This window comes from Lethenteron reissneri, chromosome 50 (assembly GCF_015708825.2).
Source record: "Lethenteron reissneri isolate LAM-NWPU_2019-01 chromosome 50, ASM1570882v1, whole genome shotgun sequence".
Classification (NCBI taxonomy): Eukaryota; Metazoa; Chordata; class Hyperoartia; order Petromyzontiformes; family Petromyzontidae; genus Lethenteron; species Lethenteron reissneri.
The window spans coordinates 822526-950967 of record NC_083828.1 but is presented as its reverse complement, the minus strand read 5'-3'; the positions used below and the strand labels follow the sequence as shown (position 1 = coordinate 950967).

The 128442-nt window shown below is 53.0% G+C and overlaps 1 protein-coding gene across 1 annotated transcript; it reads left to right on the top strand.

The window, feature by feature from the left end:
* Positions 1-25815: 25815 nt before the first annotated feature.
* LOC133355173 (uncharacterized) lies at positions 25816-117951 on the top strand. Its single transcript, XM_061572515.1, has 6 exons — positions 25816-26114; positions 32120-32829; positions 101579-104488; positions 104912-106505; positions 114361-114867; positions 116592-117951. Exons 2-6 carry the CDS (start codon positions 32455-32457, stop codon positions 116699-116701), a joined length of 5496 nt encoding a protein of 1831 aa, XP_061428499.1. The 5' UTR covers positions 25816-26114; positions 32120-32454; the 3' UTR covers positions 116702-117951.
* The last annotated feature ends 10491 nt before the right edge of the window (positions 117952-128442 follow it).

Here is a 128442-nt window from a genome sequence, read left to right as displayed (position 1 = left end):
TGGTCACAAATGCAAATGTGTAATTCACCAAATGTCTCATAAGTGACAACACTGCGCAAATATGGGTTTATATGTTAGCGACAAACATAAATGTGTCTTGTATGGACAAAGAGGCGATCGACCATGCACGGAGAGAAATGTGATGCTGGTTTCGAAGGCAGCAGTGGTCTGTGGGCAGACAAACAGCGACATCAGTCCCAGTCTGGAGGGGAGCTCATTGCAAAGGGATTCTCACGACCAAGCGTGTGGACACGACTCCGTGCCTCGACTAACCATCTATCTGCCGCTGAAGGAAAATGTATTGGTGCCAGGAGGTTTGTATCAACATAGTTAGTGTGTTAATCATCGTTATTTATCGGTTCGGTAAAAAAACACCGTGTGAATTTTTATTCATTCGTTCGTTTTATAAATAAAGTCGTTATTTGTTGGTTATTACAATACTAGTACTGTTTTTGTAAAAAAAATACGTGTATTTATACGTAGGTTTCCTTCAGTGTTTGATAGACATTCAGGTCCCATAAAATATTCAGAATCTTCAGTGAATGTTTATTCTGGTAATCGACTCCAACATCCTTCGGAATCGACCATCCCGAGTCGAGAATCGAACCCAGGCGGTCCGTGTGGTCAGGCTCACGTGGTGTTACCACAGCGCCACCCTGTGGCCCTGCCGCACTGACGTTACATTATTCGTTGTGACCGTTTAGCAAATTCCATAGCATCTCAACACGAAAACATTTTCGCAGCAAGAAGCAAAACAAAAGACTAAACAATCGCACGGGCTGCCGTGTGCCATTGAACGGCGTCTTGCTCGGTCAAAGGCGTAACAGTGGAGTTGTTATTTTGGTAACTAAAGCTCGCCTATAGAGACGGTTGGAATTTAATTTAATGATTCAAGGCAATAACCATGGAGTCAACATTGGGGGGGACCAAATCTTCCAGGGGGTCCGGGGGTCCCCCCCATGAAAAATTGATCGAAATTTGAAAACGAATTTCCTGCCTAAAATATAAAAAAAAATCACTAACACATAGATGGATTTTTATTAATTTTTTACAATAATGTTTAATAGTGTATTGTATTACATTGCTCTGTTTTTCTTTTTTTTACCTTTTCTTGTTTCATTGTATGTAATGGCAGAGATTAGGGATGTATAACGTACAACCATAACCACAATCATATAAACAAAAATATATTTAATAGCAATATATTGGGGGGGGGGGGAGGGGGGGTGGCATTTTGAGCATATTTGAATATTAGGTGGGATGTGTGTCCCCCAGTAAATATTATAATTACGGCCTTGTAATGATTGGATACATGCTGTGAGAAACGTCCAGGGCGGGTCAATCTCTATATTCTGTGCACTCGCCTTAGCCTGCCTCTTTGGAGGTAAGCGCTGCCTCTTCTTGAGTTTGATGGAACTCCAGCGAGCGTTGCATCGTCATCCTTAGCAGAATCTTTCATGGTCTTTTTTATCCTGGAAAAATGTGCGCAGTCCTCTCTCAGACAACTTAACACGTCCGTCAATAATACTGTGTGGCTTGGAAAGAACATATTTCATATACGACGTTTCAGGTAATGGCCCTTTTTCATAGTACAACAAAACAATCTGAAACTTATACACGACGTCTCGAGCGATGATCCTTTTTCAAAGCACAACACATTTGAAGGGGGGGCATTATCCGAAACGTCGCCTATTATTATATACGTTAATATATGCTGTGAAGAAGGGCCATTGCTGGAAATGCCGCCTCTTACATATAAATATGTCAATCTTCGTTTAAAGTCACGGTGTTGTTGAGGAATGTGTTCAGTTTCATTATATGTGCTTGTGCACCACTGCCAACACAGCAGCAGTATCACGACAGATGATATCATTATTTGTTGTAGAGACGGCGGAGCAGCGAACACGCGCACTGTAGACTGGGGGTATAGACCACAAACAGAGATAGAGTGTGGTGAGAGAAATGTTGACAAATACTGCGGTGTAATAGGGTGAGAGAGGAGAGGTACAGGTTAGGTAGAGACGTCGAGAGATGAGACGGATGTCGACAGAACAGATCTGCAGTGAGATGAGACAGACGGAGTGGAGTCAGAGAGATGTAGAAAGGAGACAGCGATGTGAGATGAGAGAAGAAAGCTGCAGAAGCGAGAGAAATGATAATGATTAAATATATCTGTCGTTATATTCATTTACTTTTATTTCTATTAGCATCTGAATTTCATAAATCTAGGTCGCCTTCATCTGCTTCGGCCCCTCTAAGCGTTTGCTTAGTTTCCTTACAACGTATCAATACTGTACCCGAAGTAGACTTGCGATACTCGTTTTTCAACCATGTGGGTCACTGTTGGCCCTTTGAAATGTTCATTTCATGGCTTTAGGAGCGTTATGCCCTAAAGGACAAGATTAATCATGGTAAGGGGAAATAAAAAACGAAATGACAGTGGTGTCTTCCCGCTGATATATTTATGTGACAGCAACAGGAGTGCACATGAGTGTTTTTGGAATTGTGGTGCAGAGAAAAAATATGTAATTGGCATGCCACTTAAATAAATAGACCTTTTCGATTTAGGGCACTTAAAATGTGCCTTCTGCTGTGAGTGAGATGTTAAAGAGCTTGCAATACAAACGTGGGTAATTCTGTGGTAGTGTTCCAGTCCTAAAACTTAAATCTGAAAATTACCTGCAATCAGGTAACAGATAAAGGCATATTTTAGTATCGCTCTATTTCTTCACGTTCCAGGGGTTTCTTGCTCAGAGTGAAGTTACATTTCACTGGGCCCTCTCACTGTGATGTTTAATTTGACCAATTGGATAGATGGCCAGTTGGCTCAGATGTCAGAGCGCTGAGCTGGCACCACTGGGCTGAAATACAGGCAGCTTCTGGCTGTCGCCTGATGAAGCTGGTTGTAATTACTGGCGAAACGTCGTACTCGGATTGTAAGTGTTGTGGCTTGGCTCTCTAGTGACGAATTGGCACGTTCTGTTTACGTGACAACCCTTACTAGTTGACTGTGTCGGGTGGTGGCGGGTTTAACGACACATTTATATATTTACGCGATCTAACCCAAACACCTCTATTATGAACTTGTACCTAATTTGAAGTATCGTATATTAAAGGATGTCATTAAAGTTTAACCAATGGTGCGAACTTTTTAAAACGTAACACTTGACTACTCCCATGTATCCCTCTCTTTATCTAATGAATACGAAGCACCTGTTTTAACACACACTGGCCGTCACTTCGCATTGCCTTTATGAAATGCAGGCTGTTGGTAAATGTTAGCAGGTGCCTACGCGAAAGCCTGGCAATACATTACTTTATTGGCAGGCGACGTTGGTCTGTACTCACTTCTATTGATTATTTATATATGACACGTTGAAAATGTAACGTCTCTTATTGTACTATGTTCCCAAGTGAATTTTGTTGCCTTTTTTCACATTAATTCCAACTTTGCTGTCGGCGCAACGTCACGAGACGGAGTGTCCACGTGGGTTCTGCGGTGTGCACCCCCCCCCCCCCCGTGCGTCAGAGGACGGCTGCAGAAGAGATTCTTGTCCACGATCCTCCTCTTTGGCTGAACCTCGATTGAGATGGAGGAGATCCTGGAGGCAGTGAGCTGCCCACACAACCGCCGGGGTCTTCGTGAACGCCATCACAACCTTCGCCGACGTCGGCGCCACGTCACGCCCGCGGTGGTTGTGGTGGTGGTTGTGGTGGTGGTGGTGGCGGCCAACGCCAGCAAACAGACGAATTCCATTGTAGCCTTTACATAGTAAGGGTCGCACTTCCCCATATACTCTGTTAGAAAATTGTCACAGGGCAGTCAAACAGATATCTTGAATTTCTCATCGCTGGAATTTTGCCAAAGTGTTACATTTGGCTAAATTGGCGACTGGGCTAAGACCATCGAGCCGCTGCACTTGGGAACCTGGTGTAATCATTGGTGGCAGAACGAGATGGCAACCCAGAATCTCATCAGTGCTGGCTCAGTGCGCTGACCTCTGAGCTATCTGGCCACCTAGTCACTGGGCTATTCATTTATGCAAGTTTTGCTATATTTACAAATTGCATACAGGTACAATATGCATAGAACAGCATGGACGATGCTGTTCAATTTGTTCAACACACTCGGGAACAATTGTATAATTCTACTCTAATTTGTGAACATTAATACAGTATATATTATTACTATGTAGCCAGATAAGTGTGTGTGTGGCCATGGTGAACATACACTTTGTGTAGCCTCATCATGCCGACCTGCCCATAGTGGACATCTGTGAAAAAGAGCTTCATAGCTCATCGGATTCCACCAGTCTAAATAAATATTCTGATTCTGATGATGGACATGGTATGAGTTTATCATGCTTCGGATTGACTAATACCTCCCCACGCCATGCTGTTTGACCATACTTCACAACGCTAGTCAGCGCGCATTGGTAAAGAGGGTGGTTGGTGCCCAGGACGGTTCAGGTATCACTCACCACTGGTGTTAATCGTGGCCGAGAATCAAAGTCAGGCCGCTGGGTTCATGGTGCAGTGGGTGAATCTGGCCGTTCTTGTAAAAGAGCTGCTGAGCTCAGTCGGCCTTCCCAGCTGAAATTAAATCTGAGTCTGAGCCCATGCACTATGTGCCCATGCACTATGAGCCCATGCACTATGAACCCATACACTACGAACCCATGCACTACGAACCCATGCACTATGAACCCATACACTATGAACCCATACACTATGAGCCCATACACTATGAGCCCATGCATTATGAGCCCATGCATTATGAGCCCATACACTATGAACCCATACACTATGAACCCATACACTATGAACCCATACACTATGAACCCATACACTATGAGCCCATGCATTATGAGCCCATGCATTATGAGCCCATACACTACGAACCCATACACTATGAACCCATACACTATGAACCCATACACTATGAGCCCATGCATTATGAGCCCATGCACTATGAACCCATACACTATGAACCCATGCACTATGAGCCCATACACTATGAACCCATACATTATGAACCCATGCACTATGAACCCATACACTATGAACCCATACACTATGAACCCATACACTACGAACCCATGCACTATGAACCCATGCATTATGAGCCCATGCACTATGAACCCATGCACTATGAACCCATACACTATGAACCCATACACTATGAGCCCATACACTATGAGCCCATGCATTATGAGCCCATGCACTATGAACCCATACACTATGAACCCATACACTACGAACCCATGCACTATGAACCCATGCATTATGAGCCCATGCACTATGAACCCATGCACTATGAACCCATACACTATGAACCCATACACTATGAGCCCATACACTATGAGCCCATGCATTATGAGCCCATGCACTATGAGCCCATGCACTATGAGCCAAATGCACTATGAGCCCATGCACTACGAACCCATGCACTATGAACCCATGCATTATGAGCCCATGCACTATGAACCCATACACTATGAGCCCATACACTATGAGCCCATGCACTATGAATCCATGCACTATGAGCCCATGCACTATGAGCCCATACACTATGAGCCCATGCACTATGAACCCATGCACTATGAACCCATGCACTATGAGCCCATACACTATGAGCCCATACACTATGAGCCCATGCACTATGAGCCCATACACTATGAACCCATGCACTATGAATCCATGCACTATGAGCCCATGCACTATGAACCCATGCACTATGAGCCCATGCACTATGAGCCCATACACTATGAGCCCATGCACTATGAACCCATGCACTATGAACCCATGCACTATGAGCCCATGCACTATGAGCCCATGGACTATGAACCCATGCACTATGAGCCAATGCACTATGAACCCATGCACTATGAACCCATGCACTATGAACCCATGCACTATGAGCCCATGCACTATGAACCCATGCACTATGAACCCATACACTATGAGCCCATGCACTATGAACCCATGCACTATGAACCCATGCACTATGAGCCCATGCACTATGAGCCCATGCACTATGAACCCATGCACTATGAACCCATGCACTATGAACCCATGCACTATGAACCCATGCACTATGAGCCCATACACTATGAACCCATGCACTATGAACCCATGCACTATGAGCCCATGCACTATGAACCCATGCACTATGAACCCATGCACTATGAACCCATGCACTATGAACCCATGCACTATGAGCCCATGCACTATGAGCCCATGCACTATGAGCCCATGCACTATGAACCCATGCACTATGAACCCATGCACTATGAACCCATGCACTATGAACCCATGCACTATGAACCCATACACTATGAACCCATGCACTATGAGCCCATGCACTATGAACCCATGCACTATGAGCCCATGCACTATGAGCCCATGCACTATGAACCCATGCACTATGAACCCATGCACTATGAGCCCATACACTATGAACCCATGCACTATGAACCCATGCACTATGAGCCCATGCACTATGAGCCCATGCACTATGAGCCCATGCACTATGAACCCATGCACTATGAACCCATGCACTATGAACCCATGCACTATGAGCCCATGCACTATGAACCCATGCACTATGAGCCCATGCACTATGAACCCATGCACTATGAACCCATGCACTATGAACCCATGCACTATGAGCCCATACACTATGAACCCATGCACTATGAACCCATGCACTATGAACCCATGCACTATGAACCCATGCACTATGAACCCATGCACTATGAGCCCATGCACTATGAGCCCATGCACTATGAGCCCATGCACTATGAACCCATGCACTATGAACCCATGCACTATGAACCCATGCACTATGAGCCCATGCACTCTGAACCCATGCACTATGAGCCCATGCACTATGAGCCCATGCATTATGAGCCCATGCACTATGAGCCCATGCACTATGAGCCAAATGCACTATGAGCCCATGCACTACGAACCCATGCACTATGAACCCATGCATTATGAGCCCATGCACTATGAACCCATACACTATGAGCCCATACACTATGAGCCCATGCACTATGAATCCATGCACTATGAGCCCATGCACTATGAGCCCATACACTATGAGCCCATGCACTATGAACCCATGCACTATGAACCCATGCACTATGAGCCCATACACTATGAGCCCATACACTATGAGCCCATGCACTATGAGCCCATACACTATGAACCCATGCACTATGAATCCATGCACTATGAGCCCATGCACTATGAACCCATGCACTATGAGCCCATGCACTATGAGCCCATACACTATGAGCCCATGCACTATGAACCCATGCACTATGAACCCATGCACTATGAGCCCATGCACTATGAGCCCATGGACTATGAACCCATGCACTATGAGCCAATGCACTATGAACCCATGCACTATGAACCCATGCACTATGAACCCATGCACTATGAGCCCATGCACTATGAACCCATGCACTATGAACCCATACACTATGAGCCCATGCACTATGAACCCATGCACTATGAACCCATGCACTATGAACCCATACACTATGAGCCCATGCACTATGAGCCCATGCACTATGAACCCATGCACTATGAACCCATGCACTATGAACCCATGCACTATGAACCCATGCACTATGAGCCCATACACTATGAACCCATGCACTATGAACCCATGCACTATGAGCCCATGGACTATGAACCCATGCACTATGAACCCATGCACTATGAACCCATACACTATGAACCCATGCACTATGAACCCATGCACTATGAACCCATGCACTATGAACCCATGCACTATGAACCCATACACTATGAACCCATGCACTATGAACCCATGCACTATGAACCCATGCACTATGAACCCATACACTATGAACCCATGCACTATGAGCCCATGCACTATGAACCCATGCACTATGAGCCCATGCACTATGAGCCCATGCACTATGAACCCATGCACTATGAACCCATGCACTATGAGCCCATACACTATGAACCCATGCACTATGAACCCATGCACTATGAGCCCATGCACTATGAGCCCATGCACTATGAGCCCATGCACTATGAACCCATGCACTATGAACCCATGCACTATGAACCCATGCACTATGAGCCCATGCACTATGAACCCATGCACTATGAGCCCATGCACTATGAACCCATGCACTATGAACCCATGCACTATGAACCCATGCACTATGAGCCCATACACTATGAACCCATGCACTATGAACCCATGCACTATGAACCCATGCACTATGAACCCATGCACTATGAACCCATGCACTATGAGCCCATGCACTATGAGCCCATGCACTATGAGCCCATGCACTATGAACCCATGCACTATGAACCCATGCACTATGAACCCATGCACTATGAGCCCATGCACTCTGAACCCATGCACTATGAGCCCATGCACTATGAACCCATGCACTATGAACCCATGCACTATGAACCCATGCACTATGAGCCCATACACTATGAACCCATGCACTATGAACCCATGCACTATGAACCCATGCACTATGAACCCATGCACTATGAACCCATGCACTATGAACCCATGCACTATGAGCCCATGCACTATGAGCCCATGCACTATGAGCCCATGCACTATGAACCCATGCACTATGAACCCATGCACTATGAGCCCATGCACTATGAACCCATGCACTATGAGCCCATGCACTATGAACCCATGCACTATGAACCCATGCACTATGAACCCATGCACTATGAGCCCATGCACTATGAGCCCATGCACTATGAACCCATGCACTATGAACCCATGCACTATGAACCCATGCACTATGAGCCCATACACTATGAACCCATGTAATATCTTGCAAATGAGACTCTCTCCTGGTCTCTGGAGTTCACACCCGGATTAACAAAATCAACTCGAACCTAAACTATTATTAATTAGTGCCATATAAAATTTGCATCACATTTCTCAATGTGTAACTGCAGCACGCAGTCCTGTAAGTGACAAACAAGACATCATTGCGAAATGCATAGGAATTTATAAGAGGTCCAATGGAGAACGTTGTACATTTTAAGTCAAGAAAATGCTCTCTGTTTAGGAACACAACCTCAAGATGGTCTTTGACCAGAGAGAGCTTCCCACTGTGGCAATCAATTTCACCTGTGCATTTTTATCTTTCCTGGAATAAAAAAAATCAATTTGCGCCACGTGCGCACGCAGCAGCGTATGGGCGACGTGACATTTCACTTGCGCCAAGTCAGCATCGTGCCTCTCGTTAGATTTCGCGTAACTCGTACGTCAGTGTCACAGGCGCGGCATTTGTGTGTTGCCTGCTCAGAATTCAAATGAAATGTTGGGAAAGAGGAAAATGTGGACGGGTGGGTGGATTGGAAGAAGGAGGAAAATCATAAGAACGTGTGACATTTTTACTTTTTACCACAACATTAACAGGAATATCCACCGGTGTAGATTGGTGCCAAGATGATGGATGCATGATCATGCTACTACTGTATATTCACTTGCATACAGATACTGCGCTCATGGAATTTTTTTTTGTATTTCTACTCAGCTTGTCTCGGATCGGCGCCCGCGCTCACGCGCGCTCTCTCTCTCTCTTCGCTGTGGCAAGCGTGGCTTAAATCTTTGCTCCTTTAAATCACGGTTGCTAAGTACAGGCCCAAAAGCCCAAGACACCAAACTGCCAGCAACAAACAGCACTGTTTGAGTAATCGTTCAGCAGACACGAGCGACGTCGTGCCTCTGAGCCGCTCCCTGGGAAACAAAAACGCAATCAATAAATCAATAAGCAAATGCGCTTTACGCTCAATTATTGACAGTAATTGGCATAGTGTTGCAACCCTGGGCATGAAAAACAAATAATGAGAATAAATGAGCTTGCATGTTTCCCCAGGCACGCGCTGTAGGTAGCCTGTGCGGGTGGGGCATTGTGTAAGCCGCAGTTCGAACATGCCCTGGTTGTTTTGTCAACACCACAACGATGGATGGTCACCAGCCCCCCTTGCATCGCTCTTGCATGTGCAGTGGCTCGCTCCTGATAAGGAAGCGGTGGCGTAGCTATGGGGTATGCAGGCGGTGCAACTGCGCCGGAAGACCCACGCGCTGAAGGGGCCCCAGGAGCCGCGCTATGGGTAGAGGGGAATTGGCCTGAGGAGAGGGCCCCAATTAATTCTCAGCACCAGCGTCCATGACCACCATGCTCGACCACTAGGGTTGGGACCTCTTCCACAGTACGCCTAGATCTGTTGTCAACATGGTATAGTATTCCATCCTAAAGTCCCACACAATAACACGAGATTTTGGTACAAATCAAATCCTGGCATCAGGACACAGGCGTCAATAGGGTTGCTGGACAGATGGCAACCCTCTACATCACTGAGACCCATTGACTCGCCTCGTGACCCAGAGACTCAAATATAGACTCACAGAGACGTATAGACTCACATGGACTCACATAGTAAACTCACATAGATATCCATAGACAAGCGTGGGTCCCATACAACGGCAGGCAAGAGAGCCCATGGGCCAGAAGGGCTTCGGCACAAGGTTATGACGAGGGTGGGGAAGGGGGTATTGGACAGGCGAGAGTGACGTTTCATCCCTTTACGTCAAGTGTATTTATATAAGCAGGTGAGAGATCAAGAGACCATAATACTCCTAATTTTCAAGAGTGACACGGGTCACTAAAATGGCGAGAGCACATGCCAACCATTGTTACTACTCTGCTGTAAATCGGCCACTGGGAATTAAAATTGTTGGTGAACTGGTCCTGCCCCCCTTCGAGGTCGACTCAGCCTTAACCGGCTACTTGGTGCCACGTGTAAACATTGCCAAGAGGGAGACAAAATGAGGCTCGGCGTGGTGCTGGCCACCCATCTCTTGGTGTGCTAACAGCACTTGCCCTAGCGGTCTGTTAAGGCTATATAGGGGATCTTTGTCTTTGAGTAGAGGTAGAGAAGCGTTGAGGAGGAGATGCTAAACAAAGTCATGAAGATCTAGTGTTGTGGTCAAACTGAAGCCCTATATTCCTGCTGTAATAATTTGCTCAAGAAGAATGACAGCAAACAAAAAATAACAATCAAAATACCGCGATAAATTAGAGATGTGTCAGGCAATGAAGCAGCCTAAGTGTTGGGCCCGCAATGCGGGGTTTTAAGGAACGGTAGATGTGTAAAACTGAAATTGCCATCTTAGTGATAGGAAAGCCGACTCGTCAGATCAAGTGCCGTGCCCGTGGGATCCATGGGCCCAGCATCTCGGTGCCATCTGAGGTGGCGCACATTTCGCGCTTCCATTTCCTTTACGAGACCACACACGGTGAACGATGCGATAGCGACAGCATACAACACGAGGGGGGTTATAACATAATTAACTCGTAGCAGCCGTCAAGATCAATCAGTACCACGAAAGTTGTGTGCTACATTAAGTGGGACATATTTCTGCTCTGGCCCATGGAGTTCGTATTAATCTGAAAAAAAATCCCAAAAACTGGGCAGACGTACTTTTTCGAATTTTGTATTAAGTATTGACCCAAACGAATGATATCACAGGAGTTGACGTCACAATTTAATACACATTTTGATTGCTTTATTTAAATTATAATATTTAGTGCACAAACAATTTGTTTACATGCAATCAATTTGAATCCGAAAGTACAAACATACAGAATAAAAGCCAAAAATGGGTCGACAAATACAAAAATCTGATTTCCAAAAACATAACATCTGGAACTCATCATAAACGTCAAAACTCGTCAACACTTTACTTCCTTAAACGAATTCTGCTGGATAATATTGGCCTCGAATACCAATGTGCGATGGGCTTAAATGTTTATATATATGTATGGAGAACCGAACGGAGTTCTGCTTGCATATGCTATTATCTAGTCCAGCCATCCGCATCTCCACTCATCACGCCCACCACCCCCCCACCAAAGCACATCTTTTTATGTAGGCCCATTCGTATGCAGGCCAGGCATATCCTCATATGTCGCCCCGCTGATGCATTCGTTCATTCGCTCGTACAGTTCAACAATTCGGCGCGTTGCCGCTTTTTAATTGGCCGAGTGGCGGCGAGAAGAGAGGGCTCACGAGGGCCCGATGGCACGCGGCTGTGCTGACCCTTGACCTCACCCCGTGTTACAGGTGGGCGTGGCCATGCAGGGGCTCACGTCCCTTAAATGCTGGGTAGGCTCCTGGGCCACGCTTAATGGTGTTGCTCGGCTGTCTCTTAGCGGCACGAACTCCGCAGGGGGTGAACGGGGGGCGTGTGGCGCGGCGAGGCAAACGCATTCATCTCAAGCGCCGCACGTTCCCGCGGCAAACTGTGGGCGGCCAAAAAACATTGGCGGACCATAATAATAAGTATTAAATGTCGGTGCTGTCAAAGAGAGGGCTTCTGTTTCCCAAGGTACAAGTTTGCAATTAAAATACTTCATATTTCTATGAAATAAGAATGATCCACAGCCCTTTGTGAATCCACTGCTCAATGAGAGTCTCCCTTCGCCATGTTGGTGATGGGATCTTGTTTTACCGCGGTGCCGCGATGTTCTTATCTTCCTCGCCTGGCATGCAGGAGGACGTGGGTTCGATCCCCAGCCTGTATATTTGGAGTTTGCGTGTCTCTCTCCCTGTGGCTGCATGAAGTTTTCTACGGATCCTCCGGTTTTTCCCTCCACATTTAGAAACATGGGTTCAGAGTATTTGGCTGCGACAAATGTCCACGCGATAAGCCACTTCGTTGAGCTATCATTTGTGGCCAGGTCGCTTCTGAAAATGAGCTATATAGCTCATTGGGCCTTACCTGGAAAAATAAATAGTTGAGCTTTAGACCATACCTCACCACGCTGGTCAGTGCGGGTTGCGATGGGGGGATGGAACCCACGACCAGTTCAGATGTCACCCACCACTGACGTTAGCCGTGGCCAGGAATCGAACTCAGGTGACTGGGTTCGTAGCGAAGTGCGCCCATCGGTAATGGAGGGCGCTATTACTCTCGCAAGGATGATCCAATATGAACAATGTTTTAGAATAAACTTTTGTTGCGCTCGGGGACTTACCCGGTAACAAGCCAGCCAAAATGTATCAAATGGTTGCCCAAAAACTAGAAGACAAATTGGAGTAATAACAACGATTTGCAAGGATGCAAACGCATTATACTCTGACAAGTCACCCGTCGACTTCCATATTGCTAATTCAACACTTCTGAATACAAACGCATGCTGGAGAATGTTACATAACCCATAAGTTGGCACAATTACTCCGACGACTTTTTTTTATCATACAAATTCTGAGGACTGAAAAAAAATAAAAAAAAATAAAAACCCAAAGTGTCGCCGTAGAATAATTTCAAGGACCCGACTTGGCGTCGGTTATTTTCTTTTTTTGATGCAAACTACAGCGCCGTGCCAGATCCCGCGCCAAAGAACCGCCGTCCATTTTGAGCCAAGCGCTACTTATCCATAATGGCGAAGGCGCCGATATCATTTGCCTTTGTTTTATATGCACTTTTAACAATGGGGGCCAAGCGAATAGGTGAACAAAAAAAAATCCCCCCCCCCCCACACACACACGAAATATTTAAATAATGTTGAATGTATGTGGCCTTAACAGAAACAAATGTAGTGCTTCTAACGGCAAGACTGAAAGGGATGACCTCTGACCTGTAGCCCCCTGACCCTGAATGCCAAAGTGACAGCTGGGGTGCAGTACCTTACTGCTGCAAGTCGCGAGGCCAGACAGATTCATGCTTCTCCATAAATCATCGGGGAAACGCCGCAATTGGCCAGATCCGGGGTGAAAACTGTTTAATTAACCCCAAAAAACTCCCGCACACTCAGTTGAACACACTTTCTCGATAGTGATAAATACAGATGTCCCGCTGCACTTTATGGAGGGATTAAATAGCACAAAGTCATCATCATCTGTCCCATCCATCAGCTCGTTAGCAAAGATGGGGCGGAACAAACGCTCACCATGGCTGTCTTTCTTTAGCCCCTGTCCCCGCTTCACTCTCTCTCTCTCTCAATCCCCTCTCTCTTTGAAATCTTCCCCTGCTGCCTCTACCCACATGGATGTCTGCTCTCCTCGTCATATTTCCTTCCCCCTTTCTTTCGCCAGGATTACAGGTTTTTTTTTCAATCTCAAACCTTTTTATCCTATATGTGGGATGCAGGGTGTTGCGCAGTGGTAACATTCGCACGTCGCAGAAAAAACGCCCTGGGTTCGATTCCCTGCTTGGGCGCATTTCTGCTTGGAGTTGGTCTGTTTCCCCGCTCTTGTGCAGCGTGTGCGAGTGAGTCTGTGTGATTGTGCGAGCGTTGGGAGACAAAGGCGGTCAGGCGTGGTGTTGGCCACCCACCACCACGTGTATCGTGCTGGCGTTCGTAGGTGCTACTCGCTAAAAGCACTTTCCCCAGTAGTCTATTAAGGCTATACGGGGGATCTTTGTCTGTTTTGTTGTGTGTGTGAGTGGCGTTTGTATGTTCTCTCCCCCTGTTCTGCTTTGGATTTCTTCCCGGTTCTCCAGTTTCCCCCCATCGCTAAAATAGACACAATCCAAATGATCATGGCCAAACATCCCAATGCTGAAATACTAACTGCAAACTACTCAATGGGATTTTATACACAGCAACATTGTCCCTACTGTGACAACTTGGCTAATCAGGTGGAATAATAATTATCATAATATTAATCTAAAAACATGGTTCTTTGTCCACCCTTACTCTTTTTCCTTCCACTTGTGTCTGTGGGATCCTGTGTGGGTTGATCCTCAACGTGTCTGAACCCCTGCAATTTCCCGTCCTTAACTTTGTCCAGTGAAGATGTTAACACTTAAAAGCATTTTCTTGTATCATTCAGTTTCGTGAATTGAAAGTGTTCAGAAGCAGACCTCTCCTTAGTGGGGGTGGCAAGGAGATGGAGAGTATTGCATCTATCCGTGCGGACCTCTGGGTGTTTGTCGTCCCTCGCGCGCGTGTGTGCTGGGTTTTCTCCGGGTACTCTAATTACTTCCCACACGAAGCCAAGCGCTTGTTCATGGCGTTTTCCAAACATCGCATTGCAGAACCGTCCTTTAAAAACAAACGTCTTGACACTCAGTGAAACGTTTATGGATATATAAAGACCATTATTATTATTATTTTTACGGGCTATTAGTTCACTAACCCACACTGACCAGCGTAGTAAATCCCTCCCCTCCCTCCCCTCGCTCCCGCATGAAAATAAATCCATAGTTAGGATATTGCATCCAATGAGAAAAACGATCAACGTTTGGAATCAAAGATGTTTACGAGTGGTGTTGTTTTTTCTTGTCCCGTGATCACTAATTGTACCAATTATCGTTCGTGTGTTCCGAGGAAGGGCCATTTCCCGAAACGTCACCCGTTGTATATTTAACATTTGAAGGCCACACGGCGTTATTGACGAATGTGTAGACTTTAGTTTTCTTCATTACTAATTGCGTGTGGCGATTTTGTCAGAAGCACAACAGCGCCACGCACACCGCATGCGTGAGCCGGCTTCATGTTTCACGTCAGCGCGATGCGTGGACTCAGCACCGTGACACAGCCGACTTCGCCGCACTACTTCGAGGGTATTCGTTTTGATGTCTACAGCGACAGAAATTCCTGTGTGTGTTCATTAGGATCAGTGGCTCGGCTTAGGGGCGGGGGGGGGGGGGCTTCACATGCTATGTTGATTAGTCTCAAACCGCCTAGGGGAGTGTGGGGGCCCAGCGGAGAGGCACTCTGTGGGATCTCCGCTTCTCTTGTCGCAGCGCTTTGGTCGGCTGGTCCGGAGGGAGGCAGGGGAGGCATGGAGGCAGGGGAGGAGGAGGGGGACTTTGCTCGAGGACCGTAGGGCAGAGAGCAACATCTGTGCCAATTGGCCCACTTCCTTGCTCGTTATCGAGTTGGGCGACGTCTCGTTTGCTGTCGTGGTGCCACTGCGCTTCTGGGCACGGTCCCAGTTTGGTGGACGAGGAGGTTTCCTCGGGATGATGATGATGCGCGCGCAAGGGGAACGCGTCGTTATTCATCTTCCACCAGCCGGGTGCTACGAATTGGGGCATCGCAATCGCCTTACCGCTTGTCTCCATCACGGTGGGGGGGGGGGGGGGTCACCGCAGGGAACGCGTCGCCCATCTTCGTCCACCCTCAGCCACGACCGCCCTCAGCTAGATGTTGTCCACAGCTCTCCGATTCGTGTTTTCGGTTTGCGCCGCGTGCTGTTCGGCACTGCCGTCAGTTCACCGAGGAAGCTCCCAGTACGCGGAGCGAAAACGTCGGACATGAACCACGCGTGGGAGCTGTGCGGTAGAAACCGCGAACGCCAAAAGGCGGCAATGCTGCTGCTGCTGCCGATTGTGCGTGGTGGTGTTTTCCAGAGACGTTGACATCTGCCAGGGCAGCTGAGGGGAAAGGATTGACATCTCCCATTAGGGGGGGGGGGGGGGGGGTGCGTCGGCAAAGATTTCTATCACGAGGACAGCTGTATCCCTAAGTTGGTTATTGCAGAGTTAACAACAACAACAACACAATAACTCACAGGGCAGAGCAGAAAGAGTGGAGGGTGACCGAGGGCGAGATGAGATATGAGCGGAGTGGACCACGCGAGGGAAGAGACGCAGCATGCAAGCACGTGGGCAGAGAACGTCTGCAATGGAACAAAACAGTCGGTGATGCTGCTGCTGAGTTGGCAATGGTGCACAAGCACAATCAACAACAACAACAAACTCAACACACTCGTCAACAACACTGTCTACACAGACAAAAACAAACAATCGAAGACGTTTCGGGCAATGGCCCTTCTTCATAGCACAAGTGCCATGTAACTATCGACTTACGGTTTAGAAGCAGCAGCCGCTTTGCTAAATAACTGCTGGATGAAGGAATACCACATGCCAGGTGGGTTCTGGAGGTTATATAATCATACTTCACCATGCTGGTCAACTCGGGTCGGTAGAAGTTGGTCTGGTTATAATATCACTCGCCACGGCAGTGTAATCCACTGCGCCACTGCTCCCCAAGCGTCTGCCTTGTGAATTTCTTAATGATATCATACGCACTCCTTCAATTCATTGTATGACAACAGATCATTTAATAACCTTTCAAAAAACCTTAATGGTCAGTCCATGCAAAGACAATATAATTGGAATGAAGGTAATATGAATTTTAAGGCTAACACATATTTAGGTCTGTAAATATCACCCCCCCCCCACTCACATATATATATACAATTATACACGTAATGGCATTAATAACAAAGTGATTCATCCAAGGGGCCGTCCAGCGTGGAGATAGAGCGACGAATTCAATTCCTGGTGCTGCGGTAAGATGGATGGGAGCAGCACTGTACTGTGGCGGGTGGCAACGGCGCGCTGCCCATGGCTGGTGATGATGCTGATGACGATGATATCAATAACATTGTGCACCACTTTTGGATTTGAACATAGATGTGGCTGTTCGATAAAAAAAATGTTTGGAATGAATGACATTAACTTTGCTGTCTCTCAGCAAAAACATAATGCAGACAGCGTGAAGGACAGGCAGACAGACCAGGCCCTGTTGCTCTGATGCCCTTGGGTTGCCCGTAATTATAGCCCCGTGTCCTTGGCGCATGAAAAGTGGAGAAGCCACACGCGTGAGTCATCCCAGCGCCTGCAAGTGAGATACTTCACTGAGGTCACAGTCCACACACCCGAGCGATCGGTTGCATGCAACTGAATTGCTTACACGTGGACTTCTCTGCAACCGTTTGCGAGCAGTCGCGCAACCGGCTGATCGATTTGTTCGGCGATTTGCAGCGACGTATTTCATCACCGTGTGACATTTGCGCGACTGTGATTGGTTGTTGAAATCCTGAGTTACACGCGGTTTAAGGTCTTTGTTGCGCAACTACTCGCTCAGATGTGTAAAAAGCAGCCGCAGGCGATAATTGAGCATGCGCGATATCGAGAGCGATGTGACTGCACAACTGATCATTCATTCCGGCGTGGCCGAACCCATGGCTCACGAGTTGCATGTGACTCTCCAGGACACTTTAATTGCGCTGAACACTTTCGTAAGTTACCATGTGGCCTTCAGACAATGGAATAGGCGACGTTTCAGGCAATATACTCTTAGTTCTTTCGGTAAAGTCTTTTTAATTTCATTTTTTTACCTACGTGACTTTACCGAATGAACTAAGAGTATGAATCCTTGCAGTCACGAAAGCTTCAAATCTAGTTTCAGGCAATGGCCATTTTTTGCAGCACATAAAGTTCAAATGTGACTCTATTTTGACGCGACTGATTTGTCACTTTTTGTCCGTGGATTTTGAAGGGATTGTGACCACTGCTGGCCTGTAGCCAAAGGTGGGATCACGAGGGAGGGTAGTAGGGTGGAGATGGAGCGATGAAATCGGATCATGTGCAGGAGCCACATTCAATTGTTGCACCGCGGGACCGAGGAGGTGGCCACGGCTCGGGGGAGGTGGGGGCGGTGATCATTCATCCAGCAGTGGACAGATCTGGGCTCAACGATAGTGAACTGCGGGGAATGAACCAGCGTCACTGCGATTCGGTGTGTTTACGGGTTCTGCCGCGCGTTGTTCGACATAATGTCCGACGTTTCGCTGCACGTGCTGGGAGGGGGGCAACTCCTTCGGGAACTGAACGGCATCAACAGCGACAAGAAGTGGATCAGCAACAAGAACAGAAAGGGAGACAGGTCGGGTTGTAGCTGCGTCACCACCACCACCACCATCACACGCGCGCCAGGTTAAGCGCCTTTTGCCGTCTCATCTCTCATGTTGGAGGCCTCTCAAGCGAACACAAATTAATTGATCACACTCTGCGTGAGCCGTAATTATGGGTTCCGGCTGTGGGGCCCTATCTTCACCATCCGCTGCCCACACCTGCCCGCCGGGCATACGCGTTGTGAAGTCTTGTTAAATGAAGAACAGCGAGAAGACTTCTGTGAGCGAGCGAGCGAGCGAGGCGGCATCTGCTATCAGTCAACAGCTCGCATCGGAGATTCCCTCCCTCCGTGGGGGGTTGGTGAGGATGTGTGGGGGCAGTCGGTGGGGGGGGGGGGGGTGTCTGTGGTGGTAATGAGCATGCCCCTGGTACACACAACTCATTATGGACCGCGCTGCTGTCACCATCCTAGAATCTTCACCCAGATCCGGGAGAAGGCTGCTGCCGCTGCTGCTGCTGCCGCCGCTGCTGCTGCCGCTGTGTGACGAGAGTGCAGAGAACAACTCTCATTGGGGACCCAACCTCCTCCTGGCTTGTGTGTTTGTATGTTGAACTTCATTCGCACCGTACGTAGTCGATCGGACTTGTGGTGTAACCATCAATCGCATCAGAACACCACCAACAGGCCGTATGGCAAGTTGAAGACGAAGCCACAGCGCTGCGATTGTGGCCATGGAACCCAAACTCCGGACCGCGTGGTGCACCGCTGTGTCCTGCGCTCTTTCGAGGAGAAGTGACAAACTTGCACGGACTCTCTCCTGAAACCCTCTCGTCGTGGCTAACACACCTCGACAGTGGGCGCCTGGCCCCTGAGCATACCGTACTGCCATACGTAAGTAGAGAATAGGATGGATAATAAGAACAGGGCAGACTTTCAGACTAAAGCTGTGCAAGGGCACCGCTCCGGAACATCTGTATTCGTTGTGTCTCCAGACACTTTGCAGGAGAGTCGAGCATTTCGGGACGTGTTTATCCAGTTCTATTTAAAACAACGTTGTGCCGAGTGGGATGCAGTCGGAGAAACCCCACTCAGAAAACAAAGAAAACAACACATTCAGTGATCCGTACAGATGGGTTCAAGAACCCAATTGCTATGTAGCCCATCTCCTGGCCACAACCTCGCAGCAGCCTATGCAGCGAGGCTTGGTCGTCTCGCACATCTCTACGTGATCCACCAACCCTTGAATTACAGCCACTCGCGCCACCACGGCCAGCTTTTCTTAAGGTAAAGGTGCAGCTCTGCAGTTACGCGCTCGCTCCACTGCTCGCGGAAGAAGCCTCCGCGAGAGGGGCTCCCGGAAGCCCTGGAGAGCTCCCTCGAGACGGGATTTGGTCTTCCATCGCACGATGGCCAGTTCGTTCTGGAAGAGGTGTGAATACGCACACGTTACCCCACCACACGTGACCTGCTTGGTGGACGGGAGTGCTGGGGGTGAGGGGGGTGAGGGGGGAGGGGTGACGAGTCACCGTGGCCATTGCGACTTCCAACGTTCGTGACTGCAGGGATTCATATTCTTTGGTTCTGTCAGTAAAGTCACGATTCCTTTTTTCTTTCCTCCTGATGACGGTCGATTGTGTTTGATCGAAACGTCGTAGTTGTATTTTATTTACTTTAATTTTTTCAATCTACGTGACTTTACCGAAAGAACCAAAGACTTTAAACTTGGCCATTGTTTCAACCGGAGATAAGACCGAGCCGGTGACTTGCGGATTGCAAGGCCAGCGTGCTGCGATGACACACGCGCACAAAAAACATAAACACATTCGTCAACAACAACACTGTGGCCTTAAAAAAATGCGACGTTTCGGGCAATGACCCTTATTCATAGCACATAGAGAGGCCAGGGAGACACCCAAATGCAGCATCCCTGAATAATAATATTATATCGGCAACTTCGAAACAATATCTGGTGGAGGGGGTGGGCGGGCAGAGGAAGCAGGCGAGGCAAGCCGAGTCTTGCACGGCGTGTATATATACCAAGGGATTATCTCTGTGCCACTCAATAGGTTCTGATCAGTGGAGTGCATCTGTGCCATGGCGTGGCGCCGGGAGGATGAATTAATGAGCGGCCGAGGCTGCTGCATTTTATTAGCGGCGCTTAATTAATGAATTGCAAAAATGAGTCGTGGCTCATGTCAGCTGAAGTGCCGCGTGTAACCGAGTCAGTGAGTGCCGTGGCGTGGGGGAGCGGTGGTGCAGCGGTTAGCGCTTTGCGTGCGCTACGAAATCCGGCGACCCGAGTTTGATTCCCGCTCACGGCCAACAAAACCAGTGACGATTGTCTGAAGCGGTCCTGGGCCCTCCCCTAGGTCTACTCAGCCTCAAACGAGTACCCCGTGTGGCGTGTAAACATCGCTACCAGGGAGACAAAGGCGGCCGGGCGTGGTTCTGGCCACTCAACCCCCTCGTGTACCGTGACAACCTTCATAGGTGCTCCTCGCGAACAGCACTTGCCCCAACAGGCTGTTGAAGGCTATACGGGGGACCCTTTGTCTTTTGAGTGCCGTGGTGGGTTTGGTCAATGCATGCAGATTCAGCAGCAGCAGACGCAGCAGCAGCAGTGCTCCCGGATAGAAGGCGCGTGGGTTCAAATTGCGGTCAGCTGTCGTCACCGCTGCTGCCGTGGCTATTTATCAGCGCCAGTGTGTCATTGTCATGATTATAATCATCATCATTCAATGTTCACAATCATAATCATCGAATAGTTAATAAATATATCATCATCATCATCATCCAGTTATCAGATTCAATTGCATCATCATTATAACCATGTACCAGTCACAGTTGCATTCATAGGTTAGTCGTGCTCAAGTACAAAGACAAAGACGACGATCCCCGAGTATAACCTGAACAGAGTGTTGGGGCAAGTGCTGTTAGCAAGCACCTCTGAAGGCCGGAACGGCACACGAGGGGGTGGGTGGCCAACATCACACCCGGCCGCCTTTGTCTCTCTAGTGACGATGTTTTTACACACCTCACCAGGTACTCAATTGAGACCGAGTCGACCTAGTGGAGGCCCAGGACCGGTTCAGATAATCGACACTTGGTGTTGGCCGTGAGCGGGAATCGAAATGGGGTTGTCGGGTCCGTATGGGGCCATCCATGGAGGGTGGAGGAGGGTGGTTAACCCAAATGCGTTCGCTTGCGTATGGGGGGGGGGGGGTCTACTGACAATGTACGCTTAGGAAACGGGGGGGGGGGGGTGAAGCCTCGACAATAATGTGTCTACATTGGCCTTCAAATGAGTTAGATGGTCCGGCGGTGGACGATCTGTTTGCTTAAAAACGTTAATATTATTGATCCTTGATCGTTTCTGCGTGGATTAAATATCGGCCGTTCTTTAGGATTCGGGGGGGGGGGGGGTGCGTCAGGCGAACGTACGCAGGAGGGGGGGGGGTGTAAAAAGTCCGCGTGCGTACAGGGAGGGGGGGGGGGCTCAAGTGTTGACAGATCTTCGCGTCTCTACTGAATGGGTGGCCCCGAGTGCAGCGTGGCTCTAACCGTGCACTCACAGCACCACCGCCATCATCGTGGTGCGTTCATCACCAATTAGGAGTCGCGCTCAATAAACATCGCCATCCGATAGTCACAATTCATTACAGTACATCATCATCCATCATCATCATCGCGGTGCATTTCATAATCGTGAAATAAATTAATAAATATCGCCTTCGAGTGGTTCATAGCATCAGCACCGTCCGCAGAAACTGCAACTCTTTGTCCAGCGAAGTTGTCAGTGTCGTTTTGAAGACGGACTCGTCCCTGTCATCAGAACGTGGAAAACCCACCACTGGCTTTGGGCAGTGATGGTAGACGGGGACCGCGGATCTGTTCGCGGTTTACTAGAAAATATCTTCGCCATCGGCCGATGGCCATTTCACCCGAAATGTGTCCGAGCTCGTCAGATCTTGTAAGCTAAGCATGCATTGAGGCTGGTTAGTACTTGGATGGGCGATCATCTTTCTTGAAACAAGGTACGTGTACTACGGCTGCTGGCATACGTGGTGTGCAGCAGAAAAGAACGGACAGTACAGAAACAAAACAATTGTTGTATTGTACTTCTATGCCACCACGTCTATGCGCCCCGTGCCTCGCAGTGACGAGCGCGGTGAGGTCCAACAGTGCTCACTAATACGCACTTCGCGGAGAGGTCGTCATCCAGCAGTGGATTATTACCGTATACTTCGGATTATGAGACACATTATTTGTCTGTGCTGTCAAGCAAACGTTGGGGGATGCGGCTTATGATCCGGTAGGGGTGTGTGCGTGAGTGTGTTTTACTTTCCGTAGCGTCTTATAATCCTAAGGATACGGTAGCAAGCGGCCCCTAAGCGTGTATGAGCACGCTTTGGATACAAATCTCAAACAACTCTCTCATGAAAGTTTACACAAAAGGTCCCCCAAATGTGTGCCGTAGGTTGACGAACTGAGATTACTGGCAGATGCACCACCTGCGCTCCCCACTGTGCCAACACTGACACTCCTCAGACACAAGCACGCTCGCATACACTCAAATAGCCCTCGTGTAGCCTGTAACAGACTGTTGGGGCAAGTGCTGTTAGCGAGACCCTGTGAAGGCCGGCACGGCACACGAGGGGTGGGTGGCCAACACCATGCCCGGCCGCCTTTGTCTCCCTACTGGAATTGTTTTTACACAGAGCACTAAGTACTCAACTAAGGCTGAGTCGACCTAGGGGAGGCCCAGGACCGGTTCAGATAATCGTCACTGGTGTTGGCCGTGAGCGGGAATCGAATTCGAGTTGGCGGGTTCGCAGTGCAGCGCACTGACCGCTACACCACCGCTCCCCCACTCTCACCCACACAGCCACACTCAGACACAACAGGCTCTCACCCACACAGCCACACTCAGACACAAACACACTCTCACCCACACAGCCACTCTCAGACACAACCACACTCTCACCCACACAGCCACACTCAGACACAAAGACATTCTCACCCACACAGCCACACTCAGACACAACCACACTCTCACCCACACAGCCACACTCAGACACAACCACACTCTCACCCACACAGCCACACTCAGACACAACCCCACTCTCACCCACACAGCCACACTCAGACACAACCACACTCTCACCCACACAGCCACACTCAGACACAACCACACTCTCACCCACACAGCCACACTCAGACACAACCACACTCTCACCCACACAGCCACACTCAGACACAAACACACTCTCACATTATACTTTGTCGTTCATCTAATTGGTTTTACAATTTCACAAAATGCTAATAGGTGTATGTACTCGACGTGGTTATTTTAGTTTGACTGTAGTGGGATGGTTCTACTGATGGGCACACGTTGCCGCTTAGCACGAGAACTCAAAGCGAGAAGGGAAACCGACGCGACGAGAATGAGACAATTCCATTTGCATAGAATGTGCGGCGCTCAACTGCTGGCAAATCGATGTAATTGGGCTGAGTTTAATTGGGTGAATATTTCTCAATGTTGAATCTCTGTTTATCCTCCCACCACCGACATCCACCGACACTTGCATTAATCATGATCATCATCATCCACCACGACCAGGACTTACAGGCTACCACCACCACCACCCACCACCATTGTCACAACAACCACCACCACCACCACAGCTTACCACCACCATCGTTATCACTATCATCGACCACCAGCCGCCAACACCAAGATTATTACCCTCACACACCGCTACCACACTTCGCCCCATTACCATCACAGCTACCATCGCCTAATCCACCAACATGGAAATCAGCCACAACACGGACCACCACTCCATCACCCATTACCACCATCACCATCACTCACCAACAACAGCTGCCATTCGACACTCAGCGGCGGCCACGTCTCCAGGCGCTTGTGCCAGGCTAGGTGCACTATGAGGCCACAGGAAGTGTCGAAGGCTCGTTGATAGGAAGATACGGGACAGACCCAGGTGCTTATAGGTTGACTGTCAAAGATGACTGGCAGAGGCATCACCAATGCGTCCCACTGTGCCAACTTGCTTCGTGTTGGCCGCCCGGCACTCCGCTCGTTGTTGTGAGCGTCATTCCTCCTCCTCCCCCCTCTGTGTTTGGAGGGTAACTTCCTCAAACGGCCCATTGTTGACCTTCACGAGCCTCCTCTACACAGGCCGATCTTGACACGAGTGATACCAGTCGTCGGCAAGCACACTTTGCTCCAAATCCCTTCTCTAGCCCGTGCCGCGCCCGTTCATCCCCCCTGTCTGGTCAACCAGAAGGTGCTTGGGCACTCAGTGGCTGGGCATGTGGGCTGCGTGGTCCAGCCAACGCAACTTCGCCTGTCGGAGGAGCTCACCGATGGGACTGTGCCCTGGTCGGTCTTTCAAGGGTCTGCGCGAGTTCCTCACACGACCCAGTCTGGTTAATTCCAGGATGGATCGTAAGCGGGCCAGTCTGATTGTTTCAAACCGGCGCAGATGTTCCTTCAGAGGGGTCTATCACTCACAAACACCACTGTCACATTACTGGCACTACCATCCACTATCAAAACGCATCACCCCTACACCACTACCATCACCCCCCATCACCCACCCCCATCACACCCCACTCGTCACACCCACCCCTCCATCACCCAACCCCGTCACTCACCCCCATCACCCACTCCCCCATCACCCAACCCCCCATTACCCACCCCCCCATCACCCACCCCCCCATCACCCACCCCCCCATTACCCACCCCCCCATTACCCACCCCCCCATCACCCACCCCCCATCACCCACCCCCCATCACCCAGTCCCCCATCACCCCCACCCACCACATCCACCACACCCACCCCCATCACCCAACCCCATTAACCACCCCCCATAACTCCCCCCATCACCAACCCCATTACCCACCCTCTCTCAGCCTCATCCCTCGCAAACAAAAAAAAATCCCGGAGCATCGAAAAATCCGTCGGTTGCTGGCAGTGCGCATGCGCAAAGCACGGGTCTTGGGCTGTAGTGGTGGGGGGGTCCTCATCTGGCAGCGCGATGTCAGCGGCACCATCCTCACCACTCTCGCCACTCTCACCACACTCACCACTCTCACCACACTCACCACTCTCACCATCCTCACCACACTCACCACTCTCACCATCCTCACCACTCTCGCCACTCTCACCATCCTCACCACACTCACCACTCTCACCACACTCACCACTCTCACCATCTTCGCCACTCTCGCTACTCTCACCACACTCACCATCCTCACCATCCTCACCACTCTCACCACTCTCGCCACTCTCACCATCCTCACCACTCTCTCCACTCTCGCCACTCTCGCCGTTCACATTCGCGGGTGACAGCGGCGCAGAGAGCGGGCAGCGCACAGCCAGCATCGTGCAGGTTCGTGCGGACTGCACCACTACACACACACACGTGTACACACACACACACGTGTACACATACACACACGTGTACACACACACACACGTGTACACACACACACATACGTGTACACACACACACGTGTACACACACACACACGTGTACACACACGTGTATACACACACACGTGTACACACACGTGTACACACACACGTGTACACACACACACGTGTACACACACACACGTGTACACACACGTGTACACACACACACGTGTACACACACACGTGTACACACACGTGTACACACACACACGTGTACACACACACACGTGTACACACACGTGTACACACACACGTGTACACACACACACACGTGTGTGTGTGTACACGCGTGTCAGCGCAGTGTATGCTGCAGTCCGTAGATGCTGCACTTAACATAGACTGCACACACGCGACTGTGTGTACGTACACGTTCGGAAATTGTATAACACGTGCGCACATACACAACATATACTACACACACACACACGCGTGTACACACACACGTGTACACACACACACGTGTACACACACAAGTCTACAAAAAAATGTGCGTACATAACCACAGGATAGGATGCACACGGCACATGGGATGGATCTGCGACCGGGCAACTGCAGCAGCGCGCACGGCAGCAGCGCAGCTGCATGTGCCGCTCGCTCACAGCTCCGTAGCTTGTGTGTGTGTGTGACATAGATCACATGTTACACACGTGAGATGGTACATGCTAACTACATGTAATACACACGAATCGCCGTGTACAGGCATCGTATTCTCACATGGGCTTCAGCATGCACTTCGCTCGGCACACATGTGCTTGACATGTCTCAAGATAACACAAAGATCACCCCTATAGCCTTCGCAGGCGGTTGGCGCAAGTGCTTACAGCGAGCTCCGACGGAGGCCACCACGGCGCCCTAGGGAGTGCGGCTGATTAGCACCACGACCGGCCGCCTTTGTCTTTCCAGTGCAGGTGTTTACACACACACACACACGCCACAGCAGCAGGGACTCGTTTTAAGGCCGAGTCGACGTAGGGGAAGCCCCAGGACCGATCCCGATACTCTGCACAGATCATTGGTCACGAGCGGGACTCGAGAACGCCGGGGTCGTAGCGCAGTGCGCTAACCACTGCGCCACCGCTCCCGTCCGCAACGCACGCGCGCACGTTACATACTTCGCGCACACATGTCACAACACATGTAAACAACTACACACGTGTAGCAACTACACCCTCGCACGCACCGCCGCGCTTGGTGGATACCAGGGAGATGTTTGTATCGTACTGAAATAAGAAGCTTGTCGGTTTTTTTGACGAACAAATTAAAAACAAAAAGCAAGAGAATGAGTTTGCACGCGAATGTGAGAGATGTCGCTCTGCCGTCGCTTGCACGGCTGATGGTGCTGAGCGCCGTGCGGCCTCCCCGTCGCGTTGCTTGCGTGTCCTGGACACGTGGCGAGTGGATGATCGATGTCATGCGCGGCGGTGGCGCGGCCGGTGGTGCGCTCGCTGGAATCGCTGGGCTCGCCGTGATCCCAGCGATCCCAGCGATCCCAGCGATCCCAACGATCCCAGCGATCCCAGCGATCCCAACGATCCCAGCGATCTCAGCGATCCCAACGATCCCAGCGATCCCAGCGATCCCAGCGATCCCAACGATCCCAGCGATCCCAACGATCCCAGAGATCCCAGCGATCCCAGCGATCTCAGCGATCCCAGCGATCCCAGCGATCTCAGCGATCCCAGCGATCCCAGCAGTCCCAGCGATCCCAGAGATCCCAGCGATCCCAACGATCCCAGCGATCCCAACGATCCCAGAGATCCCAGCAGTCCCAGCGATCTCAGCGATCCCAGCGATCCCAATGATCCCAGCGATCCCAGCGGTCCCAGCGATCCCAGCGATCCCAGCGATCCCAGCGATCCCAGCGGTCCGAGCGATCTCAGCGATCTCAACGATCCCAGCGATCCCAGCGCTCCCAGCGATCCCAGCGGTCCCAGCGGTCCCAAAGATCCCAGCGGTCCCAGCGATCTCAGCGATCCCAACGATCCCAGCGATCCCAGCGGTCCCAGCGATCCCAGCGGTCCCAGCGGTCTCAGCGGTCCCAGCGATCTCAGCGGTCCTAGCGATCTCAGCGATCCCAACGATCCCAGCGATCCCAGCGGTCCCAGCGATCCCAGCGGTCCCAGCGGTCCCAGCGGTCCCAACGATCTCAGCGGTCCCAGCGATCTCAGCGATCCCAACGATCCCAGAGATCTCAGCGATCCCAGCGGTCCCAGCGGTCCCAGCGGTCCCAGCGATCTCAGCGGTCCCAGCGATCTCAGCGGTCCCAGCGATCCCAGAGATCCCAGCGATCCCAGCGGTCCCAGCGATCCCAGAGATCCCAGCGATCCCAGCGGTCCCAGCGATCCCAGCGGTCCCAGCGACCCCAGCGGTCTCAGCGGTCCCAGCGATCCCAGCGGTCCCAGCGATCCCAACGATCCCAGAGATCTCAGTGGTCCCAGAGATCCCAGAGATCCCAACGATCCCAGCGGTCCCAGCGATCTCAGCGGTCCCAGCGATCCCAGCGGTCCCAGAGATCTCAGTGGTCCCAACGATCCCAGAGATTCCAGCGATCCCAGCGGTCCCAGCGATCTCAGCGGTCCCAACGATCCCAGAGATCCCAGCGGTCCCAGCGATCCCAGCAATCCCAGCGATCCCAGCGATCTCAGCGATCTCAGCGATCCCAACGATCCCAGCGATCCCAGCGATCCCAACGATCCCAGCGATCTCAGCGATCCCAACGATCCCAGCGATCTCAGCGATCCCAACGATCCTAGCGATCTCAGCGATCCCAACGATCCCAGCGATCCCAGCGATCCCAACGATCTCAGCGATCCCAACGATCCCAGAGATCCCAGCGATCTCAGCGGTCCCAGCGATCTCAGCGATCCCAACGATCTCAGCGATCCCAACGATCCCAGAGATCCCAGCGATCCCAGCGGTCCCAGCGGTCCCAGCGATCTCAGTGATCCCAACGATCCCAGAGATCCCAGCGATCCCAGAGATCCCAGCGGTCCCAGCGATCTCAGCGGTCCCAGCGATCCCAGCGATCCCAGCGATCCCAACGATCCCAGCTGTCCCAGCGATCCCAGAGATCCCAGCGGTCCCAGCGATCCCAGCGATCCCAGAGATCCCAGCGATCCCAGCGGTCCCAGCGGTCCCAGCGATCCCAACGATCCCAGCGGTCCCAGCGATCCCAGAGATCCCAGCGATCTCAGCGGTCCCAGCGGTCCCAGCGATCCCAGCGATCCCAGCGATCCCAGAGATCCCAGCGATCCCAACGATCCCAGCGGTCCCAGCGATCCCAGAGATCCCAGCGATCCCACGTCAAGTGGCAGCAGCCGCACACGGCCGACCTGCAGCGGGCCGCGTGGTGCCTGTGGTCCCAGCCCATCCTCCTAGGCCGACTCAGCCTTAAATGAGCACCTGGTGCCGTGTGTCAAAAACAAAACGGTAGCCTGGGGAGACAAAGGCGGACATGCCTTGTGGTTTCTGGCCACAACCACCCCCCATGGTGCGTCGTGCCAGCCTTAATAGGTGCTCGCTAACAACACTTGCACCAACAGTTTGTGTAGGCTATAGAGCGATATTTGTGTGTGTATATCTAGCAATATAAATATGTATGCATAGGCATATATAAGTAAATAATGATGTGAATGTATGCTGAATCTACACGGCTTATTGCTAAATTTGCATTGTTGCAATTGTTCATGTGTAAATGAGCTTACGACCATCCGGAGTACGAATACGAACACGTGTAGACAGAGCAGTGTATGAGTTGAATGCAGCACAGTACTGTGTAAATTCTCGACTGTATGCGGGATGTGGAAGTGCTGCATGGAGGAGGCAACCACGTGGATTAGAGAACACGCGCACGCAAGTTTAATGACATCATCCAAACTGTGGAGGGAAGTGGGAGCGTGGAGCTTTTTGCAGGACGCGCCACGGACAGAAAGGGACCGATGGTCGAGGAAAATAACGGAGTGGCAGCCAAGGGATGGAACGCGTCCGAGAGGTTGTCACCGTGGGAGATGGAGCGATGCAATCAGCTCAGCTCTAGTGCAGGTGCTAGGTGGATTATTATTGTGGCGAATTGAAATGCCTTCAGTAGCTAAATGTCGAGCTCTGCTAGCTGCGAGCAGAGGGCTTCCGTGCAGAGTTCGTAGGGTTGCGATGGATGCCGGCGAATTATGGAAGATGTTCATCCAGCAGTGGATCGACCATGGCTGGTGATTATACAATGTATATTAGCTGGGGTTCGTGCTGTATTCACGCGTGGGATGACTCGTGGTTGTATTTGAAAATGCTATAGGCTCGTGTTGATGCTGGTGCGTGCCTTGGCTGTGGGAGGGGAGCACATTAGTAGTCAGTGGCAGTTCCACGTGGAGGGATATTAATGCAGAACCAAAACAATAAACACCGGAGGCACGGCACAAATAACACAAATAATCCTTGGTGATAACAATACGTCACTAAAACTGGGACCACCGCAGATGCTACATTCTTAAAGTGTTTTTATAAAGATGTTCTCCGATCACCATTCCGTAGTTTGTGCAACTGTAGTGGATGATATAATTCGGATTTTTAATTTGAGATGGCCCACGCAAACACACGCTTAACAAGAATACCATCATCATCATCTTAACAATAAGTGTCAGCTCATGGATTGAGGAAGGATTCGCATCGACTTTAGGAGGGTTCTGCTACATTTGGAGTTTGGCCATTGATTCCATTCATCATGGGAGTTTGTCTTCTTCGTGTGGCACAGAAACTTCCGTAGCAGGAGAAATCCCAGCGCAGCACCGGTGCTCTGTACAACGAGGTAACACTCATCGCTGTCGTCTACTGGCCACACCGACAACACCTGGCAAGCCCTGGTGGTCACTCATCCCAGCACTAGCCAGGCTCGTGTAATGCCTGCTTAGCTTCCGAGTTTCAACGAGCTAGGGCAGATTTATGTTGACTTGATTGGAGGTGACTATGCATCAAAAACAACGTGATTTATGATATACATATATCTATATCATAAACCACGTGATGTGTGTTTTTACATATGTTCATGGCAGGGATTTATTTTCTTAGGACCTGATTGGTTATTGGTTATTTGAGAATAATAATCATACAATATTGCAGCTTGTGGAGGTTGTCATCCAGCAGTGGAGTGGTCAAGACTCTTGTTGTTGATGGTCATGATGAATCGATATGATTGCAAAGTATAATGTCACATTCGTGCTATGCCCGAACGAAACTTTGGTGATATGCATCTGTATCTAACAGCGCTGACCCATTGGTGGACATTCCACATTCCCATGGTAGGATCCAATATATCCAGAGATCAATAACTGACACATTACCAAGCGCTGGAGTCTCATGGTTGTGGTTCATGTTTAACCAACCTCAAAGGGATGATGATGTTAGGCCGAGTTGATGCCGGTTGGGTTTTGAACTCATGGTTTGAAGATTGGGAGCTCTGCGTCATCCCGCGAGCCATCTGTGAGATGATTCCCCTTGTACGCTGCGGCTTTCTCCGGGATTCCGAATTTGGTCCCTCGTGTTAAACACTCGCGACCGGAACGGGTCAAACTTCCCAATTTCAGGGCACACCCTGAAAAAGAGTTTAGAGTATTGAGACTTTCCCGAGTAAATAAGTGACTTATTAGGCGCTAATTTTGGCACGGTTTCCACCTGAAGTGGTGGAGCTATCAGGTGTGCAGGCGGTGCAACTGCACTGGAGACCAGGAACCCCGGGGCCTACACCAACTACGCTACAACACAACATTTTCAAGTATTTAAATGATATTGACACATGTGCACTGCATTTCCAGCATCCACAGGAGCGGTTGTGTTTGATGATCATGGCGAAATGAAGGCCTGTACGCGGAGGCGCCCGTGTACGTTTACCTGCGGATAACGACGTCTCGCATTCTCGTGGTGCCTTCGCAGAGATGAACGGCGGTGCCTTCGCGGCCTGATCATCGGCTGCGTCCCGAGGCTTTCGATCCTGCTTCGTCTCGGCGTTCCGGGGAACATTTGAGGGACGGTGGATTTCCGTTGAAGAGGATTAACCTATATTATATTTATATATGAAAATGCAGGCGAGGGAGCTACAGTTATGAAGCTGCCGCGTTTAATCGATCGACCTGCCATCCCTTGAGCCACCACAATTGAGCTGCGGCGTTGATTCGTCCGAAGGAATCGTGGGCCGATGCGGCTCGGGAGGAGGTCGCTCCGTCGGTGAGCCAAGTTCTGCCGCTGCCGAGCCGCCAAAAACCTCCACGATGCGCAGGATGCTGCCGACGCCGGACCCGGGCACCGTTCGGTCGCACGAGCAGCCGAGCAGCGCCGCGGTGAGGGCGCGAGCGCATGGCGACGCCGCCGCCGTCTCGTGCGACCACGACCGGGAGTTCTCCATCACTGAGACAAACTTTGCGGAGGGTGGACTGAAGCTCAAGATACAGAGCATGCGGCGTGGTGCCAAGCGGCAGCAGCAGCAGCAGCAGCAGACGGAATTGAATGGACTGCGCCCCACCGCCACCACCGACGCCACTACCGCCGTCGCCGCCCAGCCGGCCATCAGGATAACCATAAGGCCTGGCGAGACGCACGGAAAAGCTCAAGTGGCCCGGCAGAGTGAGAGGTTCTCCAAGAAGAAGGTGAGAGGGTGTGGGTGTGTGTCCGTGCGTGCGTGAGTCCGTGCGTGCGCGTGTCCGTCTGCGTGCGCGTTGCTGGCGGGGCGTGCGTGAGTCCTGCTGTTCTCCCGTGCAGGAGGAGAGGCCACTCCTGGGATGAGGCCTCTGGGGTCTGTGGTCTGGGTCTCGCGTGCCCATGCCGTTTGGGTTGGTGTCTCGCGTGTTAAAGGAAGGTTTGTGGTAATGATGACGAAAGCTGAGACGAAGATTGTTAAACCGTCAAGACCCATCATCTGTGCAGTCCTCTTTCTGTGTCTCGGTCATTCCCAACAAGCAACTCCCCATGCTCTGTGCACCATGAATACAGCATTCACAAATTCTCTCCTAACTTGACACCTCCAAGTGACAAATGCTCCTCTTGCTGCGGACGTGGACCTCATGGAGCAGCTCGTGGGATCTGTGTTGACGCCACGGTGGCTCGGAGATGTTAACTACCTCGCCTGGTATACAGGAGGGTGTGGGTTCGATCCCGATCCCGACCCTGACACCTGTATATTTAGAGTTTGCCATATCTCTCTCCTCGTGGTCACGTCGATTTTTCTCCTGGTCCTCTGGTTTTTGCCTTCACATTAAAAAACATGCGTTTAGAGTATTTGGCTGCAATACATTTCCACACGATAAGCCTCTTCGTTGAGCTGTCTCTTTGTGGCCAGGTCGCTTCTGAAAAAGAGCTACAAGGCTCAGTGGGCCTTACCTGGTTAATGAAAAGTATCGATTTAAAGCTTTCGTGACTGCAGGGATTCATCTTATTGGTTCTTTTGGTAAAGTCACGTAGAAGGGAAATAATAAAATAATAAAAATTAAACATAATAAAATAAAATAATTCTCACGCCGTTTCGGCCACAACGCAAGCAGCCGTCCTCAGGTGAAGAACAGGTCTGTCGGAAAGACTTTACCGAAAGAACCAAGAAGACAATAAAACGTAGTTTGTAGTTGTATTAAACGCCCTTTATTTGTCCTGGGAAGCTTCGCAGAGTCTCCACTTATTTTTTTATGAGGGTCCTGCATTGGGCTCTTTGACCAACTATGCTTTCAAGGAGTGTTTTCTCTGTGGAAGGAAACTGGAAAAATCCAAAGAAAATCCATAGAGAATATCAGCACGTATGAGGGGAGTGGTACTTAAAGGTCCCGCACAACTCAATTTCACGAACCTACTTTCTGTACTACACAGGGATTGAGTTTATCCACCTCTGTCCGCTTCGTCGACTGACAACATTGCCTCTCGCTATGGCTGCGGCGACTACTGGTCACGTGCCACCTCCTCTCTGTCGACCAGCGACCTGGCAAAACAAAATATATATTTGATGACAAACGAATTCCTTGGTATGTTTAACCATTTCCTGGCCACCTTGCAGTTTCACACGTCTGAACGATGATCCACCAACCCTTGGATAAGGGTGGTAGGTGGAGAAGGATGGTCAGTGGTAGGTGATAGGTGAAAGGTGGTAGGTGGAGATGGGTGGTAGGTGGTGGGTGGTAGGTGGAGAAAGATGGTTAGTGGAGAAGGGTGGTGGGTGGATAAGGATTTCCCTCGCAGTGGCAGTGGTGGCGATGTGGTTGGATTTTGTTGCGAATATTTTTTGTTGTGACCGAATCTCAAAACGGCCGCGTCGGCCTCGACGCCCCCGCCACAGCTGGCAGGCGCCGGGCCGTGCCGGGCATCTGCCGCGTGCACGGGTCGCTGGGTGGGCGCCAGGCGATGGGGAGGGCGGGGCAGGCGGGGCAGGCGGCGCGCACGGACGGATCGACAAACGTGACGCCGGCGAGAACGTCTCTGTCGCCCCTTAGAACCCGCGAGAGGCTCCCGCGGAGATGATAAATGGCCGCGCATTGTCACTGCATTCAGAGGTCACCGGTTCGGGGCACGAAGCTTGCACGCTGCTCCCGCCTGTATTGGCAGGTGTGCCAATTAAGGACACTGTCCCAGCACAGCCCGGTTTAGATCTCGCAGCCAAATGTGTTCCCCTTTGCGTGCGGAGCGCATCGAGGGTGGTGTTGTCGCTCTGCACGGCGCACGTCGTGGAGACGCTCGGTGGCGCGCGACGTCGCGGATCTCACGCCGCCAGTTTGGGTGGATTGACGTCGCCACGAACGCGACGGGGAAGTTCTCTCGGCTATGGAGGAGTGGGTGTTCCGAGTGCGTACCGGGGATTATAGGATGCACTTGAGTAGGGATGGATCCAGTGTTTCTCATTGCGAGGCCTGTGGGCCACGACTGGTCTTTAGTGCGGCCCAAAGTGAGAATGCCCCCCATCGTCATCGTGCTGTTGTCAAACGCCCAATGGTTTCAAATGTGTGGCGGCCCTCACGCTGGTGATGTCTTATCGGCGAAAGTGGCCTCCCCCCTCTGCACATGAGTGAAGAGCGCTGCTGGATAATCCAACAAGGACTGTCCGGGTCAAATGACTGCCAAACACAAATCAACACCCGGCACACCACTTCCAGTATGCCTCTCGGCACGTGCTGGAATGAGTCACGGGGAATGAGTCACGGGGAATGAGTCATGTGCCTCATTCCAGTCTGAACAACAATCTGGAAAATATTCGGTGACCAATCAAACCCTGCACTTACCTTTATTTAAATTGTCTGTTTGACTTTACTCCGAAAAAAGATTTCATTTCTAACAGACACCTAATACCTCGATGCGCATTACAATGGAATGTTCCGTCTACGAAATGGAGTGGCGGTGCAGTGGTTAGCGCACTTTGCTATGAAGCCAGTGACCCACCACCACCATAGCTAAGATTGAACAAATCCAGTCCCCCCACCTTCTGCACCGATCTGCACTGACCAGTGTGGTGAAGTATGGTCAAACACTCCCCATGATCGATAGATCGTGGGGGAGACCTTCATCCAGCAGTGTAATAATCAATAATTATAATTATGATTATTATGATTGTTATATAAGCGCACCGATTTCAAATGTTTATTTTGATCTGAATCATGCATTTCTCTCAAGGCCACTTAACGTCGGATCCGTTTGTAATAGCCCTGCACATCTGCGATGATATGCCGAGAACAGATCAAGTGCTTCTGCAAGCAAACTGGCGCTTATCCACCTCAAAAAACATCTCCTAAATGGATTACTTTCCAAAAGAGATGCGCTCAATTGTGCGGCCAATTTGGAATTTCAAAAGAGAGGTCATTATCATTTTATTTAAATGCGGCTAATGCGATGTAAATCGTATGCGCCGATGCAACATGACGCCAGATTTTGCCGGCGAGACCGCCGCCGCGTCTGCGTCTCGAGACTTCCGCCTCGATTCACTCCCCTCGCTCGCTCGCTCCGCGGCGGGAATAAAATTGGGGATCCCCCCCCCCACCAAACACCACCACCTCCCCCGGCCCTTTCGACGACCGCATACAAATATAGTAGACAGTCCTAGCGAGGTGCTAAGCGGTGAGAAGAGAAGACGCGCGAGAGATGCGGTGACACGAGAGATGCAGACGAACGCCAACAAGCTTTAGTTGGGCGACGAGAGAGATGAATTGGCTCTTCAGATTGAATATCTTATTACGTCCTCTGGGATTCGAATTCGAGCTGATATTTGACTTGTCACCCCCGTATGTTTCCACGACTATGGCGGGGGGGGGGGGGCACTCTTGCTTGAGCTACTTGGGTCTCTGAGCTGTATCTTGGCTTGCGCATGCCCCCCCCCTCACCGCCACTGCTGCCCGCTCATTGCCATGCGGGGTGGCACGAACATCGGCGTTGTCCGTTCTTTGCGCCGTCGCTGATAATTGGGTGGCGAGTTTGGCCTCCGCCGCTTTGCAAAGCGCGTTCCGGTTGTCTCGGTGGGTTGCCCGAGATTGTGCGGCGGTGGTGGCCGTGGGAAGGGAGGGGGGGGCTGGGGACTGGGTGGGGGGAGGGGGCGCAGGGGGGTTGGGGGAACGCAAGTCGACATTCTCAGGCTGTGCCTCTTTGATATGCTAATGCGCCGAGTGGGCCGACGATGCGTGTGAGGACTGCGTGTTGTACATGCTTATCGGCGTGGCAGCTGTCGGCCTGCTCCCTCCCCCGATCCCCCCCCCACGCCTCTTTAAAATGAATTGTCTTGAGCGAGCTCGGAATATCGTGGCCAGGCCACTTTGTGACACCGCCAGCAGGGCATTACTATTCGCTGTGATTGTGATCTGTGTTCGGTCGTCATCGTCAATGGCCATGATCAATCCACTGCTGGATGAAGGCCTCCCCTCCCAAACCACGCAATGATGTGATAAAAATAACAATAGTCCACCGTGCACCTCGATAGCCACGAAGATGATTCATCGCTCGGTCTCCGCGGGGGACGTACTCTGAGACCCGTTCCGTTAAGTTGTGGACACGGCACAACGTCGCATGTCTGACCGTGACATGTCCGCCCTGACCAGGTAACCGCCTGCGCCCAATTACGACACTACACCCACGTGCGCATGGGTGTCATTGTCATTTTCTATAAGTATTCACTCATCCGACTTTTTCACATATCCGCCTATACAATACCTGGGTTCCCAGCCGGTCGGATATGCGACGTTGTACTGGGTAGGTAAATCAATTGGTGTCGACGCTGCCTTCGTCAGGAAGGCAACACACGTGACCAAATTGCAGAAATAAATATATGAAATCGGATCTTACAGCGAAATGTGCCTGAACAAGGATTCGTGTTTATAGAGCGCGGGCTTCAATGTCTCCAGAAGACGTCGAGCCCAGGTGACCCCCAGTGGCAGCTGCCTCTATGCGGCACGAGGCGGCTCGGCAGCTGGCCTGTAAATGCCCATCAGTCTGCTGGTAGAGGGCGATGTTGCCGTGTAGTCTAGCCTAGGGGACCCCTGCTGGCAGCTATCCCTGTGCAGCACTAGGTGAATGCTGTAGCAGCCGCAGCAGCAGAGGCCTGCAAGTGGGACGTCTGTCTGCCAGTCGGGTGCGATGTTGCCACGTGCTTTTACTAATCAAGTAATTTGCGAGCACTGCAATTTGTCAACTCAGTGAATTTGGGTGCGTGACATTGGCACGCATGCCTTGCTATTTTTCAAATAACGCCACGGGGTCTTGAACGTCCACTGTGAAGCCCGTAATTGTATGTGACGTCTGTGAACTGCGCATATTTTGAGATGGTGATCAATATTATTAGACGTCCCCCCTGCTTTGACATCTGCACAAATATTTTGAAGTTCCAAAGCGTCAAAAATACACGACCGTATGCTTACATATCATGAGTCGAATATTTTCTTCATGTTATATTAATATTAGAATTGCTTACACTAATCATGAGCATAAACACAAAATAACCTGACATTGTTTCACCCCGAGGGACTGTATCCCACGGCTGTGTGCTGCTCTCCATGTGTGTTCGTAGTGGAACCGCCGCGTTGTGTTTCCGGTTTGTCTCTTCTGAAACTAATAATTCGAATTCTGAAGAAGCTCCTGTCACGTTTTATTTAAACTATTAAGCAATTATTTTTTTATTTTACTGGGTAAGGCCCATTGAGCTATGTAGCTCTTTTTTCAGAAGCGACCTTGCCACAGATGATAGCCCAACGAAGTGGCTTATCTCGTGGAAATTTATAGCATCCAAATACTCGAAACGCGTGACGGTGATTCTAAATGTGGAGATAAAACTCGGAGGGCCCGGAGAAAAATCCACGTGACCACGGGGAGGACATGCAAACTCCAAATATACAGCAGGTGTCAGGGACGAGATGGAACCCACGACCTCCAGTGTACCAGGCGAGGGAGTTCACATCCCATGGAGTGAAACGTCGGACATCGTGACGAGCGCATCGCGGCGGTTACAACACGAACGCGAGTCGCGGAGAGAATTATATCACGAGGCACGGAACTTGTGACGCATTTTAGAAGCCATATGCGCTTAATAATTTTCCTTGTCGGCGTGTGCACCTGGCGGTGCTGGACGTAACCGCTCCTGACTGGCTCTGTCTTGTGGAATTAAGCGTGGCCCGAGCACCCTTTGGGGCATCTTCGCACGTGATCGCGTTCGCGTCGTCAACGCTCAGACGGGCTGCGCGTGTCCGCCGTGGGTGCGCCGCCTTCGCCCGCTCCCAGGTCGTCGGCGGCCGCTCTCGATTCCTCTGGTTTGTGTCGCGCGGTTCGCGGTCGTAATCGAGGCTCATCCCCATGTGTCGGTTATTTATTTTTGTATAAATTTGACCCTACCATGGGAATGTGGAATATCCACCAATGGGTCAGCACTGTTCGATAGCGATGCACGTCACCAGATAAGGTATTTTGAACCACTCTTCCATGCAGGCCATCCATCTTTTGAAGAGGTGGGAATACCCACTTTTTACCCCACCACCGATCAATTGAATGGTGATGCTGTACACTGACACTGCCGTGTGGACAGAGGCGTTTGGGGGGGGGGAGTTTAAGGAATCTTGCACCGTGGCAACAAACTGCCACGCCGCTCACCGTGATACCACCATGGGGAGCTTCTCTCGTGTCAACTGCTCGACTCTGTGGGGTAATGCGGGGGAAGGGAATGGCCTCGGCAAGACAACAACACCGACGACGAAACTCGCAGCGTAAAATCCCAATTCTGCCCTTGCAACGGAGTTTTCCTAATTTGTAACATGAGGCCGCCGCACAGTGGCCCGCTCCTACGGATGACATCATCGCGTAATGAACGTCCACCGTGAAGCAGACGACGGCGTGTTTTATGGTTGGATACACCCGCAGCGTTAGCCAGGGCGGCCTGCTGGATCCGAACCGCGAAGCTCTGCAACAAGCAACGAGCGCGCGCCACGGCTAAGCCGCGTCGCCGCTCGCCGAGCAACGAGTCGGGAGCAGCGGACACGAGAAGCAGCGCGCGCACGAGTGCGCAGTGGCACGCTTTCTCTGTTTATTAAAGACAAAATGTACCAGCACGTTTTATTCTGCAGCCTCAATAATCCGCGCACAGATAATATAATCAAGCGTTTACTCCATATCCGTACACACACACACTGTTTGCACCCCCTATGTAGCGCAGCGTTGGCTTGGCTTTGTGGGACCTTTGAACCCACGGCAGCGAGTGTTACGCAACTGCCCCCTTCACACCCTCGAGTGCAAATAGACCACAGGACATCTCACAGCGGCACGGACACGCGGGCAAGAGATTAAAAGAATGTGTTTAAAAATGCACGTGGGAGTCGTGCGTGTGTGTGCGCGCGTATACATAAATATATTATTATCAAGCTGTGTCCACGCGTGGCAATTCTGTGTCCGATACACGAAAATTCTCATCGTGGGCCACATTGTCTACTGCTGGATGAAGGCCTCCTCATGCTGTCGTGAACCCTGAGTCCTGCGATGCCGCACTCCATGCTGCACACACACTTGATCTCGTGGCTCAGGCTTTACAGTGGATGGCTTCTCAGTCATCTTCGTCTCCTGTAGTTGCCAAGCCGTCACCAGTCGTGTCCATTGGTGATCATCTCTTCGAGTATAAATGCTCTATTCAAATTTGTGAGATCTTCTTTGTAGATTGTATTTAGTGGTACTTGTATGTTGAATATAAAATGGTAGCAATAATATGACTGTATAAAAGTTTTAGCGAGGATGCTCGGCTGGGTCTCAAGGGTCCTGCTAAATTGGGATGTTCGGCCATCCGAGGAGGGCCTGATGCTCAGCATTGCCATCTCCTGGCCACACCGTGCAGCTCCAGACCCACAACACCTGGCAAACCCTGGTGGTGATCGCCCATTCAAGTGGCGAGATCTTAACTACCTCGCCTGATATACAGCAGGTCGTGAGTTTGATCCTGACACCTGTATATTTAGAGTTTGCGTGTTCTCCCCGTGGTGGTCACGTAGATTTTTCTCCTGCTTCTCTGGGTTTCCCCTCCACATTTATAAACACGCGTTTAGAGTATTTTGCTCCTTTAAATTTCCACGTGATAAGCCACTTTGTTGAGCTATCATTTGTGGCCAGGTCGCTTCTGAAAAAGAGATATATAGCTTGGTGGGCCTTACCTGGTGAAATAAAAAATAGCTGAGTTTAGTTTAAGTATCAACCAGGCTCAACCCAGCTTAGTTGCTGAAATTCATTGAGATTGGGGGCATTTCGGGTGGTAAGGAAGTGAGCCAGATATAATAAAAAAGAAAATACATTAGTGAAATGAGACCTTATAAAAAATGCATGCACGTAGATGTTATTCCACATTTGGACTTGTTTGCAAAATATTTTGATGGAAATTTCGCAGGGCACGAAGGAAAATGTGCGCGGGAGCAAAAACACGTCTGCAAGGAACAGAGCTTGTATTTAGTATTTAGTGAGGGCAACTCAAACTTAAGGTTTTATGAAATCAATGCTGGTAAAACTGAAAACCCCTACACTGTGGCATTGTTTTGCAATAATAATAATAATTTCCACTTGTAAAGGGTGCAGTATTTGCTCACTCCCAGCGAGAACGGCTCAGAAGCATGATGAGCCACAGACAAGTGGGAAGGCGGCAGCATCAGCCGGCCGGTGAGACGGCGCTACCAACAATTGCCCAAGTTCTGTGGTCCTCTAGTAACCCTTTCCCGTTCCGAGACATCTGCAAGTTGCAGGGTGGGTCCTTTTCGCCGCTGAATCTCGGAACGCGCAAGCGGTTAGCGTTAATTTGATTTAGAGAGGCGTAGTGCTGCTGTTTTCAAAGACGTTATGCTCACCGCAGAGAACTGTAGCGACGCTACCGCACTCTACGTTAGCTGGCGCAAAAGTGTGCCACACACCCTCCTCCTGCATGGCCTTGTGGGAGCCTCGATACATCTTCTGACCTGAAGACGTACCGATAGTTATTATTTTCTTCTGATTCCGTTCCGATGACATACACATCTGATGATGTACACGTACGCCATCGGGATGGGCAAAGGTTTAGATGCTTTCAGTCAATTAATGAGCATTTATACGCACAGGAGGAAACCAGAGCGCCTGCAGAAGTACCGCGTGTGCGAGGGGGTGACACTCGATCCCCGTGCAGAGAGGCTCGTTCTCTTAAAACGGTCTCTCGTCCAGTTGAAAATGTGAGATGCACTCAGACTGCCAAGTTTCCTTGAGCATTTTGACTTTGTTCCACTTTAGAGTTCTACGATTGTACACAGCTCGTAGTTGTGCACAGCTCTTTTGTCAGTCCACGCGCTTGACCGGTCGGGATGTCACCCGCCGCTGATGCTGGCCAGTGAGGCGGCGGTAGAGCGAGTGGCTTGCAATGGGGGGTGGGGGGGGTTGGGTGGTAAGTCGCACTGAGCTTGTTGGGCTCTCTTTCAGAAGCGAGCTGGCTATCGCAGACGATAGCTTGTATAAGCAGCCAAATACTCGAAACGCGTGATGTTGATTCTAATAGTGGAGTAGAAACTGGAGAAAAAAATCTACGCGACCACGGGGAGAGAGAAACGCAAGCTCCGAATATACAGGCGTCAGGGTCGGGATGGGACCCACGACCTCCCGCATCCTAGGTTAGCTAGTTTACATCTTGCCACTGGTTGGGGGTTGACTCGGCCCATCATCCCTCCGGGGATCTATAAAATGAGCACCACTTTCAGTGAAAGTCCACGGTGGTTGTCCTATAGAGAGACTCGCCACCGCCACAGGAATGTGGAGTTTTCACGGCTGGCTCGGCAGGGCTGTAAATGGATAGGAGATGAGCACCGATGCGTCACTGCTGAGCAGCCGGCGATGCCCACTGGTGGCTGTTGATGTTGCCTGTGGCGGGGATTGGAGCTCGCCGAGGTTGGCAGATTCACAGCGCCAGCGCCAGCCAACCGCTGCACCACCACCACCACCCACCCACCCGCCCACCCACCACCACCCACCCACCCACCACCACCCGCCCACCCGCCCACCCGCCCACCCACCTATCACGATATCCTTTTGGGTGGGAGCGGCCTTGTATTTGGATCGTATCACTTTGCAACATGTGTGGACCACGCGCGCCGTTGGACCCACCACTCCAAATGCTGCACCTACTGTGCGTGTGCACATGGATATGCACGGTCCTGTTTGCCACTCCCCTGCGCACCAACGCCGGTCGAGGGGATATCTGACCGTACTTCAGTGCGGGTTGGTAAAGGTGGGGAGCATAGACGGTATTCCATAGTGCAATACAACAATGGAGTTTGCTGTGCTGCCCTCTCCTGCTGCAGCAGCAGCAGCAGCCTGTTTTATGCCTGGACCTTGCAACACTATCCAGTGATAGAACAACAACACAAATCATTCAATGTCACCAGTATTGTCCAAACATCCCAATGCTGAGAAGTGGCTTGCAAGCAACGCGATTGGGATGACGCGCACATCACCATCGGCTCCTGCTGCGACAACTCAGGCGGACCTTCCTGGAAAAGCGTGTTGATGAAACGAGCTTCACAATCATCGTGGCAATCCTGCGTGGCTTCTGAGATACGAGGCAGTTTGGTGCATGCCCAGTGGGTTTAGTAGAAGTGTGTCTGTGTACACTCACACACACACACACAAACCTATCGTGTTAATGCTGATATCGTGGTTTTCTCTGTTTTGCATCCTTGGGCTTTTGGTGTCGCTGATCCAAAGCTTTGTGCTGCTCATAGACAGGTGGTCATACCATTTGCACATTCCCAAATCTCTCTTTAAAACGCTGGCGCAAGGGTAATCCATAAATCTAAACGTAGGCTGGCAATGAGTAGCCTCATGTTGGCTCTATTTGTTCCAGCATTTTCTCTCCCTCGCCCCGCGACCGCATTCCGGGCGTAGTCGTTGTTACATAAACCTCGCGCCGCGTGTTCGCACCTCAGAGCATTGAGCCCCTCTGTGTCAAAAAAAAACGATGAAAGGAAAAGACGCGCCGCTCGCGATTTACACGCAGGCTTTTAAGCGGTTAATCCGAATTGCCAGCAGTAGGCCGTAGTTTATGTTTCAGCTAAAAAAAAATGATTTAGTGGCCCACAGTGATGTGTGTCCTTTGAGTTTGTGACTCGCCTGACGGCACGGCGGGGCCACATGTCCCGAAGCTGCGGGGGACACAGACGCCTCTCAAGATCACTGACTTAGAACTCGGGGGGGGGGGGAGGAGGGGGAAAGAGAGACCAGACGGCCAAGTTTAGGAGGCCCCTTCGACGGGTCGAAATGAGTTTGAGTCATTTATTTTTCCTTTCATCCCGTGGCATCCACAAGAGACCTGGCAGGCTCGGCCAACGGTGTTCTGAGATTGACTCACGTGGCTGAAGGAGAGGGGTGAGGCTGGCGAATACGGAGAGATTCTACGCTGCTTATGAACAAAGCAACTTGAATGCGCCTGCTCTGATTCGGATATTGAAGCTTCAGGCATTCAGCAACGGTGCAGTGATGTTCACACTGCCCTATGAACCCGCAACCTGAGTTTGATTGATTAATCACCACTGATGGCTGACATCAGTAGTGATTATATCTGAACTAGTTCTGGCCCACTGACCAGCCTGGTGAAGTATGGTCAAACACTCCCCATGACGAGCGTGGTGTGGGGAGGCCTTGGCCGAACAGTGGATTGACAAATGGATGTTTTTCAATCTTGAAGATAAGCAGTTCTAAGCCTGCTTAGTATTTGGGACAGGAGAGTTCCTGGGAACACCAGGCATTGTAGCCATGAGCTATGCACTGCCCGATAGTTGGCAGGTCAGCAATGGATTGAATGCATCTGTGTGGAGTTTTGAGCTATTTCATCGAATGCATGGTTTGTTTTCTTAATTTTTTTTCCAGAACATGCCAAACGCACACCCCAACATGCCAATGACAAAATGTGGCTTGCAGGGTGGTAACAGGTACATCCTTCATGGGTCACATCACAGAACTGTGCTCCTGTCCCTTCACCGGCTCCCTGTCTGTGCCCGTATTGATTTTAAGTTTCTCTTGCTGGTATTCAAGACCTTAAATGGACTTGCTCCTCCCTACATTCATGACCTCCTTCAGCCACGTACATTCCATGAAAAAGATCATGAAGATCCTCAGGTTGTGCATTGCTCGCTATCCCACGGTCTCAGGGCTTCACACTCGGGGTGGTGAAGGTGCCTTTGCAATTGCGGCACCTAAACTCAGGAACTCGTAGCCCTCCGAGGTCCGGACTTCCCAGACTCTACAGATCTTCAAATCTCGACAAGAAACGTCTCTGTTTAAAATAACTTTCTCTCTTTTTACTTATTTTCAAACGTCTTTCTCACTTCTTCATTCCCTGGTTGATGTTAAACTATTTCTGCCTTTTCATGCATAGCGTCCCGAGAACGATTGTTTAAGGGCGCTTTATACATCTAAATTATTATTATTACCCCAAAATGACATACGAATACTGGACCATCCCATTGTGGCCAGACCCTCTAGAGCCTTGAGTCTCGGTGAGGCCTTCCCAGAAAAGTAAATATAATGAGCGAGCAGTGGTTATCGCACCGCGCTATGAATCCGGTTGTCTGAATTCGATTCCATGCCATGGTCTGACATTCGTGGTGAGTGCTATCTGAACCGCTGCAGGGCCACTCTCCGCCAACCGGCACTGACCAGCGTGGTGAAGTAGAGTTAAACACCTCCCCATGACCTGCAGAGCATGGGGAGGCCTTCATCCAGTGGTGGATGGACAAATCTCCTCACGTCCCAGTAAACATGCCACCATTGGCCCAACGTTGGCATGCGGTAGAACCAAGCTGGCCCGACGCTGGCCCGACGTTGGCCCGACGTTCCACGCCTGCTGGGATGTGGCATTTTACAGACGGTGGGGGCCCAACACATTTGTACTTTATGCAGTTGAACGCGAGCACGTTGGCCAATGTATTTTTAGGATTTCCCATGAAATCGACACGCGTTGGTGAGGGATTATTTGGCCGCTATAAATTCCCACCATGTCCAGCCACTTCGTTGAGCTATCATTTGTGGCCAGTTCGCTTCTGAAAAAGAAAGAATAGCTCGGTGGGCCTTACCTGGTAAAATAAGAATCGTGTATTTTTAGTTAAATATTTTAGAGTGTTTTTCTTACCTTTCCTATACTTTGCACTCCTATAGTTTTTTTATTGTTTGTTGTTGTAACTTTCTGACCCGCACCTATTGGACATCTATGAAAGAGATTCACAGCTCCTCGGATCTCTGCGGGATGAATAAAGATGATCACTGATTCTCAGTGTGTGCGTTGCACCGCATGTCAAAGGCTCCGAGCGAGGCGACGCTGTGCCCTGTCCCCTGCGAACCTTGGGGACGTTAATTAAAACGCGACGCCGCCTAGTTTACGCGTGGCCGGGACGCGACATCCGACGCTCTCCCCCCACCCGGCCCGCACCGCGGCTTGGGAATCGTGGCTTGAAATCGCCCCCTCCCCCCCCCCGAGACTTCGCACGCCTCTGTATGCACGGCAAGCGAGCAGCGTGGTGCGCAAGGCGGGGGAGCGATAGAGACGTCAAGGTCACGCAGAGGCGTGGGGGATTCCTGTCGGTGCTGCCTCGCCACTTCAAATATCCATGTTTGCATTGACACAGCTGAGCCAGCGCGCAGGGCCCTCGTGCTACGGGTGGTTTTCCACTGGTTCACCCGAGCCGTGCCAGCACGCAGGGCCCTCGTGGTACGGGTGGTTTTCCACTGGCTCACCCGAGCCGTGCCAGCACGCAGGGCCCTCGTGCTACGGGTGGTTTTCCACTGGTTCACCCGAGCCGTGCCAGCATGCAGCATGCAGAGCCCTCGTGGTACGGGTGGTTTTCCACCGGCCATATGCCGAGACGTGACAAAAGCTTGATACGCTGGCCTCATACGACACTTGAATCTACTTTGGGGGCCTAACAGGGCCAGGGCTTATGACGCGTCCGTTGCCTCTGCCCTGAGCCGGTACGCGTGTGAGAACACGGTGCACTCACGGCGTCAGCTACTCGCCTAGCAACTCGCTCGACGCCCGCGATGCCGGTCGGTGCATCTCATCCTCGCGAATCTCGATATCGGCGGCACGGCTCGACACGGCGCGGATTTTTTTAGCGGTGAAAAAACAAACCGTGCTGTCTCGTGACCTGGCAAATGTGCCGGCGGAAACGGGGCCGGTCGAGTTGACGCGGCAGCGAGAGCGCCACACATTGCGGTTGACGCGCCGCTTGGCGGAGGGACCCCGGGTCACCCCGCTGGGTGCACCGGGGTCACCCCGCTCGCCTTGGCCGGGTCGCTGCTGCTCAAGGGCTTCTGAGCTCGCTGGCCATCACCTGGAATAAACTAACTGAACTCAATTGTGGGTACTTCCACCTCTTCCGAGACGTCTGCCCAGCGTGGAAGAGTCGACTAAAATACCCCCGAGAGAGCGGCTGTCGAGAGCTCCTTCCAGTGGAGACCCTTCCACCAGCAGTGGCTTAAGCGAGCGATTGCAGGGCTGCACCTTTACCCTTCATTGGTGATTTTTTTATTTTAATAATAGCCACGTCAATGTTTTCATCGCTAACGACTCAACCCACCCCGCACGCGTGGAGGAGCACGCGGTGGGCTTGCACCCAGCATCGCCAGCCCCGGCGCCAGGAATGTTGGGAACGTGGCGATGTTGTTCTAAGTCGGAGGCCCCTGGGCTGTGCGTCACCGCCGCGTGCTGGATCGCTATTTATTTACTTTGTCCCGGCGTGAGGAAGTCGTTACTGGCTTCTCTTCTCCCAACTGCTGACGATGTCCCTGCCGACACAAAGTGGCGAGACGCGTGGCCGCTACGCCGCTCTTGGGACCGAGAGGACCTCTTGAAGGCCCCGACGCAGACCAACGTCTGTCCCTTACGGGGGGGGGAGCCTTTGCCGACACGTGGCGAGATGTTAACTACCTCGCCTAGTATACAGGAGGTCGTGGGTTTGATCCCATGTTCTCCCCGTGGTTGAGTGGATTTTCTCCGGGTCCTCCGGTTTTCCCCTCCACATTTAGAAACACGCGTTTAGAGTATTTGGCTGCTATAAATGTCCACGTGAATAGCCGCTCCGTTGAGCTATCATTTGTGATAGCCACTTTGCTTAGCTCAGTGGGCCTTACCTGGTAAAATAAAATATATGTTGGTTACAGTTTATTCTCCGTCTAGTGAGTGGTAGGGTGAGTGGTAGGGTGAGTGGTAGGGTGAGTGATGGGGTGAGTGATGGGGTGAGTGATGGGGTGAGTGATGGGGTGAGTGACGGGGTGAGTGACGGGGTGAGTGACGGGGTGAGTGACGGGGTGAGTGACGGGGTGAGTGATGGGGTGAGTGATGGGGTGAGTGACGGGGTGAGTGACGGGGTGAGTGACGGGGTGAGTGATGGGGTGAGTGAGTGTGTTGTTGTAACAGGGGGAGCGGTAGTGTCGCGGTTAGCGCGCCGCGCTAGGAACCCGGCGACGATTATCTGAACCGGTCCACGGCCTCCACTAGGTCGACTCAGCCTGATGTGTAAACATCGCCCATGGGAAGACAAAGGTGACCGGGCGTGGTGCTTGCCACCCTCCCCCTCGTGTGCCATGCTGGCCATGAAAGTTGCTCGCTAACAGCACTTGCCCCGACAGTCTGTTAAAGGCTTTACGGGGGATCTTTGTCTTTCCTGTGGCTTGCAGTGTTGTGGTTGAACACATTGTGCATGAGACTAAACGGCCAGTCTGCTAGACCGAGTGCTCGACGTCAGTGGAGGAATCAACGAGTGAGGTTCACGTGAACGGTAATCATGGTAGCAGCGACAGAAGAGCGATAGTAGGCCGTGAAAGTAACACAGCACTGGTGCTGGTGCTGGCCCATTGGGGGCTGAGCAGTGGCGCGTTCACTGCTTGTTGCAGAGGTTCGCGGTTTTAATCCGGAAGGCCACCCTGGTTAATACTGCGCCCTGTGGGTACCTGGTTTTGGTCAAACAACGGGACAAGTGGCAACGCTAACACCCACAGTGTAGAGAAGCAGACAGTACGTCTACTTCTGACCGCCGGTGAGTGAACGATTGAATGGAGTGAATCGATGAGTTCCAGATCATCGGTCAACCCCGATTGCTATTGGCGCGTACGACGACATCATGGGATCTGTGCGCCCGGCTCCAGATAAGACGACAGCGTTCGCAGCTGTGGCCGAATTTGAAGAGCGAGGGGAAATAGAGCGCACGCTGGCAGGATCTCGAGTACAAATATTCCTCACGGCCATGGACGGAGATTGCCTCGGAAAATGCGAGCGAAATTCAGGGGCCGCGCAGGAAAGCCATGTTTACGATCTGGGAGGGATGGTTTTCAGCAATTACAGCCGAATGATGTCATTGGCTACATGGCAGCGTTACCAAAGCACGTGGCTTTAATTTAACGCTCGGCACATGTGGCCATTCCATCCACGCGCAGTCCATAAAGACACGTGATTTACGTGTCTGCGCGCTCGGAGCTTTGCCATGTGTATCGATTAGATTTTTTTGAAGGCTCCTCTGCCCGAGCGCGCGGGGGCCGCAGCCTGTCTCCGTGCCGCTGGGTCTCCGTCGTTCGCGCGTTGCCTGCGGCTGCTTTGCGCCTCGCGTTGACGCAAAGCCCCCCCCCCCCCCGCCCTTTGAAAGCAAAACTCATCGACGCGGAGTCTCTCCGGAATCATCGGCGGCCGCCTTTCCCGGTATTGGCTCGTCCCCCCCCTCCCCAACCCCTCCGCCTGCCTCGGCGAGTCATTCTGTTCCGACGAGCAACGGAAAATGCCGAGCGACGCTAATGGGTTGTAGTTTTTATGAAACGCGCGTGCGTGCCGTGAGTTCGCCTGTTGTCCGCGGGGGTCGTTTTGTGAAAAATTTGCCGGAGCGGTGACGTGGTGGCGCGGTGGCTAGCGGCGCTTCGCTTGCCGTGCTGCCACCCCCAGAGTTTGATGTCCCTGACAACGGCTTGCGTCGGTGCCGAGTGATTGTGAGAACCGGCCCCCCCCCCACCCGCCCGCCCCGCACACTGACCGGCGTGGTGAAGCATGTTCCAACAAACTGCCATGATTGACACGACATGGAAGGCCTTCAGGTAACTGTCAAAAAGAGTTGTAAGTTATGAAAATAAAAATAATTATTATAATTTATAGTCGTTATGGGTTAATGCTATAGCCACCTTCATCCGTATGGTGTCATAATTGATTTTATGGTTGGGCAGCATAATGATCATTTTGGCTTTCTGAATGTTTCAATTTGTTTGGCTGTGTTGGGTGATGGATAGTTCTTAGCGACACAACTTTGACCACATCATTATAGGGCCTAACCCAGCCATTTATTTCAAGTCGATTTGAACAACTTTGTTTTTGTTGAAGCTCGATTAAGGAAGAATTAGATTTGCGGAGAACGTAAGATTATTTCCTAAACAAAGTTGTGCAGAAGGTCACGAGACAAACTCCGCTCCCAACACGTCCCATCGCTCGCATTCAATGTCCTGTGCATTTGCCATTTGCCTACAAATTGGCAACGTGATGGAATCTTTGAATGGTTTCCCCAAAAGCTTTGAAAACCTCCCGAGTCCACCCCGCTCCGTGATGAGGCCCTCCGTCGTCACACGACGGCGCGTGTGCGCACACGTCCGTGTGTGTGGTGTTTAATCCCTGGCGAGACGAAGCAAGCCATTGCTGAGATCGACAGCCGAATGCCAAATGTAGCGAGCGGGCATCGTGTGTCGTCAAACATCGCAGGCAAAAGGGTGTATGGAGTGCTCTTGCCAATGACATTTGGTAATCCATTCGGCGGTATTTGTTTGGCAAGCCAAACTCTGCTGATGAGACCCAGAATGTTGAAACCGGTGCAGAGCTAACTTGCTTAAACAAATGCTGCTGCTGTTACTGCTAGATAATGTTGGTCGGGAAATGCCGATAGGCCGGAGGGAGTAAAATGCATATTCATCTCCATCGCATGCGGGGAGACACGGGCGTAGTTCTTCTCACGTTAGGAATTTACGAGGATTTATTTTCGCAATGTTTGTACGTTTGAAAATGTTGACCCGAGGTTGCTGTCCGTGAGTCATGAGCTGTGGCCAGTGGTCCGACCGCCGCTGATGCTATCTTGGGGCCCCAGCAGAGCCCAGCCTCGCGGCACCACTTTGTTTGGTTTAGTACGAGCGGTCTTTCAGGGGGAAACTTAAACAAGAGTTCTGCTTGAGCTGCCCGGGTGGCTCCTGGGGTTAATGCCAATGTCATGGTACTAAGCCAACAACGCCGCTGATACTGGGTCAAAACCTCGGGGGCAGACAGGCGAAAAATTGCCTTCCAATTCTCAGCTTCATCACCAGCAACTCAGACGGGGGGGGGAGCGTTTGCCCTTGGATCATGTGCACGTGGTCTGCCGTACTCTGCTACAAAATAGCCACGCGTTTTTTGTTTCCCCTCTCGTCTGTGCTTCCTCCTCGTGCCTCCGAGCCATCCTCTTCAAGAGCGAACGAACATTGTGCAGTGACGGCAGCGGCGCACAGTTACGCGTTGACATTATTATTTTATTATATTTACAATAAATGCTTCTGGAGCTGGAGATCTCTTACTTATGATCTGGGTGAGAGCACATCAAGAGGCCCGAGTCTCTATTGAGGGAAACATGGGTTTTGATAAAAAAAATATGTGTATGGCGATTGAAGGTGGAGCAAAATAAAAGTTTGGAAATAAAAAGGCAAACGAGAGAAAGTTGGAGTCATTTTGTAAAAGTGGAACTTCATAATGAAAAGTAGCAATGTGCATCCGGAAGGAGAGAGCTTTCATATCAGTGAGCGTGTGCACTACTTGCTGTGAAACATGGTTCAAAATCACCGATGCCACTCAGGAAAACTAAAACTATTTGTACTATCTAACTGTTTAGTTTTACGAGGTTAGGCCCACTGAACTCAATAGCTCTTTTCAAAAGCGACCTGGCCAAAAACGATAGCTCAACGAAGTGGCTTATCACGTGGAAATGTATATCAGCCAAATACTCTAAACACGTGTTTATAATGTGGAGGGAGAAACTGGAGGACTTGGAGAAAAATCCACGCGACCACGGAGAGAGACATGCAAACTCCAAATTTACAGGCGTCACGGTCGGGATCGAACCCACGACCACCTGCATACCAGGCGAGGTAGTGAACATCTCACCGCTGTGCGCAAATAAGCATGGCAGGGAGAAGCATGGGAGGGAGGGGCATGCTTGGAATTACGTCGAGAGACAGAGGAACACGTGGGTGAGATAACACTGGCAAGTTCATGCCATCATTCACACGGCTACGAGAAGCGAGTGGCCAGGGTGCGTCATGGCGAGAGGGGACGGTGACCGGTGGTCAGGAATAACAACGGAGGGGCAGACGAGGGAATGGAGAGGACGTCCTCCAAGGAGATGGATGGATTGCTGCTTCGCAGCATTGCGAAAGGTGTTGGCCGTTTGAGGAGGCTTTCATCCAGCAGTGGATAGATCATTGCTGATTATGTCCTGTGTTACCTTTGTGCATTGCGGGGAGTGGTAGCGTTGCACTTGGCGGGCTACATTATGAACTCGGCTACGCGATTTCGATTCCTGCTCACGACCAACACGAGTTACGATCATCTGAAGCGGTCCTGGGCCTCCCCTAGGTCGATTCGGCCTCAAATTAGTACCTGCTGCGGTGTGTAAACATCGCCACTGGGGAGGCAAATGTGGCAGGACCTCATGCCGGCTGCCTGCTCCCTCATTGGCCGTGCCGGCCTTCATAGGCGCTGCCCGCTAACAGCACTGCCCCCAGCAGTCCGTTACAGGCGATATACAGGGAACATTTGTGCATTGCAGAAGATGGCTAGCAAACTGTGATACCAACTTGGCAACTTGCATTTCATTTCTGACGATGGATCACGTTGGTGACTTGTGTTGTCTGGACCTCTGTGGGGCCTCCTCCTTGTGGTTGACTGGCCCCGTGCATTCGTTGCTGGTGTGGTGAATAAACGACTAAAACAACTAAAACAACTAAAACAAGTAAAGCAACATGAACAACATAAACAACTAAAACAACATGAACAGCATAAACAGCATAATTACATGAACAACATAAACAACTAAAACAACATAAACAACTAAAACAACATGAACAGCATAAACAGCATAATGACATGAACAACATAAACAGCTAAAACAACATAAACAACTAAAACAACATAAACAACTAAAACAACATAAACAGCTAAAACAACATAAACAACTAAAACAACATAAACAACTAAAACAACATAAACAACTAAAACAACATAACCAACTAAAACAACTAAAACAACATAAACAACATAAACAACATAAACAAGTAAAACAATTAAAACAACATAAACAACATAAACAACATAAACACCATAAACAACTAAAACAACATAAACACCATAAACAACATAAACAACATAAACAAGTAAAACAACATAAACAAGTAAAACAACATAAACAACATAAACAACTAAAACAACATAAACAACATAAACAACATAAACAACATGAACAACATAAACAAGTAAAACAACATAAACAACTAAAACAACTAAAACAACACAAACAACATAAACAACATAAACAAGTAAAACAACATAAACAACATAAACAACTAAAACAACATAAACAACATAAACAACTAAAACAACATAAACAACTAAAACAACATAAACAACTAAAACAACATGAACAACTGCATCTCCGCAGTGGGGGAGACGCAGCCAGGCGGACATGGATCTGTCAGACCCCCCCCATCTCGTGGCCTGTGTTCGTTCTTTATGGGTCAATCCTGGCACTGTCTGTGAATGATGAGAAACCAATCGGACAGGGCAGCGTGTGCAGGCTGCCAACAACTCGGGGTGAGAGTCCGTGCAAGTGTGGCTTGTGGACACAACGCTCGCCACAATTGAGCCACAATTCCTCACTGATCTCGTCAAGGAGCATAAACCATCACGTGGACCCCGCTCATCCCCGCAAGCAGCAGCTTCTGGCTCGCCGTCGAACAAAGACGGTCACTGTTGCATCGCGCGCTTTCAGATGCGCTTCTGCGGCCGTCTGGAATGCTCTTCCTCCCGATATTAGGACGCCACTGAAGCTACGCTCTTTTAAATCCAGATTCAAAACTCATTTATGTAGAACAGTTTTTTGTGTTGAGTTTTTCGTCCTTGATTGCACCTCCGACGGTTCAACAGACATGAAGTTGTCCCAACAAGTCTTATACAGCTTATCGCCACATGTGTCATTGTGCAATGAACATGTAGAGATCCCTTTATTATCATCCCCAGACCTAGTGGACATCGAATGTTGGGCTGCCAACGTTGGGTCAACGTTGGTGTCCCAACGATTCCAACCACAGGCCAACATTGAGATCTTTACTGGGGAGTGACGTGTTTGCATTGGCAGTTCTTCCGAGACATCTGGCCATCTACCAGCAGTGGGCCTGAGCAGGTACATTGCAGGGCTGCACCTCTACGTTCTATTACTCGAAGGTGCGTGCCAACAAGGACGTTTGTCCGGAAAAAAGTTCGTGAAGCCGCTGTGGGTGATTCATCCGCGTCTCTATGCGGAGTGCTGCACGCATCGCCGGAGCTGCCCTCCTTCATCTCGCCAGGGCTGCCCTCCTTAATCTCGTTGGCTCGATTGCCACCGTTGTTTGCTTTCAAAAGTCAGCTCGGTCACGCCTGTGCACCAAATGACTGTAATTGTGGTTGGCGGGTACAGTGCCCGGCCGCTTTGCGGGGTGGAAGCTGCTCGCAACAGGAAGCGGTGACTCCACGTGGAGCCCCTGGGAGAGAGAGCGAGCGAGAGAGAGAGCGTGGCCCAACACCACAGGGAGCTGGCATGGCAACGTGGCACACAAGCCGCTGCTCGCACGGCCCGGTCGCCCACACGTCCACCCCGGTCACTCGCTCGCCCGCTCACACGCATCCCAGCGGCCACTCGATGCTGGAGGTAGGTACCCAGGTGACTCGTTGGCTCTTCTGGGTACCTAATTTGTGCTGTTTTTGTTTTTGTAATTCAACACGAGCCCCCCGTACAGAACATGAACCGTAACAAGGGGAGGGGCACAGAAACTCCACGGACAAGAGTCCTCAACTCATTTCCCATTATTGTTGTGATGTTATTATTGCCGTTGTGCGTTGCGGTATTGCGTGTTCGTGGTTTCGTGGTTGAGCTGCACAGCTGGGCGGCTGCTACGCCGCGTGTAGCAGCCACGGAGGTGCGGGCGATGGTTGGTGGATCACCGCACACATGTTTGAGAAACTCCCTTCTCCCGTGGGCATCGAGGATGTGCCGTACCCTGGCTCGCCAGTAGGAGGCCGTGGAGCAAATGTGGACTAATCGCCATCTGTTCCATCTGCCTCCCAGGGCCCCTGCACGCGTGGGTTTTCATTTAGGTGCTCCGGTTTCCTCCCACATGTAAACACTCATTAATTGCCAAAACATATCTTAGTATCTAGAGGACTGAAGAGCTTGGGCAATTGTCTGGCTGTTGCTGTCTTCCTGCTTGTCTGTGGCTCCCCCTCACCCGTTGCGTCTTTCTGTCTACCGTGCGGTGGCAGCTCGGAGTTACAATTATTGCAGCTCTCCGATGCGCTTTCAGGGTGCACCGCGTCTTAGTCAACGCAATGCGTTGATGTTTTGCTCCAGTGCGCTAGAAGCTTCTTGAGACGACTCCAGGCTCTCACCTGTCCAGGCTCTCACCTGTCCAGGCTCTCACCTGTCCAGGCTCTCACCTGTCCAGGCTCTCACCTGTCCAGGCTCTCCCCTGTCCAGGCTCTCACCTGTCCAGGCTCTCACCTGTCCAGGCTCTCCCCTGTCCAGGCTCTCACCTGTCCAGGCTCTCACCTGTCCAGGCTCTCACCTGTCCAGGCTCTCACCTGTCCAGGCTCTCACCTGTCCAGGCTCTCCCCTGTCCAGGCTCTCACCTGTCCAGGCTCTCACCTGTCCAGGCTCTCACCTGTTCCAGTCGGTATGTGACGGACTTTGAGCTCTGCCTCCACGCCTTCAAGTTCTCGATTGAACATTGCGTCCGTTTCGCGAAATATGTGCGTGTTGTATATTTGCAAATGATTAACCGAGAGCAAATTGCAATTGGTTGTGGCTCCAGCGTTTGTGTCAACGGTTGCGTGCAGATTCCATCTCTCACGTGTGTCGAGGGATTTTACGGTTGCAGTCAGTGTCTTGTTTCGGTGACGGTGTTCCGCAAGGCGCTTGCCACATTGAAGGGCACGGCACTACAAGACAGTTGCATCTATCCCCATCCTCTGCAAGCTCAAGGATTAGATCACACAGCCCTGTCGCTTAACCCCCCCCCCCCCCCCCCCGGCGAGACGTGATTACCTCCAAGCAGGGTTTTATCTGTGCAGATCATTACAGGGATGAGTGTTCTCTCTGCACCGCTGATGATGTTCCAGACGCTGTTGAACTTATCTCCAATCTCCGCATTTCGATTTCGCGCCGCCGCTCTCATGCGGCACAGCGAAGCGCAGTTTTTTTTGCCTAATTTTAAAGAAACGTCACATGGCGCTCACACCACATTTTTTTTTATTATTTTGATGATCGCATGCGGCCTGCCGCTTGGAACAGAGCCAACTCCGCTGTCAAGTCTCCTGCGGGAGGAAAAAAATCCGTTTATTTCCATCGTCACGTGAAGATGTTGACGTGCAAACGATTTGAAGAGACGTCTCATTTCGCTATTTAGTGTCGGCTCAGCTGATAAGTCGCGCGCTTCTTGACTATCTCGGGAGCGCTCAGCACGTTCGTGCCGTTTATAGAAACAAGAATTGATTTTCTTTCTGACCCAAGCCGGATTTATGACTGTGAGCGGCGCTGGGGGATCAACGCGACGGCGTAACCAGGGCAAGGGAAGTGCGGCTCGCATCGGTGCGAATCGTGAAGGAAGTTGAACGAACACGGGGGGGGGGGGCGCCTTCGCCGCTTGTTGAAGAGGTTCGCGGTTCGAATCTGACAGGCCTCCCCTGATTCGTACTGCGGGTGAATTAACCCGACTACATACGCGAGGACGTTAAAGCTCCCCCTCCCCCCGCCCACCAACGCCGTGAGAAACGAGCCAGCCGTTGTGTGCCGACCTCACGGTCCACATTTGCCAAATTTGAAAAGTGAAATTGGGATTACACGTCACAACATCGCCCCGCTGCTGACAGACCGTATCAGTCTGCGACACACAGAGTAGCGTGTTGTAGGAATGGTACAAATAGCACCACAATGCAGGCAGGCGGAGTGAAGGCTTAGCGAGAACAGTCGTTTACAAAACAGAAGGGGCGAATCTTCACCTTGAAATAAACAATGGGGGGATATCTGAAGTGGCAACGTTGCGCTGAATATTATTCTAGACAGCGGGAGCAGCAGAGGAGCAAGAGCAACGCCTACCTCTGTACACGCCCTGCTGCCCCAGTGCAGCACATTCGTTGAAGTTTGCCTGATGGCTGTTGTGTAAGAAGAATGCCCATTCTAGTTCTACGACCCGCAACGGCTCAATGCACTGCTGGACAGTGGAGTGCACACACCGTGTGGGTCGCGGGGTTATTGAGGGTCGCCGCGGTAACAAGTTGTTAACCACCTCGCCTGGTATACGCACAGGAGGCCATGGGTTCGATCCCGACCGTGCCGCCTGTATATTTGGAGTTTGCATGTCTCTCTCCCCGTGGTCGCATGGATTTTTCTCCAGTTTTCCCCTCCACATTTTGAATCAAAGTGCATTTATTTGGCTCGAATAAATGTCCACGTGACAAGCCACTTTGTTGAGCTATCATTTGTGGCCAGGTTGCTTCTGAAAACGAGCTATACAGCTTAGTGCGTCTTACCTGGTAAAATAAAAATACTTTAGTTTTAATTGACCATACTTCACCACCCTGACCAGCGCAGAGTGAAGATACGATACGCCAACTCGTGGTTTACGTGCCGCGTGAGAAGAAGCTCGCTCGGTGATTTCCCAGCAGCTTCAACTTTAAAGGGCCGCCAGTCTCCGCCGTGCCTTTTACATCACGAGATGCAGTTTATGAATTATGGACATGAAAACCGACGAGGTGGCGCCTTTGATATCTCGCCGTTTAAGTGGAACACAGGCGCAGTGTTAAACGACAGCGGCGTGTGACGCCGCACTCGCCTTGTGATGAATAAACACAAAGCGTTGTCGGCCTCGCGGTGCGTTTGATAAGCACTTAATATTGCATGCGGAGTCTGCGAGCGGGGATCCTTTCAACAGTTGTAACGGTCGACGACCGCGAGTCCCCCGCTGATCAATGCACGCGCTCCATGGGGCCGATGCGCGGTTGGCACTTCTGTGGCTGAGCGCTCGACGCGCGGGCGAGAGGTTGGTCAACGAGGTGGATCAGCCGATGCGTCAATCCACCGCTGGATGAGGGTTCCCCCCCCCCACCCCTGGCCCATTGGGTGCGCCTCTGCAGCAAACATGGAACTTTGGGGCAACTTTGATCCGATGTTAGTACATTGGTTCCAACCACATGCTTGGATGTTGAACTCCTTTCGCACCGTACGTAGCCAACCGTGCTCATCGGAGGTACGGGGCAAAATATGCCAACGTTGACATGTTTACTGAGTCCGAGTGTCGGCGGTGGTGCCCTCGCCCCGACGGCAGATCGCGCTCGCGCAGAGTCACGGGCGCCGCCCTGCGCCCCGAGGCGTCCCCAGCCTCGTTCCTGCGGCGCGGAATTCCGAGCGTTCCCGTAAATCGCGCGGAGGGCACAGAGGTCCTGTGAGGACCGCGTTGGATTGGGCGATTCAGGAAGTGGCTGCCCCTAGCTGCCCTGCTGTTTCCTCAACAAGCCGTGGTTTCCTGTTATGATTCGCTCGCTCGTCCGACTGCAGGCGGCGGATAAAGAAGAAGGAGAAGCCGAGAGGCTCGCTCGCTCGCTCGCGCCGGCTGGCATGCCGATGGGGGTGTCTGGCCGGCGCTTGGAGCCACCAGGGTTTTGCGTTGGCACCAGTGCTAATTTAGTCGACGAATTTTATTTCAGTCGTCGTCTTAGGCGCCCCCCCCCGCCCCATCCTTAGTTACGGCACGTCCCTGGCTTGGCCTCTAACCGCTCAAGCTCAGCTGGGGCGTTGAGCCGCTCCGTTGCTTCCTGATGAGCGCCGGCTCAGCCCATCGCTCAGCTCAACTCGGGCTCGCCGAGGAACGGACGTTCGCAGAGTGCGACGCGCCGACTTTAACCAGAATGTGTACCTGAGTGGTGATGGGACGGGGGCGGTGAAACTTCACGTGGCCCTCGTTTCCTCTTGTAAGGCGCATCGACAGAGGAATAATGATCCCTCAACCTCGTGGCATCGACGTCCCTTCACACACAACGTGTTCCTTCGCTGTCGCTGTTACTTCCGTTTTCCATGGTGTGATTTAAGCTTTTGGGAGGCCAAATTTTCTCCATTGGAGGACCACATCAGCGCCATCAGAAGTCGAGGGCCGGCCTTTGGATGTTGACTTCTTCCACGTGTAGAAATTTTTTTTAATGGAAAGTGTCACAGTGCGTTGATCTGGATCATCCGGATGTCAATCTCTTCCAGTGAGATAACATCCCAAATCTGCAGGCCCTCGCACAACACGACCAACCCCAGGCTCCTCTGGTTGAAGAATTTCGTCGACTATGTACGTGTTGATTGAACTACTTTCGCACCGTACGTAGCGAACCGTGCTAATCGGTGCGGGGGAAGGACAACAAACCAAACACAAAAAGCAATTCGAACGAAATGAGTTTTCAATCTCGAGTAGTACGAGTGATCCAAAGCAGGATACGTGGATCACCGTCACGAGTAACATGTCGCACCGGTGTTCAGTATTGTTTTGGAATGGATATCTTCAAGCAAAATTGTCAGGAAGTTGTGAAGGAGGGCATGTGAATGGTGAGACCATATTCATCATCAGATGCGCTGCCGCCGCTGCTGCTGCCCATTGGGAGCTGCGCCTGCATCGTTCACTCTTATATTACCTTCCACGGTTGTTACCGCACGATTTAGACATTTGTATGAATCAGTGTACAATCTGGGGTTGAAGTGGGAGCGTGGCGCTCCGCGAATGTTCCTTGTCAGGAAGTCCTGGTCGTGACTGGCACCCTGCTCTGGCTCACTGGAATCGGAGTCGAGCCGGGAACTTCAGAAAATGGGCTTCCATTCCGATTGGTGACATCCTGCGGAGGTTTATCCGAGTCTGTGGCGTGCAGGTAGCTGTTCTCTTAGCCTCGTCGACTAAAGCAGCAGTCCAAGATGCAGTCCACTTTTGAGTGATTCGGTGGTGGTGGTGGGGGTGAGTGGCACGCAGCTTGCTGACTCACCTCGACATGATCAGCTCAGCCAGTCGGTGAACTCGGTGACTCTTGCTCTGCGGCACACAGACACCGGATAGTCGGTGACCACGTTTGGTCTTCCTCGGTGTGCTGCGATGTATTGTCACATTTATAACAATTGTCCCAGTCTGTGTCTTTGTCCCGACTCATGAATCTCTTCTTGTCAGTTGGTGGCACTTTGGTGGGTAGCCAGAGTCATCGTCGCGCTCGTTGATTTAGATCGACTGCAGGCGAATGTTGACTAAAATGAGCGCGGTAGGCTACGTACACTGCGAAACAAGTTCGACATATACAATACAAAATATCAAACGCGCCTTGCGAAGATGTTTACAAAATGAACGCTGGCTGGCACGCGATTAGAATGGCACCGATGGCGCGGACCAGCGTGGCTTGTAATGAATCCCCCCCCCCCCACTACGCATCTTCTCACTGCTTGGCTACAGCGTGTGTGGCACATGGCCGCACAAGGATGTGGCTGCCCCGTTGACCTATCAGTGTGGAATTGCTTTGTAACGTTGTGTGTGTGTGTCCTTCAACTTCGTTCCCACCGCACGTAGCCATCTGTGCTCATCGTATACACGGCTTTTCTTCGGCCACACTGGTCACCATCGACTCATGCGGGCCACCCGAGTGCTATTCAGGATAGACAACTTGCTGGCCCTTCAAGATTAGAGAGGAGAATTGGGTGCCCTCAGTGGGGGTGCCGTGAGTGACGGGACGAGAGTTCAGAGTGGCGGGGTCACGCCGCGTGACCCACGCGCCCCTCGCTAAGCGGCGTCACGCGGAGCCGGGGGGGGGGCCGCTGCGTTCGAGGTGGGCGGGGGGGAGGGACGCGCACGGCGAACGCGGAACGCGTCTGGAGCGCACCTCGGGACGTCGGCGTCTTGTCAGTCGGCATTTTTACGAGGCCGCTTTTTGCCGTGATGCCAGTAGCCTGAAGCGCCCACGTAATGTTGTATTATCAGGACGAATTGAAGTAAGCTAATGGTAAATATATAACCCCACTCGGGCTTTCATCTGGAGCGCACACCGCTTGCCTCGATGTTTGAAGTGCGGGTAAATACAAGAACGCCGTTTTTTTTTAAAAAGAAGACCGCTTTGATTGATTCTGCTCTGAGTGCCGGGCCCTGTAAGCTGAGACTGCTGCGGCTGCGTGCGTATTATCGCTAATTGTTTGCCGGAATGTCAGAAGGGATGTGTGTGTATGTTGGCGCGCGACCATCCGTCACAATGCAGGGGCCTTGTCTTAATTAGTCCGAACGCCGAGTGCGATTACGCTGAACGTGTTTGCTTATTTTCGAGAGCGCTTGTTCGGTGCCACTTTAGAGGAGCTGGGAATTGTACCCCGGGAGCTGAGACCCGGGGGATGAACACGGGACACGCGAAACGGCTGGGACGCGGTCACGATTCAATGCGTTGCCATGGGTCAGAGTAACGACGCGGTTCGAGAATTTATTTTATTTTGCGGCGAATGATTCATAGTTGATTATTTTGTTTAGGCCGCGTAGCGAGTTGGCCAAATATGTGTCGTGAGAGGCCTCCACTGCCCGACATGGCCAAGTAAGTTCAGTTGTCACGTGGGGTATGAGCGTTTTGTGTCGAGCTGTTGAAGTTGGCTGTCATAATTTCTGAAACGAACAATCGGTGCGATGTGGAATGCTTGGTTAACGCGACCATTTAATTAGTTTGAGCTGTTTTTGGTGGTGGAGGTTCTTACGATAGAAATTTGGCCACATTTCTCGTGGCCTGACCAACACAATCAATGGCGAATCGTAATATTGGCTGTGAAAACCTCGACTACGCACCAAACTGCAGTGAAGTCGGCATCCCCTATGGCGAGCGGGGATCACACAACCCCCGGGGTCGGCGACCTGCGGCTCCCGAGCCGCATGTGGCTCTCGAAGTGGCCGCTTCGTGATCTCTGTTGATCAGGGGCCGTCGTCTCGTATGCGCCACGTGCAGTGCGGCTCATGGAATATTTAGTTTTTTTGACCGAATTTCGAAATAAATGGCTCCTCTTGTTACGTTGGTTGCCGACCCCTGTCCGTCCCCATTGCGTACGACACACACACACACACTGATGACACACACACAGACTGATGACACACACACACACTGATGACACACACACACACTGATGGCACACACACACTGATGACACACACACAGACTGGTGACACACACACATAGACTGATGACACAGACACACACTGATGACACACACACACACACTGACGACACACACTGACGACACACACACACTGATGACACAAACACAGACTGGTGAAACACACAGACTGATGACACACACACACACTGATGACAAACACACACACTGATGGCACACACACACTGATGACACACACACAGACTGGTGACACACACACATAGACTGATGACACAGACACACACTGATGACACACACACACACACTGACGACACACACTGACGACACACACACACTGATGACACAAACACAGACTGGTGAAACACACAGACTGATGACACACACACACTGATGACAAACACACACACTGATGGCACACACACACTGATGACACACACACAGACTGGTGACACACACACATAGACTGATGACACAGACACACACTGATGACACACACACACACACTGACGACACACACTGACGACACACACACACTGATGACACAAACACAGACTGGTGAAACACACAGACTGATGACACACACACACACTGATGACACACACACACACTGATGGCACACACACACTGATGACACACACACACACTGATGACACACACACAGACTGATGACACACACAGACTAGTGACACGCACACAGACTGATGACACACACACACTGATGACACACACACACTGATGACACACACACAGACTGATGACACACACACACACACTGATGACACACACACAGACTGATGACACACACACAGACTGGTGACACACACACAGACTGGTGACACACACACAGACTAGTGACACACACACACACAGACTGACGACACACACACAGACTGATGACACACACAGACTAGTGACACACACACACACAGACTGACGACACACACACAGACTGATGACACACACAGACTAGTGACACACACACACACAGACTGGTGACACACACACACACAGACTGGTGACACACACACACACAGACTGACGACACGCACACAGACTGATGACACACACACACTGATGACACACACACACTGATGACACACACACAGACTGATGACACACACAGACTAGTGACACACACACACACTGATGACACACACACAGACTGATGACACACACAGACTAGTGACACGCACACAGACTGATGACACACACACACTGATGACACACACAGACTGGTGAAACACACAGACTGATGACACACACACACACTGATGACAAACACACACACTGATGGCACACACACACTGATGACACACACACAGACTGGTGACACACACACATAGACTGATGACACAGACACACACTGATGACACACACACACACACTGACGACACACACTGACGACACACACACACTGATGACACAAACACAGACTGGTGAAACACACAGACTGATGACACACACACACACTGATGACACACACACACACTGATGGCACACACACACTGATGACACACACACACACTGATGACACACACACAGACTGATGACACACACAGACTAGTGACACGCACACAGACTGATGACACACACACACTGATGACACACACTGATGACACACACACAGACTGATGACACACACTGATGACACACACACAGACTGATGACACACACACAGACTGGTGACACACACACAGACTGGTGACACACACACAGACTGGTGACACACACACACACAGACTGACGACACACACACAGACTGATGACACACACAGACTAGTGACACACACACACACAGACTGACGACACACACACAGACTGATGACACACACAGACTAGTGACACACACACACACAGACTGGTGACACACACACAGACTGGTGACACACACACACACAGACTGACGACACGCACACAGACTGATGACACACACACACTGATGACACACACACACTGATGACACACACACAGACTGATGACACACACAGACTAGTGACACACACACACACTGATGACACACACACAGACTGATGACACACACAGACTAGTGACACGCACACAGACTGATGACAAACACACACTGATGACACACACAGACTGGTGACACACACACACACTGATGACACACACACACAGACTGATGACACACACACAGACTGATGACACACACACACACTGATGACACACACACAGACTGATGACACACACACAGACTGATGACACACACACACACTGATGACACACACACAGACTGATGACACACACACACTGATGACACACACACAGACTGATGACACACACAGACTAGTGACACACACACACACTGATGACACACACACAGACTGATGACACACACAGACTAGTGACACGCACACAGACTGATGACACACACACACACACTGATGACACACACAGACTGGTGACACGCACACAGACTGATGACACACACACACACTGATGACACACACACACAGACTGATGACACACACAGACTGATGACACACACACACACTGATGACACACACACAGACTGATGACACACACACACACTGATGACACACACACACACTGATGACACACACACAGACTGACGACACACACACACACTGGTGACACACACACACACTGATGACACACACAGACTAGTGACACGCACACAGACTGATGACACACACACTGATGACACACACACACACTGATGACACACACACACACACTGATGACACACACAGACTAGTGACACGCACACAGACTGATGACACACACACACACTGATGACACACACACACACTGATGACACACACACAGACTGACGACACACACACACACTGATGACACACACACACACTGATGACACACACACACACTGATGACACACACAGACTAGTGACACGCACACAGACTGATGACACACACACACACTGATGACACACACAGACTGGTGACACGCACACAGACTGATGACACACACACACACTGATGACACACACAGACTGGTGACACACACACAGACTGGTGACACACACACAGACTGGTGACACACACACACTGATGACACAGACACACACTGATGACACACACACACTGATGACACACACACAGACTGGTGACACACACACACACACACAGACTGATGACACACACACACTGGTGACACAGACACACACTGGTGACACACACACACACAGACTGATGACACACACACACTGGTGACACAGACACACACTGGTGACACACACATAGACTGATGACACACACAGACTGATGACACACACACACACACTGACGACACACACACACTGACGACACAGGCTGATGAGACACACACACTGATGACACAGACTGATGAGACACACACACACTGATGACAGACTGACGACACACACACAGACTGGTGACACACACACACTGATGACACAGACACACACACAGACTGTATGCACCACGTGTGTCCCTGTCGCCATGGCTGCCATTCCGTCCTCCCGTGTGCATGGGGGAGCTGCATCTGCCGTGCAAGGGGGCGGGTGGGAGGGGGGGCACCAGAGGTAACTGTTACCCCCAGAGGTAACTGTGACCCCCAGAGGTAACTGTGACCCCCAGAGGTCACTGTCACCCCAGAGGTAACTGTTACCCCCAGGGGTAACTGTCACCCCCAGAGGTCACTGTCACCCCAGAGGTAACTGTTACCCCCCGGGGTAACTGTCACCCCCAGAGGTAACTGTTACCCCCAGAGGTAACTGACACCTCCAGAGGTAACTGACACCCCAGAGGTAACTGTTATCCCCAGGGGTAACTGTGACCCCCAGAGGTCACTGTCACCCCAGAGGTAACTGTTACCCCCAGGGGTAACTGTCACCCCCAGAGGTCACTGTCACCCCAGAGGTAACTGTTACCCCCCGGGGTAACTGTCACCCCCAGAGGTAACTGTTACCCCCAGAGGTAACTGACACCTCCAGAGGTAACTGACACCCCAGAGGTAACTGTTACCCCCAGGGGTAACTGTGACCCCCAGAGGTAACTGTCACCACCAGAGATAACTGTTACCACCAGAGGTAACTGTCACCCCCAGAGGTAACTGTGACCCCCAGGGGTAACTGTGACCCCCAGAGGTAACTGTCACCACCAGAGGTAACTGTCACCACCAGAGGTAACTGTCACCCCCAGAGGTAACTGTTACCCCCAGAGGTAACTGTCACCCCCAGAGGTAACTGTGACCCCCAGGGGTAACTGTGACCCCCAGAGGTAACTGACACCCCAGAGGTAACTGTCACCCCCAGAGGTAACTGTGACCCCCAGGGGTAACTGTGACCCCCAGAGGTAACGGTGACCCCCAGGGGTAACTGTGACCCCCAGGGGTAACTGTGACCCCTGCGACTCCCGCGGGGCCGAGGGCTCGCGCGGCAGGGTGGCTGAGCGAGCTCACGGGAATGTGCGAGGGCGCCATCAGCCGGTTTCCGAGCTGCGTCTCAACCTCGCTTTGTCGAGGACTTCTTTTGGTGATCTGCCAGTTATTTCACATCGCTACACAATAAATACCATTCTTTGTGCTCTAGCGGGGGAGGGGGGGGGGCATTCCCCCCATTGCCCCCACCCCTGGGAACCGCCTCTGACCCCTGAGAGTCTGAGTGTGAGTCCGGGTTTGATTCGTGTGCGGTGCACACTGCTTGCAGGGCGTGTGCAAGGTGATTGCAATGGTGAGCCTTTTAAAATATTGAACTAATTCAATCATTCCGTCGTACAACTGGCGTGGCTTCTACTACACCGACCGTGATAGATCTTCGTTTCGTGACATGGGCACTGAAGGGAGACTTTGAATAAAATGTGTAAACGGAACAAAAATATTCCACGTTATTTTGTAAGTCGTTTTTTTTGCGTGGGCTCTTTCTGGCCACTTGTCTTCCCACAGAACACTCAAAACAAAAAGCAATTGTCCCATCACTCCAAATCGTGCTCTTATGAAGAAGAAAAAAACATTTTTTAGACTTACCGAGGATTCATTGGGTAAACACACGTAGTATTCCACACACGGTGTTACAATCCGCCCCCTCCTCCTCCTCCCCGCCATAGGAATGTGCCAATTCCACCAGGAAGCTCAGGGTTGTAAACAGGAGGATGAGTTGTGTCACCCATTATCGTTTAACAAGCCAACCACGTCGATTTGTTTTGAAATGTTACGTTGCGTGTGTGTGTGCGTGTGTGTGTGCGTGTGTGTGCGCGCGTGTGTGTGTGCGTATGTGTGTGCGTGTGTGTGTGCACGTGTGTGTGCGCGTTTGTGTGTGCGTGTGTGTGTGCACGTGTGTGTGCACGTGTGTGTGCGTGTGCGTGTGTGCGTGTGTGTGTGTGCGTGTTTGTGCGTGTGTGTGTGCGTGCGTGCGTGTGTGTGCGTGTGTGTGTGTGCGTGTGTGTGTGCACGTGTGTGTGCGTGTGTGCGTGTGCGTGTGTGCGTGTGTGTGTGTGCGTGTGTGTGTGCACGTGTGTGCGTGTGTGTGTTTTCATTGTATCCTCGATGTACACACGCGGGTTCTGTTGCTACCGCATCTGGCGCTCGGTGCTTTGCCCAGGCAAGGTCTGGCCTTTCCGTGGTATTGAATGTCGAGTGCCTGTGTAGGGATTGGCATGCGCAACTTTGGCCCTAAACATTACGCAGCCGGGAAGGTCAGTGGGTGTTCACTGTGCAGAGGTAACACAACCCCCGACACCGACACGGCGGCCACGCTGCCACGCTGGTGTCACGGTGAGCAGTGGCACCACGTGACTTGCAATCGAGAGGGTCGCCGGTTCGATTCCATCCTCTGGCGCCGCAGTTGAAACAATGGGGGCCAAGTTTCTTCAATCCGCTACGTAGCGGTGGCGCGTTCGCCGCTCGTTGCAGAGTTTCACGGTTCAAATCGAGCGGCCACCCTGATTAATAGCGCGGGAGCTTTAGCCGTAGTGATACCACGTGCCGTCTGCGTCACTCGCAGGGCGCGTTACAGATCACCGGATGTTGCTCGCAAGAGGAGGCCATTGTGTGTTAGTGTCAGGCTGCAAATTTGTCAAATTCTAAAAAATGCTCGCAAATGACTCGGTAGGAATTATCCGTAGCATTCTTCTCCTTCCTACTGGTAGCAGACTAATGCCCCAGGTCGGTCACTCTTGCAAATGCGACTCACCCTTGAACCCTTGGGTTCTCAGGCTGGCTAAACAAAAAACTGTCAACTCGAGTATAGTTTAAGACGTAGGCTTTCGCGACCAATATTATACATAATCAACGTTTTTGGGTTAGATCGCGTTATTTATAAATGTGTCGTAACCCTCCACCACCCGACACGGCCAATCAGCATAAAAAGTGTCACGTTGACAAAAGACAAATAGTTCACTACTTTAGCCCACCGGTGTGTTGAAAGCGTGAAACCACAACATTTACAATTTTTGAGTAGTACGACGTTTCGCTGGTAATTGCATCCAGCATCATCGTCTACACACCGGTGGGCTAAAGTTGTGAACTATTTGTCTTTTGTCAACGTGACACTTTTTTGCTGATTGGCCGTGTCAGGGTGGTGGAGGGATTACGACACATTTATAAATAACGCGATCTCACCCAAAAACGTTGATTATGAACTCGAGTATAGTTGGGTACAGACACACCAGTTATTCGATTGGCAGGTCATGCATGATGGGGTAAAGTGTGGGAACCGCTACACCTTCCATGGTGTATGGCCAACGTGGAAGAGTAGGCCAAACACCCTCGGGAGGGTACCTCTAGAGCTGCATCTATAGTGGAGGCCCTTCTGCCAGCAGTGACGTGAGCAAGCAATTGCAGGGCTGCACCTTTGCTTTTTACCCTCACGCATCCACTGCAGCCTTCACATGAGCACGCAATTATTTCTTTGGGGTCAACGTTCAACTCCCCCCGTCGCCCTCGGCCACGGCTGCTCCACTGCTGGACGAGGGCGTCTCTCCCAAGGTAGAGAGGCAGCCCTCGCCACCCTGCCACTCGGCAATCCGCCCTCGAGCTCCAGAGCCGATCTCGGCGCTCCGTCTCCACGGTGGGACGTCCCCTAGGACGCCTTCCGTTCCTCCATCGCCACTCCGTCGTCCCTTCGAGCCGTGGCCGTGTGTCCTGCCCCGCTGTAACGTTCAGCTAATCCAACACTTCAGGCGCGTTCAAGTCAGAGGAATAATAATGATGATGATTTATGGGCCTTGACCCGACAAAGCCGCGATCGGGTAGAGCGACGTCTCTGGGCCGATGTTTCGCATTAAAAGGCAGGCTTCGGTTTACAGAAGGATAGCATAATGAAAGCGGCAAGACGCTTTGTTGTGAGCCAAGCCACACGGGGCACGGCATTCCCAGGGGTTGACCTGCATTAAGATGGGACGCAGCTTTGAAGGTAAAATGTGAAGATAATTGACTCAAGTCCACTCATCAATGGAAAGAATTCCACCGAGTGATGTGGGTAAATGGTCCCGCGGTTGTTTTTGTCCCGCGGTCTGCGAGCCTCGTCATTGTCTCGTCCTTCTGTGACCTGCTGACGAGAGAGATGCGCGCTGTTTCAGCTCTTCTGGCTGCCGCGCGAGTCGCCTGTGCAGCGGTCGCGCGCCTTCGCGTGCTGGTTGTCGGCCTTCGTAGGTGCTCGCTCACAGCACTTGCCACAATGCTACACGGGGGATCTTGGTATTGTTTGTGTGTGTGTACACTCGTGTATCATTCCGTTGCCTCCATTCTAGGTTCCTTTATCTTTGTCTTCGCGAGTGGGGGGGGGGGGTCGGAATGCGGTCGGTGGAGATGGCAACTCGTGAAACGTGACCCCCCCCGCCTCCTCTGCTTGTTGGGTTCTCGTCGCTCGAGCCGCTGCTGCCCCCCCCCCGTCTCGAGCGAAGCGTCGTCCGCTCGTAATTAGCCGTCAACGCCTGCCGGAGGTCGCTTCTGTAATGCCGTCGCTTCGCTTTGATTGATGGCTGGGCCCCTATCAGGTGATTGAAGGAGGTAACTATGCCAAGAACAGAGAGCATTATTATTACTACTGGGGTGGGGGGCGGTGGCTGGAAGGGCCTGAGCCCCCCTTTCTGAAGGCTTGGCCCCCCTTTTATTTGAAAAAATCCATGAAAATGATCATATATTTTTTGTTCAAGAGCCCAACAAACAAGCAACGGGAGGGGGATACGGGTCACGAGCGTGTACCGTCTTGTGGTGACACCCCTCGGAAAGGAGACCGGCTGGAAGCACTTGGGCTCACGTCCCCCCCATCACAGGGGCGACGGTGGGGAGTCGCAGATTTGGATGGGGAGGTGGGGGGTGGGGGGGTCCGGGGGGGTAACTAAACCAAAGTAAAAAGTAAGATCCCAGTTTGCCCCCCCATGTTATATTCTCACGCGCAGGGGTCGCGAGCTCGAGCGGAATGTGCGGTGACGGACGCGAGCAGATCGCATCGCTGCTCGTTGAGTCCAGCGCTTGACACCCATCCGGTTTGTTTACCACCGCCCGTGCCCCCCCCAACTAAAACAAGGTCACGCTCCCGGTTAATACGTAGGACCTTAGTTTTGTGCCCGCGTCTAATCACGCCCACGCGCATCGTGGGCGCTCAAGTGGGGCGCCTGCACTGTGAACCCGGGGTCATTGCCCCCCCCCCCCCCATTAGGGCTGCGTTAAGGAGGAGGCCGGAGCGCCGACAATGATCAAGGGGGCCGGGCCAAGCGCAGCCCTCGCCGGCGTCCTATTCACGTCCTATTCAAGTTCTGTTCAAGTCATGTTCACGTCATATTCAAGTCCTATTCAAGTCCTATTCGAGGTATATTCGAGCCATATTCAAGGCATATACAAGTCCTATTCAAACCGTATTCGAGTCCTATTCTAGTCCTATTCAAGTCCTAATCAAGTCCTATTCCAGTCTTATTCAAGTTATATTGAAGACCTATACAAGTCCTATTCGAGGCCTGTTCAAGTCCTATCAAAGTCATATTCAAGTCATATTCAATTCCTATTCAAGTCCTATGCACGTCCTATTCACGTCCTATTCAAGTCCTATTCGAGTCATATTCAATTCCTATTCAAGTCCTATGCACGTCCTATTCACGTCCTATTTAAGTCCTATTCGAGTCATATTCAAGTCCTATTCAAGTCCTATTCACGTCCTATTCAAGTCCTATTCAAGTCCTATTCACGTCCTATTCAAGTCCTATTCAAGTCCTATTCAAGTCGCCGTCGCTGCCGTCAGACCGCGACGCCCAAGTGGAGCGGGAGCAGCCCCGGAGCTGCCGCGGAGGGCGGCCGCCACGCGGGACGCGGCGGGGGGCACGAGGCGGGGGGCACGAGGCGGGGGGCACGAGGCGGGGGGCACGCGGTGGGGGGCACGAGGCGGGGGGCACGCGGCACGGCGAGTTGGCGCCCGCGAGACGCGGCCCGGCCAAGGTGATGTGGCCGTGGTCATGGCGAGCTGACGCCGGAGGAGGCGATGGAGGTTCTTTGCCGAGGGAGTGCGAGATAAAAACAGAGGTTCAACACGTTCGTCGGTAGCACGGTGGCCTGAAGAGGGTAAAGTTGAAAACAGGTGGCGATTAGGGCGATGGGGAACCCTTCTTTGTGTGATATGGAGGAGGGCCACGGTGTTATTGACGATATGTTGAGTTGGGTTTATTGTGTGTGCTTGTGCACCACTGCCAACGCAGCAGCCTCGGAGTCCTAGCGGTGCAAGTGTGACACGATAGGTGTTGGAGCGATTCATTCATCCAGCAGTGGATCGACTAAGCTATTCGTCGATCCACCAGAGGGTGCGAGATGCCCTTTCTGACAATCAAAGGGGGAGCACGCGGCAGGGAAGGTTAAGAACCGCGCGTTCCGATGCCCGACGTTTTCCCCTACGTCCCGAGAGCTTCTTCAAGAACAGAAATTCGTCGGACGTCTTGCCAGATGACACACGGCGCGGCCACAAAAGGCGTCTGAGAGGTGCAGGGCGTCACCGCGGAAAGACTTCCGCAGAGAGCTGCAGGTCCGAGCGAAAGCTTTGTTCAGTCGCCATTCATCCACGCCCACGTGAAGACACCGCCACAATGGAGCCCCGAATGGACAACAACAGCAGCCTGAATTTGTCATGAAGTGTCGTCGGTGCCTCCACCAGAGTGCCCGTGCCAGGATAGGTGTCTCTTTGAGGCCACGTGAGGCCACCGTGGGAACGCGCACACGCACGCCCGCACGTACATACACATGCACGTACACACACATATGCACGTACACACACATGCACGTACACACACACATGCACGTACACACACATGCACGTACACACACACACACGTACACACACACACACGTACACACACGCACACGCACGTACACACACATTCGCATGCACGCAGATGCAGGCTCGCGTGAGCGGCATTTCCCCATAGATTTATTTCAGGGCCACCGCGGTCAGAGGTCACGGGGAGGGGGGAGGTCACAATCGTCTATAAACCCGCTGATACATTTTATCGACGTGCGCAGTGAAATCTGACGATCAGCTGTTAACACCTCGAGGCCCCCACACCTTTAGAGAGGAAGTGGGATGGGGGGGGGGGGGTAGGCGCTGGGGGACGGTGGCCGGCCCCGAGTGGATGGATCCCGGTGGTTATCGGAGCCCGTTCACCGGTTTGCTCTCCGCACATCGACGCGAGACCACGAACGTCGATGATTGTAGCGGAAAAAACCTCAGGGAGGAGTTAATTTAATTTGCAACTGGGTTTAGTGCCCGGAGCAGCGGCATCCGAGGAAACTCGGAGCTCTCCGATGCGATATCCGGGTTGCCGCCGCATGTTGCTCGGCACGATGTCCGACGTTTTGCTCCAATGTGCTCGCGAGCTTCTTCAGGAACTCCTCCGGCACGTGGAGCGAAGCGTCGGGCTTCCTGCCAAAACGGCACGCTGCGCAACCCCAACAAGAGCTCCGGTACTCATCGCCAATCCCCAGAGGGGATGATCCAGCCAGGGCCGGACGAACGCTCGGCCCCCGTTTGAACACCCGCGCCCTTTGGATCGTCAGCCGGGCCTCGCGGGCCTCGTGGGCCTCGCGGGCCTCGCGGGCCATCCCGGGGCGGCTGCGCGCACGGCCCGCGGCTCCGCTGTTGCACGCGCACCCTGCCTGGGGGGTGGGGGGCCTCAGCCGTTTGTTTGCATTTCTGTGTGGAGCGTCCTGTCAGCCTCTTCCTCACCTCACAACGCCGTGCCACCGACTCGCGCGCTGCACACCGTGGTGATTGATGCGCCTGTAGGCCTGCCAGGCGAGCCGGCGTTACGGTTCCTCGAGGCGATGTCCGACAAATAAAATTGACATCCCGATCCCGCGGGGCTGGCGGGGGGGGGGGGGTACGTCCGTGAAGGTGTGGACGGACAAGGGAATGAAGCGGCGTGTCGCGAGAACGAGGAAGGGAAAAAATGTGCGCGTGCGCTGGATCCTGTTGACGGCTTGCGACGTGGGTCGGCGGGAGAGGCGTCTCCCGCCGACCCATCCAAACCCCCACTCAGCCGTCCGAGCACAGCCGCTTGAGCTATCGCCTCGAGGTGCAGAGCCCTTGGCTCGTGCTCCCTGCTGACGAGACCCGCGCGGCCTTTGCGCGGCTTATGAAGTCAGCGGGCCGACTGCCGTGGCGAGGCGGCACAGTTTGGGGGGCCGTGTGAGACCGGGGCGGCTCTGGCACCGGGTGGAGGCACCCACCCCAGTCTGGTAGGATGAGCTCCCTTCATCAACACGGTGCTGACCGGCGTGGCGGAAACAATGGTCACGCTTGTCTCACGTTTCTCACAAGCACTGGTAAAGCAGCAGAGCAGCAGGGACAGGCGGATGCGTCTGCGTGTCCGAGCGGCGACGGCGTGGTCGAGGCCTCCTCCATCCAGCAGTGGCCACACGGTAGCTGCCTGGTGACGATGGCTCACGATGGCAGCCGTGCGTTTTCGTTCCGGCAAAGCGATAACGCCGACGATGAAACCTTCGCCTTGAAAGGGGTGGTGGGGGGTGGTGTGATGGGTGGGGGCTGCGGTGGGATTGTGGTGGGGAGGGGTGTGGTGGGGGGCTGTGGTGGGGAGGGGTGTGGTGGGGGGCTGTGGTTGTGTGTGGGGGGGGGGGGTGATTGGTTTCGTGAGGCGGCTGCGTCGCGCGGCTATGAGAAGCTTCCGTAACGGTGAGGAACAAACACTCATTCCGCTTTAGCGCTCGGGGCGAGAGCACTAACGACCCGCGCCGACGGGATGGTGGGTGACCCGCACGCGAGGGTGGCTCTTGCCGCGGCTGTTCGCCGTCTTTGTCGGGGCTCTTAATGTACGTCCAACGCGGGGTGCTCAGGTGCAGCCTCGCTCCTCGCCTGCCCGTGGCGCTGACGGAGAGTGACCCACTGACACTCCACTCCCCATGCTGCTGCTGCTGTCTGCGTTGTGTTGGCATTGAACAAACAAAAATCCACACGTTCATCAGTAACACCATGGTCTTAAAGTCACAAATATGTAATAGGTGACGTTTCCGGCAATGGCCCTGGCTCACAGCACCTGCCATGCTCGACCCGTGTGGCTGCCACGTGGACCGTGGTGATGTGACCTCGCACGCCGATGGGAACACGTTACACGTGGGGATGTGTAACGGTTTCATCCTGAGAGGAGATGCGGTCAGATTCAAGAATAATAATTGTTTAGATTCCTAATTCATGACTATTGGCGGGGTTCGGCCACGCGCGTAATTATTTGGCCAAATTTGTGTCGTCAAGACCCTCCACCACCCGACACAGCCATACAAGTCCACCCATGAGGTTGAGGAGTACATTCTCACAACTAAATTGAGCAATGTCAAGGTGAGAATTGTACTCCAACCTACCTGTGAGCATTTTGGCCCAGATCACTACCATGGCCTCGCCCAACAATCTACTACGAGTCGCACTATTGGCAGCAAAGAGCTGCGTGTATTTATGACTGCGATGGCCAAGCCTCGAGTGGCTGCAGAGGCGACGTAAAACACTTTGCGTGCAGTGTGTAGGATATGAAATGTGGTGTTCATGGGATTTTCACCATACTTCACCATACTTCACCATGCTAGCCAGTGTGGATTGGTGAATAATTGGGGGGGGCAGCCAGGGACGGTGCAGATATTGCTCGTCACTGGTGGTGATGTTAGTGGTTATGATCGTGACTAGTAGTGTGGTAGCGGTGGTGATGTTCGTGGTTATGCTAGCGACTGTAGGCCGTGGTGACGGAGCATCTGCGAGGTTTGTGGGGCAGCGTGAGGACCGCTGCGCTCCATGTGCTAGGAGCGTCTTGAGGAGCTGAACCAGCGGACGTCAGGCCCAGGCAACACGCGGCGCGTCCCACAAGCCCATGGGAGAGATCGCCAAACGATGAATCATGGAATCAGCAAAACATTGCAATCACCGGGACCCTCCTGGCAAAAAAGCCTCGAGGCTTTCCTGGTTTCGAGTTTCACGTTTCAGGTTTTTATTTTGTAATTACCTCGGGAGTGTCATCCCGGCTCCGAGTCGGTAGAATTTTGTTCAACCAGCTGAGAACTCGGAGACCAGGATAAGTCTCATTTGCATCAGTGACCCGGGGCATTAGTCTGCCAGTAAGGGACAATAATTGCTGTGTATAATCTCAACTGAGTAATTATTAATTCGCATATTTGAATTTAATTCTAAAGCTCGCTGTGCTTTCTGTTTTTTTATGTTTTAATGGGATAATGTGAACCCTTCAGCCACTGGAAGTGCTACCACTCACCACAATTAGGGGGAAAAACTCCCCCAAAACTATCCTTGAGTTGAATCACGATCCTAAATCACGATAGCTCATGTCAAGTCTCCCATTCACTGCACTGTCTCATCTGTACTGCACTGTCTCATCTGTAAATCACGGCACTGTCTCATCTGCACCGTCTCATTCATCTCTACATCGACATCAGCTCAAACCTCACGTCAATCACGTGACTTCTGAGTGGCCACGCCCACTCTCAACTCCACCCGTCTCCCCGTCTCCGCCCTCTGTGAGAACAGACTCCGCTTCTCCGTGCAGCAGCAGCAGCAGCAGCAGCAGTGTCGAGGCCCTCCTGCTCCTCCTCCTCCTCCTCTCTCCTCCTGCGCCTCCTGACCCCTTTGCTGTGGTTCTTCGTTGCCTTTCCATCCTTTCCCTCTTGTTTCCCCATGTTTTATCTCACCCTTCCCTCTCCCGTTCCTTTCTCTTTGACCATGCATTGCCATCCTTGACTCCACTCGCCTCCCCGCGGTGTGCCGAAGGTAATGAGTTGCTCGTGTAGAACAAAGATGAAAATAACAATGAGACAGAATGAGGAACACGTTGAATTCGAGCACGTTTGTCTTTTTACGTAGGTTAGTGACATCATCCAAACTATTGAGAAATGTCAGTGGCCCTTGGTAGGATGCGTCACGGCCTAGAAGTGCCGATGGCCGATGGTCAAGAAATATAACGGAGTGGCAGCCAAGGAATGGAAAGCGTCCGGATGTACGCACACCAAGGAGATGGAGCGATGAGCGGAGCTTTTCTGCTGGTGCCGCGTGGATTGTTGCATCGCGGGAGGAGGGTGGCATTGGCTTGGGGTGGGCGGTGGCCTTCATCCAGCAGTGGATAATACAAGTATTCACACTTCCCTGCGTTAAATACTTTTATTATTTTCTTCATAGTTACCATATTAACACCGCATCGTTAAATATGACTGTTATAACCCAAATATACTATTTCAACTTACGCCTAATTATATTGTTAGGCTCGGAGGGCTTTTAATGTCATACTTGATTGTGCCTTGTTCTCACGTGAACACATCTTCCCACAATGCAATGTGTCAGCAACATTTTATTATATTACCTCTAATATAAATTTATTTACGAGTAAAGAATGTAGGTTATTGAAGGGTTTATTGTAACTCAATCGTTGCTTTCAGTGTAACTCTTTTCATGCCCAATTTAATAATTGGTCATCAGAAAATGTAAAAAAATAATATCGATTCTGATCAGGCCTCACGGGGTGAACAAGTGCCGTCTCCAACTCTTACCATCCACTCTGTCTCTCGTACAGCCTCTCTGCACAAGGGCCATGGCCTGAAACGTTGCCTATTATGTGAGACATTTTTATTTGAAGGCCACACAGTGTTATTGATTAATGTGTTGCATTAAAAAAAATCTAATAGCTATGCTTCTGTCTCAAAAAGAGAATGCTTCTCAAACGCTGTACATGCAAACACAGATGGATGCAATGCGACTGTAAGAATCCCAGCATGCATTTTAATGTTACATACGACCGCAACCTCTAAGCAAATGCAATATTTTATTTCATTCCTGCCCACCTGGTTTGTGCTGATAAGTGCTGTAAAAAGCACCGACCTTATTTCTTTGCAGATTTGGGTGATATCACGCTTACCTAGGCATGATGCAGCACCATGCTCGTAATGACAACAGTTGTGTGTGGGTATCTCGGGGATATAAAACAGACACAGATCCCCCGTATAGCTCCAACAGATTTTTGGGGCAAGTGCTGTTAGCACGCACCTACGGAGGCCGGCACGGCACACAGCTGTACGAATCGGAGGTGCGGGAGCAGGAGATTGGAGGTGCGGGGGAAGGATGCAAGATGCATATAGGAGATCTCCTCTTACTCACGACCCTATTGCACATAAAGCCTATACTCCACAGGAGCTGTAGGATCAGCGGAAACTCCTATTAACCGTGGTTTTTTGTCTACCTATTATCTGCGATCCCCAGTTTCGCCCATGCATCGGTTTCGTTCAGTCGAGGATAACCCCACGGATTAAAAGAAGATCTGTGATGTTTGTCCCTCACATCACCGCGGATAAGAGACGTTCTGCTGCGAAACGTAAATAATCTATCGGAGCTCGCTTACGCCTTGTCGCGTCCATCGTGAACATCGCCGTGACACTCCGGGTCCGTCATTGCGAACACATCGATGACCGTGACTTTACCAGACACACAATTATAATAATAGAGGACATTTGGTATTCGCGCCATTCTTGTAGCGTGAGGCTATCGCCAAGCTGTTGTGTTTCACAGTCCACAGCAGATTTACAGACGGAATTTCTTCAAATTTGGCAAATTTTGACCATAATGCCGGTAAAAGAAAAAAGTCTTTTCTTTTCAAATGTCATAGCGTGATCTTTAACTTCCGCTGTGAGTGAAGCCGACGGCGCGTGTTTCCCGGTTCATAGACCGCAGCATTAACCAGGGCGGCCTGCCCGAATGGAACTGCCTCCGCAGCTGGCGGCGAAGCGTGCTTCTTCCGCATGGCCGCGACACGGCGCAGAAGTTGCCCTCTCGTCATTTACAGCGGACTTTGAAACGGGAAGCGTGTAAATGGTGCCTCTCGCGGATTCCACCATCCCGTCGCGTTGTCCCCGGTGTTGGGATTCCGAATAAGTCATTGAGGATTTTAACGCTTTGGTGGGGGGCGGGGGGGGGGGGGGGCGGTGTGGGGAGGGTGTTGCACACTAATGTAATCTTTGCGACGTACGCGTGCGATACGTGTCACGGATCAAGGTTGCACCTTACGCACGCGGCATCATCAGTTCCTCCGGTCCGCTCGTCTTCAACGTGCTCGATCTCGTCGTGTTGCGGAAGCTAAGCAGGGTCGAGGCTGGAATTTACCTGGATGGGTAACCACCACCAAGTGGGAGTGACAGGTACAGTCATGGGGTGGGGGGGTGCTGAGTGTCCCCCCACCTCGAGTGTGCTTTGGGTTTTTTCCGGACCCTTTAGTTTCTTCCCACTCGCGTATCCACGGCGTTGACCAAACATCCCAACGCAGCAAACTCCTCGTGAAGAAAGAGCCTCGAGACTCGGTGAAGCTCTCGCCAACAAACAGAAGCCGGCGTTGCCCTGCAGCGCATCTCCTGGGCCGTTCGCGATGTTGTCGACGCGTCTCGGAGTTTGTCATTAAGACCAGAAGAGGCCGCACCTGCGCCTTGGCCATTTCCTGGAGTCGGCCTCATTATTTTCTCCGGAGTTGCTCCTATAGATTCTGGCCGGTGGATAATTTACAACGACCGTGCGGAATGAATCAATGCGTGGACGTCTCCGTGATTGACAGTGCCAGTGACTGACAATTTTAATGGGCCGATTGATCAGTGACCTGGCCCAGGACGATTTTTTTTTGGTGACTGGAGGCCTCCTCTTAATTTAGTTTTTATGGGGCAGGTATCAGGCACTGTTCCAAATGTCCAGGGAGCCGCTGCTGCTGCTGCTGCTGCTGTTGCTGCTGCTGTTGCTGCTGCTGCGAGATAGGCTGTGGTTATCTGGTTGGACGTCTATTAGAGGAGCTCCTTCACTCTCGAACCCAGGCCCACTGAGCCCAGAGTGGTGAAAAGTAAAGTTCAAATGGGCATCTCGACGGCATTGGAAGCAGCGGTATCTAGACCGGGCCTTGCCACCCCCCCACACCCTCCCCCCTCTCCAATTCGTCACCAACCCATACAGCTGCCGAGCAGAGGCCTAAAAGCCCCAAACCTCAAGCACCCAGCAACGAACAGCACTGGCGAAGTTGAAGGTGTAATAGATAAGAGTCAGCACTTTTCTTGAATGAGCAAGGTTATTGAGAGCTTGTGGAAACGAGACGACGGGAGGGAGACACTTCCAAGGTGGAGCAGCGAGAGGGAAGTAAGCAGAAAGAGAAGTGTCGTGACCTGCAGTGTAGTGAGTGGGAGAGCGAGTGGATGAGTGGGAAGGGGAGTTAAGGATGTCGTGTATGGGGCAAGAACAAGGAGCGGGAGAAGAGGAAACGACTGGGAAATTGGAGGAGGAGAGGATGGGAAAGGAGCAAAGGGTGCCAGGAGAGATGGGGCCCTGGAGAGGAAGGCTGCATCAGGGCCGCGACGTTGCTGCTGCTGCACGTGGCGGCGTCTGTTTTCAGAGGGGGCGGGGAGAGAGAGGAGCGACTTGGAGTGGGCGTAGACACACAGAAGTCACGTGATTTACGGGAGGCTCGAGCTGATTAAAGTCATAGACGAATGAGATTGTACAGATGAGATGACACAAACAAGACTGGCAGTGACCATCAAGACCGTGCAATCGATAAGTTACAAACGAGACAGGACTAAGGAGAGAGAGATGGTACAAAATAATAACAACCATACAAGCGAGACAGACAATAACTAATGACTTTCAATATTCATAAATCATTGAATAAAGTGAGAGGTAAATCATCACTTGCCGATTGAAAACCGGTTAACGCTCCTACTTTGCAGCATACGATTATTGGAAACATTGGGAATCGAACACTCGGGAATTGTGTTTTAAGTTTCGTGTGAAAATACTGTGTCGACTAGGACAGGACACCTTCAGAATGTTACGGGGCAGGAAGCGGACGACCTGGGGAAGCCATCATCTAGCAGTGGAGAGATCGTGGCTGATGCCGGGCTTTGGGGAAGCCATCATCTAGCAGTGGAGAGATCGTGGCTGATGCCGGGCTTTGGGGAAGCCATCATCTAGCAGTGGAGAGATCGTGGCTGATGCCGGGCTTTGGGGAAGCCATCATCTAGCTGTGGAGAGATCGTGGCTGATGCCGGGCTTTGGGGAAGCCATCATCTAGCAGTGGAGAGATCGTGGCTGATGCCGGGCTTTGGGGAAGCCATCATCTAGCAGTGGAGAGATCGTGGCTGATGCCGGGCTTTGGGGAAGCCATCATCTAGCTGTGGAGAGATCGTGGCTGATGCCGGGCTTTGGGGAAGCCATCATCTAGCAGTGGAGAGATCGTGGCTGATGCCGGGCTTTGGGGAAGCCATCATCTAGCAGTGGAGAGATCGTGGCTGATGCCGGGCTTTGGGGAAGCCATCATCTAGCAGTGGAGAGATCGTGGCTGATGCCGGGCTTTGGGGAAGCCATCATCTAGCAGTGGAGAGATCGTGGCTGATGCCGGGCTTTGGGGAAGCCATCATCTAGCAGTGGAGAGATCGTGGCTGATGCCGGGCTTGACTGTGACGGCACATGTGAGCCGGACGAGAATGAAAAAAATTGGCCCTGCCGATGTATATGCCGTCGATGCTCATTGCCGATGAACTCTACAGCCTCGGCCTGGAATTGTGTTCGTGGCTGTGGGCAGCTGTGATGTCAGACGAGGTGTCGTTGTTAATGCGTCTCGCCGAGTGCGCTCGCCTGCACGCGGCTCGCGCTCGACGTCACGGCTCCACGTGCGCCCACGCCGCTCCGCGCGCTCATCACGCGTCTCGCTCCGCCGAGAGCCGCCTGCGTCTCATCGTGCACCAAGGTCCCCCGGCCCCCGCCCCCCTGCCCCCCCTTCCCCCCGCCCCCTAACAATTTAATTGGTTATTTCGCACCGGTGGACCGAACCGATGTTGCGCGCACCAGGTCGCGCTTTCGTCGCCTCTACGGAAACCGTTCGAGAAGCCCATTGGCGGTGGAGGCTTGCGGAGGCATTCATCCAGCAGTGGATTTGGCATTGCTGATGGCGACGACGACGACGATGGTGGATGATGATAGCCCGATGTGTCTCTCTAATACTCCTATTCCCACCACTGGCACATGGGAGTTGGGCCAGCGCTGGGTCCTGACGGTACGGGCGGAACCACAAAAAATGTAAACCCGCCAAGAAAGCGTGACCATACGCAGAGTCCACTAACATCATAACAACAACAACAACGACGAGAGGCAGCGCTGCCGGATTGAAGACTCCACAAGGGGGAGACGCCAGCTCGCGCGAGAACGCCGCCGATTGTGGCGAGAATCCTTCTGGCACCGCTTCGGAGGGAGAGGGCTCCGGGCGGCGAGGGACTCGAGTCGCTGAGCGGCACGGAGAGGGAGACGGCCTGTGGGGGGGTTTTGCTTGTCGCCACCCCATTCCAGGTGGGCAGAGCTCACAGGGGTTGGCGTGGGCCCGGCGGGCACGGTTGGAGGCGAGAGGGGGGCCAGGGCTGGTCGCTTGGGGGAGGTCACGATCAGAAAGCAGCGTGCACTGTCCCTGGTTTCTTGCTTTGGTTGTGCAATGTCAACAGTAGGCCCAGACTAAGATAGACGAAGTAATATTGTGAATGTAACCAGGAGCACCGTTAAACCGAACGGTGTGAGTCTTTGCATAGCCCCGATTCACAGAGTGTTAAGTGACTTTATCATCGATTTCACAAATGCTCCTTTCCGCGTAGAATGCCAAAGAGGGATAATGATTGTGAATATAAAAAACAACATGTATGTTGTAACCGAGTGTTACGATGACGCAAATTCAATACACAATTACATCTTTAATTGTTTTTGAACTTCGTTTGGCGGAATATTGGTCTTTTTTACGAATGTAACTGATAGCTTCCGTGCCGAGATAAAAATCTTCTTTTCGAGCTAAGTAATGTTTTGTTGTTGTTCGCGGGTTCTATATATGGTGTCGCGTTGCAAAGCAAAAAAAAACCGTAAAAAGCCGTCGAGGTCCTCTCCCTCCCTCCCTCCCTCTCCCCCACCTCTTGCCGTGGCTTTGCCTCGGCCCGCGTCTGGCTGCAATTGTGGCGGTGGCGGGGAGAGGTTGCAGCAAACCTCCCCCCGGGTGTTCTTGGCCTGAGTAGCGACACAACCCCCCCACCTTGCGTGCCTCCTCTCTACGCCAACCCACCACCACCACCACTTTCCCGCCCCCTCAACCCCCCCCCCCCCCACAAGCCCGGCGCACCCCGCCCCGCGTTTGCTCAGAGCGGTTTTCCCCCTCTCGCTCGCCCCTCTTTTTTTAATTCCTGCCATGGTCAGAACAGATATTCTGTCATGCGCAAACTCCGCGGCTCAACTTTAATGCTCAGAAAGATGGCAAGCGCAATGTGCGTGGTTTCGAATCTCCAATTATTCCTGTCGTGATCCGTGCTCGGCTAGAAGAGACCGTCTGAATCACCGCGAGGTAAGTGTGTTCACCGCGGGGTAAGTGTGTTCACCAGAGCCGTGTAGGGGGGGCAGGGGGGGGCAGTAAGGCGGGGGCTGTGGGGGGAGAGACGGCGCCGCGGTGCTTGGGCGAGGAGGGAGCTCTGTGCGCGCTCCGGGTTGATGCCGGTGTAATGCGTCCGGTGTTTCGCGTGCCGAGGGCGGCTGCCGCTGCGCGCACCGTTTTTCCGCCTGACCTTCCCGCCGCCGACGATGTGAACCGTGCGCGTGCGTTGAGACATCGCCCCCACCGCCCCCCCACCCCGTGTCTCCACGGCGTCTAAATTGAGCCCTCTGCTGCTGCTGCCGCCGCCACCGGCACGCCGGCGGTGGCGCCTGGCGGACGAGGAGGCCACCTCGAGCGTTTCCACCGCCGCCGCTCCGCGCTCGTTCGCGATTGTCGGCGGTGACATTCTCGGTTTTGTCCGTTGTTAGTTTCGAGGGTCGTTCGTCGCGTCTATGTGCGCGTTTGTGTTATTCCGTTAACTGCTTCAACACGCACGGATGATATTGTTATGGCAGCCACGTTGACTGATGCTTGCTCTCGCCAACAATCAGGAGGTCTCTGACTATAAGAGTTCCTGCTATTCCAAAATTACAGAGCTGTTTTGTGTTCACTGGGGGTGGGGGGCGTGCGTCATTGTAAATAAAAACAAATATAGCTCTTATCAGATGGAAGGTCGCGTGTGTGTGTGTGTGCACGTGTGGGGAGCAGTCGTGTATCAGTTGGCGCGCTGCGCTACAAACCCGGTGACCCAAGTTTGATTCCCGCTCACGGCCAACACCAGTGACAAATGAATATCTGGTGCGGTCTGGAAACATCGCCACTGGTGGCGATGGCCACCCATCCCCTCTTATGCTGTGTTGGCCTTCATAGGTGCTCGCGAACAGAATTTTCCCCAACAGCCTTTTCAGACCATACGGGTGATTTTTGTCTTTGTTTTTTGTGTGCTCGCTTACAGCACTTGCCCCTACAGTCTGTAAGGCTATTCGGAGGATCTTTGTCTTTGCGTTTTGATTGTTTTTGGTACGCAATATCGCAAATGAAGGGATCGTGCAAATATCCATACGAACGCTGGGCACGAATTAAAGTCATCGCGTGTGGCAGTACCGGTGCGTCTGCGAGGGGGGGGGGGGCTTATCGGCCGCGCCACGTATTCACGTCTCGCGTGTTACTCCGCAAGGATGGTGCAATGTCAAGAGATTTTGAATGCGAGCCAACATTGCCATGGAAATGAATCGCCTCCGTGTCATCTGCGAGGCAGCTTTCCAATTACTGCCCTCGCGTAGTGCATGGCTTCTGAATTTAAAACAGGCCCCTTTTCTCACGCCGAAACATTCGTGCCAAATTGTCTGTGTCCGCGTCCCTGCGCCGTGCACGAGTGGCACTCGCGAGTTCATTACTACAGGGGGCGGGGGCGGCGCACGTGCGAAAGAAGAGTGCGCTGCGTAAACATGTACTCATATATATGAATAACTTGGCCAAACGTTTGTTGTTTCAGTTCGTTATCCTTCCCCGCACCTCCCATTAGCACGGTTGGTGATGTACGGTGCGAAAGAAGTTCAACATACAGACAAATAGCAATGTTTACAGTGGCGTTATGCATTCATCATAGCGGGCGATGCTGGATCCCACGGTTTTTGTTCGACATTGCTGCATGAAAGTGAATGTACTTGGACGTCTGTTGTCGTTGGGTGGTGCATAGCCGCCTGAGGGTGGGGATACTTTGTGGGAACCCTTTGAGTTCTGACAGCTGCCCCTGTAGTATGGTGGCCCTCTCCGAATTATGTCAGAAATGCGTCTCGTAAACTAAATGTTAGTTCAAGTTGCTGGCTGTTGCTCCGCGTGTGTTTGGATTGGACACAATAACACAATCTCTGGCCAAATTGTGCGGCAAAAAAACCCTCAAAAGTGAAAGCGGTGGCCAGGCGATCTGCAGTGCCTCTTTCCCTCGCAGTCGTTAAGCTCAAAGGAACAACAAAACCCCCCTTCAGAAAAGTGGGAAGTGCTAAAACAAATTGCCGTTAAACGATTTGTTACCACAGACGATCAATAATGTAAAGGGGTGGGGGGGGGGGGAAGTTCACCGTGCTGACGGCTATAAGGAAACAGGAGTCCCAAAGTACAACATTTTCTTAAATGATTAAAAGGCATTTTGTCAAAGGGTGTCCCTTGCGCTGTGTGCGTGTTTCATTCCACGGCAACGCGGCTCGATCGGCGGCAGCCTGCGACACAACCCGCTGGCACTGAGCCGTGCCCAGGCTGCTCCGAGTGTGGGCGAGCGCCGTCGGACAACGCGTGGCGGCCCGGCGCACCGCGCCCGGCCTGAACGATTCATTTGCGGGAGCGCCGCAGTTCCAGCCCGCAAAGCTCCCCTCAAGAGCTCTCGCCCATTTAACCTCCGCTTGCCCCGAGTCGATTAGCGGCGTGACCCGCGGCAGGTCTGCAAGGCAGCGCGCGGGAATCCGATGCCGGCGCGAGGCCCGTGTTGTCGTGTGCGTCTCTCTCTCTCCGCCGTCCATTTGGCGGTATTAAAAACCCGCCCCACGATGACATTACCGGCTGCGTGGTCCCTGCCGGGCCAGGTGTCGTTAAGCCTCCTATGAAATATTCACCGGTGCGGCACGTGTCCACGTCTGTTTACCTCGTCGTGCCGTTATCTCGTCGCCGCGCGTGCGTTGTGCGCTGGCGCTGCGGTAGCGGCGGTGCGGTGGTCCGCCGGGGCTGACCTTTGACCCCCAGCGATCCCCGGTTTGATTCCTGATCGATGCACGGCATTGAGCGGCGGTGCGTGGTGCCATAGCTGGCCCGGTGCCGCCACTAGGTTGACTCGGCATAGAATGCGTAGCTGTTGCGGGTGGCGTGTTCACCTCCGCGTCGGGCAGGATGAGAGTGGCGGGGTGTGGTCCCGCTCGTGTCGCCTGCTCTGGCCTTAATAGGCGCTCACAAATGCTGCTCGCGCTGACGATCTGCAAGGCTTAATGTGGATCGCTCTGCTCGTGGCGTTTCAATCGGGCCGTGCTCACACAATGGATGTGTTGTCAGCTATAGCGAAGGAGAAGGAGATTGTGGGAGGTGTTCCCTAGTTGGGAGAATTATCTCAATTTGTTCCCCATTCATTCGCCGTGCGCCGCAATTGCCGTGCGCAAATTAGTGGCAGCAGCTGCTTATTAATTGTTATATCACAGGATCGTCTGAGATGGCGACGGTTTGGGGAGGGGGGCAGGGCAGGGAGGCCTCATCCAGCAGTGGATCGAGCATGGATGGTGATTCTGATGATGCTGACAGTGACATTTATGTAACTCAAAGTGGGGTTTGGGAAATCCCTGCTTGGAGATTTGGGGAAGTTTAATTTCCACTTTCTGATGTAGCCCCACAGCATCCTATACAGGGTGACCCAAAAGTCAGGACACATGGTTATTTTGTTTATTTGAACAAATCACAGCAGGTTATTTGATTTATTTTTACATCAAACTTACTTCCTTTCACGTTCATGCATGAATTCTATTTTGAAATAAATTTGACTTTTTTTTAAATTACAGGTGTTATATTTTAACATTCACCAATCATTGTTTCGTCTAATTTTATTCGGGGCTCTTCATCGAGTTTGGTAAATGATGGATTTGAGGCGAACCACAGTAAGATGAAAAATTATATAAATTAATAAAGATAACAGATACAAAAAATAAATGAAATAACCCGATGTGTCCTGACTTGCGGGCAGCCCTTTATGAGCACTTGGGTTTTGCGCGGCGGTCACCCAGCCATAGTGCTGCTCAGGCTCAATTATACAGACAGACACATGCTGGTCACCACCACCGGCACAGACACCACCACCACCACCACCGGCACCACCACCACCGACACCACCACCACCGGCACCCCCACCGGCACCACCACCACCGACACCACCACCACCGACACCACCGCCACCGGCACCACCGACACCACCACCATCACCACCACCGACACCACCACCGCCACCACCACCGACACCACGGCTACCACCACCACCGCCACCACCACCGCCACCACCACCACCGACACCACGGCCACCGGCACCCCCACCGTGTCATAACGGATTCTTGTGTCGGGCAAAGCAATCTGGGTTGAGTGGGGCTTGCAATCTTGCATCATCGCCCAAGCTGGAGACACTGATGTCATTCTCGCCTGTCTGCCATGGAAACCATTCGTCGTTTTAAGATTCTAATGAGGTCTGTAAAGCCTGCCCAGAATCACGGTGGCGAGATGTAAACTACCTCGCCTGGTATGCAGGAGGTCGTGGGTTCGATCCCGACCCCGACGCCTGCTGCTGCTGTATGTTTGTTGGAGTTTGCATGTTCTCCCCGTGGTCGTGTGGATTTTTCTCCTCCGGTTTTGGCTGCTTTAAGTTTCCACACGATGAGCCACTTTGTTGAGCTATCTTGTGTTGCCAGCTTGCCTCTAAACAAGAGCTGTATAGCTCAGTGGGCCTCATCTGGTCAAATAAAATCATTGTCTAGTTTAGAAAATGTCGGGCTACGTGAGAGGTCACGTGGCTGGGTAAACTCGAGCAGGCTGGTCCCGTGTCCCGCTCACCGGAGGAGCCCGGAGTGCGAGATTTGACTCTGCTAAATGCTCGGGTTGCCACGTCTTGGGTTACACACAAACTGGGACGTATGATGGGACGAGAAAGAAGAACATCTCATGAATGCATGAATTCACTATCTTGAGTGGTGCAGTAGTATTATTATTGTTGTGAAACTGAAAAAAACCGGCACCTTTAACATCCAGGGAAGACTTACAGCTTTCCAATGAGAGAATTAGCCTCCTCGCTTAACAACAGCATGATCTCCGGCAAACCAGGACAGGTGGGGCAAACCCGGAAGAGCGCTCATTTCGCCGGTAGATTGTCTCGTTTTGAAGTTGCCTTTGCTCGGGTCGCATCTGGACTCCTTGCATCTGCCCCATCACTTGAAGTGCTGCACTCGGGAGTGGCTCAATGTGCCCTTGGTGCTCAACAGCTTTCTCTGATGTGTTGCTCTTGGCGTGCTCGGCTCCTGCAGCAGCTCGCAGCCTCTAACCCAGCACTGCACAGGCGACGGTTGGTGGACCACCGCGCCGCTGTGAAACCCGCACCCCGTGGGCGTAGAGCAGGTGCCATGCCCTCACTCACCACGGCAGCGCAGCAGAATGCAGTCTTATCTCGTCTGTCCTTTCTGTACGGGATAGAGCGTTGCCCCGTCGCATGCGTCGGTTTTCTTCGGTTGCACTAGTTTCCTCCCACACGTTTGAACATTCATTAATAATTAGCCAATAACACCTGAAGAAATGGAGGACTGCAGAGTTTGGGGAATTGTTGTGAGTGCCCGGTCACTGCTTGGCTGCCTTCAAGCTTGTCTGTGGTTCCTGAGTGATTGTGAGATATAATGGGCGCAATGACGACGCTATATTAATTAAAAAAGAGAGTAATGCAGTAGGCATTGGATAGAATCAAATTCTATGGGAGCAAGGCTATGTGTGCTTATATCAGGAAGTCGTGTGCTTGTATTAACATTTGTAATGTTAGCATGACTTGCTTCGATATGGAAGCTGTGGTTGCATTAGGTCTGCTTATATCTAGATTCTACTGTTTTAGTTCGCGTATGAACGTGTTGATAACAATGTACAGTCCCTGCGTCTATCCACTGCTAAATGAAGGCATCCCTGCTGACTGGAGTTGAGTCATAATTAGAGCGATCAGTATGCTTGGCAACAGAATCAGCCACATCATCAGATGTTTGTTGTGTTGAACTTCTTTTGCACTGCGCGTAGCCAACCATGCTCATCGGAGGTGCGGGGAACGAGCCTCGGAATCAATGCGAGTCCACGAATCAGCAGACCTCCGGTTTGTGTCGGGCCGGTGAAGGGCACAGCTTGAATTCATTGTGGAAACGTTTCTATTGAATTCATCGTTGAGCGCAGCAGCTGCATGCGGGTTTTGTCTCATGGCAGAATTTTGTAAACCAATTAGGGCGTGTGCAAGTTTGTCTCGAGACGGAATTCTAACCAACGCCCTTAACATTCTCAAATCGGTCGCGGACAATGCAGTCGCGTGAGGCAATGAGACGTGGGGGCGCCGCCGAAATGTGACGTCGGCCTCGGTGACGAGCGTCTGCGGTGAGGCCTGTGGGCCCCGTGCCCCCTGACGTGCCCTCCATTCTGGCGCTGCCCTCGTCACGTTGGGCTTTGCTGACAATGATCGTCAACTCTCTCACCATCATCACCCTTGCCACCACCATCACCACCCCCACTATCACCACTACAACCACCACCACCAACTGCCGTTCGCCACGAAGTGGTAGTGATGGCACCACGGCGATTGTGTCCGGCTAGGTAAACTTTGAGGCCACGTGAAGTGACGAAGGCTCGCTGGTAGGAGGTCACGGGACTGACCCAGGTGTTATGGGTTGACTGAGATGACTGGCAGATGAACCACCTGTGCTCCCCACTGTGCCAACCACCACCCTCTAATATTATTACCACCATCATTACTACCACCACAGTTACCATCAGCGCAATTCCGACCACCATCAGCACTAACTTCTCCCACAACCACCAGCAAAGACAAAGACCCCCTGTATAGCCTCCCACAGATTGTTGGAGCAAGTGCTGTTAGCGTGCAGTACCTATGAATGGCATGGCACACGGGAGCGTGGGTGGCCGGCACCACGCCCGGCCGCCTTTGTCTCCCCAGTGGCGATGTTTACACGCCGCACGAGGTACTCACGTGAGGCTGAGTCGACCTAGGGGTTTGTAGCGCAGTGCGCTAACCGTTACACCAACACTCCCCGCTACCACCATCATTGCCTGAGTTCAGACCGCTTGCGAGGAAAGCCCTTTTACGTTCTCTGAGCAACGAGGAATTTGGAATTCCCTCCGATGTAACTAAACTATTAAAAAAACTAGTTTTGATTTACCATGTCAGGCCCACTGAGCTATATTGCTCTTTACCAGAAGTGACCTGGCCACATTTGATAGCTCAACTTAGTGGCATATCACGTGGAAATCTATTGCAGCCAAATACTCTAAACACTTGTTTCTAAATATGGAGGGAAAAACTGGAGGATCTGGAGAAAAATCCATGCGACCACGGGAAGAACACGCAAACTCCAAATATTCAGGCATCAGGGTTGGGATCGAACCCACAACCTCTTGTATGCCAAGTGAGGTAGTTAACATCTCACCATTTTAGGTTGTACCACATGTGGATTGGCTCCACGTGCTAAGGGGAGCTTCTGAAGGAACTGAATTTGAACTGCGTCGGTGGCAGCGTTGTTCTTGTTGTTGTTTGGCATTACGTTTCCAGCACGTGAAGCTCCCAGAAGGCGGAGTGAAACGTCGGCCATCATCGTGCCGAACAACACAAAGCGGTCTTATTCTTTGGTGTGGCTGATGTAGATGCAGAGCAAGAACTACAATTCCACATTCAGGTGGTCAAGCCAGACAACCCCGTCAGGAGCAGCGAAGTGTATCATCGCTGTGATGTCTCCTTCATTTGTGTGGATCGGACATTGAGTCATGAAACGTTGTACGGCCTGTTCTGGATGACCACAGGCGCACACCGCGACTGGAGAGTTTTTAATGTTCCACGTGTGCATCAGGTACCCGCACCTACTGCCATGGTGTGTGCAGCGGATTCGGTTTAGGGTGCACCATGAGCTTCGTGGAAGGTCAAACCCAGGGATGTTCTGCGTTGGGTCTTTCACAACAAGGTGGTGTTTTTGAGTTATTTTGACCTCCATTCAGCTCTGCAAGTGTCAAGGGGGTTGAACTCGCGCTGTTCAAGGCGCAGTGCATGGGTTCAAATGGGCTCGGCGGGACTTCAAGCGGTGACGAGGGACGTTCTTGGGGTCCTGGTGAATGAGAAGGCGACTGATTTTCTTGATTCGCAGGACTTCCCGGAGGGGGAGAGGTGAGTGACAGCACGGGCAGCCAGGGCGTTGGGGCTACTTGTGGGTTCCAGTGACACATCGCATTGCAGTGTTCAGTGGGACATCCACCAGTCGAGTGGCGACTGCTTCTGGCCCATACCGGTGGTGCACGCGGCTCGGCTCCCCCGCCACCGGTGCTCGGCAGTTTGTGGACCAGGTCGACCCTTGTTGTTGTGGTCTTCGCGGCGACCTTTTTCAGGTGGTCGTGGAAGGTGAGCGGACGGTCCAGCTTCACTCACTCAGGTTGGAGTGGGGTCGTGTCGCACAGTGTTGCCGCAGAAGGTCACTCTCAGAGTGTGCTTGGCAACATGCAGCGGTGCAGCCCGGAAGCTTGTCGGAGAGAGCATCTGTGCGACACAAAACCGCGACCGCTTATGCAGCAGAAATGTAGAACTTGGGAGGGATAATGTTTTGTTCCGGCAGATGTCGATTTAGACATTGGCAGCGCACGACAATGACGACGATTATGAATCTCGCACAGAATTTTCACGGCGCTTCTTTTCTCATCTAGATTTATACAGCAGCGCCTTATTGCAAGGCGCTTTGCAGCAATTATAAATTGTACATAAGATGAGAGTGGTTGAAATAAAGAGTGGAGTTGTTATTAAAAGTGGCGGTGTCGTTGTGGTGATTGGAGAACAGGCGGGAGAGAGGGGTTGGGGAAGTGATCGGGGTAGTGCTGGGGGCTGGGGTAGGCCTCGTCGTATGTGTGTATGCTGAACTTCTTGTGCACCGTACGTAGCCAATCACGCTAATCGGAGGTGCGGAGGAAGGGCAACAACCTAAACACAATCGGCCGTTCTACCGAGTTCAGTCTTCAGTCTAGAGTCTTTAAACGTAGCTGGGGGGGGGGGGGGGCAGTCGTAGGATGGGCGAGGGAGAGTAGACGGCTTGTAAGCGAGGGGGGGGCGAGTGGGTGTGAAGGTGATTGTTTCACGGCGCGCTCTGCGTGCTTCTCCGGGGAACAACGAGTTTACTGCCAGGGGCACGGCCGTCGTGGAGTCGTGGGAGTCCCACGAGGGGAGGGTTCCCCGTGGTTGTCGGTCACATTGCAGGATGCTTGGTGACCCCGGCATTTGCCGAATACTTTTTGTTCATTCGGCGGGTTCGTAATGGGAGAGCCGCGCTGTCGCGCCCACGACGGCGCAAAGCGAAACCGCACGAGACATCTGCCTGCCAAGTAGCGTCTACAGTACACAAATATTGTTGTCCCCCTAAAGACCTAATAGCCGCGTGTACGAGTGAATTGAAACGGCGTAATATTGTGAATTGCGTGTCGAAATAGGTTAGCAGAACATAAGCGAAGTTTCACAAACCGAACCGGCGTAAAGTGAGGAACACTCGTGCTCGGAAGGTTTTACTGGCTGGATTCCTGGCGGGCGGGCGAATGGACGTGCGCGGTGCTGACGCCACCGCGGGCATCTGGGACGGATGGACGGGCACGTCCGACGGACGTGCCGGCTGCTCGCTGCGCTAAGTCTACGGAACTGCCGGCTACTGTGCGGCATGGAGCCTGCAGGTCGTGCCCTGCTGTGAATATTCAAACACAACACGTGTGTGACACCGCCACTGGCAGTGGTGCTCAAGCATGAGTCAAACACGTCCGTCAGTAACGCCGTGGCCCTCAAGAGGACTTCTCTAATAGGCGACGTTTCGGGTGGTGGCCCTTGTTTCCCTGCTACAAACCTGGGACTTTGCCTGAATCGTCGTCGCCTGTTATTTCATTATTCCTCTTAAGGGCCACAGTGTTATTGATGGAGATTTGGAGTTTTTGTGAATTTGAAAGTTCCATCATCAGCGTTATCACCATTTATGACATCACATTGGTCAAGAGGATAAACTTAAACTACAAAATCCCCGCGATGTTAAACCCGTGATGTCAAGGGTGTCTCTGAGCCTCGGCAAGTCGTGGGGGTGTCTAGATAACCCACGGCACCCACCGCGGCGGCTCTGCGCCTGGCCCCCGTGCAGCTTTATGGAGCGTCACGCGAGGAAGTCGTAACGCCGCTGGAGGGCTAAGGGCGGGGGGGGGGGGGGACCACCTGGAGCTCTGCCCCCCCACCACAACGTGTTGTTGTTGTTGTTGTCGTCTGCGCCCCCCACTCGCCACGGCGAGTGCATTGGGGGCTTTGTTGAGCCGCTCGGACCAGCGAGCAGCAGCTGTCGGGAGGACCAACGCGTTTCCAGCGCAAACTTCGCTCATGACAAAGCGACCTACCGCAACGCGTGCGTTTTTGGTCTTGTAACCCTTCCCCCACCAAATAAACATTAAACTCGGCTCGTGTGTATGCATGTGTGTGTGCGTGCGTGCGTGTGACCGTGCGTGTGTGTGACCGTGCGTGTGTGTGTGTGTGACCGTGCGTGTGTATAGTGGGGAGCGGGAGTGTAGCGGTTAGCAGGCTGCGCTGTGAACCCATCGACCCGAGTTCAATTCCCGCTGACGGCCAACGATTATCTGAACCGGTCATGGGCCTCCCCTAGGTCGCCTGTGCCTCAAATGAGTACCTAGAGCGGTGTGTAAATTTCGTCACTAGGAAGACAAAGGCGGCCAGGCGTGGCGCTGGCCGGTCTTCATTGCTGCTCGCTAACAGCACTTACCCCCACAGTATGTTAAAGGCGAGACGGGAGATCGTTGTCTTCGTGGGGAGCGATAGTGCAGCGGTTAGCATGCAGCGCTTTGAACCCGGCGACCCGAGGTCCATTCTCACTCACGACCAATAACAGAGGCGAATATATGAACTGGGCCTGGGCTTCTCCTATGTCGACTCAGCCTCAAATGATTACACGGTGTGGTGTGTGAACATCGCCATTTGGTTAACAAAGGTGGTCGGGCGTGGTGCTTGCCACCCACCCCTTTGTAAACGTGCCGGCCTTCACAGGTGCTCGCCATAGCAGCACTTGACGCCAACTGTCTGGCAAGGCTACACGGGGGATCATTGTCTTTGTGTGTTTGGGAGCAAGTGGCATGGTGGCGGACCTGGGTTCAGCTCCTGCCCATGAACATCACCAGTGAGCAGGGTAGCACGTGAACCTGTTTTGGGACACATCTCTAAGTTGATTTAACCTAAAATAAACAAAAGTCAATTGGCTTGCACACATCGCCAGCTGGATGATTACATGGCAGCAGTGTGAGAGTCGGCGGCGGCGTATTGAGGAGAGACGCCTTCATCCAGCAGTGGATGGACCATGGCTGGCGATGAGACACATGTAGCTTGGTGCAGAGACGATGCCACCCCTGATGTCCTCAAATGACCTCAATCGATGCTCGCCAGCGGCACTTTCCCCAACATTCCCGAGCCGTGTGCAGAGCGGATGCTTTTAATGAGAGCGACAGAATGGTTATTAAATGGTCACGTTCAGCTTGTTTTCTACAATAACACTGCGAGGATGATTGTTCGTGCCTCCCGTTGCAGTGGCAATGCCCTCTGCTTGCCTGGGAAAGCCTCGGCAACGTCTCAAGACTCTCTTTCAGGAGGGCCCTTCTCTTTCGTCAATTTCATTCGCGCACGTTTCACTTCGTGTGGGAGGCGACCGGGGTGCGCGGAGACGATTCCAGATGCGTGAGCGGGTAGCAGTCGAAGCTCCGTACAGATAGATTTAATAATCCCATTGCCGAACTGCAATGCCATCTCCTGGCCACCTCTCAGCCGAAAACTCCTGGTGTTCCCAGGTGGTCTCTCGTCCAGTAATTATCGCGGGTGCTGCACCGCTCATGACGAGGCCTCGTCCGCAATAATGAATCCTGCAAAGGTCGTCGCAGTTTAATAGTTTAAACGAAGAATTAGTTTTCAACTTCAAAAACAGCGAGCGTTTATTTACCACGTGTGTATCAAGTTTGTGTGTGTGTGCGTGCGTCAGAAATATGCTATGAACCTGGCAGCCCGGGATTGATTCGCAGCCACGGCTAACATCAGTGGCGAGCGATATATCGGAACCAATCTTGGGCCTTTCCTTTGTCATTGGCTCTCCGTGGGGCAGTGTGTAGACAACATCAGCACTGGGGAGGCTAAAGGCGGCCTGGGGCAGTGCTAGCCACGCCACGTGGCGGCCTTCCACGGTGATCGCTTCATGGCCTCAATGATCTGAGAATGCCGGGACAGCGAAGGTCTTCGTCTTTGTCCGAAACGCCCGGTGGCATTTCCAGTATCGTCGCCCATTTCGCACTACCAAGTTGATGCCACGCCATCGATTTAGCGCGAACCCGCGCCCTGCAAGCCCATGGCACGATGCAGCCTTGTTAATGAAAGCGCGACGCAAACGCCTCTTTGCCATCGTTGGCTTCGTAGTTTTCAAAACGGAGCGCCGCCATTGACCGGGTAAAACGATGCCGACTTTGCCTCCCGCCCCACACCCAGCGGTGTTCGAGGGATGCTAATTAAATTAGCGATGAAATCAGCCGATGATTAAAATTGGCCTTTTGAAGTTAAATGTCAGCGTTTTTCCTTTGGTTTACAGTGCCGAGTTTAACCAAGACGAATGATGTCACAGCCCACAGCTCGGTGTCAACAGAGAGAGAGAGTCTTGGAAGGGGGCAGCAGTCGTGCACAAGCAAGGCGCCAACATTTTCCAGCCCGGTCTCGATTCTGCAGGGGCCATGCCTGACGCAGACCACACCTCGTACAAGGACGTCGTCGTGTAAACACGCCGTCACATTCTTCTCATTCCTTCATATTTATTTAGTCGCCCATAAAAAGCCTTGCGGAGTCTCAAGGCTGTCTCTCAGGAGGGTCCTGTCGAGTGTTGGCAGTCCAGGTCGATGTTCCGAGCTTGCGGTTCTACCCGATGTAGTAACGGCGCAGCGTTACATTCATTTTTTATTTATCACATTTGAACCACGGGACACCGGCACGCGCGGCCTTCTTCTCTTTCTTGAATAACGTCGTCACGGGGTTGTTGACGTTCACTGAGGCGGGCGGCACACTTTTCTGAAATCGATACGCCCTTCGGTGTTAACCAGGGCGGCCGTGGGGCTCGAACCGTGACCCTCGGCAGTCGCGAGCGCCTCTCTCCCCCAGCTTCTAACCATGGTCGCCTCTGCGCCGCCAGCGGCAAATAATGAAATGTGGGAGGTTCAACTTTGAATTGACCTGGGATCTGTCGTTAAATCGGAGTGGTTCCCTCTCTCTCTCTCGCTCTCCCTCTTGCATTGCAATGTGTTTAGTTATTTTATTCTGGAACATGGTGTCCGTGGCGAAAAGGTCGGGCGACGTTGGCTGCGCGGCTTAATTGAAATATCCCCGCTCCACGACCTATCCCCCCCCCCTCCTCCTCCCGGTAACTCAAGACGCGCACAATCACACGCGGCCACTTGTGTAACCAGCACCCACCACGGCCACGGCGGCGTCAGCAACTTCGCTCGGGCAAGAATATTCTAAAAGGGCGCAGTGACGTGTTTGCTTAGAGCATTGCTTAATATCTGCGGAGTGGAACAAAACAGAGCGGGGCGGGGGGGGGGGTGCGCCGCGCACAAACAGCAGCTGCTCGAGTCGTGTTACCTGCCCCGCACCTGCGGGAGCAGCAGATGTGCCTCCCCCCAACCCCGCATCGGTAAAGTTCGGTGTCCCACCAGGTCACCCATCGTCGCCAGCAACAGCAGCAGCAGCTACTGTTGCTGCTGTTGGTGAAAGCCATCGAATAGCGACACTAGGAGATGAGCAAGGGCTCTCGCGGTTTCCGAGTTTGTGATGGACTTGTCCGTTGGAATGAGTTTCTCAGTGACTATGGTAATTGTAAAATATTGAGAGGTGATGCCGCCACTTGCGTAGTACCAACACATAAAATATCGGGTCTAGGCCCGCTGGTTCTAAACATCGTCACTTACCGTAAATGCCATGATGACAGTAGTAATCAGTAACGTCATTATAGTCAATAACATCATCAAAAGGATCATTGTCATCATGATCATTGACCCCATAATAAATGTAATCATCGTCATCATCAAAATCTTCGCCACCACTGGCTTATTTGTCGTCTGCAGGATCATCATCGTTCTACTCATCACGGTGGCGAGATGTTAACTATCTCGCCTGATACACATGGAGGTCCTGGGTTCGATCCCGATCCCGACCCTGACGCCTGCTGTATATTTGGAGTTTGCGTGTCTCTCTCCCCGTGGCATTTTCTCAGTTTTTCCTGCACATTTATAATTAACGTTCATTTAGAGCATTTGGCTGCTATCCATTTGCACGTGACAAGCCACTTCGTTGAGCTCTCATTTGTGGCCAGGTCGCTTCTGAAAAAGAGCTACGTAGCTCAGTGGGCCTCACCTGGAGAGATACAAATAGATACATTGACGTCGTCGTCATCATCGTCATCATTGTTTCACGCACCCCACGAGTGCCAAGTCGGCTGACCGTGAAAGTGCCCCCCCCCCGTGCAACGACTTGACGACTTGAGTGGAGTCCGCCTGAGGAGGAGGAGGAGGAGAGGCCACAGAGCCACAGGTCGCAAAGATCCCCCGTATAGCCTGAGCAGACTGTAGGGGCAAGTGCTTGCTCGCGAGCACCTGTGAAGGCCGCCACCGCACACGAGGGGGTGGGTGGCCAACACCGCGCCTGGCCGCCTTTGTCTCCCCAGTGGTGATGTTTACGCACCACCCCAGGTACTCATTTGAGGCTGAGTCGACCTAGGGGAGCCCCGTGACCAGTTCATATCATCGTCACTGCTGTTGGCCGCTAGCGGTAATCAAACTCGGGTCACCGCAGCGCAGCGCTAACTACACACACGTGTGTAGCTACACTACACACACACACGTGTGTGTGTAGTGTAGCTCTAACCGGCACACTACACACACACACGTGTGTGTAGTGTAGCTCTAACCGTTACACACACACACGTGTGTGTGTGTATGTGTGTACATGTTATGTTGGCATAGTGCACATGTACAGGTAAGTGTGTGTTCAGCGAGGGTTTTTTTTTAATCCGCCCGCATTCGTAATGCCCTCCCGCCTGCCAATATTTAACGCCGTTTCACTTTTACGAGTTATTTACTTTGCCGCGGGCGAGGGAGTGGCGGCGCTGGGGGACACGGAGAGGCCGTCGAGTCGCTTCATGAAGGGGGCCCGTGAGCGCGCTGGGCCTGGACCCCCCGGCTCGGGGCGGACAGACGACCCCTCGTCAGCCGCTGTGGTGGTGGCAGGGCGGGACGGGGCAGACTCCAGCATCGCGCACGCGGCACGCGGCTTCGATATGTAAGAACGAACGCGAGGCCTTTGGGTTTAACAAAACGCATCTTCGCCTCTCCTCCTGACCCAACACTCGTGCGATGTTTCGTCACAACAGCCTGTCCCGGGCCAGAGTGGGGGGGGGGGGATTTTCGTGCGTAACGCAATGCTCCGTGTCGGGTGGCGGTCTCTGACTGCGTGGACGCGTCTCAGCTTTCTCCACCGACAGCGCCACGCTACGTCTAGAGGGCCTCCTCGTCCCCCCCCCCCCCCGTGTCTCGTCTCCCCTGTGTCTCACCCTGTGTCTCGTCTCCCCTGTGTCTCTCACCCTGTGTCTCTCACCCTGTGTCTCACCCTGTGTCTCGTCTCCCCCCTGTGTCTCCCCTGTGTCTCTCTCCCTGTGTCTCACCCTGTGTCTCGTCTCCCCCCTGTGTCTCCCCTGTGTCTCACCCTGTGTCTCGTCTCCCCTGTGTCTCCCCTGTGTCTCTCTCCCTGTGTCTCACCCTGTGTCTCGTCTCCCCTGTGTCTCACCCTGTGTCTCGTCTCCCCCCTGTGTCTCCCTGTGTCTCACCCTGTGTCTCGTCTCCCCTGTGTCTCACCCTGTGTCTCGTCTCCCCTGTGTCTCCCCTGTGTCTCTCTCCCTGTGTCTCACCCTGTGTCTCGTCTCCCCCCTGTGTCTCCCCTGTGTCTCTCTCCCTGTGTCTCACCCTGTGTCTCGTCTCCCCTGTGTCTCTCACCCTGTGTCTCTCACCCTGTGTCTCACCCTGTGTCTCGTCTCCCCCTGTGTCTCCCCTGTGTCTCACCCTGTGTCTCGTCTCCCCTGTGTCTCTCACCCTGTGTCTCTCACCCTGTGTCTCACCCTGTGTCTCGTCTCCCCCCTGTGTCTCCCTGTGTCTCACCCTGTGTCTCGTCTCCCCTGTGTCTCACCCTGTGTCTCGTCTCCCCCGTGTCTCCCCTGTCTCTCTCCCTGTGTCTCACCCTGTGTCTCGTCTCCCCCCTGTGTCTCCCCTGTCTCTCTCCCTGTGTCTCACCCTGTGTCTCGTCTCCCCTGTGTCTCCCCTGTGTCTCTCTCCCTGTGTCTCACCCTGTGTCTCGTCTCCCCTGTGTCTCACCCTGTGTCTCGTCTCCCCCCTGTGTCTCCCTGTGTCTCACCCTGTGTCTCGTCTCCCCTGTGTCTCCCCTGTGTCTCTCTCCCTGTGTCTCACCCTGTGTCTCGTCTCCCCTGTGTCTCACCCTGTGTCTCGTCTCCCCCCTGTGTCTCCCTGTGTCTCACCCTGTGTCTCGTCTCCCCTGTGTCTCCCCCTGTGTCTCTCTCCCTGTGTGTCACCCTGTGTCTCGTCTCCCCTGTGTCTCCCCTTGTGTCTCTCTCCCTGTGTCTCACCCTGTGTCTCGTCTCCCCCCGTGTCTCGTCTGCGATGCGACGGGACCCCCCCCCCCACCTTCCCCGGCTACCCACCGGCCGTGACCCACACACAGACTCAACACTGCCGTGACCCACACACAGACTCAACACGGCCGTGACCCACACACAGACTCAACACGGCCGTGACCCACACACAGACTCAACACGGCCGTGACCCACACACAGACTCAACACGGCCGTGACCCACACACGTCTACTACACACGCGTGCTGGTAGCACGTCTACACACACACGCGTGTACACACCAGCACGTCTACACACACACACACGCGCGTGTACACACACGTGTACACACACGTGTACACACGGGCGCAAGGGCGCAGAACGCCCAATTCCGCCAATCGCGGAATTGTGAGTGTGTGGCGCACACGCGCACACACATGCGGCATGCACGTGCTATGGTGTGTGTGTGCACGCGCGTGTGTGTGCACGCGCGCGCGTGTGTGCGACTGTGCTTGTGTGTGTGAGGAGCGGTGGTGTAGCGGTTAGCGCGCCGCGCAACGAACCCGGCGACCCGAGTTCACATCGGTGACGATTATCTGAACCGGTCCTGAGCGTCCTCTAGGTCGACTCAACCTCAAATGAATACCTGGCACGACGTGTTAACATCGCGTGCCGTGCCGGCCTTCATAGGTGCTCGCTTAACAACACTTGCCCCAACAGTCTGTTAAGGCTACACGGGGGGACCTTTGTCTTTGTGTGTGTGTGTTTGTGTGTTTGTGTGTGTTTGTGTGTGCGTTCGTGTGCGTTTGTGTGCGTTTGTGCGTGTGCGTTTGTGTGTGTTTGTGTGTGTGTTTGTGTGTGTGTGTTTGTGTGTGTGTGTTTGTGTGTGTGTTTGTGCGTGTGTGTTTGTGCGTGTGTGTTTGTGTTTGTGTGTGTGTTTGTGTGTGTGTTTGTGTGTGTGTTTGTGTGTGTGTGTGCGTTTGTGTGTGGTTGTGTGTGTTTGTGTGTGTGTGTGTTTGTGTGTGTTTGTGTGTGTGTGTGCGTTTGTGTGCGTTTGTGTGTGTGTTTGTGTGTGTGTTGTGTGTGTGTTTGTGTGTGTGTTTGTGTGTGTGTGTGTTTGCGTGTTTGTGTGTGTGTTTGTGTGTGTGTGTTTGTGTGTGTGTGTTTGTGTGTGTGTTTGTGTGTTCGCACGTGCGCGAGTGTGCCACTGTCTTCTTGCGCGGCTCTGCACGACCTGAATCTGGGCGACTGCCAAAACCCTTTCATGCTTTGCCAGGCCAGGCCAGCCTCGTCTGAATGTTAATAATGACCGTTCTGCAGCATTTCGGGAAGAGGGGGGTGGGGGGCAGAGGACACACTGCTTTGTTTAGGCCGCTATTCAGTGCTTTCTGTGCTGTGTTTTTTCTTAAGCGATGTAAACCCCCCCCTCCTCTTGATGCGTGGTCTAATCACCGTTGAACATGGCCTATAGGTTTATTACCGTGTGCGAGAGGGTATCTATTTAAATTAACCCGCATAATTGTATCGTGTGCAACAATGTGATAGGAGGCGTGGACGAGCCCTGACTCAGTCTATCTCGCGGCCGTGCTCGTGCACAGATAACGGACCCAGGGCAATATCATTTCCGTAAAAATGTTAATAATGAAAATCGCACTGTACGTTTCACTCATGGCGTTTACGAACGGCGCTGCGTTTGTGTGTGTGGTTGGTGCTTACTAACAGCACTTGCTAACAACACTTGCCCCAACGGTCTGTTAAGGCTATATGGGGGATCTTTGCCTGTTGTGGTCGGCAAATAACGTTTCCGGATTAATTTCCTGAATTGTTTTCTGTAAATTCCAGATTCTCACGGATGTAACATGAACACGCTCTTGTGATGAATGAGATTTTTACTTCGTAAACCTTCGTAGTTTTGTTTGTAGTTTTGCGACAGTTAAAGGCATTCTATGATGAGGAGTGGGACGCGTCCGAGAGAGCTCCACAGGGGAGATGCAGCAGCGGTGGAAACGGCTCGTGTTGCAGGTGCCGCATCGTTCGTGGCGGGAGGCCTTCATCCAGCAGTGGATTGCCCGTGGCTGAGGATGATGATGATGACGCACATTAAACTTTACATTTTGTTGTTGTCTCTTCTTCAACAGAACGATCACCAGTTTCACAATAACCACAACAACCACCACAACATCATCATCAAGCAGCAGGCCGAGGAGACCAGGCTGCAGTGCCTCCACGTCTCACGACAACAGCAGCAGCAGCAGGAGGAGGTGGAGGAGGTGGAGGAGGTGGAGGACATCCGCAGAGAGCAGCAGGGGCCAGGCGTGGGAGGTGTCGCTGCGGAAGAGCCGCTGAGCCGGGCGGTGGACAAACCGCAAGGTGGCTTCTCCCCGGCGGTGAGAGGGGGCGCCCCGGGGAGCGAGGCGGGCGCAGATGACGACTCGGCGGCATTCGGCGCCGTGAGGGCGGCATCGGCGACCGCCACCTTCCGGCCGAGCGCCGGCGCCGGTGGCGAGAGGAGCAGAACAGCGAGGTCCAGAAGAGCGAGCGGCGCGGCGCCAGGTGATGGTGGCAGGCAGCGGGCGATGGACGAATACTTCCAGCGAGAGTTTGGCTGCGTGCCGTCCGTGTCGCCCGCCGACCTGGGCGCGGCGGCGGCCGACCGCTGCTCGGCATTCGCCGGCGAGGACGGCGGCGCCGACGAGGAGGAGGAGGAGGGCGCCGCCTCCGAGGACAAGCTGGGCTCCATCGAGCTGAGCGCCGACATCATCAACAATGGCTTCCACAGCAAGGCCTACGGCGCCGTGGCCTCCGAGTCGACGGACGACTGCAGCACGCTCGATCCATCCGAGCTGCGCCTGGACGAGGACATCGGCGAGATGGAGGAGTTCGCCAGCCACTTCCGGCCCACCGCCCGGCGGCAAGGCAACAACAACAACAACGACGACGACGACGAGGAGGGGGAGGGGCTCGGGGGCTTCCTGGAGAACGACGAGGAGGAGTCGGGTTGCGTTCCGGCCGACCTGGCCGCCCTGGGAGTCGGGGACGACGTGGGGGATGTTGGGCTGGTGGAGCGGGGTGTCGTGTACGCTCCGGAGGATTTCTGCGTCTCCCCGTGCGCCTCCACGTTCTCGGGTTCCGTGTCGGCGGCAAGCCCGCTCTCCTCGCCGCTCTACCTGAGCCCTCGTTGCCCTGTCGGCTCGCTGGAGGACAACGCCTCAGTCGCGGACCAATCTGCGGATTCGTTTCTGTACGAGGACCGTCGCCCGGCGCGCGACTGCGGCTACGAGGAGTTCGAACGCAGCCTGGAGAACGTCCTGGAGGGCAAGCCGCTAGCGGGAGTCGGAGGGGACGTTGCTCCTCCGTGCCCCGAAGCGGAGATTCTCGCGTGCGGCCCGACGGCGATGGTGGAAGCCGTAGAGAATGCGACGGCGGCGTTGCCGTCAGAGACGAGTTGCCCAGAGGAAGGGGAGACCCCGGCCCGGTTGACCCCTCAAAGCACGAGCCCCTTGGCTGCGCTCGTGGAGTCGACCTTTGACCCCGTGGGGGCGGAGTCTCCCGAGCCGGGAGACCCGCGCGTGGTGGCCAAGAAGAAGAAGCGGCGGCAGCCGAGGGGCAAGAAAAGTAAGAAGCTCGCGGGGGCGAGCCGCCACGTCTCGCCATCTGCGGAAGCGGTCGAGTGCGAGGGAAGCGGCTCGCCCGTCGCCATCGATGCCAGGGGCTCGCCGAGAAGTTCACCAGCAGACGGAGTCGCTGCCGCCGCCGCTGTCGCCGCCGCCGCTGCCGCCGCCACCACGCCGGACGCAGTGGAAAGCGACGACGAGGAGTCGGCGTCCGCCGTCGTTTCCAACGCCGTCTCGCCGAGCGACGGCACGACGGGAGAGCCGCGACAAGCGGCATTCGCGAAGGAGGAGCGCTCGGTTTCTATTCCGACCGTGTTGCCTGGCGGTCCCCAAAAGCCTGCGGACAAAATCAAGAAGAGCTCAAAATCCAGACTGAGAAGTCTCAATGAGCGCAGGATTAAACTCGGCCACTTGAACCGCAAAAGCAAAATGCTCCGTGTGGAAGCGATGAAGCAGCTGCAGGTGGAGAGTGCTCTACCCGGGGCGAAGGATGCGGACGAAGCGTCATGCGGCTCTTCTCCACGCCAGCCCAGCGCGCTGTTCTCGCCGCTCTACACAAACGTGTCCAGTTTGACCGTGCAGGTGCCCGAGAAGAAGAGACGGGGGCGACCTAGGAAGGAGCTCTCATTCGGCGGCGGTGGCGGCGCATTGAAGTGTCGCGCTCGCGCCGAAGATGACGATGCCTTCGGCTGCACGGATGGGTTCGGCCGCGGTTGCGTTCGTATTTTCTCCGCGTCAGAAATCACAACCGAGAGCGACGAACTCCTCCCGGCCGATGGGACTTGGGGGCCTGGCGCCGTCCCCGGCGACGAGCCCCGACCGAGCACCAAGAGGCCGACCGATCGCAAGTTCCTCAAGAAGATCAACAAAATGAAAGGACTCAAGAGGGAGAGGATTCTCAGCCAGATCTTCTCCGGCTCGAAGGGCGGCCCGCACGGCGCTACCGATGTCAGCCGCGAGGCCGACCGACCGACGATCATCGCCGCCACCGCCCCCCCCAAGGTCAAGAAGAGGCAGCAGATTCACGTGAGCAAGAAGGGCACCATTTACGTCGGCAAGAAGAGGGGCAGGAAACCGAAGGCGCCGTCAGAGGCCCCGGGCACGGCCGCTGCCGCGCCGCAACCCAGGCCACCGCCGCCGCCGCAGTCATCATCCTCGTCGCATCCTCAGTCGTCGCCGTCAAGTTTCCACGCGTCGGCGTCGCCGTTCTCGCTCCCGTCGCCCGCGACGACGCAAGCGCCGGGCTTTAGCGGCGGCCTGGAGAGCCCGGCGAGCGACGCGGGGGGCTACCCGGCCGTGTCGCTCCTGCCTGGGCCCCGTCCGAGCCGCATCCTGCCGACCAAGGCCATGCTCAAGTTCTCCGGCGAGAGGCCCAATTTCTCGCCGCCGCTCCCCACGTCTCCATCGCACTGCTCCGAGATCTCCCTGCTCAAGGTAGCGCTCCTCATCCCCGGCAAACGGAACCCTCAGGGTTATGCGCAGGCCCCACCGGGTGTTAAGAACCGGCCGTTGTTATTTGACTTTACGTAGGTTGTCAATAGATAATGTGTAATGCGACAAATTGGCCAGAGCCATTTTCTCTCCGTCACTTTGTAAGCACGTTACGTGAAACCAATGTAGTGGATCGACTTTGTTGAGTAATTGCGAACAGAATCGGCGGTGGTGTTTTTTTTGTCTCGTAATTCGCACGTTAAATTCCCACTGTGGACGCAATTCGATGACCTTTCCCCATTTGGAGTCACAATTTGCTTAGTTTTTTTTTGCACGAATCGATGACGCTCTTGACCCGACCAAGTGTGAGGAGCGCAGTGCCCCACCGACCGCCTGTTGCTGCCACCCCCACCCCCCCCCTACCAGGAGGCGACGCCGTCTCCCATCAGCGAGTCGCACAGCGAGGAAACCATCCCCAGCGACAGCGGCATCGGCACAGACAACAACAGCGTGTCGGGGCGCGCCGACAAGCGGGACAGCCTCCGCACGGCGTCGGCCGCTGTCGTCGCGGCCGCCGTGACTGCGGTGGCCGCTCGCGGCACCGCTCGACGACCGGGCTCCTTCGTTTCTTCCGCGTCGCCCTCGGATGCCGTCGCCGGCCTGGCCCGTCCGTCGCCGCCGCCGCTCGGGGAGAGTCTGCGACGCCGGCGCAGGAGCGGCGCTTTCCGGCAGGACAAGCCGAAGAGGCCGAGGCAGCACAAGCGGCGCAAGAAAGGGCAGGACCCCGGCTTTCTGGCCGAGCTGGAGGAGCTGACGCGGCTGCTGGCGCGGTGCCGCATCGGCGGGCGCTTGCGCCGCCGTGACGCCGAGCCGCGCCACCGCCGCCTGCCCAGCATCTTCTGCGTGAACTTCCCGACGCCGCGTGCGCCGCCGCCGTCCCCGTGCTACTACGGTTCGGCGCCGGCGTTCCGCGTGGACAACGAGGCGAGGTCCAGGAAGCGGCGGCGCGGGAGGCCTCCCAAGGCGCCCGACAATGTCCCCGTGACGACGCACGGCGCCGGGAGCTACGGTTCCGTGCCCGGCGGCGTTTACTACGGCCCCTACGGCCTGCCGTACGGCTCCTTGGCCGTTCCGGCGGCAGCGGCCGGCGGGGTGAACCTGAGCTGCTGCTACGGTTCGTTCGGAACGTCGGCATACCCCGCGGCTCAGCCCCACGGCGCCGGCCGGGCGGCGCCACCGCTGCCGCCGCTCCCGCCGCTCCTGCCGCTCCCGCCGGCCGCACGCGACTCCGGGACCTCCCCCTTGCCGTCCAGAGTGGAGAAGCATTGGTGCCGCGAGTGGAAGACGCACCACCAGCAGCAGCAGCGGCAGCGGCAGCACAGGGCGGGGCACGCGCTGGCGCCCGATGGATGGCGCGCGCCGTTCCACTCGGTGGGGAGAACTCGCGCGATTCACCGTCGGGGCGATGACGTCGACACGAAGTTTAAGTGTGAGTGTGGCCGTAAGCATCGCGAGCGCGGGAAGGCCAAGCGGCGGCAGCGGCGGCAGCGGCGGCAACACTCGCTCGGTGCCCGCGTGCCGTCGGCCGAGCCGACGCTCCCGGGCAGGAGCCCGGCGCCCGTGGGAGGCGAGCCCGGGCCGGCGGCCGCGGGCGTCGGGTGGGAACGGAGCGAGAAGCGTCCGCCTTGGAACCGTGCGGACGCCGGGGCGTGCCGATCGGCGAGCGCGTCGGCACGGGCGAACCGGGCGGCCTCCTGCGACGGGGCCGGCGACGCCTCTGACCCGCGGCGCCGCTCGGAGAAGAGGAGGAAGTCCTCCGCCTCGTCCTCCTCCGCCTCGTCCTCCTCCCGCTCCTCGTCGTTGCGGGAGCGGACCTTCGCGCCGCCGGAAAGGACGGCGGCCGCGGTGGCGGCGGCCGGGCTCTTGGGGGACGCCAGGAGAGACCGGTCGCTCGCCGCCGCCGCGGTTGCGTTCCGGCAGGGAGAGCGGCCGAGGACGGCGGACGCGTCGCCCCGAGCAGGTTGGTGCGGAGCCCGGCGACGAGCCGGCCGGCCGGACGGCGCAGCGGCTTAGATCCTGGCTTGGGTTGGGGGGGGGGCGGTTGACTCGGCCCCTCATCTCCCCCCGGGGTCGATCAAAGGAAGTCGAGGGCGGTCGCCCCATGGTTAGATTCCGCCTCGCCACCCCCCTCGCCTCGGGGCTGTGAAGTGCTGGATAAGCACCGATACCCTCAATGCTCATTTGCGGAGGAAATCACCTCGATTCTCTAAATTGATTCAACGAAGGCACTCAGATCTGCCTCATGTTTCCCTTTTATGGTGGGTTTCTCTGCAGGATTCTTCTGTATTCTTCTCCATCGAATGCTGGTTGGATGTCATTCCTTCTACGCTGATTTGAGAGGTGATTGCGTTCCACACATTATCCGCTGAAGTTCTATGTTTGTATGTCGAACTTCTTTCGCATCGTACGTAGACAAACGTGCTCATCGGAGGTGCGGGGGTAGGATGCAGTGTGCACGAAGCAGACCTCCTCTTACTCACGACCCTATTGCCCGTGAACGTTATAATCCAAAGGAGCTGCTATTATTCATCGTATTATTCTGTCTATTTGCAATTATTCTCCGAATTTTCCCACGCATACCTTTAGTTAAGTCGAGGATAACCCCACGGAAAAAAATAAGATCTGCAATGTCTGGCCCGGCGGAAGCGCGTTTGCCGATTGTCGCGGAGGATCATGGTTCAAATCTGGCGGGCCTCCCCGGTTTGGGTGCAGCGACCGGCAAACACCGTGCGCTCGCCTGCTTCACGATCCCGTGGCGCCATTCGCCACAGAGGGGCCCGTCGCGTTGTTCAAGAGTGGCTCCGGCAAGTTGACTCATTGGGGATCGCACATACACGGCAAGATTGCCCACTGTGATAGCGCCGCGCTATAAGACTGGCACGGGATACCAAGCGTACTCGCGGACTGTTGTTGTTGTTTGTGGGAAGCAGCGCCGTGATTAGCACGCCGTGTGGGCAAGACATTTCTAGGAACTCGCGTAGAGAAGCGCGGGAGACTTTTCTGCGCACGCCACCTCCTTGTATTTTTTGGCGACTTGAGCAAGGTCCTCTCTCCGGTTCCCATCCTCTTTCAGTGAGGCTGAAGCTGAACCCTCACTGAGCCTTCCCCGGGTACAGATACAGAAAGAATGTTTTTATATTTTGTACAGGGAGTGATGGGGCCATGGTTAGCGCGCGACGCACTGAACCCCCCCCCCCCCCCCCCCCCCCCGGTCGGTTCGAGGTAAATTCCTGGTTAGAGAGAATACAAATCGCTGGCGAGTGTTCATCTCGCGTCTGAACTGGCCATGTCACTTCACCGACCCCCACTGACCAGCGTGGTGAAGTATAGCCAACCGGTAACCGGCAGGGCGTGCGGCGGTCTTCGTCTCGCAGAGAATTGGCAAAGGATCCGTAAATGCGATGATGATGATAATAATCTACTATCGCGTAACCATTACCCCCCAGCCCCCCATTATCACCAAACAACCGACACGACACACACACTACTTTACTCGGCAGCGTGGGGTGTATTTGGAGAGAGAGGCTCAATTTGATGATGAGAAACAGAAGACCCATTGGGACTGATGGGAGATGTGTCCGTAGCTGCCAACTGCGACACCCGTACGGATCAAAGGCGCGGGGGGGGGGGGGGGGGCGGACACTGGCAAAGGAAACAAAAGCTGAAGAGTGCGCAAAGAAGCGTGGAGAGAATTGAACGCTTGGGGAGAGAAGCACGCGGAGCGGAGGCCAAACACAAATCGGAGGCATCGCGGTGACCGTGGGTAGCGAGTAAAGCCCGGGCACAGACCGGCGGCGGAAGGGCACGCGTGTGTTTTACGTGTATGTTGAGCTTCTGTCGCACCCGACCGAGTCACACCGCGCTAATCGGAGGTGCGGGGACACGGCGGCCAAAAGAGAAAGCGCGTCGGAGAGGCCTGCCACCGCGGAGATGGAGCGGTGAAACAGATCCAATGCGCGTCGTCGTGACGGGGTTGCCACTAGAGGCTGTGACAGTCACGACGGGGCTAATACGGTAATCATCGAATCCTGAATCGAATCGCCGCTGCTCGGCCTCCCCATATCCCAGTGTACGCCGACCATCAGACCTCAGAAGCTAAGCAGAGTTGAGCCCTGAGAGTGCTTGGATGGGTGACCGGCATGCACGCCCGGTTGGCGTGGGTTCTGTTTACACGGGGGTCAGCAGAGGGCAGCGAGTTACAAACCCCCCAATTGTTGCACCTCACGGCCAGGTACGGTCAGACGACCCCCTCCCCACGCTCGACTCGCCCGGCCCTCATCCAGCAGTGGATCGAGCATATGCACGTACCGCTCTCCCCTGTTCCCCACCCTACCTCTCAATTCCTCCCCCCCCGCCCATTGTCCCCCCCACTCTCACCCATGACCCTGGGGCTATACCACAAAGCGTACGTCATGCGCCCTGTGTCACGCATGATGGATTGGCCCGCCGAGTTATGGGCAGGTAATTCGGGGTTTAATGTTTAACAGAGCCCGTGCCGGGGCGATTGATGAATGCTTTAACCGCGCTGCCCGGCGGAATCCGGGCTCGCGGCGTCCGGCCGAGTGTGGGTGCCCGGCAGCCCCCCACCCCCTCCTCTGGTGGCCGTGATTCGAGCGCTGGGAAAGAGCCGCGTGCGTCATGACGCGGCCAGAGTCTCGAGCGTGCGCGGAGTTGTCGATAGTGGCCGCAGTGGCCCCCCCCTCCACCACCACCACCGACGCTGATCGTCGCCGGCATCGGCACGCGTCGCGAGCGGCTCGCGTTGCCGCGTTGCCGCGTTGCCGAGCGCCGGGGAAAGTGCGGAGTGTGTGCGGCCTGTGCGCAGGAAGGCCAAGAGACAAACAACACGGTGCACTGCACAGCCCATTTAAGGAAAACACACTTGCAGCTCAGACACACAAAGATCCCTCCCCCCCCCGTAGCCTTAACAGGCTGTTGGGGCAAATGTTGTTAGCGAGCACCTGTGAAGGCCGGGAACGGCACACGGGGGGTGAGTGGCCAGCACCACGTTATGCCGCCTTGTCTCCCCATTGGAGATGTTTACACATCGCACCAGGTAGACATTTGAGGCTGAGCCGACCTAGTTGAAGCCCAAGACCGGTTCAGATAATCTTTGCTGGTGTTGGCCATGAGCTGGAATTTAACTCGGGTGGCCGGGTTTGTAATCACTACACTACCGCTCTGCACGCACACACACACACGCAGACGCATATACACACACACACGCAGACGCACGTGCACACAGACGCACGCACACACAGACGCATGCAGACGCATACACATTGAGACCTCCTATTTGATGCGGCCCCCGTGTTTATCATGTATTTATTTTCTCTCAGCCACACCCTACCCTAGGTGGCCCGAGATATGAGCATCCTCCTCCCTGCACACCTCACGACAGATGTAGGCGTAGGTCTATTCATTGGAATAAGTAAACAAATACATCTGAAGCAAGCTCGGGGGTTTTGCCTGTGCAGGGTCTCCCCGTTGTATTATAAATATTAAGCGTTTCCACTCCCGAGGTTATGAGGCTCCCACCCACGTGGCTTTCAACATCACTGAGGCAGGACGTGGCGGTCTCAGAAGGCCCCCCCCCCCACCCTGTGTCTATATTAAGCTCGGTAAGCTCGTGATTCCAAAGGTATTCCTCTGATCTACACTCGAGCTACCGCGTCCACTTGCACTCCGACACTCTCCGGGCGAGATTCCAACCGCGGCAGGGGGACAAGGGATGGACAGTATCACGACGGGCCCCCAAAGCGCCGTATTAAACTCTGAACTATTACCGACCTCGCCTGGTGTGTACAGGAAGTCGTGGGCTTGATCCCAACCTTGACGCCTGCTGTATATTTGGAGTGTACATGTTCTCTCCTTGGTCGCGTGGATTTGTCTCCGGGTCCTCTGGGTTTTCCCTCCACGTTGAGAATCGACGTGCGTCTGGGGAGTATTTGGCTGCTCTCAGTTTCCACGGGACGTTAATCCACTTCGTTGAGCTCTCATTTGTGGCCATGTCGCTTCGGAAAAAGAGCTACATAGCTGAGTGGGCCTTACCTGGTGAAATAAAAATAGTAAAATAAATAAGAGGGCCACCCCCCCACAATGCCATTCGCCAGGGAGTCTGACCCAGTGATGGTGAAGCGACGATAACATGTCCCAAGTTCTGGACTCGGAGTGGAACCAGGAGGTGGTGGCTCTCCCAGCACCACGCTGGCAGCTGCTGCTGCTGCTCCTGTTCTCAGCGGTGGAGGTTACGGGTCCCCCTCGCCACCCTCTCCACCGCATGAGCCTGCCATGAGCGGCGTGGCGGGAGCCATGGAAGCCCCACCACCAACAGAGCTCGGCAAGGAGCGGGGAGAGCGGCTCTGATCCGTCAGCGGGTTGACAACGGCCGTGCGCAATTATTAGCGTGAATATAAATAATTAAATAATTCGCACAAAGACAACATCGTCTCCGCCACCCGCGGGATATCGACGTCGCCGTGTCGTGGACCCGGAGGCGCTGCCCCTCGCGGCACGACGCCCCGTCCGGTCGGCCGGCGGGGCGCAGCGCGGGCGACGGCCGCCGCTTCGATTCGCGCCGGGGCCGCGCCGGGGCCATCGGCCACTGGGCTGGCAGCGCCGATCGTCTCTGTCATGGGCGGGGTGGGGGGGCGGAGGGGATGGAGTCGTCGTCGTCGTCATCGCACGCGGCCGGCAATGATGGGAAGCGAGGGTGATGAAGGCTGCGCGGCGCCGTCACGCAAATTGTCTGAATGAGCGGGGAGTGTAGGTCGCGGAGTGGGAGGGGGTGGTCGCTAAACAAAGACAAAGATGCCCCGTGTAGCCTTGACAGGCTGTGGGCGCAAGCGCTGTTAGCGAGAGGCACCTACGGAGGCCGGCACGGCGCACAAGGAGGGGGCGGATGGCTAAAACCACGATGGGTCACCTTTGTCTCCAGAGTGGCAATGTTTATACACCGGGTACTCATTTGAGGCTGAGTCGACCTAGGTCGATGTACAGACACGCTCCCACACAGAGCAGTGGTGGCAGATAGGGGTGGAGGGGGTGAAGCGTTTTGGGCAAGCGTCCCCCTGTTTGAACCCCAAACATCGGTATTTTATGGATGTTTTAGCAAACAATACATGGAATGTTTGTGTATGTATATTTTGTGATTGTAGGGCCCTTTTAAAAAGCATGATATTTAGAGACTGAAAATGTCTGGATCTGGTTCTGCCTCTGACAACACACACGGATACTCTCCGTAAACGCAGAATCACAATATTCATTCATCCTGGAGAAATCCGATGCGCTCAGCGCAGGTCTTGGAGGCCGCGTTTGGGAGCTGTGCTCGCCGCTCGTTTCAGACGTTCACGGTTCGAATCCAGCGGCCGCCCTGGTTATTGCTGTGGGTGCAGTAACAACAGTAAAACCCCTGGATATCAGCTTCATAGCTTATCGGATTCCTCCAGTGTGAATAAAGATTCTGATTCTGAACGAGACTGCACACCCTCTGCTGCTTCACACAGCGGCCGTGAAAGATCCCCTCAAGATTCAAATTGGCTACATTTTGAATATTACCAAGTAAATTACTCCTTTGGGATTATATCTCATTGGTAATCATCGCCACCTACTCGCAGACTAATGCCCCGGGTCACCTTTGCGAAAGACACGACATCCTGTTCTCACCCGGTTCAATGAAATCAACTAGAAACCGCTCGATGTGGAAGATGGTAGAAAGCGTTGTTGTGGCTGCAGCATCGGCGGCTTTTTCCACAATGCCGCCTTGACTCTGACCGCCGACATCGACTGCTGTGTCAAGCGATGTTAGCGAGCGCCTATTAAGGCGGGCACGGCACCCGAGGGGTGAAGTCACCGACAGCACCGCGCCCACCCACCTTTGCCACGGTAGTGCTGATGGTTCCAGGCCTCACGAGCTATTTCTATTCGCGGAGTCGAGCCGCTGGTCTGTCCGTGTTTGATGAAGGCAGGGAATGTACACGTACAGTACAACGAAGGATGTCCCTGCACTGTCCTCCGCACAGCTGTGCAGAAAGCCTATAAGGCCTGTTATGCAGGACGGTCGCGGATCCGAAGCGACATTTCCAGGCTCGGCCCTGCTTGGCTTCCGAGCTCTGACGAGACCGGCCGTTTTGCAGCCGGCATTTGCCGATTAAGTTTAAGGTTCTTTGAATACAGTGTGTGAAAAATACTTCTCCATTTGGTCGTGAAGCGGTGATAAAAGTGCTTCCTGAATTGGGCCCTGTTTTGCGATGCAATATCTCTTGCGGGAGGGGAGTTTTGGGAAACGCGATAAGAAAAGTGCCGGTCGTGACGGAGAGGGGAGGGACTGAAAGCCTTGCTCCCTTGCTCCCGAGGCTCCCGTCACATGGAGAGCGCCGCGATTTTTTATTTTCAATCGCACGTCCGCAAATATGTATTTCCATGAATAAATCGCTAACGAAGTAGACCGCTCGCATGCTTGAGTTAACGACAATAATACAATGAAACCAAACGGCTCGACCTTGCTTTTCTGAGGCCGCAGCGAACCTTTCCGAGATGACTTCTTAATCCTTTGCGGGCACCCGCTTAGCAGCCGAAAGCAAGCGTGTTGCATCACCTCGCACACGCTCGCCTCCTTTCGCCACACAGTTGCACAAACCGTGGCAAGTTGCCTGCTTTTACCGAGCTGCCTCCGCCCGTTATAGACTTTGGCTGCAACGTGACATCAGGAAAAAGTGGCACCTGAGCCCAAGGATTATCTTGCGTCGAGCCTCGGTTACCCGCTGCTTCTTTAAAGGTCACGTGTGACCTTCTAAGCGGTTCAAGTCCAGCTGAAGGTCCAGCTCGGCGACAGGGCTCCAAGTCATAGGATTTTGAGTTTGGAACCGCCCCTCCCCAGCCAAAGTAATTGTGGCAAATTCATTATTTTCTCTGAGGAGGTTTTTTGCGCTTGTACCTGCTGTGCAGCTCTCTACCGATGTGTTTTTTTCGGTTGTGTTGCTAGGAACGGTGTCCCGACTTTTTCCTCCACGTGCTGCAAGCTTCTTTGGGAAATTAACTGAATTTTTCAACCCTGAAACGCATTTTGAAGTTGATCAAATAAGTACCTCTTTGCAAAAAGCCACGATAACCTGACCGTCTCCTGACATAGGAATGTGGATTTTTTTTTACCACTGGTTCAGGACCACTGACAGAGATAGTTGCTGCACCCACGCTTTGCTATAGCAGAGAAATACCCTGAGTGTTTGAATAGTTGAATACAAGCTGGTATCGGCCCATCCTGTGAATGTTTCGAAGTTATGAATTTAGCAAAACTGTCCTTGCATGAGTGACCTGAAATCTCGTCAAGGCTTCGCCTTCCACCACCAATTTTGGTCACGGTTTTTTATTTATTTACGTGGGTCAAAGGTCGTATGTCATACATCTACACATACAACCGTTTCGTCAACCCACTGAAAAATTATAGCCTCCCCATGCTGTGTGGGTCATCATAATTATGGTTATTTAATCACACCTCACCAACCTCGTCAGTGCTGGTTGCTAGAAGAGCAGCATAGATATACAGTACAACAATATATTTTTCTGCACCGCCCTCTGCTGCCCGCAACCTGCCTATGACAAGCTGGCGTGCATGGTGGTCACTCATCCGTGCATTTTGCAGGCTCAATCCTTCTTATCTTATCAGATCTGATCGGATTGGGTGCATTCTGGGTGACTTGCTCACAGGCGAAGTTTCTCAGCGTCGATGATTGTGCACGCCCCGGGAGGGTGAGTGTGCTGCAAGTCCCGCGTCGCTCAGTGCCATCGCGTTCTCTCCTCTCCCTCTGCGCCGGCAGATGACCGCGCGAGACCGGAGGCGGCGCACCGGGCAAAGTGGATTGACGACGCAAGCGGCCAAACCTGGCGACCCGGCAAATTCGACCGCCCGGCCCTAACCCTGACCCGGCCGCACGGCCTCGGCCTCGGCCTCGGTCACATCGGCCAGACCCAGCTCCCCATCCACGGGGCGCACCGGCGAGGCCACAGGGGCCGCGGGCGGCCGCCGAAGGCCCACGAAGACGTCTCCCCGGCGGCCGCGGCGGCCACGGCGGCCACGGCGGTGGCAGCGCCCAGGGACGAAGATCCGACGTCCGTGGCATCCGCCTCGAGGGGACGTCTCCCCCCTGCAGGGGACACGGACGACTCTGAAGGGACGAGCGGCATTTCGGACTCGATCGAGCGCGTGGTGCGGAGGGCGGTGCTGCAGTGCCGCTCCCTGCCGCCCTACCGAGGGGAGCCTGCGCCCGATAACGAGCGGGCCGGGAGGAAGCGAAAAGTCGCGGCCGCGGTCCACAGCCACCAAGGTGGGTGGCGCCGATACAGCTCCGCAATTGTGCAGACTCACGAAGATGTTGGCTGGTGTTAAAGTGCATTGAGTCATTCCCTAGGAATACTTTTTTTTTATTCTGCAATGCAGATTTGTTTTAATTATGGCAGTTTAAATATTGCGCAGTAGGGAAACACTTTTACAGTGTGTGTGTATTTTTTTCCTTTGAGAGGAAACTATGATTTTGATTAATGTACGTTTTATGATAAGGATGTTCTCCCGATTTCAAAATGATTTAGAAAAAATCTGAAAATCAGGCCCAGATTATGAAATGTTTTTGTTAAGTGTCTTCTTAATTCTTATCCCCGGATCTGCCCATCGACGTTTACCTGCGCCATGCGGAGTGAGCGGCATATTGTGGCCATCGTTTGGGCCCTGCACAGGGGGGGGGGGGGGGGGCGTTTGTGCCGTAGTCGCCTCCCCACTGCTTTCGTGAGCGCGAGTTCGATGCCGGGATCTCGGCCGCCGAGGTCACGGCGTTGATTGCGCTTGTGCTCGTGACCGAAGGCCGCGTGAGACGTCGTCATCGCCATGGCATTGTCGCAGAGAGTGACGTCAGATAAGCACGGTTGTATGTGTGTATATTATAATCGGAGGTGCGGGGAAGGACAACAACCTAAACACAAATAGCAGTTCTGAAGAAATTAGTTTTCAATCTAGATTATTTCAAAGTGCATAGCTCCAGTGGCTTCATAATATCGGAAGGAAGAGCGTTCCAGACGGCCACAAAAGGACATCTGAAAGCACGCGATTCAGTGACAGTCTTTGTTTGATGGCTACATACAGTACGAAAGAAGTTCAATACTTTCTCTACGTCACGTTGGAACTTCCTGCCAAAAGTGGAAAACGACCTGATGTTAAATTGCTTCTCTTACATGTGGAACTTCACGTTTATAATTGCTAAAATGATCAAATATAGTGCATAAACAATGAAAGTTTTTGAAATATAATACATATTGAAATACGAAATAGTATCCAATATTGGTCATAAATATCTAAAAATCCAATGACGGATTTCCCTCGCTTTAGGAGGTCGATGCATTCCAAACAAGGTGCACAAAGTGAAACCCCACGAGACAGCTGCTTGCCGAGTAGCGCACACAGCACACACACACGCAATGTTGTCCCACGTCCGACCACATAGTCGCGTATGAGTGAATTCATACCGCATAGAGTTAATTTGGGGTATTAATGGGTTAGCGCCATGTACGTGAAATTGCACAAACCGACCTCGCGTAGAGCGAAGGAAACCAGTATCTGGAAAAATGTCAATCAAAACTATTTTTGTGTATGAGGAGCGGTGGTGCGGTGGTGAGCACACTTTTCTCTGAACCCCGCGGCTTGAGTTCTATTCCCATCCAGGGCCAATTATCAGTGGCGATTGATCGCTGAACTGGCCATGGGCCAACTCCGTCTTCACCAGCCTGCGCTGGTCAAGTATGGTCATAGATTAGCACGGCTGGCCACGTATCTATTATGCGAACAAGTTCACATACATAAATATAGAGATCCCCCATGGCCAAAGGGTGTTGTCAGGGGTGGGGGGGGCCTTCCTGGTAAACATGGGCAAACGTTGGTTCAACCGTTCCAACCCCATGCTGACCGATGGCCGAGTGTTGCCTGTTTATTGGGTTCATCCAGCCGTGGGAGGACAAAGGGCTAATAATGTGGCGCGTGTTTTTGTTTTTGTTTCCATTTCAGGAAGGACTGCGATTCTGCATCCTCATCCGTGTGAGAGAACGGACCCAAAGTCGCACTTACCGTTCAAACGGAGGGAGGACAAACTTAGACTGGTCACGCAGGAGCACTGACCGGGGGAAGGTTTCGAGGCCTCCTGGCCTTGCGCGGTGGATTTCGTGAGAAGTGAAACGGAAACGAGCACTTGATGACGTGGGAGCGACTCCTGCCCAGGATTTGCGCGGATCCCATTCCCTGTTGTCCTCGGGCGCGTCGCCACCGTCCCTGCGGAACTACAAATGCAGCGGCTTGCATTGTGGCCCTCTGTTCGGTCTGCGCAGATGGTGAAGGGTGCGGGGGGGGGGGGGTCACGACCACGCAAACAGAAACCACGACGACGACGACCACAGCATCGGCACTGTGGGTGCTGGTGCCACTCGCCCACCGTTTGCTGATCAATGCACTTGGAGGATCTAGGAAGAGCAGCAGAGCACGGGGGAGTTTCAAACGTGTGAAGAAGGCTGCAGAGCGAGCGACGGCTCCCAGCTGTTGGACTGGAAAACACACGCTGATGGCCACCTTACGGCACCATTACAAAGGCAGCATCATCATCATCATCAATCGCCATCAGTGCCAGCAAGACGCTCATATAAGTGTTTTGCACCCGTACCCTGTGGAAGTAGCGATGTGAAGACGGACTGAGCGACGGACCGCGAGCGGACAGTGGCGTCTGCCGCCCTCCACTCGCTATGGAGGTTGTCTGAGGATGGGGGCATAAAAGGTCCAGTCTTGCCTTAGTGACGCGTATTTTATAATTGTTCATAATTGTTCAATTGTTTATAATTGTTTAACGCTGTCCACGCAGATCTTGGTGGAGAGAGCGAACGTCAACGGACGCAACGCGAGATTTAAAACGGCAGCGGGTTTCTTTTTTTAAACGAACGTTGGCAGCTTTTTACGTATTACATAAAAATAAAGAATATATTTTGAATCTGATTTAACGAATTGCGTGGAAACCATGGACAAGTGAGTAACTTATACTGTGGTCGTGCATCTGTAGCATTTGTCACGAGTAAGGTCCTGAGTTCCGTGTAGGTGCGCGAGGTTTTTTTGTTCGATACATTTTCGTAAGCGACATTTTTCGCCGGCCAAGAAAAATCGAGCGGTTCCAAACTCGGCTGATTATCGCTCTACTTGCACTGAATTTTGTTCACTCTGTTTTTTTTTATTTTGCATTAATAAAATGTTGACCTTTTTAAACTCGCCAAATGTATTTCTAATTTGCCGAGTTTAAGCCGAAACCAAAAACAGTCCAATCGCTACATCTGTGGCTTCATATCGGAGTGCAGGGTGTTGGGATTCATTGCTCACTACCGTGGTAGAGAATGTAGCAACGTCATCTTTTCTACTCACTCTTCATTGTGAATCTGTGACGCGCAGTAAGTAAGCCATTGGTGTTCATCATAAAAGTACGTGATCTCTTCTCGAGATTCTATAAGAAACTGTTTGAATCCCAATATTATCCTGGACACGAGATGTTCCATCTCAGCGCATTTTTCCAGTGAAATATTTCGATGAATCGAATAACTTGCTGGTATTTTAAGGTATGTACAAGCAAGTAGACAGTGGCTGCTCTGTGGGAAGACTCAAGCCACCCATAGGAATGTGGAATTTCCAGCACTGCCTTGGGGGCTGTAAACAGGAGCTGAGCACAAATGCCTCGATTATGATTTTCGCAGGAAAATGGAAAGTGGGTTTTGAGAAGAGAGCCATCAATCAAGTCGGGTTTGAGATGCATACAAAATGAATAAAATGAGTTTTTAATAATTTAAATGTCAACTAATGAAACGTGTAATGCCACTGATAAGCAATGTGACAAATGGCATTTAAGCATCTTCAAGCATTAAGAATGTTTGTGTAAATCAAACCACTTGGATTCAGCCAGTTATGTTGATCTTGCCGCGATGGCATTCACGGGGAACAGCACTACCACGACCGACGGGCAAGGTATCGCGACAGACGCGTTGCGTCGCCTCATTGTGCCACTGCGGTTGCCACCTCTACGGTACAAAAGCCGGGACCGGGTCGTGGGAAGAGCGGAAACGCTGCCCGCTTGTCACGAGTGGCGTGGTAGCATCATCATGATCATTACTCTTGCTCGGAAGGACTCGCAGATTTCCCAGGACAGCCGCTACCTCCGCAAAAAGTGGGATGTCCCGGAAAAGCCAAGGACGATGTGAGAACGCGCAACGCAAGAGCTCTCAGAGTTGCGTCGGTGAACCCGGAGAACGTCCGTCCGACAGTCGCGCTCGCAGACCGCCGTGATGGCGCGAAGCGGAACGTTGTCGTGATCGTGGGGTCGGTCGCGAGGCTCCGTGCGGTCACCATCGGCGGCACGAGACTCGCCGCGCTCCGTTGCCGGGCCCCGCGCCCCGCTCCGTCTCCCCTTGCCGCTCCCAGCTGTTCGCCCTTGTTGAGGCCCTTTCCAATCGGCTAATGCGCAAGTCTGTGCCAAGACAGACGTTGTTTCATTCGAATAGTCTCAGGACCCGTGAGTAGTGTCTTGAGCACTGCTAAGGCACCTACGATTAGCACGGTTGGCTACGTTCGGTGCAAAAGAAGTTCAACATCCAAGCTGCCATTCTGGGAAGCGATGTCCCTGCTCTAGGTGCCACTGTACAATACATGTATTGAAGGAAATACAAATACTGAAGCGGAACGTCCGTATGGCTCACAGGTCCCGCCGCTGACTGAGAGCCTGCATCGCGGCCGGGTCACGCGACGTGCGAGCGGTGAACCGGGTTCGCAGGCGTGGCGAGTGAGACATGGCCTCGGTTGCAATCGCCAAATGATGGCACGAAAAAAAACCCACCTTAGTATCATGTGTTGAAGACTATCACTGTACAAGGTAGCAGCAGATACCCAGCACTACAATAACAAGTGCAAAATGAAAACTGAAGACGCTTGAAAATTGTGAAATAAACACAAAGCCAGAATTAGTTACACGTTGAATGCACAGAATTGTATAGATTAGTTTCAAGACGAGCTCTAAACATATCGACAGACCAAGTAGCACTTAACTAGACTCAATTCCCGCTCTGAGAATGAAAAAGATCGGTTTCGCTCTCATCATTCATCAAACAAATCTTGTCGCGGTGTGGGAAGGTGCGGGAAGGCGTAGGAAGGCGTGGAAGCACGTGGGAAGGTGCCACCGCGACTGTGTGAATGATGTAAATGCCACTTGGAAGGATATTTCGGAAGTCCTGTGAATAATTCTCTTCTTCTTGTTTCTTTCGGTAAAGTCACGTAGAAGGGAAGTAATAAAATAATAAAAATAAAACATAATAAAACAATTCTCACGACGTTTCGGCTACAACGCAAGCAGCCGTCTTCAGGTGAAGAATGAGACACTACCAAACTAGGAGCTTATATATAAGCTGCATTGGGGGTTGAAGAGCGCCTTAACAAAAAGAATGTGCATGTGAAGAGGAATTTAGCATATTCATGGAAAATGCGTAGGCGTTGGGCGGGGGGGTGTCAAAGTCATATTATGCCCATGCATTATGCAGGATCAGCAGCAACCAAGGGGGGTGCAGGGATTAGCAGTAACAAAGGAAAGGAATGTTAATGATATGTAGCTGCAGTTACTCAACAACCACGTAGAAAACTAAAGTATAAACTACATAAAAAACTAAAGTATAAACTGCATCGCACCATCAGTATACTTACTATACTCTATAATAAGCTGAGTTACTAACAGCAAGTAATACATTACAATTCTACCTCGTAAAAATTCTATAATATGCTTCCATCTAAACCTTATTCTCTTACATCACACGAGCATATACCGTACTATATACTGCCATAGATAAACCCAACATTAAATTATATACTGTATTGCTGTAAACCTCTCGCGCACGCACACTAACGAGATGTGCGCTGCTCTCTGAGATGTCCGTCTGGTTTTATCGTCTGGATTCGCCCGCCTCGAACAGAGAGACCTTCCCTGCTAATCCGTCAAAGCACTCAGGTTCCCTAGAACCGCCTGACGTTTATCTTGCCGTGAAATTGTAGTTCATTTGAAAAAAATCGACCGAAGTCAAACAACAACAAATAACAGCGGCGATTAAAATCTTCAAGGGAAATAAAGGCGCGGTCATCACTTGCCCTCTGCAACCAAATACCACGCGTCAACACCGGAGATGGCTCCGCTGGGGCGGGAGTGTTGCGCTGTGTGGTGGGAGTGTTGTGGTGTCCGGTGGGAGTGTTGTGCTGTCCGGAGCGAGTGTTGTGGTGTCCGGAGCGAGTGCTGTGCTGTGGCAGTCGCTCCAAGGAATCGTTTGACGGCCGTGAAATTTGCCAACTCCAAGACGTGATGAAGGGCTCAGGAGCTTTAACGAAGCCGCCAACCATGACCCGACCCAGTCCGCTGGATCGCCGCTCTCCTCCACCCCCTCCCCGATTGCCCCTTGCCCACTGCAGCCAGACCAACCCCCCCTCCCCAGGCACCCACCACGCACACAGCCCCCCCTCTCTCGCTTGCAGCAGACGCGCGCCTCTCTTCGTCTGTGGGACCCTTTGGACAAAAACACGGCAGGAGCCACCGGTGCATGCAGTCGCGTCTCTAGCCCCACGTCCACCCAACCACCATCCAAGTCGTAGCGATGTATTCGGTTTACCCCCGAGACGGGCTCACGAGAGCTCCCTCTCGTCGAGGCACGTCTGCCAGCCGTGGCGTGAATTCGATATTGAGGGGGCTGCACAATTTCACCGTTACTTGTCCGTCAAATTCACTTCCGTTCGTTGTTTGTACGGCAACTCGACTGAGCTCGCCTGAACGCCGAGTCCGTGGCACGCGCAGCGGGCGGCCCTCGCTGCGTCGTGGCGCTGCTGCTGCTGCTGCGTGGTGGCGCTGTGTGGTGGCGCTGTGTGCTGGCGCTGTGGTGACGCTGTGGTGGCGCTGTGTGGTGGCGCGTCTCCCCTTCGGACGGGCGGCGGCGGTGCCGTTGACGGCGGCGGCTTCGCCCTCCGGCCCGCGTGAGACCCCCGCGGCGGTCCCAAGTGTCGGCGTGCCGGGCTGCTCCGGCGTCGCGACAAGCGCTTGCGGTCGCCCTGCAAACGAAGTGAATCTCGCGGCGCTCGCGACGGCGTGCGAGGCAACCCTACGGTTCTAATGGCGGTGGAAGGTTCACCACACGCGGGGGGGTGAAGGCGCCCTGGAGGGTTTTGTTTGTCAAGGATGTCACTGTGCTCGCGATCCCACGCGGTGTCAAGTCGCTGCAGAAGGGACGGCTGCATCGATCGTGGCGCGATGCCTCTTCCACGACCCGAGTCAATGTTCGTAATCACGGGGTTTGGGTCAGATCGCGTGAGTGTAAATGTGTCGTAACCCTCCACCACCCGACACAGCCAGTAAGGGTTGTCACGTAAACAAAACGCGCCAATTAGTTTACTACTTCAGCCCAATATTATCGGGCCATTTGCCTAGAATTGGTCGTTTCGCCCGATGATGCTGGTTGATGTAATTACCAGCGAAACGTCGCGGTACTCAAATGATGAAGTTGTGGATTTGCTCTCCAACACAGCGGTGGGCTGGAGTAGTCACTAGTTGGCGCGTTTAGTTTACGTGACAAACCTTGCTGCCTGTGTCGGGTCGTGGAGGGTTGCGACACATTTATACTCACGCGATCTAACCCCAGAACCTTTATTATACATAAAGCCGACTACGTGTTACATAATCAATATACGTAGTTTTAAAACTACGTGGTGAAAGTCGCGGCACCTCGTGTCTGTGGGGGTCACGCCGACCCATGATGCATTAGGCGCGAGACACTCCGCGACTTTGCAGGTCGTGCGAGCGGCGTGCTCGCGTGCTGGACATCGCAGCAGCAGGGGAGGGCCCGGGTTGTTTTAAAACGGAGCTGTCGGGGGCTGAGCTCCAGAAGATGTAATTCTACGGGGCGGAGAGGGGATGAGGGGACGGATGTTTGGAACTTTTGGCGGCTGCCGAGGTTGCGTGGCGGTGGCGGTGCCGGTGCCGGTGGTTGGGTGGGTGGAGAGAATCTTACACAAATATTACAGGACAAATTGAGCCCCCAGTGCAGGTCATATAAAGCGGCTCTTGTCAGGGAATTACAATGGGAAGGTGTCGCGCCAGTGTCTTATCGTGGGCTCGGCAGCGGCAGCGGCAGAACTTCTGTGCGATCTGGCGTCACCGAGGGCGGCTTTCACTCGCGTCGCTTTGTCGTGGCGGCCACTTTACTGTCAGAAGGTCGCGCGTGCGTTTTCACGGCGAGCGGCAAGCCGTAGGAAGGACTCAGACGAGAGGATGTGGAAACACAAAGCTGAATGTCGATTCCCGCGTCAGTCGTGCGCGTTGTGGCCCTGAGCAGTACACGAGCCGAGAGCCCCAGCCCCTCGTGGTCAAGCGCGCCGTGACCCGCGCCGTGACCCGCGTCGTGACCCGCGCCGTGACCCGCGTCGTGCAGCGTGTGTGTGGGGTGTGTGTGTGTGGGGTGTGTGTGTGTGGGGTGTGTGTGTGTGGGGTGTGTGTGTGTGGGGTGTGTGTGTGTGGGGTGTGTGTGTGTGTGCGTGTGCGGCGCAGGCAGCGGTGGCAGCACGGGCCACGGTCTATCGTCGTGTTTACAGAAGAAGAAGACTGTTGACTAAACTTTACACTTCTTTGTACGCGATCCCGTCCTGCTATTTCCGTGGTTTGTATATAAACAAATACAATAAAGAATTGACGTGCGCGTGGGAACTGCTGCGCTCTAGTGCTGGGCGAAGGTTCCCCACCGACGTGTTGCCAACATGGACCGACTCACTCCGGTGAACTCGCTCACCGGAGTGTGGCCGTCGTCTCCTTATCGCCCCTCGCTCGCTGCCTGCGCCCGGGGACCCGGTCTCGTCTCATCATCCTTGAACACTGTGATCATCATCAACCACCACCACCACCACACTGCAAGTCACAACAACACACACCCAATCAACTTACCCACTCACCCATCCATCCATTCATTCACCCACCCAACCACACAAAACACAACTACAAAGACCCCCCGTATAGCCTGAACAGACTGTTGGGGCGAGTCCTGTTAGAGAACACCTATTATACATACGGCACACGAGGGGTGGGTGGCTATCACCACGCTCGGCCGCCTTTGTCTCCCCAGTGGCGATGTTTATACACTGCACCATGTATTAATTTGAGACTGAGTCGAACAAGGTGAGGCCAAGAACCGGTTCATACAATTGTCACTGGTGATGGCCGTGAGCGAGAATCGAACTTAGTTTGCCGGGTTCGTAGCGCAGCGTGCTAACCGCTACACTACCGCTCCTCAACCACACACCGACCCACTCACACACCGACCCACTCACACACCCACTCAGTCACTCACTCACTCACACACTCACTCACACTCACTCACTCAGTCACTCACTCGCACAATCACTCACACACCCACTCAGTCACTCAGTCACTCACTCACACACTTACTCACACTCACCCACTCAGTCACTCAGTCACTCACTCACACACTCACTCACACTCACTCACTCAGTCACTCACACTCACTCACTCAGTCACTCACACACTCACACACTCACTCAGTCACTCAGTCACTCACTCACTCACACACCCACTCACTCAGTCACTCACTCACACACTCACTCACACACCCACTCAGTCACTCAGTCACTCACTCACACACTCACTCACACTCACCCACTCAGTCACTCAGTCACTCACTCACACACTCACTCACACTCACTCACTCAGTCACTCACACTCACTCACTCAGTCACTCACACACTCACACACTCACTCAGTCACTCAGTCACTCACTCACTCACACACCCACTCACTCAGTCACTCACTCACACACTCACTCACACACCCACTCAGTCACTCAGTCACTCACTCACACACTCACTCACTCACACTCACCCACTCAGTCACTCACTCACTCAGTCACTCACTCAGTCACTCACACACCCACTCACTCACACATCCACTCAGTCATTCACCGAACCCACTCACTCGCCCACTCACTCACCACACTGCCGGACACAAGGCTCCTCTGTCGCCTTCTTCGCTTGCACCGCTCAACTTTGTAATTCCCTCCGTCCATCGTCTCTTCTCCCGAGTTCGGACAACCTCGCTCGCTGAAGGCGCGCGGTGCACCCTGGGTCTGTCGCACCTTGAGGCGGGGCTCGCAGGGCCAGCTCAGACGTCGCCCTCCGCTCATGATGATGATGGCCACGGCCACGAGTGGAACTCGGATCGCCGTCGTCATGTCGCGGTGCACGAAACCACTGCGCCACCGCTCCCCAATGGCGAATGCACGCGACCCTGAACCCCGAATCAATGTTACAATTCATAACTATGACAACACCACTCTCTAGAAAGGAAACGTATATAACAAGGCAACGTTTCGGGCAATGGTCCTTCTTCATAGCGCGTAAATAGACGAAAGAGGTTAAGTTCGTTTTCCGAAACGTTGCCTATTGTTTACGTTTCCTTTAAAGTGTTATTGACGATTGCGTGGAATGGTTATTCGCTGGTGTTTGCGCACCACTGCCAACGCAGCAGCAGCAGAAGCAGCACAATCCGTGCCATCGTCGTGAAGCTGGCATACCTCGCTGCTCCTTGTTGGCACGCGACTGCAGCATGCAATTATGTTACAATAATTTGATCTCTTGCAGTACAAATACATGTCTACAAATAAATACACGAAGAAATATGCCCGTAATTTCAGTGGCGCTTGTTTTAATGCCAGCCCTTCAAAAGTGAAGTCTGCGTTCACGTCTGGCTGGGTGTTTCCCCCCTTCAGGGGAAATGGTAATTAACGTCTCTGCTGCCATTATTGTTTCAATATTTGCGTGTTTTTTTTGGGACTAAATTACTAAACGCGCCCAATGTTGTCTCCTCAGCAGCAACGCGGCCCCGCGTGAGGCCGCGTGAGGCCCCACGTGAGGGGAGCTCCGACTCTCAGCGGACGCACCGACAACCTTCACACCAAGACGAGTGATGATGGCCTCTCTGTGGCGTTGCTTAATCGCCGTGGCACCTTGCATCGCATCTCTCAAAACATTCGCACTGCCCCTGTGCACCTAGCCTGTGAGTGGGCACGAGTCTTGCCAGTCGGTGGCGAGATGGCCACTACCTCGCCTGGTCGGCGTCCGTGCATTCTCGTTGGTCTCGAGGGATGCTGCGGTGGTGTCGCGGTCAGCGCGCTGAACTTGCAATTCAGATGTCGCCCGATCGATGCCATCTCGCGGCACGGCATTTGAAGCGACGGTGCAGATATCTTGAATCCACTCCACCAGCGCCTCTGCGCACCCCCCGCGGTGTGAATCGGTTCACCACAGTCAATCTCCGGGTCGCGTGCGGTGGCGCAAAGCGTGGGGACGTCCACCCCCCCCCCCTTGTGAGATATTTGACCATCGTGGACGAGTGAGGCTCAGAGTACCCTTTAGAGGGGCTCCATAAGAGCCCCCCTTCGTGGAGGCCACTTCCGAAAGCGATTGCAGGGCTGCACCATTACCATTAATAGTCAAAGAAACAGCAAATATAAACGTGAACGACAATAAGCATTCGTCTTGTAACTGTTGAATTGTGGTTTAGTAGTTGTCCTCCCCCCGCACCTCCGATTAGCAAGGTTAGCTACGTACGGTGCCAAAGAAGTTGAACACACATTTACCGTATGCGTTTTCTCCATTTCCTTGAACCATATAACCAAGTTGGATTTCTCCCAGAAAAACATTGAAAGAATGCGATGTGGCATGGGATCATACATACGAGGGAGAGAGAGAGAAGATCAGGTTGGTCGATGCTTCGCCCAGCTGGTTTTCATTGAGCATCCGTCCGTTTTGATTAGCGTGTTCTCCTGAAACGTCGGCATTTATCCTCGAGAATGTCACGGCGAGGCCCTAACCAGGGCAGGGAAACGACGACCCAACAGAGAGACGAGAGAATCAAAGCGAAATCTTCGTTGCAAAAAAAGAGGCGAAGTCTCCAAATTCCACCCCCAATAATCACGTAGTTATTGAAAGCAGTCAAGTGAAACTGAAATGGTTGAACAGAAATGTGTGTTTGCTCGTGTAGGATGCGACTGTGTTGCCGCTGGAGACGACGCGATGGGACGCGCGCGGCCGCGGGCTCCGTGGCAGCGCCGCCGCCGCCGCCACTTCAATGGAAAGTGTTTGGGGTTTCCGCGCGCGCGGGAAGCGATGGTCTGAAATGTTCGAGTCGCAGAACTCACGCCACTGCACTTCGCGTTGTCGCGTTTCACCCATTGATGTCGATGGCCAATGTTTTAATGAGGCTCTTGTTTTGCAACCAATTTCGCATTTAAAAAGTTGCTGCCTGTTGATTGAAGTTGGGTGCAGCGGTGGGGCGATGTCATGCATCACGAAGCAGCTCACCTGAGTCTGATTCCCGGCCACGGCCAGCACCAGTGGTGTGGATGCAACATTCTAGATTTGAAGCTTTCGTGACTGCAAGGATTCATACTCTTAGGTTTTTTTCGGTAAAACATAAGAGTGTGTATGCAACATATGAACGGATTATGGCTTTCCATCACCAACCAAGTCAGGTAAAACAACCGCCCCCACCCTCCCCCCCGTGACTGACACGATGTGGGGAAGCCTTCCCCCGTTCACTGGGCCGACATCGGGCTGCGCATTCAGCAAGAAGCGCCTGGGTCTGACTCCTGCCGCTGGCGCTTCTCTGCGTGCAGTTTGTCCATTATCTCTCTCCCCCTCGGCTCTGAACGGCGTTCCTCTGGGTCACCCTGTTTCCTCCCATAGGAAACAACAAACGATACAATGACGCTGGTGTTGGCCAAACATCCGAAACCTGAAATTACCTGCAAATGACTTCATTGTAATTACACCCAGCAGCAACATGACCCTCGATTGCAAAAACTTGGCAGGACCCTCCTGAAACTAGTCTCGAGACTCGGCGAGGATTCCCTGCCGAAGCGGAATAATAAAACAATGTTGGGTGGGTGGTGGGGGCGCACATCAGCACAGGCACAATACATCTTTGTATTGTTTCTGTGATTCTGTGCGATTGTTGCAATACACGTATGTTGAACTTTTTTCGCACCGTACGTAGCCAACCGTGTTAGTCGGAGGTGCGGGGTGAAGGACAACAAACTAAACACAGAAAGCAATTCTAAACAAATTTGTTTATAATCTAGATTATTAATTACAAATGCGTAGCTCCAGTGGCTTCCTAATATCGAAAGGAAGAGCGTTCCAGACGGCCGCGGGAGCACACCTGAAAGCGCACGATGCGGCGACCGTCTTTGTTCGATGGCCAGCAGCCCAATAGTAATATACTTGCACCCAGTGTCCCAGAGCTGGCGATGGAAGATCCAGGTTGGTCCCAGTGCTGGTATCCTCCCGCACGGCCGCTTCACTGATTGCCTGCCGAAGCACGTGGTAGCACATGCATCACGTGGTAGCACACGCATCACGTGGTAGCACACGAATCACGTGGTAGCACACGAGGCACACGCATCACGTGCTAGCGCTTTGGTTATGGCGTCAAACATAATTGGTGTAGATTTAGGGTGAAGAGGGGAAATAGCGCATTAAATAAACTGCCATGAACGCAATGTTTAACTTTGTTCCGTGTAGCCGATGTCAGCGTTCACATTCCGCCCTCCGTCTTATTCACGCACCAGGATGTACGTAGCCGTGGAGGTACAAGCCCCGCTGCACCTTCTGCGCAGCACCAACGCTCTCCGTTCCCAGCAAGGAGAGGAGGGGCAGAAGGAATGATTGGGTCAACATGTTGCGGATGAGAGGATGATGATGATGATGAGAGGGTAGGGGGGACGTAAGAGAAGGAGAAAGCAGGTAGGAG

Coding starts and splice junctions, on each gene's coding strand:
- LOC133355173 (XM_061572515.1), top strand. CDS start 32,455: ATGCGCAGGATGCTGCCGACGCCGGACCCGGGCACCGTTCGGTCGCAC. Junction 106,506..114,360: donor GGACGCGTCGCCCCGAGCAG/GTTGGTGCGGAG, acceptor CTGCGCCGGCAG/ATGACCGCGCGAGACCGGAG. Junction 114,868..116,591: donor CGCGGTCCACAGCCACCAAG/GTGGGTGGCGCC, acceptor TTTCCATTTCAG/GAAGGACTGCGATTCTGCAT.